Here is a 144,179-nt window from a genome sequence, read left to right on the forward strand (position 1 = left end):
CTTGCTTAGTGGTTAAGTTTCTGGGAGAACTGGGAAGTCAGGACAGCCTATGTTGTTCTTCCAATGGGGTTGCAATCCCACTCCACTCCTGCAGTCCTACTGCCATCTCCCCTACCAGGTTCCCTGAGTTCAATCTAAGGTTGGTTCCAAGCATCCCATCCACCTCTGCTTTGGTCAGTTGCTGGCTGAACAGCCACACTTTGTTCCTGTCACCAAGCACCTCTTAACCACTGCAACAGTGTTAGTTTTGGTGTCTGCAGACATGATGTTTCCCTAGGTGAGGCCGTTCTCTAATTGACCCTTCCTTGAGTCTCTGTTTCATTTTTTTTGTCCTTGTTCTTCCTTTGGACAGGACCATTTCTGGGTTAAAAAGTTTGGGATGGGTGTGTGGCTCCACCCCTCGACCAGGGGCCATGCCTATATACTGGAGATGGTCTCCACCTGTTCTATCTCTGCCTTCTCTGCGCATTATGGTGTTGTGGCCAGATTGTAAAAACCCCAAAGAGACCACCAGGAATCACAACCCTCTCTAATCGCCTGAGGGTCTTTATTTAAGCTCGAGATTTTGCCACCAACCTTTCTGATAGAACAGGAAAGAGAGTGAACCCCAGGTCTAAGTGAGGAGCGTTTATAAAGAACAAAATCTCAAGTGGCGTTTTTAAGCCTTGGCATTACATGAGAGGGTAAAGGAATGCTGTCTTTTAAACCTGATAATGTTTGTTTATACATCAGGGCTGGCAGGGCTGGGACCAAGTTTGCAGCTGGAAAGGGACCTTTCTGACCTGGGAAAAGTAAATTGTACTATCAGAAGCTGGTGTATTTTTACAACTGGCTACAGCTGTCTGAGAACACCTAACTGTCTTTTTTTCATAGTCCAAAAGAAGGCTATTATCATTTCAAAGGTATTGGCTTCTGTTTTTTTCCAGGGTAGGAGCCACCTGCACCTGAGAATGTTGGTTGTTAATCAAAATGGGGTGTGAGTTTCAGTGACAGTAGAGGCTAGGTTATCCTCCTTTCACCCTTCCTTGTTCCCCCTCCCACCACTTCCCACAATTATCTTCCTCTTCCCTGTTCAATGAAGCAGCCACATGCTGCTGATCTTTTTCTATGCTCCACATGTTCTGTAGGTTGTATCATAGGCATTTTGAGATTTTAGGTTAGTATCCACTTATTACTGAGTACATACCATGTGTGTTCTTTTGTGATTGGGTTACCTCACTCAGGATGATATTTTCCAGTTCCATCCATTTGCCTGCAAATTTCATAAAGTCATTGTTTTAATCATGGTGTAGTATTCCATTGTGTAAATGTACCACATTTTCTGTATCCATTCTTACGTTGAGGGACATCTGGGTTGTTTCCAGCTTCTATCTATTATAAATAAGGCTGCTGTGAACATAGTGGAGCTTGTGTCCTTGTTTTATTTTGGATCATCTTTTGGGTATATGCCCAGGAGTGGTATTGCTGGGTCCTCAGTTATATTATTTCCAATTTTGTGAAGAATCATCAGACTGATTTCCAGAGTGATTGTATTAGCTTGCAATCCCACCAACAATGGAAACCTTGTCCCAAAAAAAATACCAAAACCAAAACTAAAACAAACAAACAAACAAACAAAAAGTCTCCCAGCAGAGATTTTTTTGTCCTGTTAAGCTCATTGTCCCAGTGTAGGGTAATTCAAGGGATGCCCCAGCATAGGAGAATTGAAGGGCAGTGAGTCAGAAGTAGGCAGATGGGTGGGGGATAATATCATAGAAGCAGGGGAGGTGAATGGGATGGGGGAGTTCTGGGGGACAGTGGGACCAGGAAATGGGAATATAAATAAAAAAAATTCTAACAAAAGCAAATTAAAAAATGAAAGTCCCAACCAAAAAGAGTCCTTGTGACGTTTAATTTGCATTCTTATGACAAGTGATGTTGAGAATTTTTTAGTGTTCCCGTTTGAGATTTGTATTGCTTTCATTTTCCTAAGTGCTCATTTGATATATGGGAATAAGTGTGTCTTTTACGTTATCATTCTATGATTAAATTATTTGTTTCTTTTGTTACCTGGCACTTGTATCCTCAGCAGATGAATGTTTTTCAGGACTCCTGTGAGGAAATAAATTAATGGTATTCCTATTTTTGCAGGTCCACCTTCTTTCTTTCTTTTCTTTCTTTCTTTCTTTCTTTCTTTCTTTCTTTCTTTACTTATTTATTTATTTATTTTATTTTCTAAATTCTTTGTTTACATTCCAAATGCTTTCCCCTTTCCCAGTTCCCCCCCTCCCCATATGTCCCATAAGCCTTCTCTACACCATGCTCCAATCACCTCCCTCCTTTTTCTCTGTCCTGTTACTCCCCTACCATGCATGGAGGAATGGATACAGAAAATGTGGTATATTTACACAATGGAATAGTACTCAGCAATAAAAAACAATGAATTCATGAAATTTGTAGGCAAATCCTTGGAACTGGAAAATATCATCCTAAGTGAGGTAACCCAATCACAAAAGAATATACATGGAACATGGCTCCACCTTCTTACAGAGAGAGAAAGAGTTCAGCCTATCCTTGAAGGTTCAGTATATAGAGGACTCCTTGAAATTGTGCTTTCTGTCTCGCCTGCCCTATAATACAGATGTAAACTAATAGAAAGCATTTTCATCTACTTCGATGTGGCCTCTCAACCTTACTAGATTCAAATCTCTTAAGATTTAACTAGAGTTCTGATTCCCCACTGATGTGTAGTTCTGATTCTATATAACCAGAGACTTAATCATGATATTTTCTTCAGTATGTCTTAACAATGACTTATTTCCTTGTTTATCTTTTAATACTAATAATACTCTTTTCCCATTCATTTGTTTTTTTTTCCTTTTATGTTCCGGTCACTGTCTCCCCTCCTGTTCACCCCCCCCACACACACACACAGTCCCTTCCCCTACTCACTCCTCCCCTTCTCTTCTGAGAGAGTATCAACCCCACCCTGGGTATCTCCCCACCCTGGCATATCAATTCTCTCCAGTGTTGCATTTTCAAAATTTCAAGTCTGACATCTTCAAGTGCTCTTATTATCAACTTAGTTGATCTCCATATCAACTTAAAATTATTGGTTTGGGTTGAAATATGAAAGAATCACAGTATTTCTCTCATCATGTCTGATCAATGGGTACAGGGCTCTTATTTTTTAGTAAGGTTTTCAATAAATTTTCCCCAATGGAGGACATTTAATTCTTTCATTTATTTATTTAATCACTTTACATCCCAGTAGCAGCCCCACTCCCTCCTCTCCTCCCATTCCCACCCTTAGAAATCATACTTACTACTTCCCTCTCCTACTCCACTCTCTGAGGTGAATTAGAGGCTCCCCTCCTGTACTTGCTAGGCCCTTGGACATCAGTTCACAGCAGGACTCAGTGCATCCTCTCCCACTGAGGCCAGTGCAGTCAACCCAGCTAGGGAATGAGGTCTAATGGCAGGAGAAAGAATCAGAAACAGCCCCTGCTCCAACTGTTAGGAGATCACATGAAGACCAAGCTTCACATCTGACACATCTTCACATCTGGTACTCTGCTCTGCTTGAAGATGGGAACCTAGCATGACTAACTCCCATGAGGCTTCATTTAGCCCTGGATGGAAACAGAGGTAGGCTAAGACCCACAGTCAAACATCAGGCAGAGCTCAAGTGTTCTGTGGAAGGGTAGGCATTATGATTGATTGAGCTGGAAGGGTCAAGTATATCACAAGAAGATTTATAGAGTCCACTCACCTGGATTGGTAGGGGCTCACAGAAACTGAACCACTGACTAAAATGTGTCTATGCTTTGGAACTAGGCCCCTAACACATTTGTTACATGAATATTGCTAACAATTATCATTTGAGAAAATTAGTATTTACCCTATGCTGCCTGTGTAATAACTCTGTCTTCTCTTTCCTTCTATAATTTAAAAAGGGAACTCTCTTTGGTGTGATTACATGAACTAAGGTAGACAATTATGCTATAATTCTTAGGGAGCACATTCATAAATTATTCCAAATCTGTGTCCTGTGGATATGTCTCTATTATACCCATTTTATTCAGTTATTTACTCAATTATCTGTGACTATGTGGAATCTGATCAATATGCTATACATTAGATTACATCTGGATGTTCTAATATTTTTCTCATTAACTTTACTCTTACATAATCTATCATCAAACTGATAAATTTTGTAATAAAATAATCATAATTTATACCCAAAGCTTAGTAGTCATACTCATGTCATGTCTAGTGTAAAATATATATCTTGAAGGAAAATACATTTATAAACATTATTGAAGGAGTGCTTTACAATCTAGAGTGATAAAATAAAAATAAAACACATGAATAAGAGGAATGAACTGTGACCTCCTCCAGCCCATTGTTCTCAAAAAATTGCAGCCAGTAGCCTGACCTGCCCACCTCCTGAAGAACAAGAAGAACTGGTTTCCAACTTTCAGGGGAGGGGCTTGGCCTACCTTTGTATCTGGGGAGAGATGGATTAAAGATGGAGAGTTGAACCAGAAGCCATGTCTCTCTCTATGTGTTTTCTCTTGCCACATTGTCCAATTCCCATCCTTCTGTCCAGGGAACCCGCTGTTAGAATATAGCAGCTGGACTCTACAATGAACCATTAAAAATAGGCATTATTAACTAAGTTTACGTTGATGATAACAGAAATTGAACATATTAAAAATAATATCCATTTGGGATCTTCCAAAAAACTCCTTATGAAAGGCTATGATTTTGAAATGAATGTAGCATGATAGAAATGTACATTTTCTTAATGGAAGCTAAGTATAAAATACCATAAATTAATTTGTGTTTATAAGGCATTGGTTAATCCTACGAAGTTTCTTCATGTTAGCACATAAACCATTATTTGTACTTGTAATTATTTTCAAACATCTGGTGATCAGCCAAGACTGGCATGAAGCTTGCATCCTCTTGCCATACCATCATAAATGTGATAGAATTACAAGTAGTTACCATGTCATCTAGCTTATGTATCAATATGCCTTAATTCATTAAGTATGATTAAATACTTCCATGATTGCATAAACTTTATAAGTTTGAAGATATGTCTATACATCTAGATCTACACACAATGATAGAAATAGAAATACATAGTGATATTTGTTTTACTTAATTCAGTCAAAAGTGTTATTTTGGTTTGCTAAGAGACTTCACAAAGTATATTGTTGGAATATTTATAAAAAAAAAAGCATGTGAGTCTTCAGTTAATGTCCATGGGGTAACTGTGTACAAGTATTTAAAGCATACTTAGTTTGAAAACTATCTTCAAAGCTGAGCTGTTTAACCATATTTCTAGAAATTCATATCATCCTTAAAATGTCACAATATTTCTTACATACAAATGAAGATCCATGATGACCCAGTGAGATTCCAACCTAACCAACAATCTCCTAAGGTAAGTCTTCAAAGGTTTATTTTAGTGCAGTACTACTTTTTGACTTTCAAGTTCTTTCTGGCCAGAAACAGTTTGTTTCTGTTAAAGGTGGCACAGATTGTCTGTTCCTGTGAGTTGCTATACATAAGGTAAGGGATTCTTTGCTCTCTGTCTCACAGAGATAATGTAGCCTTGTTTATACATCACAGACAAGACATTTGTTCTCAGATGACAAGCAAATGTGAACTTGACTTTCTCACATATTTATAACCAAAAGTGGTTAAAAGATAGCATTGTTATATTAAACACCCTTAGCCAGAATAAGAACTTACGAATAGAATTAATTACATATTTCATGTGTGTCTTCACAATAAGAAAAATAGCTCTCTTAAAATAAGTTTATATATATTCAATAAATATATTTAATATCTTGATAAATTTGGTTTTAACTGGGCTTCCACTAGAATACACATGTTATAAATCAATTAAAACAATTATATTGTATCTAAATATATATGTCGGTGTTTGTATCTTTGTCTGTGTCAGTGTATGAAATACTACATAATTAGAATTTTATAATTTCACCAAAAGTTCAGTAATGAAATGAAATATCAATCTAACTTTAGGTCTAAAAATAAGTAAGATTTGATTTATTTCAGATATTGTCTCTTTTATTCATGTTCACATCTGTGTTCCTGATTAAAAGATATCTTGAGATACTAAGAGCTGTAAAATTTTGAGTACTTTTTAAACAGAATAGACTATATTGGGGAAGATAATTTAGTCATATTTATTATGTATTAAGTAGACTGAGGAGTTCTTCAAAAACAAAATTTTATGATCATTTAATCTAATCTGGAAGACTCACATATTTGAAAAATCATTACATGAATGTTCAAAATATCTAGCATGTGTCTCCTTACTCAGCTCTGTGGCTCAAATAAAATGAAAGCATGTAAATATGGAGAACATGAATGAAGGTTTTCATTATATTAAATCTAAACAGCTTGTGCATAATCCTAACAAGGTGCACTACATTCAGAATGTTACCTGTTCAAATTTCATTACTGAAATTGATGCTTACTTCACAAAAGCATTGGTTTTAATTATTTGAATGTGTAGTCTATTTAGTAAGCATGAAACTGATACTTTCTGAATAAATTAAGTCAAGAGAATTGTAAGAGATTACTCACTGGAAAAATAAGATTTTATTCAACTTCCATATTTAGCATGCATTTCATACATTTTTTTTCTTTTTCAGATTCTTTCTGGCATATGAGTTCATATCATGAATTGACACAATGAAGCTGAATAGCACGGTCACTGAGTTCATATTACTAGGATTCACACAGGATCCCCTGAAGCAGAAAGGGGAATATTCCCATTATTGTGACAATCAAGTTCAGCCAAACACTTGGGAGTCCCACGTACTTCTTCCTGTTTTATGTGTCCTTGGTTGACTCTTGCTATTCAACATCCACAGCCTCAAGACTCATTGTGGATTCCCTCTCTAAAAAGAACATCGCTTCCTACAAACAATGCAGGATACAAATCTTTATTCTCCATTTATTTCATCGCTGTTGACCACTATGTGGCCATCTGTAAACTCTTGAGATACCAGTCTTCATGAAGCAGCAGGTCTGTGTCATCTTGATTATTCTTGCCTGGATAGGGTTTCTTATACATTCCACCGCACAGATTGTTCTAGCCTTGAGAGTGCCCTTCTGTGGGCATTCTGATTGACCATTACTGCTATGACTTACAGCTCATGTTGAAACTTGCCTGCATGAACACATATATGATAAATCTGCTGTTAGTGTCTAATAGTGGGGCAATTTGCTCAAGCAGTTTTATAATTTTAATTATCTCATATTTTATCATCTTATATACTCTGAGAAACCATAGTGCAGAAGGAAAAAAAAAGGAACTCTCTAATTGTATGTCTCATATAATATTAGTTATCTTATTCTTTGGGCCCTGCCTATTCGTATCTGCATGACCACCAACTACTTTTCCTGTGGACAAGATGGTAGCAGTATTTTATGCTATTGGAACACTCTTTCTGACCCTATTCATCTATACATTAAGCAATGCAGAAGGTAAAAATGCCATGAAAACGTTTTGGCATGTTAAAATTATGACTGAATAAGCCCAGATACCAAATATTATTATACCTGAATATTGTAACTATACATGTTTTTACATCCAGTTTCTGATTTGTTAATATTTCTGATTGATTAAAGTAAAGGAAAAATTGACAAAAATTATATGCCTCCCGCATCTTGTGAATATAAATTAAGAAATGTTGATTGAAATAATTAAGTAGAGAATAAGCAAAGAATTTAAAAACATTTATACAATCTGGTAGATACTCCATTATTCTCACTTTGCAAGCAAGGAACAATTTGAAAAGTTTAGTACTTGGTAGCCAAAAAAAAAATAGACTTGGAAATATTGATTAATAATTACTAGAAAAGCAGAGAAAGTATTCAAACTAAAATAATCATTTTCACCCATGGTTTATTTAGCTACACTGGAAAAGTATTGTATAGAATATAACTCAATAAGAATCTATTCAAATGAAATATATAATTGAATATGCTAATTTTTTTTTACTTTAATACAAACACTATTTCTTTATTTACTTACTTATTTTTTTCTTTTTTCTTTTGAATCATTTTTTTATTCGATATATTTTTATTTACATTTCAAATGATTTCCCCTTTTCTAGCCCCCCACTCCCCGAAAATCCCATAAGCCCCCTTCTCTCCCCCTGTCCTCCCACCCACCCCTTCCCACTTCCCCGTTCTGGTTTTGCCCTATACTTCTTCACTGAGTCTTTCCAGAACAAGGGGCCACTCCTCCTTTCTTCTTGTACCTCATTTGATGTATGGATTATGTTTGGGGTATTCCAGTTTTCTAGGTTAATATCCACTTATTAGTGAGTGCATACCGTGAGTTACCTTTTGAGTCTGGGTTACCTCACTTAGTATGATGTTTTCTAGCTCTATCCATTTGCCTAAGAATTCTAATCAATGTCTATAAAAATTCCTAGGAATAGTAGATTTTTTCTGTGTCATTAATAGTCATAGTGTAGGTTAATTCATAAAACTTGTGCATCAATATTCTTTCTACTAAAATCTTCCTTCTTAGCTGGTAGTCACCAATTTTCAAAGTTGCCACACATTTGTCCAAAAATTTAGCTATTAGATTTTCTCAGTGTTGTTAGTGGTGGAAATGGTAGTAGGGGTAATTCTGGTTAGTTGGTTTGATTTATCTGTTTTTGCATAATATTCTGGTATCTTTTCTCATATCTTATGGTGGGTACTTCTTTCCCTTAATGTTTAAATTTGGAAAGGTTTACTATAAATTATACCACCACCATATACAAACATACACCTTGGATATAAGAATGTTATTTATCAAAACTGGTAAAACTCCTATTCAATAGGTATCCAATTTTTTCTTTCTTCTATGTCCAATACAGTGAAATTTCATATTTCTCCTCATCACTTATCATGGATAATGACCGACCAGGGTGTCAAAGGTGAACTTCCCATTCTTTCTCTTGTTCCTGCTTGAAGAATTCCTTTAAACAAGATGCTATTCTTAGGATATTATAAACTTAATGAAAAGGCAGTGAAGTCATCAGAGGCTTTATAAACTACTATTCTTTTCTCCTTAACAAGTTGAAGAGAACCTACTGTTCCAGAAGTAATCCTTCTTCCTTCTTTCTTCTCCCGCAATAAAGAATGTGGGCTAGAATTACTAAACAATATGTACAAAACAAAAACTTACAGAAAAATTACTTTGTGTACCACAGTTGTGTTAGCAATGAACTTTTAATAAACAATCATTTGTGGTATCAAATTACATGTCCACTTGAATAGAACCAGATATTTTTTTCTGACTCTTCTTTCTCAAAAACAGACAAAAAAGTGCTTCTGATTCCAACCAAGTCTTTGATAAAAGATGACATATTAAATTAAATAAAGCAATGCAAGATATTTATACATTCATTTCTTCATGTTACAGGGACAAAACATTCAGGGATTGAATTGGTTTCTAAAACTTGATATACCTGTCATAACACAATGGAAGCAAATATTAAACAGAAGAATTATAAGTACAATTCTGTTCAGTGTGTTAAAAAATATCTCTACATATCCAGACATACACAAACACACTCATGTCCTCACAAAGGTAATTGAAAAGGGATCTTTACAATGAAAGAAAAGAAAATAAGAGAGTAGAGATATCAGTACTTGAAAATAGAGAAAGATTCTGTCTGTGGTGGAGGGGCTAGGGGAATCAGAAAGTCTGCTGAACTTCCAAATTATTCATTGTTATTTTAAAACTGGAAAAAATTTAAGTAAAATGTTATATTTAAAATTCTTTGACAATATATCTACCTGAAGGGTAATTTTTGAGTGGTTGTAAATCTTCATCAATGACTAACAGAAAAAAACATGAATTATAATCATCTTTATATTTTAGGACATTTGTGTCCAATAACTTATAAAACTATGTCTGTGATTCACTCAAAATGATTTAATTACTTATCTTAATTCTTTTCAAATGAAAACCTCTAAAAATATAAACTGAACCCAGCACCACTGCCATGCCATTTAAACACTCTACCCTCAGCACAGTCCCAGAGGTTCTGAAGCAACTTGTTTTTAAATAAGAAGCTATTTCATTATATTTTTTCAAGGAATATAAAAAATGCAAGGAATTTGAAAAATTGATGTAATAATTGCTAATTATTCTTATTTTAATTTTAATGTGAATGTGTAATAGATTCAGTCTTTGATCTAGGATGAGACTCTGGCTCTGCAGAAAAGTACTTTTCTGTGATAAATGGGGAGCTGGCTATAATCTTTAAAACTACACACAGTATTATTTTCTTATCTTTTTAATCAGTATATAGCAATGACAATATTGGTTTTACCAGTATAACTACTCTTTTAGAAGTGTATATGAAAAATTAAGCCTAGTTTCTCACTCTCACCAGTCAATAAAAAGTGAAAATACTTCCTATTTTGTGGGTTTGTCAGGACGATTAAAGAAGATTGAATAGAATGAAGAAATTTAATGTGGAAACTTAATATATAACATTTTCATCTTAAAATAGGACTTTCAAGATAGGATCAAATAGGACTGGAGAAATGACTCAGTGGTTAAGAGCACTGACTGCTCTTCCAGATATTGTGAGTTCAATTCCTAGCAACAACATCATAGCTCACAATCATCTGTACTGAGATCTGATGTGCTCTTCAGGTGTGTTTCATAAGACAAAAAATAAAATAAATAAATCAAAGAAAATAGGATCAAATAAATTTTATATTTTTTATTAATACTTCCTGTTAGCATATATTGACAGGATAATTTTTTGAAACTCAAAGGATCTCACTCATAATTTGAATACTAAAATGAAAATATTAGGCTTCCCTGTTTCTATAAAATATTTATAAGTTTTCAGAGACATTTTATATTTACATCATCTTAAAACTGCAAAAAAATAAAATAAAAAACCTGGTTTACATTGTTTTCCACACAATTACAGCTGGTAAGATCCAAGCCGGGCAGTGCTTGCACACGCCTATAATCCCAGCACTTGGAAGGCAGAGGCAAGTAGACTTCTGAGTTCAAGGCCAGCCTGGTCTATGGAGTGAATTCCAGGACAGCCAGGGTTACACAGAGAAACGCTGCCTTGAAAAACAAAACAAAACAAAACAACAATGAAAATAAAACCAGCTAGTAAGGTCCAGATATAAAGATCTTCTAGAGTTCTGGCACATGTAATCACCTGTTGCAGTTCTCAATTTAACCTCTAACTACAACTATTTGTGACAATTTAAGGAATCACATGTGAAATTAATTAGCTAAGCACATAATGAGGATAAATGTTTTGCTGATTTTTTTCTTAAATGATAAACTTTAATTGTGCATTGTCATAGAGTTAAGTGAAATAATTTAATGCACATATGGCATCAATGCATGGAGACACAATAATTAGCATTTTGTATCCTTATCCTTATTTCATAGTTTCATGTTTCCTTAATTCAAAAGCCTTCATGAAATATGATTAATATCAAGAGTGACTATCACCTTAATGTGCTATGGAACACAAGAACTTAAAAGAAGTTGTTGTATTATTACTTAAACTTGCTTTCATCACACAAACCCACTACTGCTAAGAATAAGCTGTCTTGGAGAGGGGTTCCTGAGAGAAGAGATGCTTGGGAGCTGTTAGAAGAAACAACTTGAAGTCAAATATTGGGTCCATGCTGGCAGCCTAGGTTCTGCTGAAATGGTGTCTCTTTCCATTATATGCTGAAAAACCATGTGACAAAATTCAGTATCACTTCATGTTAAGTATTGGAAAGATCAGGAATTCAAGGCCCTAAACAGTGAAAGCAACATACTACAAACCAGTAGCCAAAGTCAAACTAAATGGAGAGAAACTTGAAGCAATCCCACTAAAATCAGGTACTGGACAAGGCTGCCCACTCTCTCCCTAAATATTTAATATATTACTTGAAGTTTTAACTAGAGCAACTAGACAACAAAAGGAAATCAAAGTGATAAAATTGGAAAGGAAGAACTCAAAATATCACTATTTGAAGATATGATAGTATATTTAATTCTACCAGGGAATTCCTAAAGCTGATAAACAACTTCAGCAAAGTAGATGGAAATAAAATAATTCAAACAAAACAGTAGTCTTCCTCCACTCAAAGTATAAACAGGCTGAGAAAGAAATTAGGGAAGCAACAGCCTTCTCAAAAGTCACAAATATACTATATACCTTAGTGTGACCCTAACCAAACAAGTGAAAGAACTGTATGACAAGAACTTCAAATCTCTGAAGAAAGAAATTTGAAGATCTCAGAAGAGGGAAAGATGTTTAATGCTGATGGATTGCCAGAATTAATATAGTAAAAATGACCATCTTGCCTAAAGCAATCTACAGATTCGATGCACTCCCATCAAAATTCCAAATCAATTCTTCCTTGAATTAGAAAGAGCAAGTTGCTAATTCCTTTGGAATAGCAGATACTATTCTCAACAATAAAAGAACTTCTGGGGTAATTACTATCCCTGACCTCAAGCTGTATTACAGAGCAATAGTGATAAAAACTGTATGGGATTGGTACACATACAGATAGGAAGATCAATGGAATAGAACTGAAGACCCAGAATTGGGCCCACACACCTATGGTCACTTGATATTTTACAAAGGAGCTAAAATCATCCAGTGGAAAAGAGCCAGCATTTTTTTTTCTTTTTTTCTTTTTTTTTAATTTGATATAATTTTTTATTTACATTTCAAATGATTTCCCCTTTTCTAGCCCCCCACTCCCCGAAAGTCTGATAAGCCCCTTTCTCTTCCCCTGTATTCCCACCCACCCCTTCCCACTTCCCCGTTCTGGTTTTGCCGAATACTGCTTCACTGAGTCTTTCCAGAACAAGGGGCCACTCCTCCTTTCTTCTTGTACCTCATTTGATGTGTGGATTATGTTTTGGGTATTCCAGTTTTCTAGATTAATATCCACTTATTAGTGAGTGCATACCATGATTCACCTTTTGAGTCTGGGTTACCTCACTTAGTATGATGTTCTCTAGCTCCATCCATTTGCCTAAGAATTTCATGAATTCATTGTTTCTAATGGCTGAATAGTACTCCATTGTGTAGATATACCACATTTTTTGCATCCACTCTTCTGTTGAGGGATACCTGGGTTCTTTCCAGCATCTGGCAATTATAAATAGGGCTGCTATGAACATAGTAGAGCATGTATCCTTATTACATGGTGGGGAATCCTCTGGGTGTATGCCCAGGAGTGGTATAGCAGGATCTTCTGGAAGTGAGGTGCCCAGTTTTTGGAGGAACCGCCAGACTGATTTCCAGAGTGGTTGTACCAATTTGCAACCCCACCAGCAGTGGAGGAGTGTTCCTCTTTCTCCACACCCTCTCCAACACCTGCTGTCTCCTGAATTTTTAATCTTAGCCAGTCTGACTGGTGTAAGGTGAAATCTCAGGGTTGTTTTGATTTGCATTTCCCTAATGACTAATGAAGTTGAGCATTTTTTAAGATGCTTCTCCGCCATCCGAAGTTCTTCAGGTGAGAATTCTTTGTTTAATTCTGTACCCCATTTTTTTAATAGGGTTGTTTGGTTTTCTGGAGTCTAACTTCTTGAGTTCTTTATATATATTGGATATTAGCCCTCTATATGATTGTAGAATTGGTGAAGATCTTTTTCCATTTTGTTGGTTGCCGATTTGTCTTCTTGATGGTGTCCTTTGCCTTACAGAAACTTTGTAATTTTATGAGGTCCCATTTGTCAATTCTTGATCTTAGAGCATAAGCTATTGGTGTTCTGTTCATAAACTTTCTCCCTGTACCGATGTCCTCAAGGGTCTTCCCCAGTTTCTTTTCTATTAGCTTCAGAGTGTCTGGCTTTATGTGGAGGTCCTTGATACATTTGGATTTGAGCTTAGTACAAGGAGACAAGGATGGATCAATTCGCATTCTTCTGCATGCTGACCTCCAGTTGAACCAGCACCATTTGTTGAAAAGGCTATCTTTTTTCCATTGGATGTTTTCAGCCTCTTTGTCGAGGATCAAGTGGCCATAGGTGTGTGGGTTCATTTCTGGATCTTCAATCCTGTTCCATTGATCCTCCTGCCTGTCACTGTACCAATACCATGCAGTTTTTAACACTATTGCTCTGTAGTATTGCTTGAGGTCAGGGATACTGATTTCCCCCAGACGTTCTTTTGTTGCTGAGAATAGTTTTAGCTATCCTGGGTTTTTTGTTGTTCCAGATGAATTTGATAATTGCTCTTTCTAACTCTGTGAAGAATTGAGTTGGGATTTTGATGGGTATTGCATTGAATCTGTATATTGCTTTTCCTTGAACACATAAAAAAATTCAGAGAACTGCCTGTCTCTCTTAAACACAAACAATAATCTAGCTGGGTCAACCCTTCTCTAAAACTCCCCATTTCCACCATGCTGGAGCCTAACCTTGCTTTATCCTACATGGATTCTGAACTCAGGAATATCATTGGCCTTTGTCAACCTAAACAAAAAATCTTAGCTGACTGGGATCTCCTTTAATCACTACTTCCTAAATCACTTATCTACTTCCTAGTGATTTTCTAACAAGTTATCTGACAGCACAGCTGATTTTTCCTTTAGATTCATGAAACCCCTTATAGAATTCATGTTACATCCTTGTATTTTGAATAGTAGAGAAATTATATATTTGCAGATTCATGTATTTAGATCTTTTTACAATAGCCTTACAGGCTATCCTGAAGAATTTATCTATGGTGGTGGGGGTAGGGAAATCACAAAGTCTGCTGAACTTCCAAATTACTAGTTGTTAATTTAAAGTTGAAAACAAATCAAGTAAAAAGTTATATTTAAAATTCCCAATGTTGGTCATTTTGCTGAGACATAGCCACACCCTCTACTCTTGGACTCCTGCTGTTTCTAACTACTATAGAGTCATTAGCGTTGACAGGTAAGACACTTCTCCAAAGGTAAGAGGCTTACACTGCTAGTAAGGGTTCCAAAAATTATGTACATTATTATACAAAGAAGCTTTAAGCCCACAGTAACCATCAAGACATGGAAGCTTACACTGGGGCAGGAACCAGGTCACCCTGTCCCCACCAAGGCCATACCAGGCCCTCCACACTACCCTTGCTATACACGAAACCTAAAGTATTTTAATTATATTGTATTATTTAAAAATAAAAGTAAAAGATTCTTAGAGAAACATACCATAGGCTTTATAATACCTTTATTACTTACTGTAAACTGCACACCATAGGAAGAATAGCGAAAAGTCCATCTGAGATGAACTTGTAGGGCAGATGTATCCATATAAGTTCTAGGTGATATACATAACAAATTTAAACTATTAATAAACCATATTTGAAAACTCACATGGAAACCTACAAATATAAAATGTTTCCTAAATTATATGCTAATATAAAAATTTAAATTCTCATATCCTGTAACTAGAGGCAACACCTCTATTAAACACTGCTAACAGGTTAATAAAACCTGGTATTGGGAATGAGTTACCTCTTTGGAATTGTTTTCTAGTCAGGTACCATAGACTGCAAACATTACAGTCTATTGCCATTACTCTTGGTTAGCCCTCAGAATTACAAAATTAAATCCTCTTGATGAATATATCACATACTGGAGACATCAAGTAGGTATCTACATTCTAGAAAGCACTATGCTTTCTAGTAGAGGAGAAATGCAAAATGACCTTCACTCTTACTATTAGTAAATAGGGGGGAGCTATAAATATGACATATCTCATGATATGATAATTGTTCAATGTCATAGGGGAAACCAAACCTTTTCAAATTGGATATTAAGCATGAGCATTTTGATGGTTTGTATATGCTTGGTCCAGGGAGTGACCCTATTAGGAGCTTTAGCCTTGTTGGAGTATGTGTGCCACTGTGGCCAGGGTTTAAGAAACTGACCCTAGCTGCCTGGACGTCAGTCTTCGGCTAGCTGCATTCAGATGAAGATATAGAAGTCTCAGCTCCTCATGCATCATGCAGCCTTGATGATACTTGACAGAACGTCTGAACCTGTAAGTCAGCCCCCAATTAAATGTTGTCATTTGTAAGTCTCGCCTTGGTCATGGTGTCTGTTCATAGCAGTACAACCCTAAATAAGACAAACCATAAAATGTGGTTATATAGGTAATAGGGCATATGGCAGACAAGGCTACTATAATTTGGTTGAATAGTCATAGTACTAAGTGAAGTTTTAATGACACACTGCTAAACCAATAAAACAACACATAATATCAATACAGCACTAATTTGTGCATAAACTTCTTGCAGCAAAATTAACACACTGACCCACCACTGGCCAAAGAGAAGACATAAGATACTAAGAAGTGTAAAGACATATATATATATATATATATATAAAGTTAAGACCTGACCCTGTTCCAATAAAATTACAATGTCAATACTAGTACAATGTTAATAGTATGGGAGAAAGCAGACACTTTCCAACTGGACTTTAGTCATTAGCCTAAAATGTGGCTATATGCGTGATAATGATCTACATAGGCCATAAGACAGTGTATTCACACACACACACACACACACACACACAGTCATACACATTGAAAAGCTCAGAGATGATAAAAGAAGAAGAGAGGTAATGGTCAAGACCAGCTCTCTCTGCATGTTTCAGGTCATGAAACAGGGAAGGGGAGTCCACAGAAGTGAAGACACTGACTACCTGTTGACTTTCAAACAAATGGCCCTGAATTGCTAGAGATATCTTTATTTATACACTTACAATCCTGCTTGCCCCAGCAATAATAGCATATATTATTTCATTAAAAGAAGTGATAACATCAGCATTAAATTACAAAAGCTCCCGATTTCCCTTTCTCCAACCCCTATACTGTTGAGCCAATAATCAACCCCCTAACCTTATTTTGCTCTGCATGGCACAATTTTAGCCAGGCATATCCTGTAGACATGAGCACATACCCAGCTGTTAGCAAATGCAGTCACAAAGTTATTTAAGGTAAGAGACAGAATTTTCAGTCTGTGCTGGTTTATACAGGGTGCAAACTTCACAGCCAGTCCAGTAACACCCAGAGGAAGCTCCACTCCCAGGTGCTATAACATGCCCAGGATCATAGGATCAGAAGGAACACATGACATCTGTCCCAACAATACTGGGCTTAACTGGGACCAGCTGGACCCAGGAACACAGGAACCCACCTGACCAGAGGCACTGTTACCTTCCAATCTGGGCTAAGAAAAAGCCCTCTATTCATAGAATAATGGTGAATTTAGTTCAGTGGCTACTGAAGGTGCTTGAAATAAGTGATGGTTGAATGTTCAGCCCTATACAGTACAACCCCACCAAAATTTAGATTCACGTAAAATTGCTGATGTGGATGCCTAAAAACTGTAAGATCATAGGATTGGGAGAAAGGCTGTGGAATACTATTCAGGGGGAGGCACACCGATTGAGATCATAAATTTAGAATGTCTGTGATTACAAGTGCTATGTTTACACAAGACAGGCCATTGACCTTATTCATGGAGCAGAGAGAAGTTCATTGATATCCAAAATACCCACTGATCTGTAAACTATTAATGAATGCTGAAAGATGGAGAGTTATTGTTTTCATATTCACACTGACTAGTTGTCTTACCAGACTCAACCGAATATTTTTAACCCCATATTTCTAGTCACTTGGATATTCATGGTTAAACTTAGTCACAAGAAAGGGAAGGAGGAAAAGGAAGAAAGAATGCACCTAAGAGATTAATAGGAAGGTTGGATTTAGCATGCATTAGCAAATACATAAGGGCAGGAGTGGGTAAGTGTATTCATAATGGGGTTAGAGAGAAGTCTCTACCTGTAATGTCTGCATTCACAACTAAAATGCACCAGGGAAATAAATATGTATTATATCTGTTTATTAAATGGTCAAAGGCTTATTTAAAGCAATGAAAGAAACAGTAGGAGGGTGAGGACTTGGGAAGAAGAGGTAGAAGTATCAGGAGTTCAGATAAAGCTCTGCTTCATAGTGAGTACAAGGCTAAACTAAGATAGATTAAACCAAGCCTTAAAATTTAGTGAACACAATAATTTAATAACTATCCTAATGAATGACTAAATGCTGTATAAAATTTCAATAGTAAACCAATAATAATTCAAAGGAATACGTAGAAAACCCTCTCTTTGAGGTTGTGTTGTTTTGTTTTGTTTTGTTTTGTTTTGAGACAGAACCCCATGAAATAATACTAATGATAACAAATCTATGGTGATATATAGAAATATAATATGGAGATGAGTATAACATGCAGAACTGTAAAGATCCCACAAAAAACCCAAGATACTCAGAAATATGGGAGGAAAAGGTTTTGAAGTTATTACTTTAAAATATCTGTTGGGTTTTAAGACTTCCTAGGTGTAGGCATTAAGAAGGTTTTCAGAAATAGGATAATGTTGGTAAGAATGCAATTATTGCCCCTGTCATACGTATCCCAAGGGAAGCTGAATTCATGGTATCCATACTAGATTGAAGACTCTGTTGTTTGCATGACCCTCAGTATTCTGAGTTAGAGAGGGATCTACTACATGCTTTCTTTCTATGCAAGCAGAATACTACTCCCCCTTGAAGAGTGAGTGAGTCACGCATATCTTATAAGAGACTGTATTCTTTGAAAGAGCCTTCCCATCAGGAAGTTAATTAATTCCTGGGAGAGAACGCACAATAACAAGATCATTGAAATTCATGGGAACTTCTTTAAATTCCCTTTCAATGCAGGATACAAATGTCTGCATATCACACATCTTCAACAAGATTCACTGTGAGTAGAGGGGACTCTTTGGAGACAGTTTTGCAACTTTGCCAGTCTCTGACTCTCAGGATGAAAGACCATAATCAGAAATCAAAGATCATCTCTACGTAGTTCAGTAAAAGAATGCATTCCAAATTCAAACACAGTACCTTCTGTGAAATATCCTTAGGTTTTTGGAGTGAAGCAAAGATGTTTCTATGAAGAAATTATGAGATATATGTTGATTTGTTATCTACAAATCTGTTAAGTATTTCATCCTGAAATTCTTTCCTGGGGAGGATTATTCTGACCACTCACAGTGCTTACTGAGAGCTGGATCTGCTGAGTTATACCTCTCATTAGTGCCAATATGTGGCAAACATTGTAATGTTTATACCTAAGAGTTTGCTTTTTTTTTTTTTTTTTTGGTTTTTTGGATTTGGTTTTTTTTTTCGAGACAGGGTTTCTCTGTGTAGCCCTGGCTGTCCTGGAACTCACTCTGTAGACCAGGCTGGCCTTAAACTCAGAAATCTGCCTGCCTCTGCCTCCCTGAGTGCTGGGATTGCAGGCATGAGCCACCACCGCCCGGCCTGCTTTTTGTTTAATAAGGGTTCTTCAATAAAATCACAGAGTATATCATCCTAACCCTAATTATTCAATACATTTAGTAGGTAATTTTAATTTAATTATTATACTTATTGATGATAAAAGAGCTATAGATGAATAGGTAAATTAAATGTACTTATCATTGTTTCACACTGAGATATGTCTTTTACCACCTAAGGCTATTCATTAGATTGGGTACACTGTTTAGCTTGACCACACAATAAAATTCTAAATATCAATATTAAGTGAGTCAACATATAAGTGTTTATTACAAGCATTAACACAGATAATTCATTCTGATATGTGCTAATGGATCTTATAAATCTCTATGGCTTCTGGCTATATGGTGTTACCATATGCTTTTAATCCCAGCACTTGGGAGTCAGAAACATTCCTGAGGCTGAGTTCACAGCCAGCCTGGTCTACAAAGTGAGTTCCAGGAGACCCAGAACTACACAGAGAAATCTATCTAAAAAAGAACAAAACAAGAAGACGAATTACTGTAGCTTCTTTCAAAGTATTAAAAAGTTTCTTAAGGTTATTGGAAGGTTCAATGTTTCTCCATATGGCTGCCAAGTTATTAATTATACTTACTGTATAACTGTATTCATGTTTAAAAAATAAATGATAGCTTGTATTTGCACCCAAACATGCTTTACTATCTTAACCAGTTCTCATACTAAATTATCTAATGCCATTCCAGATCTCATTTTATACACAGAAGATAAAACAGATATGGAAAATTCCAGAAAATGAACCCAAGATGAGCAGCAAGAACAAGAATTTTCATTTGGTGTTTACAATTCTTGAACTGATGTATTTGGGAATTGTTGAAGCACATTTTCACAGTGTTTGTCAGTGCTTTGCAATCTCTACTATATAATCATATATGAGGAAGAGGAACGATAGACTATGATCCTATCTGCTTCTGAGTTTGCCTCAAAAGAAGTTATTTCATAATTGGCATTCAGGTAGGTAAATTTTTAATTCGTATATAAAGTAGTTTCTGAACCAACACCTCTCTTATATGACAACATGAGTTACACAACTGGATGATTTGAATCACACAATACTTTAAACTGTGGGAGATAAAAATAACTAAAGGAAGCAAAGTACTATAATACTGTCATTTTTTCTGCTTACCTGAGGTAGAAAAATAATTTCTTTGTTGTCATAATACAAATTAAAATATAATCATTTATAGATTAATTATGATAACCACCTATTTTGTGTATATGAAGAACTAAACCAATACCTGTTTTTAAAATTTCTTAGGAGTGGACACTATCTGGTGGGTTTGTTTAATATTATATTTATATAAAGAGACAGTATTCCTTGGCACTGAATTGACAAATAATAACAACACAGGTTACATAAAATATAAAAATCAGCATTGTGTTTAAAGCACTTAGTAACAACCAGTGCAGAAACAGAACACAGACTTCTCACAGACTATTTAAGACTCATCACATGGTTTTATTAATTGTTATGGATACTTTTCCATGAGTTCTTTCACTGTAGCCTCAGAACTATCTCTGCTGAACACTTTACATCAGTTTTTATTCCATTTTATTGCTTAGTATTATCTATATAATTATCTGAAACATGAAACTTTGACTTAATTTAAATATTGGTATTTTCATAAGTATTTTAAGATGCGATTATTAGTGTTCTAACAATGGGACTAATTATCTACCTTCTACTGCTCAATGAATGCAGGCTATTTCGAACAAGGAGAATGTTCAGTTTATGATGTTAGCATATTAGGAATTTTACTATACAAATCTGCTCTATCCTTTTCAGATCATGATGAAAATCTTCACACTGATGGCGACTACATTAAACTACTATATACCATACTACACTTGGTGCATATAACTGCCCCTGGCGTATAATCTAACTCCTTTTAAGCTGTAAGTTATCTCAATTGCTAAGCAAACTTGAGATTGCCTAGTGTTTTTGTATAAAGCCGTTGCTTATGTTGATAATATCTTCAGTTATCTGCACTGAGAAGATAACACTGTAGTCTTAAATTATCATAAACATCAAGAACTCTTTCTGCAATATTAAAAGAAAATCTTGTTGTACTTCATTAATTAACTGAAGCAAAGTTATTAATTATTAGAATTCAGAAATTATATAAACATGAAGATTTATTAGTTTTTTTCCAGGAATTACTATTTACTGTCTCCTAAACTAGATGGAAACTAGGAACAACGTGACTGAGTTTGTTCTCCTGGGGCTCACCCAGAATCCACACATGCAGAAAATTATATTTGTTGTGTTTTTGGTTATCTATGTCTTCTGTATGGCAGGAAATTTGCTCATTCTAATCACCATTACAAACAGCCCACTGTTGGGGTCCCCTATGTACTACTTCCTGGCCTATCTCTCCTTTATTGATGCCTGCTACTCCTCTGTCAGTACACCTAAACTGATTGCTGATTCACTCCATAAGAGAAAAACTATTAAATTCAATGGATGCATGACCCAAGTCTTTGCAGACCATTTATTTGGAGGAGCTGAAGTCATCTTGCTTAGTGTGATGGCTTATGACCGCTATGTAGCCATCTGTAAACCTCTACACTATGCAACCATCATGAACAGACGACTCTGTAATATCCTTGTGGGTGTGTCATGGCTTGGAGGTTTTCTTCATGGAGGTATACAGTTTCTTTTCATTATTGAATTACCTTTCTGTGGCCCTAATGTTATAGACCACTTTATGTGTGATCTGAACCCTTTGCTCAATCTAGCCTGTATTGACACCCACATTCTGGGACTTTTTGTTGCTGCCAACAGTGGCTTCATCTGCCTGTTAATTTTCGTCCTACTGCTTGTCTCTTACCTGGTCATCCTTCGGTCCCTAAGGACCCACAGTGCAGAAGGAAGGCGCAAAGCCCTCTCTACCTGTGTTTCTCACATTATAGTAGTGGTTGTATTTTTTGTGCCATGCATATTTATGTACATGAGACCTGCAGCTACATTACCAATTGATAAAGAAATTGCTATATTTTATATTATAATAACTCCCATCCTAAATCCATTAATCTATACCTTAAGAAATGCTCAGATAAAAAATGCCATTTGGAAATTGTTTAGTATAAAAATTCAGTGAGATGACAAATAACACAATAGTCATGTGTCTTCAGATGGACTGCAGAAAGAATGGAACGGACAATTTAGATAATATCAATGTTAAAGTCTTAATACAACAAAGAAACAACTTCTACAGATGTCTTATACTAAGGAAAGCAGAAATGAGATCTCCATGTAAGAAAAAAATCTAATTTGGGTTTCTTTATTGTCAAAACATACACATCACACACAGAGAGAAAGAGAGAGCACAGAGAGAAAGAGAGAGAGACAGGGAGAGGGAGAGAGAGGAGGGAGAGGAAGAGGACAGGGGGAGGAGAGGGAGAGGAAGAGAGAGGAAGGAGAGAAGGAGGGAGAGAGAGGGAAAGAGAAAGAAGGCATCTACATTATGCCAAGGAGAAATTGATTCTATTTGACCTCTTCTAGAAAAGCTATGATTCTATGAGCTAAATTTAAACTTTTTCAGGTCAGTAATTTCTGGATTCTCCCCCTCGTGTTCTTGTTATGTAACTACACAAATAATGCCTTTGGAAGTTAAGTACTGATCATTGACCCTCTGCAATCTCATAATCTCATTACTAACTTAGCATACATACTTTTTCTACTGATCATATGATTTTCCCACTGTACAAGCATACTGAAGAAGGTAATTATTAAAGAATTCTTTAGGATAATGATCTTTTCATTCATGAACTTGTTTGTAATTTTGAATAAAATAACGCTCCACTCTCTTCCATGCTTAGGTGTTGGACTGAAATGGTAACTCATGCTATGATTCCATTTTCCATAATCATAAATTGATTCTTTCTTAATTATCATTTTCAATTCTTTTAAATATATTTATTGTTTATATTATTATTCTTGCTGTTGTTGTTACTACTTTGAAGGCAAGACATCATTGTTCATACATACTTTGCTACTTTTATAGAAGCTAGAGCACAACTCTGTGGTTTCAACTCTCTCTTTCCACCTCTCTTTCATTTTTGTAGTTCCAGAGATCAAAAACCAATTACCAGGCAAAAAGAGGAAGCACCATTATATCCTGAGACATCTTGCCCACCAATAATTGTGTTTTAAAAATTAAAAAGTAAAATATAAGTTCATCATTTTCTACCTTTATTCCCGATTTTTGTCTAACTTTTCCCTTGCACCCCACTCACGTGCATTCCACTGCTTTCACGGGCTTATACATTTATTCATATGTGTTAATTTGCTTATATATTTCTCACTCACTGTGGACACACTTTGAGTCATGTTACTGACACACATTTCAACAGAGCCATCTGTTAATTCCTGAGCTGTAGCATTCAGTGATGCATATTAGACCACTGAGCATGCATCAGTACTGTTGATCTGATACATTTTGTAGTTGTTTCATTATTATCACACATGTTACTGGTTAAATTAGACTAATAATGGATTCTGGTGTAAAGTAGTAAACCTGCTTACGAGTCACCTTCAAAATAGACATAAGTCTACTTATAGTCTAGAAAGTGATCATAATGTTGGGAGTAATTCCTAAGGAAAATTAGCATTGTTTTGCATAAACATACCCTGACAGAAGGCATAGTTTCCTCAGAAAATGTACAGTAAATCCTTATGAGCTGAGACCACCAATGACAATTGAACGTGGTCTCTTGCATAAGGAGACACTTATATTAATGCCTACAAATGCTCATCATTTCCTGTTGTATTATTTTCCACTCAGTGAGCAAAATAAGCAAGAACTTCGGGTTTGTCTTTTTCTAATATTGTTTGCACAGCAGGTTCCTTGTCTCTATTTTTATTATCCTGTTCCTTGTCTTCATAAAAGAAATGTTTGTTTTGTGCATTATATATGTATACATATACACACATATATATATATGACTCTTAAAGTTCAACTAAGAACATCTTTATCTTTGTTCATAACCTATGAGTATCAGAAAAATGTTATTATAGTTTGAATTAGAAACTTCCTCCATAATTCCACTTGCTCTCTAGCATCTACCACGTGCCTACAATCAGTAAGTCCACATCCAGAGGTTATAATGCATCCTATGGCCTCTATAGGCACTGTAAATATATCATACAAAGACTTATATGAAGGCAAAAGATTTATACACATAAAAACAAACATTAAAAATAATTGAAAGCCCTTTTTGTCAATTTTTAAGAAATTTAATCTGCATACTAAATTACTATAACTTGTAATTTTGTACCATTAGTTTTCTACAAAATCTAAGGAGACAAAATCATATTATTTCATATTATCTCACTAATGTTTCTTAATTGAAAGTAATGGGATACATTAGAAAATCACTTTCTACATACATCATTAGTGCTAAATACTTTCCTTGGAAAGCAAAAGAAAGAACCTATGTAAAGGTCCTGTGTGGGGTTGGATTTCAAAATATTCATTATGAATCTTAACATACTTTGTTAACATAATTTGTAATGTCCATTCTAAAGCATGTCTAATGGAAAATATCTGAATTCTCATTGGGCTTTGAAACTATTATTTACCTTTTACTTTTATCAATATCTGAAATAAAGTTTATTTAAATTTTCTGTAATATGTTACTTTACTGAAATACATTTTTTCTTTTTATGAACAATTAAAGTGTACATGGTTATGAATTAAAACATAAAATTATGATAGAGATAAGAAGGTTGATAATAGGCATATACATGATGAATAGGAACATAGAACATAGCAGATGATAGTTGAAAATGTATTAATAATTGTAAAATCTGTGATGTAGCCAGTACAGTCTTCATGGTAAGCACCCCATAACTTCTACTAAAATCTAGAAACAGGACTATCATCTTGCCTGGGAACCTCATTCAAATACGGTTATATTCAAGGAGATTAAAATAATTATGTTGAAAAGATGTTGATGGTTTCATGGAGATATTTTCATGATCAATCATTTTTCATAACATGTCCTCTGTCACTTTACTGAGAATGGCAAAATAATAACAAATATGGATACCAGATGTCCTTTAGGTTTTATGTTAGTGCATTTCCTCAACTGATACCTTTAATTATAATTAGGTAGCATCCTCAACTGATACCTTTAATTATAAGTAGGTAGCATCATCTTTATCATAGTATAAGAAAATAAATTGAAGAAAAAATTTCAAAGTAGTTATCTTAGATTTCTTTGTGAAAATTTAATTATATCCCAAATGCTGCCTCCCCTACTTACAGAGTCTCTTCCATACCAACATTCCCCTTCTCTGAGAGGGTAGGACACCCATTTAATAGAGCAGGGGAGTATTGCAACATGATTTTCTCCAGACTCCATGCATAGAATACAATTAGTGTTAAATATTCCTTCTGAGGGAAACATTAGTCTCTCAAAAGTTTTTGGGAAAATAAATTTTAGAACACACATGCTGACTTTGGGCCAATATAAAACGTTTTGTAATATTACAATGAAATCAAATAGAAGTGACTTTATTGAATCTTTATTGGAATTCATGAATTCTTAGTTTATCTTACAACTATTTAAGTTTCTATCTCTATCAAAATATTAAATAAAGTGTATATAAAATATTCATCTCATTTTCCTTTATTCTGATACAATCTTTTATAATTAATAAAAATTTTATATAATCATGAGTTAAAAGGATGGTTTTATGACAGAGACATGAAAGACATATGATAAATATATCTCATCTAAATATACCTTAGATATATGAGAAGATATATAATAAATAAATAGAAAGAAATATAATAGGCAATCATGATTAAATTAAAATGGCTACCTGTTTCATCATCTCATGTATTTTTGGTAATAATGTTTAAAATGTACCCTTTGACAATTTGAAATGTTACTATTATTTTCAATATGGAATATTAGTATAATAAATCTCAAGTTATTACTCATATCTAACTTTTTTTTACCTGTCTGCTCTATACCTTCTATGTTTTAAAAAACAACACTACTGTGAATCCATCTTAGGTTTAAGTACAACTGAGACTGTGCCATTTCTATGTCTGTGTCCAGCTCATTCCACTTAGAATTATGTCCCACAGATTTCTCCATGTTGTTGCAAATGCTAAAAATTCTTTTTGATTTATGTTTGAATATCATTCCATTGCATATTTAAGCCAGAATTTTGTGTGTAATTTTCCATCAGTGATGGTAAATCTTTGGCATCTTTATTGGATACCAAACTTTATTGTCACACTCTATTGGATCTGTAATCAGTGAAAGTCTGAGCCAGAAAGTATTGCCTCTTCCACACCAGCATTTGTTGTTATTTATTTTGTTTTGTTCTCTTCTTCTTCTCAGTTCCAGTCTCTAGTTCATGTCTTGGCTTCTTTCAAGGATGTAAATTTAATCTTTAAGCCAAATAAACCCTTTCTTCCCCAGGTTTGTTTTAGTCATAGGGTTTTTGACAACAATGGCAAATGAATTAAAATACTATTGGTGGAAAGGATGGTTGGTTACATATCTTGGGTGTTGTTAATAAAGATACAATGATCATGGTAACATTGCTATTAGAGCTTAATGAGATATTTTCTTATGCTTATGGTTCTATCAAGATCATGGGCTTTTCTATGTTTCTTTTTGGTTTGCTTGTTTTGTTTTTTGTTGTTGTTCTGTTGTTGTTTTTTACGAAACTCCAAAATGTTCTCCATAATGGCTAAATTAATTTACATTCTGACAATGTAAATGTACAAGGGTTGACATTTCTTTGTATTCTTAGCAGAGTTTATTATCTTTAATATTATTGATGGATATAGTTGTGATAAAGTAGTGTCTCCATGTGACTTTTTTCTTTTATTACTACTAATCATTCCATTCTCTTACATCTCAAATGATAGCCCACTTCCCGGTTACCCCCTCCTCTAACCCACAATCCCATAATATTCCACTTCTCAGTTACCCTTCCACTACCCCCTCATCCCACATCTGCTCTCTCTTGCCTCCCTTTTGCCCATATGAGAGTGCTTCCCCACCACCCACACTCTCCTAACCCACCGCTCCAGCAAACCCTTACTTTGCAGAATCAAACCCTCCTTGGACCAAAGGCCTTCCTCCAGTTGCAGTCAGGCAAGGTCATCCGCTGCCACATATGTATCTGGAGCCAAAGATCTTTTTAGGTACAATCCTTGCTTAAGTTTCTGGGAGAACTGGGAAGTCAGGACAGCCTATGTTGTTCTTCCAATGGGGTTGCAATCTCCCTCCACTCTTGCAGTCCTTCTGCCAGCTCCCCTACCAGGTTCCCTGTGTTCAGTCTGAAGGTTGGTTCCAAGCACCCCATCCACCTCTGCTTTGGTCAGTTGCTGGCTGAGGAGTCACATTTTGTTCCTGTCACCAAGCACCGCTTAACCACTGCAACAGTGTTAGTTTTGGCTTCTGCAGACATGATATATTGCTAGGTGAGGCCGTTCTCTAATTGACCCTTCCTTGAGTTTCTGTTTCATTTTTTTTTGTCCTTGTTCTTCCTTTGGACAGGACCATTTCTGGTTAAAAAAACTTTGAGATGGGTGTGTGGATCCACTCCTCGACCAAGGGCCATGCCTATCTACTGGAGATGGTCTCCACATGTTCTATCTCCTACTTCTCTGTGCATTATGATGTTGTAGCCAGATTGTAAAAACCCCAAAGAGACCACCAGGAATCACAACCCTCTCTAATCGTCTGAGGGTCTTTATTTAAGCTCAAGGTTTTGCCAACAACCTTTCTGATGGAACAGGAAAGAGAGTGAACCCCCAGGTCTAAGTGAGGGGCGTTTATAAAGAACAAAAGCTCAAGTGGGGGTTTTTAAGCCTTGGAATTACATGAGAAGGTAAAGGAATGCTGTCTTTTAAACCTGATAATGTTTGTTCATACAGCAGCACTGGTGGGGCAGGTAGGAAGTATGCAACTGGAAAGGGACCTTTCTGACCTGGGAAAAGTAACTTGTACTATTAGAAGTTGGTGTATTTTTACAACTGGCTACAGCTGTCTGAGAACACCTAATTGTCTCTTTTTCATAGTCCAAAAGAAGGCTATTATCATTTCAAGGGTATTGGCTTCTGTTTTTTCCCAGTGTAGGAGCCATCTGCACCTGAGAATGATGGTTGTTAATCAAAAGGGGGTGTGCATTTCGGTGACAGTAGAGGATAGGGTATCCTCCTTTCACCCTTCCTTGTCCCCCCTCCTACCACCTCCCCCAATCACCTTCCTCTTCCCTGTTCAATGCAGGGATGAAGCATCCACATGCTGCTGATCTTTTTCTATGCTCCACATGTTCTGTAGGTTGTATCATAGGCATTGTGAGATTTTAGGTTAGTATCCACTTATTACTGAGTACATACCATGTGTGTTCTTTTATGATTGGGTTACCTCATTCAGGATGATATTTTCCAGTTCCATCCATTTGCCTGCAAATTTCATAAAGTCATTGTTTTTAATCACTGTGAAGTATTCCATTGTGTATATGTACCACATTTTTGTATCCTTTCTAATGCTGAGGGACATCTAGGTTTTTTCCAGCTTCTATCTATTATAAATAAGGCTGCTGTGAACGTAGTGGAGCTTGTGTCCTTGTTTTATTTTGCAGCATCTTTTGGGTATATGCCCAGGAGTGGTATTGCTGGGTCCTCAGTTATATTATGTCCAATTTTGTGAGGAACCATCAGATTGATTTCTAGAGTGATTGTATCAGCTTGCAATCCCACAAACAATGGAAAGCCTGTCTCAAAAAAAAACAAAAACAAAACAAAACAAAAATAAACAAACAAAAAGTCTCCCAACGGAGTTTTTTTGTCCTGTAAAGCTCAATGCCCCAGTTTAGGAGAATTCAAGGGATGCCCCAGTGTAGGAGAATTCAAGGGCAGGGAGTCAGAAGTAGTCAGATGGGTGGGGGACAATGTCATAGAGGCAGTGGAGGTAGATGGGATGGGGGAGTTCTGGGGGACAGTGGGACCAGAAAATGGAAATATAAATAAAAAAATTCTAATAAAAAATTAAAAAATAAAAGTCCCAACCAAAAAGAGTCCTTGTGTCTTTTAATTTGCATTCTTATGACAAGTTATGTTGAGAATTTTTCAGTGTTCCTGTTTGAGATTTTTATTGCTTTCATTTTCCAAAGTGCTCATTTGATATATGGGAATAAGTGTGTCTTTTACATTATCTTTCTATGATTAAATTATTTGCTTCTTTTGTTACCTGGGACTTGTATCCTCAGCAGATGAATGTTTTTCAGGACTCCTGTGAGGAAATAAATTAATGGTATTCCTATTTATGAGGCTCTACCTTCTTTCTTTCTTTCTTTCTTTCTTTCTTTCTTTCTTTCTTTCTTTCTTTCTTTCTCTTTCTTTCTTTCTTTCATTTTCTAAATTCTTTGTTTACATTCCAAATGCTTTCCCCTTTCCCAGTTCCTCCCTCCCCATGTGTCCCATAAGTCTTCTCTACACCCATGCTCCAATCACCTCCCTGCTTTTTCTCTGTCCTGTTACTCTCCTACAATGCATGGATACAGAAAATGTGGTATATTTACACAATAGAAGAGTAATCAGCAATTAAAAACAATGAATTCATGAAATTTGTAGGCAAATCGTTGGAACTGGAAAATATCATCCTAAGTGAGGTAACCCAATCACAAAAGAATATACATGGAACACGGCTCCACCTTCTTACAGAGAGAAAAAGAGTACAGCCTGTCCTTGAAGGTTCAGTATGTAGAGGACTCCTTGAAATTGTGCTTTCTGTCTCGCCTGCCCTATAATACAGATGTAAACTAATAGAAAGCATTTTCATCTACTTTGATGTGTCCTCTCAACCTTACTAGATTCAAATTTCTTAAGATTTAACTAGAGTTCTGATTCCCCATTGATGTGAAGTTGTGAATCTATATAACCATAGACTTATTCATGACATTTTCTTCAGTATGTTTTAACAATGACATATTTCCTTGTTTATCTTTTAATACTAATAATACTCTTTTTACATTCACTTCTTTTTTTCATTTTATGTCCTGGTCACTGTCTCCCCTTCTGTACCCCTATACACACTGTCCCTTTCCCTATCCACTCCTCCCCCATCTCTTCTGAGAGAGTATCTACCCCCACCCTGGGTATCTCCCCAACCTGGCAAATCAATTCTCTACAGGTTTTCATTTTCAAAATTTCAAGTCTGATATATTCAAGTGCTCTTATTATCAACTTAGTTGATCTCCATATCAACTTAAAATTATTGGTTTGGGTTGAAATATGAAAGAATCACAGTATTGCTTTCATCATATCTGATCAATAGATGCAGGGTTCTTATTTTTTAGTAAGGTTTTCAATAAATTTTCCCCAAAGGAGGACATTTAATTCTTTCATTAATTTATTTACTCACTTTACATCCCAGTAGAAGTCCCACTCGCTCTTCTCCTCCCATTCCCTCCCTTACAAATCCTCACTCCTACTTCCCTCTTCTACTCCACTCTCTGAGGTGAATTAGAGGCTCCCCTCCTGTACTTGCCAGGCCCTGGGACATCAATTCACAGCAGGACTCAGTGCATCCTCTCCCACTGAGGCCACTGCAGTCAACCCAGCTAGGGAAAGAGGCCTAATGGCAGGAGTGAGAATCAGAAGGAGCCCCTGCTCCAACTGTTAGTAGATCACATGAAGACCAAGCTTCATATCTGACACATTAATGGTACTCTGCTCTGCTTGAAGATGAGAACCCAGCATAACTGTCTCCCATGAGGCTTCATTTAGCACTGAATTGAAACAGAGGTAGGCCGGACCCACTGCCAAACATCAGATGGAGCTCCAAAGATGAAACAACTACTACCCCCCAGAGCTCCCAAGGACTAAACTAGGAACCAAAAAAGTAAACATGGAGGGACCCATGGCTCCAGATGCATAAACAGCAGAGGATGGCCTTGTTGGACATCAAAGGAGAGGCCCTTTGTCCCGAGAAAGTCAGATGCTGCAGTATAAGTGAATGCCAGGATAGGGAAGCAAGAGTGGGTAGATTTGTGTGTACGGGGAGGGAGGATGGGTTAGTAGATTTTCGGGGAGGAGAGGGACCAGGAAAGGAGACAACATTTGTAATGTAAATAAAGAAAATATATAATTTACAAAGAAGAGTCCTGTGGAAGTGTGTACGGTACCAATGATCAAACTGGAAGGGTCAAGTACATCACAAGAATATTTACAGAGTCTATTCACCTGGATCCCTGGAAGCACACAGAACCTAAAACACCAATTAAAAGTGTCTAGGTATTGGACTTAGGCCCCTAAGACATTTGTAATATGAATTTTGTTAATGCTTATATTTGGAGAAAATTAGTATTTACCCTATTCCTCCTGTGTAATGACTCTGTCTTCCTGTATCCTCTGTAACTTTAAAGGGAACTCTCTTTCTTCAGATTACATGGGATAAGATAGGCAATTATCTTATAATTCTTAGGGAGCACTCTCATAAATTATTCCAAAGTCGTGTCCTGTAGAGGTGTCTCTATTATCCCTATTTTCTTCAGTTATTTATTCAATTATCTGTGACTATGAGGAATCTGATAAGTATGTTATACACTTAGATTATATCCCAATATTGTAGTATGTTTTTCTTATTATCTTTAATCTTACACAATCTATTACCAAAGCAGTAATATTTGTAATAAAATAAGCATATTTTATACCAGAAGCTTTGTAGTAATACTAATGTGAGGTCTAGTGTCAAATGCATACTTTGAAGGACACTAAGAAACATTATTGAAGGAGTGTTTTACAATCTAAAGTGATGAAATAAAAGTCAAACGTATGTTTAATAGAAACCATTGAAAATAGACACTATTATGTAAGTTTAAGTTGATGATACCAGAAAATTAGAGATATTAATAATAGTATCATTTTGGATCTTCTAAAAAATTCCTCATGAAAGGCTAAAATTTTGATATGAATATTGCATGATAGAAATAGACATTTTTCTCAATGGCAGCTAAGTATAAAATACCATACACAATTAATTTGGGCTTATGGGGCATTGGTGAATATAGTATGAAGTTTTTTCATGTCAACATGTATATCATCATTTGTACTTGTTATTGTTTTCAAATGTCCTGTGATCAGCCATGGTTGTCATGAAGCTTGCATCCTCTTGCCATACCATCAGGAGTAGTAGAATTGCAAGTAGGTATCACTTCATCTAGCTTATATATCAATATGCCTTAATTCATATGAATAAATACTTGAATAATTGTGTAACTTTATAAGTGTGAAGATATGTCTACACACCTAGATCTACACACAATGATAGAAATAGAAATACATAGTGATAATATTTGTTTTACTTAATTCAACCCCCATGTGGTTCTTTTTGTTTGTTTGCTTAATAAGAGACTTCACAAAGAGTACTGGTGGAATATATCCAACAAAGCAAATGAGTCTTCAGTTTGTGTCCAAGGTGTAACTATGTACTAGTATTTAAAACATAATTAGTTTCAAAACTTTTTCATAGCTGAGTTATTTTACCATATTTCCAGAAATTTGTACCATATTTAAAATGTCACAATTCGTCTTATATACAAGTGAAGATCCATGATGCCCCAGTGACATGCCAACGTGACCAACAATCTCCTAAGTTTTATTTTAGTGCAGTACTACTTTTCAACTTTCAAGTTCTTTCTGGCCTTTGTTGCTGTTAAAGGTTGCACACGTCTCTTCCTGTGAGTCGCTATGCATAGGGTAAGGGATTCTTTGCTCTCTGTGTCACAGAGATAATGGGGCCTTGTTTACACATCACAGACATGACATTTGTTCTCAGATGACAAGAAAATGTGAACTTGACTTTCTCACATATTTTAACCAATAGTGGTTAAAAGATAGCATTGTTATATTAAGCACTCTTAGCCAGAATTAGAACATATGAATAGAATTAATTACATATTTCATTTGTGTACTCACAATAAGAAAAATTACTTTTTTAAAATAAGATTATATATATATTTAATAAATATATTTACTACTTGGATAGATTTGATTTTTAATGTGCTACTACTAGAATACATGTTATAAGGCCATTAAAACAATTACATTGGATCTAAATAAATATTTAAGTATGTTTGTGTGTCTTTGTGTGTGTCAGTGTATGAAATATTCCATAATGTGCATCTTATAATTTCACCAAAAGTTCAGTAATGGAATGAAATATCAATTTATCTTTAGGTCTGGAAAATGAGTAAGGTATGATTTATTTCAGATATTATCTCTCTTTTCCTCAATGTTCACATCTGTGTTTCTGATAAAAAAATATCTTGAGATACTAAGAGCTATACAAATTTTGATTCCTATTTAAGCAGAATAGACTATATTGGGTAAGATTAAATAGTTATTTTTACTGTGTATTAAGGAGACAGTTTATTTATCTTCAAAGAAAAATTTGTCTTCATTATGTCTCTTTTGGAAGTCGCACATATTTGAAAAATCATTACATGAGTGTTCAAAATATATAGCATGTGTCTTCTTGTGCAGCTATATGGTTCAAATAAAATGAAAACACATAAACATGGAGAACATTTTGAATGATTTCAATATATTGAACATAAACAGATCATGCATGATCCTAACAAGTCACATTTCATTCAGAGAGTTAACTGCTTAAATTTCATTGCTAAAAGTAATGCTTACTTCCCAAAATCATAGGATCTTAATTTTTTTAATTTGCATTCTATGTAGTAAGCATTAAACTGATCTGACACTTTCTGAACAAACTAAGCCAAGAAAATGGTAAGAGATTACTCATTGGAAAGATAAGATCTGATTGAACTTTCAAATTTAGCATGCATTTCAGACATTTTTTTCTTTTTCAGATTCTTTCTGGCATATGAATTCTTCTCATGGACTGACACAATACAATGAAATATCACTGTCACTGAGTTTATACTACTAGGATTGACACAGGATCCCCTGAAGCAGAAAATGGTGTTTATAATCTTCCCAGTTTTCTATGTAGGGACTGTAGTGGGGAATACTCTCATTATTGTGACAATCAAGTTCAGCAGAACACTTGGGAGTCCCATGTACTTCTTCCTGTTTTATCTGTCCTTTGCTGATTCCTGCTTTTCAACATCCACAGCCCCAAGACTCATTGTGGATGCCCTCTTGAAAACGAATATCATTTTCTACAATGAATGCATGACACAAGTCTTTGATCTTCATTTATTTGGCTGCATGGAGATCTTTGTCCCCATTCTCATGGCTGTTGACCGCTATGTGGCCATCTGTAAACCTTTGAGATACCCAGTCATCATGAGCCGGCAGGTCTGTGTCATCGTGATTATTCTTGCCTGGATAGGGTCTTTTATACATTCCACTGCTCAGATTGTTCTGACCTTGAGACTGCCCTTCTGTGGGCTCAATCTGACTGACCATTATTGCTGTGACTTACAGCCCTTGTTGAAATTTGCCTGAATGGACACATATATGATAAATCTGTTGTTAGTGTCTACAGGGGTGCAATTTGCTCAAACAGTTTTATAATTTTGATTATCTCTTATTTTGTCATCTTATACTCTCTGTGAAACCACAATGCAGAAGGAAGAAAAAAGGCACTCTCTACCTGCACCTCTCATATAATAGTAGTTATCTTATTCTTTGGGCCCTGCATATTTATATAAGCATGGCCACCAACTACTTTTCCTATGGACTAGATAGTAGCAGTTTTTATACCATTGGAACACCCTTTCTCAACCCAATCATCTATACAGTAAGGAATGCAGGAGTTAAAAATGCCATGAAAAAGATATGGCATTCTAAAATTATGATTGAATAAGTTCAGATACCAAATATTATCATACTTTAATATTGTAGCTCTGTATGTTATAACACACAGCTTTCGGAGTTGTTAATATTTCTGATTGATTAAAGAAAAAATTGAAAAAAATTATATTTCTCTCTCATCTTCTGAATATAAATTAAGAAATTATTGAAATAATTATGTAGACAATGAAGAATTTGAAAACAATTAAATATAATCTGACAGACACTACTCTACTGTCACCATAACATAAAGGAACAATTTGAAATGATTAGTACTTTGTAGTCAAAAAACACAAGAAAATGAACTTATAGGCAATAATTAATAATTACTAAAAAATAGAGAAAGTATTCACCATGGTTTGTTTAGCTATATAGTAAAAATATTCTACAGAAAAATATATAGTATAAATATTCTATTCAAGAAAAAGATATAATTAAATATGCTAAAAACACTCCTGGACAATTACTATAAAAATTTCTTAGTATAAGTTTTTTGTGTGTCATTACTAGATATAGTATAGGTTAATTCATAATACTTGAGTATATATATTCTTTGTACTAAATTCTCCCTTCTTAGCTGGTAGTCCCCAATTTTTAAAAGTTGCCACAATTTGTACAAAAATTTAGCTATTAAATTATCTCTGTTTCAGTAGTGGTGGTGGTGGTGGTGGTGGTGGTGGTGGTGGTGGTGGTGATTCTGGTTGCTTGGTTTGGTTTATCCATTTGTTTTCTGTTAATATCCTGGTAGCTTTTCATAAATCTTATTCTGGGTCACTTTTTCCCCCTAATGTTTAAATTTGACAAGCTTTACTGTAAATTATGCCACAACCATATACATACATACACATTGGATAAGAAAAATAACATTTATCAAAACTGGCAAAATTCCCATTCAACATTTTTTCTTCCCTTAATGTCAATTTCCAGTGAAGTCATCAGGTTTCTCCTCATAACTTACCAGGGGTCAGGACTAACCAGGGTGCCAAAGGGGCACTCTCCATTCTTTCTCTTGTTTCTGCTTGAATAATTCCTCCAAACAAGATGCAATTCCCATAGTATTCTAAACTTGATATAAGACAAGTGTAGTTATCAAAGGCTTTATAAACCACCATTTTTTTCTCAACAAGTTAAAGAGAACCCACTACTCTAGAAGTAATTCACATTCTTTCTTCTGTTTCAATAAAGAATTTGGGTTAGGATTGCTTGTAAAATCTATACAACCAAAACTCACAGAAAAATTACTTTGTGTACCACAGTTGTGTTAGCAACGAGCTTTTCATAAGCAATTATTTGTGAATAGAACCAGATTTTTTATATGACTCTTCTTCCTCATTACTGATAGAAAACTGTTTCTAATTCCAACAATGTCTTCCATAAAAGATGACATAGTAAATTACATAAAGCAATATAAGATATTTTTACATTCATTTCTTCATGTTACAGAGACAAAATGTTCAGGATTTGAATTGGTTTCTAAAACGTGATATACCTGTCTTATGGGAATAGTAGGAAATACTAAACAGTGGAAACATAAGTGCAACTTTGTTTAGTGTGTTATAAAATATCTATAAACATCCAGACACATATAAACACACACTCATGTCCTAAGAAAGGTATTTGAAAATAAGATCTTTACAATGAAAGATCAGAAAAGAAGACAGTAGAGAAATCAATAGAAGACCTATCAGAATCACAGCAGACTTTTCACCTGAGACTATGAAGGCTAGAAGATCCTGGGCAGATCTCATGCAGACTCTAAGAGAACACAAATGCCAGCCAAAACTACTATATCCAGCAAAACTCTCAATCACAATAGATGGAGAAACTGAGATATTCCATGACAAAACCAAGTTTACCCAATATCTATCCACAAACCAAGCCCTACAAAGGATAATAGGAGGAAAACACCAATACAAGGAGGGAAACTTCACCCTGGAAAAAGCAAGATAGTAACCTTTCATCAAACGCAAAAGAAGTTAACCAATCAAATTTAAAAAAAATAACGTCAAAAATGACAGGAAGTAACAATCACTATTCCTTAATATCTCTTAACCCTACATTTTGCTGCTTACAGGAAACCCACCTTAGGGTAAAAGACAAACACTACCTTAGAGTAAAAGGGTGGAAGACAATTTTACAAGCAAATGGTCTCAGGAAACAAGCTGGAGTAGCCATTTAAATATCAGATAAAAATCACTTTCAACCCAAAGTCATCAAATGAGACTCTGAGGGACACTTCTTGCTGGTCAAAGGAAAAGTACAACAAGAAGAACTCTCAATCCTGAACATCTATGCTCCAAATACAAGGGCACCCTCTTTCGTAAAAGAAACTTTATTAAAGCTCAAAGCACACATTGCACCTAACACAATAGTTGTGGGTGACTTCAACACTGCACTTTCCTCAATGGACCGATCAGGAAAACAGAAACTAAACAGGGACACAATGAAACTAATTGAAGCTTTGGACCAATTAGATTTAACAGATATATATAGAACATTCTATCGTAAAGCAAAATAATATTCCTTTTTCTCAGCACCTCACGGTACCTTCTCCAAAATCGACCATATAATTGAGCACAAGACAGACCTCAACAAATATAAGAAGATCGAACTAATCCCATGCCTCCTATCAGATCACTATGGAGTAAAAGTGGTCTTCAATAGCAACAAAAACAACAGAAAGCCCACATGCATGTGGAAACTGAACAATATTCTACTCAATGATACCTTGGTCATGGAAGAAATAAAGAAAGACATTAAAGACGTTTTAGAACACAATGAAAATAAAGACACAACATACCCAAATCTATAGGACACAATGAAAGCAGTGCTAAGAGGAAAACTCATAGCCCTGAGTGCCTCCAAAAAGAAAATGGAGAGAGCATACACTACCAGCTTAATGACACACCTGAAAGCCCTGGAACAAAAAGAAGCTATTTCACCCAGTAGGAGTAGAAGGCAAGAAATCATCAAACTCAGGGCTGAAATCAATCAAGTAGAAACAAAGAGAACCATACAAAGAATCAACAAAACCAGGAGCTGGTTCTTCGAGAAAATCAACAAGATAAACACTTAGCCCGAGTAACCAAAGGGCACAGAGACAGTATCCAGATTAACAAACTTAGAAATGAAAAGGTAGGTCTAACAACAGAAACTGAGGAAATTAAAAACAATCATTAGATCCTACTACAAAAGCCTATACTCAACACAACTGGAGAATCTGGAGGAAATGGACAGTTTCCTAGACAGATATCTGACACCAAAACTAAATCAGGATCAAATAGATCAGCTAAACAGTCCCATAACACCTGAAGAAATAAAAAGGGTCATAAAAAGTCTCCCAACCAAAAAAAGCATGGGACCAGATGGCTTCAGTGCAGAGTTCTATCAGACCTTCATAGAAGACCTAACACCAATACTCTTCAAACTATTCCACAAAGTAGAAACAGAAGGAACTCTACCCAACTCGATCTATGAAGCCACAATTACGCTGATACCAAAACCACACGAAGATCCAACAATGAAAGACAACTTCAGGCCAATTTCTCTTATGAATATTGATGCAAAAATACTTAATAAAATTCTTGCCAACTGAATCCAAGAACACATCAAAATGATCATCCACCATGATTAATTAGGCTTCATCCCAGGGATGCAGGGATGGTTCAATATAAGGAAATCCATCAATGCTATCCACTACATAAACAAACTCAAGGAAAAAAACCATATAATCATCTCACTAGATGCAGAAAAAGCATTTGACAAAATCCAGCATCCTTTCATGCTAAAAGTATTGGAGAGAACAGGAACTCAAGGCCCATACCTAAACATCGTTAAAGCAATATACAGCAAAGTGGTAGCCAACATCAAACTAAATGGAGAGAAACTTGAAGCAATCCCACTAAAATCAGGGACTAGACAAGGCTGTCCTCTCTCTCCATATCTTTTCAATATAGTACTTGAAGTTCTAGCTAGAGCAATTAGACAACATAAGGAGGTCAAGGGGATACAAATTGGAAAGGAAGAAGTCAAATTATCACTATTTGTAGATGACATGATAGTCTACTTAAGTGACCAGAAAACCTCCACCAGAGATCACCTAGAGCTGATAAACAACTTCAGCAGTGTGGCTGGTTATAAAATCAACTCAAGCAAATCAGTTGCCTTCCTATACTCAAAGGATAAGCAGGCTGAGAATGAAGATAGGGAAATGACACCCTTCAAAATAGCCAAAAACAATTTAAAGTATCTTGGTGTGACTCTAACCAAACAAGTGAAAGATCTATATGACAAGAACTTCAGGTCTCTGAGGAAGCAAATTGAAGAAGACCTCAGAAAATGGAAAAACCTGCCATGCTCGTGGATTGGCAGGATTAATATAGTTAAAATGGCCGTCTTGCCAAAAGCAATCTACAGATTCAATGCAATCCCCATCAAAATCCCAACTCAGTTCTTCACAGAGTTAGAAAAAGCAATTCTCGAATTCATCTGGAAAAACAAGAAACCCAGGATAGCTAAAACCATTCTCAACAACAAAAGAAATTCTGGGGGAATCAGTATCCCTGACTTCAAGCAATACTACAGAGCAATAGTGTTAAAAACTGCATGGTATTGGCACAGCGACAGACAAGTGACCAATGGAATAGAATTAAAGATCCAGAAATGAATCCACACACCTATGGTCACTTGATCTTGGACAAAGGAGCCAAAAACATCCAGTGGAAAAAAGATAGCCTTTTCAACAATTGGTGCTGGATCAATTGGAGGTCAGCATACAGAGGAATGCGAACTGATCCATTCTTATCTCCATGTACTAAACTTCAATCCATGTAAAACCAGACACACTGAAACTAATAGAAAAGAAACTGGGGAAGACCCTTGAGGACATGGGCACAGGGGAAAAGTTCCTGAACAGATCACCAATCGCTTATGCTTTAAGATCAAGAATTGACAAATGGGACCTCATAAAATTACAAAGTTTCTGTAAGGCAAAGGATACTGTTAAAAGGTCAAAATGGCAACCATCCAATTGGGAGAGAATATTCACCAACCCCACATCTGATAGAAGGCTAATATCCAATATATACAAAGAACTCAGGAAGTTAGACCCCAGGGAACCAAATAACCCTATTAAAAAATGGGGTACAGATCTTAACAAAGAATTTTCACCTGAAGAAATTCGGATGGCCGAGAGGCACCTTAAGAAGTGCTCAACATCATTAGTCATTAGGGAAATGCAGAACAAAACAACCCTGAGATTTCACCTTATACCAGTCAGAATGGCTAAGATCAAAACTCAGGAGACAGCAGGTGTTGGCGAGGATGTGGAGAAAGAGGAATACTCCTCCACTGCTGGTGGGGCTGTAAGATGGTACAACCACTGTGGAAATCAGTCTGGAGGTTCCTCAGAAAACTGGACATGAGACTGCCAGAAGACCCTGCTATACCTCTCCTGGGCATATACCCAAAGGATTCCCCGGCATGCAATAAAGACACATGCTCCATTATGTTCATAGCTGCCTTATTTATAATAGCCAGAAGCTGGAAAGAACCCAGATGCCCCTCAAAGGAGGAATAGATATAGAAAATGTGGTATATTTACACAATGAAATACTACTCAGCAATTAGAAACAATGAATTCACAAAATTTTTAGGCAAATGGTTTAATCTGGAAAATATCATCCTAAGTGAGGTAACCCAATCACAAAAGAATACACTAGGAATGCTATCTCTGATGAGTGGATATTAATTAGCCCAGAAGCCCTGAATACCCAATGCACAAACTGCATAACAAATGACTCCCATGAGGAAGTATGGAGAGGTTCCTGATCCTGAAAAGGATTGATCTAGCATGGGAAGGGAATATAAGGACAGAGAAAAAGGAGGGAAGTGATTGGAGAAGGGATGGAGAGAAGAAGGTTTATGGGACTTATGGGGAGGAGGGATCCAGGAAAAGGAAATCATTTGAAATGTAAACAAAGAATATAGAAAATAAAAATATTTAAAAAAATAAAAATAAAATAAAAATGGGGTACAGACCTAAACAAAGAATTTTTGCCTGAAGAAATCTGGATGGCCGAGAAGCACCTTAAGAAATGCTCATCCTCATTAGTCATTAGGGAAATGCAAACCAAAACAACCCTGAGATTTCCCTTCACACCAGTCAGAATGGCTAAGGTTAAAAACTCAGGAGACAGCAGTTGTCGGTGAGGATATGGAGAAAGAGGAACAATCCTTCACTGCTTGTGGGATTGTAAGATGGTACAACCACCATGGAAATCAGTCTGGCGTTTCCTAAGAAAACTGGACATGACACTTCCAGAGGACCCTGCTATACCTCTCCTGGGCATATACCCAGAGGATTCCCCAGCATGCAATAAGAACACATGCTCCACTATGTTCGTAGCAGCCTTATTTATAATTGCCAGAAACTGGAAAGAACCCACATATCCCTCAATGGAGGAATGGATACAGAAAATCTGGTATATATACACAATGGAGTACTATTCAGCAATTAAAAACATTGAATTCATAAATTTTTTAGGCAAATGGATGAAACTGGAAAATATCATCTAAGCGAGGTAACACAATCACAAAAGAATACACATGGAATGCAATCATTGATAAGTGGGTATTAATTAGCCCTGAAGCTCTGAATACTGAAGATACAATTAGCATATTAAATGATTCCCATGAAGAAGGAAGAAGAGGGCCCTAATTCTGGAAAGGCTTGATCCAGCATTGTAGAGGAGTATCAGGACCAAGAAAAGGGAGGGGGAAAGATAGGAGAATGGATGGAGAGAAGAGGACTTATGGGACATATGGGGGTGGGGACTGGGAAAGGGGAAAGCTTTTACAATGTAAACAAAGAATATAGAAAATAAATTAAACAATAAATTAAAAAACAGAAGAACAGAAAATTCTCTAATATAATGCTAGTATAAAAGATAGAATACAAAGTATTATTAGCTAACTATAAACATAAAAATTTACTAATTGATATACAATATGTGTAAGTACATAACATAAATGAGATGTTTCTGAGAGTCAGTTTTCTCTCTGTGAAATAAAATTGTTTATTCAATATTCACAGAACAATTAAATGAAATATAGATATGTTTGTGAAGTGATAGTATGTTTTATTGAAAAAATATATAATATGTTCCTCTCAAAATTATCTCTTCTCTCAATTCTTCACAGAGTCACTTCACTGTCCCACCCATCCAACTTTATTCTTTCTCTTCTTTTCTGATTGAAAATCAAACAGGAAAAGAAAAACAAAACAAGAAACAGACATACACAACCCCACATAACCACAAAATCTAAAAGCGAATTGTACAAGCAAAGGTACAAAAGGACAAAAAATGCTCCAGAAAAACAATACATGGCAAAACATCTATTAAATATCATTAAGTTTATTCTGTGTTGCCCAACTACTTCTGGGCATAGGACCTACCCTGAAGTGTGGCTTAAATACCCAATTTCACCCCATTGGGGAAAAACTAAATTTCTTTTGCAAATATTAGTAACCGTAGATAGCTTTCTGACTGGGGTGAGAGCCTGTGTCTATTTCTCCATCACAGCACTGAGCCTCATCTGGCTTGAAACTATGCAGGACCTATGCACGCTGCCACAGTCTCTGTCAGTTCATATGTACAATGAGCACAAGCATGTGTGTCTCTACATGTCTGTTATATATTGTGTATTTAATATATCATAGTATATATACTATAAATATATACTTTGTGAAATAATATTATTTCATTAAAATGTTAGATGGTCAATAAGATGCACTACTAAAGAGCTTGTCACAAAAATATGAAGAGCTGAATTTAAGATGTCACAACTACATATTCAAAAGAATGGACACAGTGGCTCATATCTATAATCCAAGAACTGCAGAAGTGGAGAGAAGTGGATCCCTGTTACTATGGGCACTATGCGACATTTTGAGATGTTTCTGGGGATATGCAATCAAATGTCTATTCACTCCAAGTAGGGAATCAGATGCAACAGACCAAAGCAATTATTCCAGCAAAATCTATCTGGTTATACTGAGAGAGCTTACATTATAGGTGAGGGGTTAGTTACAGGATGACCCAAAGTGTACCTGTACCACTGGAAAGTCCACTGACTGTGGGGGATGATCCAGGAAAGCTTCAAACCTGCTCAGGCAGCCTACAGGTTGGGTAGTTCTCATTTAGGTGGCTTGGCTGGTTAATCTTTCTTTCCTGCAGTAATTGTATATTGATCTTATATCTTGTGGAGGGCGTTTTATGAATCCTGTTAGTTTAAAGAAGTTCCAGAGACCTGCAATTTGTTTGTTTCCAGATGAATCTCCTGACATAAATATATCTTTACTAAGCTATGCAATGGTCTTAAACTTCTCATAGTTTATAACAATGTCTTGAATAGCACTGACATGTCTTGTATATTATTATTTGTTAATCAGTTTCCATACATTATGCATATATGAAAATTAGTTTCAAATAATTACTTTATAACTTATAACCAGTACATGTTCAATTTGAATATATATATATATATATATATATATATATATATATATATTTATATATCGACAAATTTATATTGTTGCAGAAGGTAACATTAAAAGAAGCTCTGCCCTGAATGTCCATGACCACTGTCAGTCAGGAAGGTACCACGTATTTCCATCTGTACTCACTGAGGTCAGCTAGGGGGACTGGGATTTTGGGTACTTTCCCCTGTGTCTCAGCATAAGCCTTGTAATTAACAAGAAATAGCAGTACACATGTTAGGATTATGACTGATGAATTTGGAATCACACACACACACACACACATACACACACATCTCTCTCTATATATAATGAGAGAGAGATACAGAGACAGAGAGAGACAGAGATAGAGACAGCAACATAGCCTTCTTCTTCTGAAATCTATAAGGAGACTGGTTTCCATTGCCTTTAGGTAAGTAAAATAATTTCCTTCTCATCTACTAGGATGAGTATTATATGAGATCTTAATGAAGGCTTCTGAAAGACCATGTATCACCTATTATAAATTTTATACAGTAAAACTTCAGAAACTAACATTCAGAGAGCAGAGACATGGTTGCAACTCTGGGAAGAGCAATTGCAAGAGCCATAACATCATAAAGTTTCTTTTCAGACTCTATCCTCATAATGTAAGAACTTTCTTCCATGGAGTGTCAGCAACATGACTGCCTAAACAATAGCTGATCATGGACTATAGCAATACACATTATAGACATTGCTAGCATGCACAAGGGAAAGTCTAGAAGGCTTCAATCTACAGAAAGAACTATAGAAACTCAGGAATACTGAGCCTTGCCCATGAAAGAACACACCGATTGTTTAACCAATACCAAATGATCAGTCCTGAAAACATATTTAGAAGTAAAAGTATAAAAATTAAGAAAGCTATGTTTATTTATTATTGAATGAAGGCTATGTTTCTCCATATAAAGTTAGATACAATGAAGAGGGGAAGAGTCTCAAACACATGGGCAAAGGGGGAAAATTTCCAGAACAGAACAGCAATGGCTTATGCTCTAAGATCAAGAATTGACAAATGGAACCTCATAAAGTGGCAAAGCTCTGTAAGGCAAAGGACACTGTTAATAGGACAAAACAGCAACCAACATATTGGGAAAAGATCTGTACCAATCTTACATCCTAATAGAGGGCTAATATCCAATATAAACAAAGAACTCCAGAAGTTAAACTCCAGAGAATCAAATAACACTATTAAAAATGGGGTACAAAGCTAAACAACATATTTTCAACTGTGGCATATCGAATGGCTGGGAACCTAAAGAAATGTTCAATATCCTTAGTTATCAGGGAAATGCAAATCAAAACAACCATGAGATTGCAGATTACACAAGCCAAAATGGCTAACATCAAATCTCAGGTTACAACAGATGCTGGCAAGGATGTAGAGAAAGGAACACTCCTCCATTGCTGGTGGGATCCAAAGCTGGTACAACCACTCTGGAAATGAGTCTGGCAGTTCCTCAGAAAATTAGACATAGTATCACCTGAGGACCCAGCTATATTACTCCTGGGCATATACCCAAAAGATGCTCCAACATAAAACAAGGACACATGTTTCACTACATTCAAAGCAGTGTTAATTATAATAACCAAATCCTGGAAAGAACCAAGATCTCCTTCAAAAGAGGAATGGATACAGAAAATGTGGTATTTTTATACACTACAATTTTTTCTTTTATAAAAATTAGATATTTTCTTTTTTACACTTCAAATGTTATACCCATTCCTGGTTTCCTCTCCAAAAACCCCCTATCCCATTGCCACTCCCCCTGCTGACCAACTAATCCACTGCCCCTTCCCTGTCCTGGCATTCCTCTACAGTGGAGCATCTAGCCTTCATAGGACCAAAGGCAACTCTTCTCATTGATGTCCAACAAAGGCATCCTCTGCTACATATGCAACAAGAGCCAGGGGTCCCCCCCATGTGTACTCTTTGGTTTGTAGTTTAGTCCCTGGAAACTCTGGGGGTACTGGTTGGTTCATATTGTTGTTCCTCCTATGGGGCTACAAACACTTTCAACTCCTTTGGTAGTTTCTCTAGCTCCTCCATTGAGTACCCTGTACTCAGTCCAATAGTTGGCTAAGAGCATCCACCTCTGTATTTGACAAGCACTGGCAGAGCCTCTCAGGAGACAGCTATATCAGTCTCCTTTCAGCAAGCATTTCTTGGCATTAACAATAGTATCTGGTTTTGGTAACTGTATATGGGATGGATCTCCAGGTGGGGCAATCTCTGCATGGCCTTTCCTTTGGTCTCTGCTCAACAGTTTGTCTCTGTATCTCCTCACATGGCTATTTTGTTCCACATTCTCAGAAAACAGAAGTATCCACACTGGTTTTCCTTCTTCTTGAGCTTCATATGATCTGTGAATTGTATCTTGGGTATTCTGAACTTCTGGACTAATATCCACTTATCAGTGAGTCCATACCAAGTGTGTTCTTTATGATTGGCTTGTTACCTCACTCAGGATATTTTCTAATTCCATCCATTTTTCCTAAGAATTTCATGAATTCATTTTTTAATAACTGAGTAGTACTGCATTGTATAAAAGTACCATATTTTCTATATCCATTCTTATGCTGAGGGACATTTGGGACCTTTCCAGTTTCTGGCTAAGGCTGCTATGAACATAGTGAAGCATGTATCCTTGTTACATGCTGGAGCATCTTCTGGGTATAATTCCAGGTGTAGTATAGCTGGGTCTTCAGGTGATACTAATACCAATTTTTGAAGAACAGTCAGACTGATTTCCAGAGTGATTATAGCAGTGTATAATTTTACCAGTAATGGAAGAGTGTTCCTCTTTCTCCACATCCATGAGAGCATATGCTGTCACCTCAGTTTTTGATCTTAAACATTCTGACTAGTATGAGGTGGAATTTCAGGGTTGCTTTGATTTACATTTTCCAGATGATTAAGGACATGGAACGTTTATTTAGGGGTTTCTCAGCCATCCAGTATTCCTCAGTTGAGAATTCTTTGTTTAACTCTGTACCCCATTTTTAATAGGGTTATTTGTTACTCTGGAGTCTAACTTCTTGAGTTCTTTGTATATATTGGATATTAGCCCTCTGTTGGATATAGAATTGGCACAGATCTTTTCTCAGTCTGTTGGTTGCTGTTTTGTACTATTGACAGTGTCTTTTGCCTTAGAGAAGCTTTGCAATTTTATGAGGTCCCATTTGTCAATTCTTGATCTTAGATCATAACCTATTGATGTTCTTTTCAGGAAAATTTCCCCTGTGCCCATGTGCTGAAATCTCTTCCCCATTTTCTTTTCTATTAGTTTCAGTATATCTGGAATTATGTGGAGGTCCTTGATCCACTTGGATGTGAGCGTTGTACAAAGATGTAAGAATGGATCAATTTGCATTCTTCTACATGCTAACCACCAGTTGAAAAAGCACCATTTGATGAAAATATTATTTTCACCCCACTGGATAGTTTTAGCTCCTGTGACAAGGATCAAGTGAATATAGGTGTGTGAGTTTATTTCTGGGTCTTCAATTCTATTGCATTGCTCTACCCGCCTGTCACTGTACCAATACCATGCAGTTTATAATCATGATTGCTCTTTACTACAGCTTGAGGTTAGAAATGGTTATTTCACCTGAAGTTCTTTTATTGTTGAGAATAGTTTTCACTATCCTGGAATTTTGTTATTCCAGATGAATTTTCAAATGCTCTTTCTAACACTATGAAGAACTGATTTGGAATTTTTAGGGGGATTGAACTAAATCTGTATATTGCTTTAGGGAAGATGGGCCATTTTTACTATATTAATCCTGCCAATCCCTAAGTATGGGAAAACTTTTCATCTTGAGATCTTCTTTGATTTCTTTCTTCAGAGACTTTTAGTCCTTGTCATACAGATTTTTCACTTACTTGGTTAGAATCACACGAAGGTATTTTATATTATTTGTGACTATCATGAAGTGTGTTTCCCTAATTTCTTTCCCAGCCTGATTATCTTTTGAGTAGATGAAAGCCACTGATTTGTTTGATTTCATTTTATACCCAACCATTTTGCTCAAGTCGTTTATCAGGTTTAGGAGTTTTCTGGTGGAATTTTTGGGGTCACTTAAGTATTCTATCATATCATCTGCAAATAGTGGAACTTGGTCCTCCTTTTTCCCAATTTATATCCCTTTCACCTACTTTTATTGTCTAATTGCTCTGGCTAGGACTTTATGTACTATGTTTAACAGGTAGGGAGAGAGTGGACAGCCTTGTCTAGTCCCTGATTTCAGTGGGATTACTTCAAGTTTCTCTCCATTTACTTTGATGTTGGCTACCAGTTTGCTGTATATTGCTTATACTATGCTTAGGTTTGGGCCTTGAATTCCTGATCTTTCCAAGACATTTTTATCTATAAGGAGTGTTGGATTTTTGTCAAATGCTTTCACATCATCTAATGAAATGATCATGTGGTTTTCTTTCTTGGAATTTGTTTATGTTGTGGATTACATTGATGGATTTCTATATGTTAAATAATCCCAGCATCTCTGGGATGAAGCCTACTTGATTGTGGTAGATGATCTTTTTGATGTGTTCTTGGATCTAGGTGGCAACAAACTTACTGAGTATTTTTGCATTGATATTCATAAGGGAAATTAGTCTGAAGTTCTCTCTTTGTTGTTTCATTGTGTGGTTTAGGTATAAGTGTAATATAGGCTTCATAGACGAAATTGGGTATTGTTTCTTCTGTTTGTATTTTGTGCAATAGTTTGAAGAGTATTGCTATTAGGTCTTCTTTGAAGGCCCGATAGAACTCTGTACTAAACATATCTGGTCCTGGGATTTTCTTCTTCATTGGGAGACTATTAATGACTGCTTTTAATTCTTTAGGGGTTATGGGACTATTTAGATCATTTATCTGATGCTGTTTGAACTTTGGTACCTGGTATCTGTCTAGAAAATTATCCATTTTATCCAGATTGTTTAGTTATCCAGATTGTTTAGTTATGTGGATTATTGGCTTTTGTAGTAAAATGGGTTTATTTATTTATTTATTTATTTATTTATTTATTTATTTATTGGAATTCTGCAGTTTCCATTACTATGTCTCCCTTTCTATTTCTGATTTTATTAATTTGAATACTGTCCCTGTGGCCCCTGGTTAGTCTGGCTAAGGGTTTATCTATTTTGTTCATTTTGCCAAAGAACCAGCTCCTGGTTTAGATGATTCTTTGTATAGTTCATTTTGTGTCTGCCTGGTTGATTTCAGCCCTGAGTTTATTTCCTGCCTTATACTCCTCTTGAGTGTATTTGCCTCTTTTTGTTCTAGAGCTTTTAGGTGTAGTGTTAAGAGACTAGTGTATGCCCTCTCCAGTTTCTTTCTTGAAGCACTCAGATCTATGAGTTTTCCTCTTAGGACTGTATTCATTGATCTCCATAATTTGGGGTATAATGTTGCTTCATTTTCATTAAATTCTAAAAAGTCTTTCATTTCTTTCTTTATTTCTTCCTTGACCAAGTTATCATTGAGTAGAGTGTTCCTTAGCATCCACATTTATGTGTGCTTTGTTTGATTTTTTTTTTTTTTATTGAAGGCCAGCCTTATCTGTTGTGATCTGATATGATGCATGGAATTACTTCAGTCTTCTTGTATGTGTTGAGGCCTATTTTGTGACTGATTATATGGTTAATTTTGGAGAAGGTACCCTGAGGTGCTACAAAAAAAGGTATATTCTTCTGATTTAGGATGAAATGTGCTATAGATATCTGTTAAAACCATTTGGTCCATATCTTTTCTTAATTTCAATGTGTTTCTGTTTAGTTTGTATTTCCATGATCTGTCAATTGATGAGAGTAGGGTCTTGAAGTCTCCTACTCTCATTCTATGAAGTGCAATGTGTTCTTTGAGCTTAAGTACAGTTTCTTCTATGAATGTGGGTGCCATTGCATTTGCAGCATAGATGTTCTTGGTACAATTTTTCTTTGATGATTATGAAGTACTATTTCTTATACTTTTTGATAACTTTTAGTTGAAAGTTGCCTTTATTCTATATTAGAATTACTACTCCAACTTGTTTCTTAGGACATTTAGCTTAGAAAATTGTTTTCCAGCCTTTTACTTTAAGGTAGTATTACCTTGTTACTGAGGTGGGTTTCCTGTCTGCAGCATATTGTTGGCTCGTATTTACTTATCCAGTCTATAAGTCTCTGTCTTTTTATTGGGGAATTGTGTCCATTGATATTAAGAGATATTAAAGAAACATGATTGTTATTGCTATTTTTGTTCTTAGAGGTGGAACTTATGTTTATGTGGCTATCTTCTTTGTTTCTTGAAAGATGATTACTTTCTTGCTTTTTCTAGAGTGTAGTTTCCCTCCATATGTTGGAGTTTTTCATTTATCCTTTGAAGGACTGCATTTGTTGAAAGATATTGGGTAAATTTGGTTTTATCATGGAATACCTTGGTTTCTCCATCTATGGTACTAGAGAGTTTTTGCTGGCTATAGTAGCCTGGGATGGCATTTGTGTTCTCTTAGTGTTTGTATGTCATCTGCCCAAGCTCTTCTGGCTTTTATAGTCTCTCAAGAGAAGTCTCGTGTAATTCTGATAGATCTTCCTTTATATGTTACTTGACCCTTTTCCCTTACTGCTTTTAGTGTTCTTTCTCTGTTTTGTGTATTTGTTGTTTTAAGGATTATGTGATGGGAAGAATTTCTTTTCTGGTCCAATCTATTTGGAGTTCTGTAGTCTTTTTGTATATTCATGGTCATATCATTCTTTAGGTTAGGGAAGTTTTCTTCTACAATTTTGTTGAAGATATTTACTGGCCCTCTAAGTTGGGAATCTTAGCTCTCCTCTATATCTATTATCCTTAGGTTTGATCTTCTCATTGTGTCCTGTTTTTCTCTGAATGTTTTGGATTAGGAGCTTTTTGTATTTTGTATTTTTCTTTGACTGTTGTGTCAATGTTTTCTATGCTATCTTCTGCATCTGAGATTCTCTCTTCTGTCTCTTGTATTCTGTTGGTGATGCTTGCATCTATTACTCCTTACATCTTTCCTAGGTTTTCTATCTCCAGAGTTTTCTCCCTTTGTCATTTCTTCATTGTTTCTACTTCCATTCTTAGATTCTGGGTGTTTTGTTCATTTCCTTCATCTGCTTGGCTGTGTTTTCCTATAAGTGATTTTTTTGTTTTGTTTTGTTTTCTCTTAAAGGTTTTCTACCTGTTTACCTGTGTTCTTCTGTAATCTTCATTTACATTTCAAATGGTAAAACCTTTCCGGGTTTCCCCCCTCCCTGAAAACTCTCAACCCCTCCTCCCACCCCCTGCCTCCAAGTATATGTCCCTCCACCTGAACCACTCCCACCTCCCCTGGCTCATGATTTCCTTTTGCTGGGACATCTATTGAGCCTTAACCTGAACAAAGACCACTCCTCCCACTGACACTTGACAAGGCATTCCTCTGCCACATTTTTGGTTGGAATCATGTGTGCCCCTTGTTTGATGGTTTAGTCCCTGGGATTCCTGGGGCATCTGTGTGGCCGTTGTCTTTGTGCTTCCCATGGGACTGTAAACCCCTTCAGCTCCTCCAGACCACCTCCTCTGGGGACTCCATGCCCAGCCCAAAGGTTGGCTGCTATCATCTGCCTCTGTATGTGTAAAGCTCTGGCATGGCAAGGTCCCCCACCCCCACCCCCACCCCCACCCCACCCCCCTCAGAGACAACCATGGCATGCTCCTTTTGGTATGCACTTCTTGTTGTCCATAGTAATGTAGGTTTTTGTTGACTGTTTATAGGATGAATCCCCAGGTAGAGCAGTCTCTAGGTGGCTTTTCCTTCAGTCTCCGCTCCACACTTTGTCTCCTTTATTGCTCTTGTGAGTATTTTGTTCCCTTTCTTAGAGGAACCAAAACACCCTCACTTAAGTCCTCCTTCTTCTTGAACTTCCTGTACTCTGTGAATTGTAACTTGTTTATTTTGAGCTTTTGGGCTCACATCCACTTATCATGGAGTGTATACCTTGAGCATTCTTTTGTGATTGAGTTACCTCTCCATCCATTTGCCTGAAAATTTCATGAATTCATTGTTTTTAGCAGGTGAATATTACTCCATTGTGTATATATACCACGATTTCTGTATCTATTCCTCTGTTGAAGGACATTTGTATTCTTTCCAGCTTCTGGCTATTATAAATAAGGCAGCTATAAACATAGTAGAGCATGTGTCCTTATTACATGTAGGAACATCATCTGGGTATATTCCCAGGAGTGGTATAGCTGGGTCCTCAGGTAGTACTATGTCCAATTTTCTGAGGAATCTACAAACTGATTTCCAGAGTGATTACCAGCTTGCAATCCCACCAACATTGGAGAAGTGTACCTCTTTCTCCACATTGTCTCCAGCATCTGCTGTCCCTTGAGTTGTTCATCTTAGCCATTCTGACAGGTGTGAGGTGGAATCTCAGGGTTGTTTTGAGTTGCATTTCCCTGATAACTAAGGATGCTAAACATTTCTTTAGGTGATTCAGGGTCATTTGAGTTTCCTCCGTTGATAATTCCCTGTTTATCTCTGTAATCCATTTTTTAACAGGGTTATTTGACTCTTTAGATACTAACTTCTTGAGTTCTTTGTATACACTGGATATTAGTCCTCTATCAGATGTAGGATTGGTAAAGATCTTTTCCTAATTTTTTGGTTTCCATTTTGTCCTAATGACAGTGTCCATTGCCTTACATAAGCTTTGCAGTTTTACGAGGTCCCATTTGTTGATTCCTGTTCTTAGAGCATAGGCCATTGATGTTTTATTCAGGAACTTTTCCCCTGTGCCTATGTGTTCAAGATTCTTCCCCACTTTCTCCCCTATAAGTTTCTGTGTGTCTGGTTTTATGTGTAGGTCCTTGATCCACTTGGATTTGAGCATTTTGCAATCTCCAGTAATTCTTTAAGGGAGTTATTAATGTCCTTCTTAAAGTCATCTCTAAGGTCTTTAAGATCATGAAATATGATTTTAAATCCAAATGTTCTAGTGTGTTGGCGTACCTGGACTTGCTGTTTTGGGTGAACTGGTTTCTGATGATGACAAGTAGCCTTTGTTTCTGTTGGTAAGTTTCTTGCACTTGCCTTTTGTCAACTAGTTTTCTCTGATGTTAGTTTGTCTTGCTGTCTCTGACTAGAGCTTATCCCTCCTGTGATCCTTTAAGTTTGTGTCAGCACTCCTGGGAGCCCAGCTCCCTGTGTACAGTGGGTTGTGAAATAGCCCCAGTTCCAGGGTGCAGGTAGAGACTGAAAATACCCTGTCCCAGCTGCTCTACTGTTCCTGTGCCCTGTGCACACCTGGCAGGTCCAGCTTTGGACAGTTATTGGAGAGAAAGTGGAGATCTCACCTCTGAGCACTGGAGTGAGAGTACTCCTGGGCAACCAACTCTCTCCTGGCAGGACCTGTGTACAGAGGTCTGTGGAACAGCCTTTGTTCCCAGGTGCAGAGGGAGACTGCCTACTCAGCTATTAAAAATTTTGAATTCATGATTTTTTTAGGCAGATGAATAATATGATCTTGAGTGAGGTAACCCAATCACAAAAGAACATACATGGTATGCACCCATTGATAACTGGCTATTAGCCCAAAAGTTTGGTATACCCAAGATACAATTCACAGACAATATGAGGCTCAAGAAGAAGGGGGACCAAAGAGTGGGTATTTCAGTCTTTCTTAGAAGGGTGATTAAAATAACTATGAGAGGAGATACAGATACAAAGTGTGGAGCAGAGACTGAAGGAAAGACCATCCAGAGACTTTCCAACCTGGAGATTCACCCATATAGTCACCAAACCTGAAACTATTGTAGATACAAAGAAATGCTTGCAGAAAGGAGCCTTATACAGCTGTCTCATGGGAGGTTCTATCAGAGGCTGACAAATACAGAGGTGGAAAGGTGTATGCTTGCAGTCAACCATTGGACAGGGTTTCCAATGAAGGAGTTAGAGAAAGAACTGAAGGATCTGAAAGGGTTTGCAACCCCAAAGGAAGAACAACAACATCAACCAAGCAGATCTCCCAGAGCACCCAGGGACTAAGCTAAGCCCCACCAACCAAGGAGTACACATGGCTCATTAATATATATAGATGTATGTATATATAAATATATATGTGTATGTGGTGTATAATATGAAATTACTATTCTCATTAATATATATAGATGCATAAATGAGTATGTGTATACATGTATTTGTGTGTGTATGTGCATATATGTATATATATGTGTGTGTATATATGTATGGATAAATGTATACATATGTATGTATATATGTATATGTGAATATGTGTAAACGCACATATGTGTATATGTATATATGTTCCTATGTGTATATGTGCATATGTGTATATGTGTATATGTGTATATATGTATATATGTATTTGTTGAGCAATAACCTCATTGGGACTACACATAGGACTTTCATTTAAGAGAGAATGTCTCTTCCCCAGAGGTTAACAGGCAGACCAGGGACCACGAAGGGCTGAGTAGAGCCAGTATTTTCCTCACTGTCCCCCTCAAGTCAGCAACTGTGAGCTCTGGAGAGTATTTTTTGATTGTCCAATCCCCTGTAGATGGGTTAGAGAGGCTATCAAAAGCCAAGGGGGGGGGAGGCAAGCACTTTGTAAGATCACAGTAGAATCAGCACCTGAGTCTAAGATGCCCTCAAAGCTTTTACCATTTATTTTAAGGCTGAGTATAGAACGATCTCTGGTGATTGCCTGGACCCAGTAAAGGTCTGAGGAACCTGGCTAAGAGGGGCTGCGCTTTGAGCCTATCACCAGGTATAGGGTGGCAGGCCATGTGGAGGGGCTGGAGCGAGTGGCAGTCAGTTGGAATTATGGTAAAGAGCCGGCTCCTCCTCCATGGCAGCTATATTCTCAAGACCTAAATGCTCCTTATCGTGGGGTTTCTTAAAGACTGGATTAATTGATGGCATATCAGAGGGGGATGGATCCCTTGGGAGCAGAGGATAAAGAGAAGTCACAGGAGCAGATGGCGGGCACTCAGACCTGTCTATAACAACCGAAGAAGGTTTTGAAGAATTCTTTTTAGGAGAAAGCGAGGTCACTGAAGCTGTCTATCAGGGCCCTCATTCACACTCTCTGTTATGTCACCAATGAGCCCCCAGTAAGAAAAAGTGGTGGGAGGAACAGCATGAGGGCCCTGCCTGGTCAAATTTTCTTTTTGTTCTAAATCTACTTTTTGCCACTTTTTATAGTGGATCTCTGGTTCGTCTATGATGAACCAGGGGCATGTCTAAAAAATAAAAAAAATATTATCAAATCCTTCTTTTTAACTCAACTCCCCTTTACCTGAGAGAAGATTTCAGGTCTTCAATGAAGACCGCTTCTTTAGAAAATGGCCCATTTCTTATGGGACAGAAGTGAAAATTTACCGAAGGAAACTTTCTCCCATGAGCGGTGAGAGTGCCTCCTCCCAATGACTTTTTTGCTGGGGCAGCCTTCTCCTTTGGGATTGCCATCTGATGAAGGTCAGTACCTCAAGCACCATGTAGGGCGCCACTTGTCCCGACCAGCAGGACCTAGTAATTCAGGGTGTTGAGGAGAACCCAAACGTGAAAGAGAATGGGCAGGAGAGAGAAGTGAGGCCAAGCAAACCAAGCAAACATGGGTTCTGTGTCAAGGCCTGTTTAATGAAATGCAAAACACATGGTTTTGAACACTTCGGTAAGAGGAAGTAGGGAGGGGCTGAGGGGGATCCTAAAAGCACGGAAGGAGGAAAGGTCATCCGGGACAGAAGCTGACTGTGGCTTCCAGCAGCATTTCTGGAATGCTGGTTCTGCCCAGACCATCCCAGGTGTTCGGCCAGGTAAAGAACTGGTTGATCAGCCTTGTGTGAAGAAGGGGAAGTTCAGCTGTAAACCACAAGGTCAGTGAACTTTCAAGGTGAGGGCTGTTGAAACTCTAGTTTTCTAGGGTTTGGTTTCCAACACGTGTATATGTGTATATGTGTATATGTGTGTATGTGTATACGTGTATATGTAAACATGTGCATATGTGTATATGTGTATATATGTATATATGTATATGTGTATATGTGTGTATGTGTATACGTGTATATGTATATATGTGCATATGTGTATATGTGTATATGTGTATATGTGTATATGTGTATATGTGTATATATGTATATATGTATATATGTATATATGTATATATGTATATATGTATATATATGTGTGTGTATATGTGTATATGAGTATATATGTATATATGTATGTATGTGTGTATGTGTGTATATATGTATATATGTATATATGTATATATGGATATGTGTATATATGTACATATGTATATATGCATATGCATGTCTTTTTCTCCTGTTCAGTCATGTAATGTTACTAGTATATATGTTTTTAGAGTTCACTGTTTTCTCTGGGCAACAAATAAGTATGTTCTTTGGTGGGGAATATCACTTTGCTCACTCCCACCAGGAGGAAGGTAACAAAGTATTACTCAGCTATCACACCTATAAACCACATTAACAACCACCCAGGCCTGATAATTCTAAGGGGTACAATAGTCGCACAAATTTATTGGTAGTAATTAACAACTCTCTCATTGGACTTAAGATCCACTTAAGAAGAGGGAAATCATGATGATTACTAGAAACAGCTAACTACTAAGTCCTAGTAAATTCACAGTTATTGGAAAAGAATCTACAAACACTAACCTACTAAACACTCACAATCTCACAAAATAATATAATCATTTTTCCTATAACTGCAGATAAGTGTAGTTCCCTTCTCTCAACCAAGAATATTCTCTTTGTAACAGAGACCATTGTAGAAAACAATAACAATAAAAATGCAAAATTGTGAAACCACACACTGAGACTCCAGCAATATTGCAAGAGACAGGGAGAAAAGACATTGAGAACCAGAGGATCAAGAAGTATGTTGCCAGATGGTGTCTCTTAGTAACATAAGCTTATTAATAAAGTCTTTCCAACATGATTGAGAAACATGAGGTAATAAGAAAAACACCAATAGACAGCTCAAATACAGTGTTGACTTTTTTCCATATTTATTTTGTTTTCTGTAGCAAGACCAGCAAAAAGGGTGTGATTGGGATTTTCTCTATCTATTAAAGCTATCTTTAACAAAATATGAATTAAAAGAGCATAAAATGTCAAATTATACAGTTTTTCTACTATCGTGGATGGACCTGGTGCTATTTTTGTAAACCAATCTCCTAATAAATAAAGGAGCCAATCTCTGGGAGAGTAGGCAGTTCTTCCAGTTTGGATAGAGAAGAGAGAAAGCAGGAGAAAGTTGCTTTTGGAACTGGAACAGCAGATAGGTAAGATGTAGCTGCTAAAGTTTCCCAGTATTTTGGCAGATCTGTAAGGATTTGCAACCAGAGGAACCAGATTTTAACAAGGCTTACAAGATTAGGTTTTAGTTGTTGTGCCCAAAGATTGAGTTACCATTGTTTCTGAACTAAGTTTGTGTTATGTTTTCCTACACACAGCAGCTCATCTGGGTTCCAGAGAGAAAGATGTGACAGCAAAGTATGGGTTTGCCTAATATGCACAATGGCCATGGAGGATTAGAACCACAGGGTTGGCTTGGTAGTGACCCGACACTGTGAGGCTAGTGAGCTGGGTGGAGAAGTTTCAAGAGCTACAGGCCAGTGAATCTTCAGGAATCTACAGTGCATGGCTTGCCAGGCTATAGGGGCTGAGAATTGGAGGCACAAGCAAAGGAATGAGCTAGTTCTACTTTTTTAATAATTTACTCAACATTCTATTTTGCACCAATAATAATAAAATAATAGCCATTATATCTGGGATGATGAAGGAGGAAAGAATTTCCATTTATCTAACATGGAAAATGATTAATTGATTCCACTACACATAGAATCCCCATTGATTTGGATCTTATTTGGAGGACTTGAAACGTTTGCTGGCTATGCATCATCTCACTGTCTTGCTACATTGCTCATATTTATTCTGTAGATAGGACAAAATTGAGAAAAAAACATTCCATAACCAGCAGAAGTTTCACTTTCCTTCAAACACTTTTTCTTGGCACCACATCTTCCTCATAGCATTCTTCATGTCTGTATTCCTCAGTGTGTAAATGAGAGGGTTGAACAATGGGGCAATCATGGTATAAAACAGAGCAAACACCTTGTCATCCCCAACAGAATCACCCATTGGGACATAGGTAAAGATGGGTGGCAAGAAGAACATGAATACAACAGTGATATGAGAGCCACAGGTAGAAAGAGCTTTGCGGCGGCCCTCTGATGACCTGGTCCTCAAGATGGACAAAATGATGATATAAGAAATGACCAATGAAACAAAGGTCAAAATGGACATCACCCCTGTGGTGGTAATGATTGCAATAACCAGGAGTCTTGTTTCAGTGCAGGCCAGCTTTAGCAGGGGGAATATGTCACAGAAGTAGTGATCTATTTCATTGGTGCCACAAAAGGGAAGTCTGATAATAACCAATACATGCACAAGTGAGTGTATAAAAGCACCAAAAACTGAGGCTATCACAAGTATATAACATATCTGTCTGCTCATGGTGATCATGTAGTAAAGGGGTCTGCAAATAGCTACATACCGATCATAGGCCATGACCACCAAGATGAATATCTCAGTAGCACCAAAGAAGTGGGCATAAAACATCTGGGCTATGCAGCCATTGTAGGAAATTGTGTTACACTGTAATATTAGGTCTACAATAAATTTTGGGGCTACTGTGGAAGTGAAGCAAACATCCATGAAGGCCGGATAGCTGAGGAAAAAATACATTGGCTGCTCACAAAGATGACTACCCTTGATAGTGAGAAGAACAACCAAGTTTCCACAGAGAATTGCAAGATAGCAAAGGAAGAATAACACAGCACATATTGCCTTGACATCCTCATTATGGAAAAGTCCCAGTAAGATAAATTCTGTGAGGTTTCCATATCCCATTGTTTCCATGTGTTGAATTATTTAGAGAGAGAGGGTAGTATGCCCAAAGCATTGATCTCTTTGATTTATTTTTACAGTCATTTTAACCAATAATTCAATAATATATGCATTTACTGTTTAATTGTAAATCTGTTACTACAAATAAACTAATGTCTAAGATGTATGAAATACTTGAGCATATAGTAAATTCATTCATAAGAATAGATACACAGAGTGACACTAATAAAGCAACTGTAGTTCAATTTACAGATAGATTTTAGTTGCCAGAGAAATTCCAAAACTTTACACTTGGTAAGAACAAAGCAGATACTTTAAAAGTTAAACGCATACTTTAAGTTCAATATTGAAATAAATGTGGACTCAATATCACATTACACTCTTTATATCAATCTCAAATGTGACATCAAAACCTGTTATAAAAAGAAATATTAAATGTTATAAAGAGCAACTAGCAAAGTTTTATAGAAGATGACTGATTCTTATCCAGGTTCCAAGACTCTATGATTTCATTTCATTTCCCAGTTAACTTTCCAGTCGTATCAGGAGAACCTGATGTTATCATCAATTGCTCATATTCTACCATCACTTTAGATGTTAGCTCCTGTAGGGACACAGAATGTATCCAGAGGACTGCCTTCAGGTCACCTGTTTAAACAAAATGCATCTTTAAATTGAACCACATGTGGCAATTTTGGAAATTTGGGGACCAGTTGAATAAGAGTATATTAACTTGAGATAAATGGGAAGAACAGGAATCAACAACGCATAAGATTCTATCCATAAAATTGTTCTGTTACAAAATTCTGTTTATGTACACAATGAAAAATCTTAAGATATGTCAGTGAAAAGAAAAATACAAAATATTTACCTTCTTTTTGTATTTATTTTCTGTAACTGTAATAGCTGACCTAAAATGTGTCACGCAGATGCTAAATTCAAGAAGCTTTACAAAAGTAAAGCAGTTAACCAACATTATTAATAAATGAAATTGTCACTGTGCTAAAAATAATTAGAATGAATGATCAAGAGTGAGGCCCTTTGCCCTGTATGGCAGTAAAGGTAAATCATCAGGAAAAGTACATTTGATATAGAGTTTATGGATAGAATATTATAAGTTGATTCATGTTCTTCCCATTCATCACAAGGTAAGTCACTCTTATTTAACTATTCCCCAAATTTCTGAAAGTGTCACAAAAAAGCTATACTTACAAATATAAAATTGGGGAAATGAAATTAAAAAGTAATGTCATATTAGTCTGAGTTGTTGGCATTTTGCACATACAAATAAAAATGTTTTAAAGAAAATTTAATCATAGAGTAGATGATAAGTTTTATCCAGTTAAAAGGACTTCACTAATAAAAATACAAAAGAGCAATTATTGCAGCCTTGTGAAAGTTTGAAGCAGGAAAATTTCTAAATACGTTCAAGTAACAAAGTAGAAATATAATATTATATATTATTACTGTGAAATAAACAGTAGACACTTCAGTACATTAAATGGATCTGTATGACATTAAGGAGAACAATACATTGTAAGGACAAATATGCTCCCATCATTTAATGTATTATTTCTTCCTTTACTAAGATAACTGTAGTTAGTCACAGAAAGAACACCCTATGCTTTATAACCACATGTGACAATTGACACATATGATATAAACCATATACATTGAAACATATGGAGTGTCAAAAATGATCCAACTCTAATAGGGAGTATGTCATAAATTATACCCAACAAATTTCTATGAGTACCTGAGTGATTATAAATGAATTTTAAGATATGGAAACTCATGGTTACCCCTAAGATATAAAGTAGATGATGATCAAAGAATATTATAATCAAACTAAATGTTGATTTCCTTACCAGTGAGATTTTCATTACTTCTTCAATGAAAAGCTTCAGCCCATTATTTTAATATGGGTTCAGAAAAATTCATTATATATCAGGTAGAACTTAGGTCAATAAGGAAGAATTTTTAATTTTTCATTGAAATTTTGCAAAAATATTAAGGCTTTGGTATTTATTATTTAACACAATATTTCTTCCTTTACTGATGTAAAGGTAGTAATAGAAGGAACATCCTATGCATTATAATCAGCAAATTGTCACATATGAGGTAAATATAAGCAGATACACTCCTGTTCTACATATGTATGTCCAAAGAAATATTCCACAAAAAGAAACAAGGAACACACTTAATACCACCCACATTTAAACAAACATCCCCAATTCTGCATTTTCTCTCAAGATGAAGAAGATTCAATCCCCATATACTTTCTTTCATTAGTTATTTTATTTATTTATGTTTCAAATATTATCTCCCTTCTCTTATTGCCTATATCCTATCCCATCCCCACCACTCCTTGCTTCTATGAGGGACCTCCCATCCACACACTCACTCTTGCCTCACAACCCTAGCATTCCTCTGTACTTTTAAATTGTTAATAGAATTTGAACAAAATACATGATTTCTTAGATGTAAAGCTGACATTGAGGACTCAAAACAGATTGAGAAAAGGAGATGCTCAGCTTTAGACTTCCACGTTTTTGTTGAATTTTTTTGTCTCACATAAATTATTCTCTTCAGGAAACAGCTTTGTCAATTAACTGCTAAGACATAATCTCTACTTGTGACTATAAGGAAAAAATGCTAGCATTATAATTGTGCCACTTCTTCACATGGAATCAGTTTTGATATTCTTATATCATATATAATGCTAAGGTTTGATTATTCTCATGTAGTGTTATACTAGATAATATTTTCTACCACAGGAGAGGCATCTCAAAAATATCCAAACTGCCTAGTGTAGGCATATATCTCCAATATGCTGTAAGAACTAAATAAAATGACCTATTTCTGTGTGTGAGAGAGTGAAACTTCTTTTTTGAATTGGCTTATTTTTAAAAGGAAAAAATTCTGAACATTTCTGAGGCATTTGTAAAACAAGGGAAGGCTTGAGGATATTTTTTTTCAGAAATTTTAATGTGTTCCTGAATATGGATGTGTCTAGAAGTTATAAGCTATTTTGAAAACTAATTCTGACTAAAAGACTTGCATTACTATGAACACGGAGAGGACAGTACAACCTGAAGTCATTGATAAAGGGACTGAAATCAGGTGACAAATTTACTCAAGAAAGTTTAATCTAATGCCTACAAAATAAAATCCCCTCTCCTTATGCAGAATAATCAGACCAAACACTTGCAGAAGATAACATTTTCTTTTTTGTACTGGGATATATATTAGATTATTTAAAGATTTGTGGGATTAACTGTGTACTTATGCTTTTTGTTTCTTGATTTACTTATTTACATTATTTTCAAATGTTTGAATTTATCATCACATTTCTATTTTAAGTAATTAAAACCATAGCCTCATTTCCCTTCACACTCTGTCCCAGTATTTTTCATTCCAAAAGTAATATTTCAACAACAAATTCCTACAACAATTTTTCTATTGGAAAGCATTTTCTAAAATTTTCTCCCAAACTATTAAAACATGAAGTTAGAATACAAATAGTATGAATTTAAGGTTATAAAAATCAGCTATCAGGCAGCTATACTTTCAGAGTACATGGTTCATGAAAATTATTGCTCCACTGGTAAATAAGAAAATAAGAATTGATTATTCAAGACTTTTATATACAATAAAGATTTTTTAAGCAATGAAATAAAAGGATGACAAAGTAAATTAAGAAAGCTTACATTGTCAATGTCAGTGAATTATCAGCATTTGAAATAATATCAACTCATGATCATAAACTTTAAAAATATATTCTAACACAAAATTATGAATAGAAATTTCAAGAGGTGAAAATGAAATCAAATAAGCAGTATTTTCTGTAAACTTGTTGAATTATACTTAGTGTCTTTAGCACTTACTCTGTAAATACTAGAAATGAGAATGACAGGCTCATCAAATTCATGTGAAAACTAGGAGCTACATCCAGACCCATTGCCCTTGTCTTCCTTCGTTCTCTGTCATAGTGAAGCTTCCAGTGCAATCCTGCAGGGGTCAATGCTTCTGGAGAAGCTGCAGTTCAGTAGAAGAGAATTTAAGAATTTAAGGGCACTGGAGAGACTTGCATGAAAACTCACCTGACACTCCCCAAGGACATTCTTGGAGCACTATGTCAAAATTAAACTCATGTTTATTTTACCTAACAATTTTTGGCTTTAAAAATATTTAAACCACCATATGACATACCATATCACAAGATTTATATTATGGGAAAAATGTAAAATATTTACCACTGTCTATGCAGGAATTAAATCTTTACACATTCATTACATTTTGATAATCTTGCTAATTATAAAGGCTTGAATCTATTAATAAAAAATCATCAATTCCTTAATATAATTACAGTCAAACTTAGATACACTCATTTCAAATTCCTTATAAAATAAACTTCTTAAAATGTCATTGCATGCCCCAACTTCTGTCATCAAGAATTATACTAATTTTTTTCAGATCATGAGTTTCTTTAATGTGCTATTTTCTATTTCATTTTGCTTAATACTATGGCTTTTATTTTTGATTATTTCTCTTATTGCTTAAGATTCTAATAACACCATTCCTCACTTCCATCCTCTCCAAATCCTCCAATATACTAATTCTTGTTCTCTTTCAAATTCATGGCTACTTTATATTATTAATGTTGTTAAATACATTACATATATAAATATATATGTATATTTATATAAGTGTGTTTGTGCATAGAGACATATTCCTAAATACATAAATATAACCTGCTCAGTTTGTATACAGGTAGTTGTATTTATGTATCCAGGCTGACCGTTTGTTTGGTATAACTAGTTGATAAAGTTAATAGTCTTCCTTGGAGTAGACTGTATCTCCCACTCCCAGTACTCCTTAGTTTCCAGATTTTTTATCAGACATATTATTGATTTTTCTATGCTTTTAAGGAAATAATTTAAAGGATACACTGACAAAAGTAAAAGATATTATGTTAAAGACTCATAACAATTCAAATTTGTGGTTGGATTTTACAAGAAATTATTAGTAAATGTATATACTTCAATTTAATGAATTATATGGTATATTTTTGTTGTTGTTTGTATACATGCTCATTTTTTATTTTTATTTTTTTTATATTTTTATTTTCTATATTCTTTGTTTACATTCCAAATGATTTCCCCTTTCCTGGATTCCCCCTCCCCATATGTCCCATAAACCTTCTTCTCTCCATCCATTCTCCAATCACCTCCCTGCTTTTTCTCTGTCCTTATATTCCCCTCCAATGCTAGATCAATCCTTTCCTGGATTAGGACCATCTCCATACTTCTTCACGGGAGTCATTTGTTATGTGATGTATGGCTTGGGTATTCAGGGCTTCTGGGATAATTAATATCCACTTATCAGAGATTGCATTCCATGTGTATTCTTTTGTGATTGGGTTACCTCACTTAGGATGATATTTTACAGACCAAACCATTTGCCTAAAAATTTTGTGAATTCATTGTTTCTAATTGCTGAGTAGTATTCCATCTTGTAAATATACCACATTTTCTGTATCCATTTCTCCTTTGAGGGGTATCTGGGTTCATTCCAGCTTCTGGCTATTATAAATAAGTCTGCTATGAACATAATGGAGCATGTGTTTTTATTGCATGCCAGGGAATCCTTTGGGTATATGCCCAGGAGAAGTATAGCAGGGTCCTCTGGAAGTGTCATGTCCAGTTTTCTGAGGAACTGCCAGACTGATTTCCATAGTGGTTGTACCATCTTGTAATCCCACCAGCAGTGGAGAAGTGTTCCTCTTTCTCCACATCCTCGCCAACACCTGCTGTCTCCTAAGTTTTTGAACTTAGCCATTCTGACTGGTGTAAAGTGAAATCTCAGGGTTGGTTTGGTCTGCATTTCCCTACTGACTAATGATGTTGAGCACTTCTTAAGATGCCTCTCGGCCATCCGAATTTCTTCAGGTGAAAATTCTTTGTTTAGATCTGTACCCCATTTTTAATAGGGTTATTTGGTTCCCTGGGGTCTAATTTCTTGAGTTCTTTGTATATATTGGATATTAGCCCTCTATCAGATGTAGGGCTGCTGAATATCCTTTCCCAATTTGATGGTTGCCGTTTTGTCCTTTTAACAGTGTCCTTTGCCTTACAGAAACTTTGCAATCTTATGAGGTTCCATTTGTCAATTCTTGATCGTAGAGCATAAGCTATTGGTGATCTGCTCAGCAACTTTTCCCCCATGCCCATGTCCTCAAGGGTCTTCCCCAGTTTCTTTTCAATTAGTTTCAGTGTTTCTGGTTTTACATGGATGTCCTTGATCCACTTGGAGTGAAGTTTAATACATGGAGATAAGAATGGATCATTTCGCATTCTTCTGCATGCTGACCTCCAATTGAACCAGCACCATTTGTTGAAAAGGCTATCTTTTTCCAATGGATGTTTTTGGCACCTTTGTCGAAGATCAAGTGACCATAGGTGTATGGATTTATTTCTAGATCTTCAATTCAATTCGACTGGTCTACTTGTCTGTCACTGTGCCAGAACCATGCAGTTTTTAACACTATTGCTCTGTAGTAGTGCTTGAAATCAGGGATACTGATTCCCCCAGAATTTCTTTTGTTGTTGAGAATAATTTTAGCTATCCTGGGTTTTTGTTATTCCAGATGAATTTTAGAATTGCTTTTTCTAACACTGTGAGTTGGGATTTTGATGGGGATTACATTGAATCTGTAGATTGCTTTTGGCAAGATGGCCATTTTAACTATATTAATCCTGCTGATCCATGAGCATGGCAGATTTTTCCATTTTTCTGAGATCTTCTTTGAGTTCCTTCTTCAGAGACCTGAAGTTCTTGTCATATAGATCTTTCACTTGCTTGGTTAGAGTCACACCAAGATACTTTATATTGTTTGTGGCTATTGTGAAAGGTGTCATTTCCCTAACTTCTTTCTCAGCCAGCTTATCCTTTGAGTATAGGAAGGCAACTGATTTGCTTGAGTTGATTTTATAATCAGCCACGTTGCTGAAGTTGTTTATCAGCTGTAGGAGTTCTCTGGTGGAGGTTTTCGGGTCACTTAAGTAGACTATCATGTCGTCTGCAAATAGTGATAATTTGACTTCTTCCTTTCTAATTTGTATCCCCTTGACCTCCTTATTTTGTCTAATTGCTCTAGCTAGAACTTCAAGTACTATAATGAACAGATATGGAGAGAGAGGACAGCCTTGTCTAGTCCCTGATTATAGTGGGATTGCTTCAAGTTTCTCTCCATTTAGTTTGATGCTGGCTACTGGTTTGCTGTATATTGCTTTAACGATGTTTAGGTATGTGCCTTGAATTCCTGTTCTTTCCAAGACTTTTAGCATGAAAGGATGCTGAATTTTGTCAAATGCTTTTTCAGCATCTTATGAGATGATCATATGGTTTTGTTCTTTGAGTTTGTTTATGTAGTGGATAGCATTGATGGATTTCCTTATATTGAACCATCCCTGCATCCCTGGGATGAAGCCTACTTGATCATGGTGGATGATCATTTTGATGTGTTCTTGGATTCAATTGGCAAGAATTTTTTTAAGTATTTTTTGCATCAATATTCATAAGAGAAATTGGCCTGAAGTTTTCTTTCTTTGTTGGATCTTTGTGTGGTTTTGGTATCAGCGTAATTGTGGCTTCATAGATTTAGTTGGGTAGAGTTCCTTCTTTTTCTATTTTGTGGAATAGGTTGAAGAGTATTGGTGTTAGGTCTTCTTTGAATGTCTGATAGAATTCTGCACTGAAGCCATCTGGTCCCATGCTTTTTTTGGTTGGGAGACTTTCTATGACCCTTTTTATTTCTTCAGGTGTTATGGGACTGTTTAGTTGATCTATTTGATCCTGATTTAGTTTTGGTGTCGGATATCTGTCTAGGAAACTGTCCATTTCTTCCAGATTCTCCAGCTGTGTTGAGTATAGGCTTTTGTAGTAGGATCTAATGATTTTTTGAATTTCCTCAGTTTCTATTGTTATATCCCCCTTTACATTTCTAAGTTTGTTAATCTGGATACAGTCTCTGTGCCCTTTGGTTAGACTGGCTAAGGGCTTATCTATCTTGTTGATTTTCTCAAAGAAACATCTCCTGGTTTTGTTGATTCTTTGTATGGTTCTCTTTGTTTCTACTTGATTGATTTCAGCCTTGAGTTTGATGATTTCCTGCCTTCTACTCCTCCTGGGTGAAATAGCTTCTTTTTGTTCCAGGACTTTCAGGTGTGTCATTAAGCTGTTAGGTTAGGGAGGTTAGGGAACACCCCTAACCTCCCAGTCCCCAAGCCTGCTTATTTCCATTTATTGTCTTGGCCCTCGAGGCTTCTCTCTTGTTCCTTTCTCCCTCCCCCTCTCCTCTCCCACCCAGGTCCCTTCTCCCTCTGCCTTCCATGATTATTTCATTCCCCCTTCTATGTGGGAATGAAGTCTCCCTACTTGAGCATTTCTGCTTGTTACACCTCTTCCAGTCTGTAGGTTATATCCTAGGTATTTTGTAATTTTGGGCTACTATCCACTTATCAGTGAGTACAAACCAAGCAGGACCTTTTGAGTCTGGGTTACCTCCCTTAGGATATTTTCTAATTCCATGCATTTACCTACAAACTTCATGACGTCCTCACTTTTAATAGCTGAATAGGATTGCATTGTAGAAGTGAACCACATTGTCTGTATCTGTTCTTCAACTGAAGGCCATCTCTATTGTTTCCAACTTCTGGCTATTACAAATAGGTTGCTACGAACATGGTCGAGCATGTATCCTTGTGTCTTTTGGATATATGGCCAGGAGTGGTATGTCTGGGTCTTCAGATAAAACTATTTCCAATTTTCTAATGAACCACCAGATTGATTTCCAGAATGATGTACCAGTTTGCAATCCCACCAGCAATGTAGTAGTATATCTCTTTTGCAACATCCTTGCTACCTTATACTATCACTTGAATTTTTGCTCTTAGCCATCCTGATTGGTGTGAGGTTTTCAAAAGAATCTCAAAAGAATTTTTCAGATGTGTTTCCTAGGTACCAATGAGTTTCCTTAAGTATCACAAGGTGGGTGGCTTAGAGAATAAGATTTTATTTTCTCACAGTTTTAAGGGCTAAAGTTTGAGATTACACGATCAATGGGAAAAATTCTTGCTCAGGACACTGAAGACAATCTATATAATGTACCACCTAGATCTTGAGAGTTAATTGGCCAATGTGGAAGTTCTTTGATTTGTAAAAGCATCAATCCAATCTTTCATAGTTTGCACATAGTATTCCTCTGTGTATGCCCATCTCTATTCCTTAATTTCTTGTTATAAAGGGTTTACATTATACACTATTTTGACATTTTTATCTCTATTTCTAAATAAATTCACAGGCTGAGATAAAGGGGATAATGATTCAACCCACTGTTTTCTGGGGTTAATCAAGAGAAATACCGTCATATCCCCTTTAAAACCTTGATAGGGTATCTTATATCAACTTCTACTTCCTGGAATTTTATTCTTACAATCTCTGTGAAAATCTTTGTAACTCAGTCTGATATTCAAATTCTATCAGGTTGCTTCCTGCACTTATTAGTAATCTATTATTTCATTGCATGGTTTATTTCATTATAAGGGAGGTCTCTACTTTCCTTACACATGCTTTCCTGAGATGTTTCACTGAATTGCTCTTAGAAGCAATAAGGAATATGCTCATATAGAAAGCAAACATTACTGAATGATGTGTTCTTTTCAGAGGCAAAGACCTTGTCTAGATGTGAAAAACTTACTTCTCTTTCAAGGAATAGAAATTTCTTAGTAGCCAATCAATGAATATGAAATAAATTATCAGGTCAATATCATCAGTTTTCTTCCCCAATGTTTCCATTTCACTACTCAGATATTCATTCTTTACTCCACTGAGGTATTTACTTCAACCAATATACCTACAGAAGTTGCACATTCAATCTTATTGCAAAACATCGAAATGGTTTTACATAGAACATAATCTGCAGGAGATGTGTGACAGGAAAAATGTGGATGCTATGTTCTTTATGTATTTGAAAGTAATATGAGATTCAGAAAGTACCTATAGAGATGGAGAGATGATTCAGTGGCTAAAATATCTGTTATTTTGCAGAAGACCCAGATATAATACCCAGCATCCACATTGAGGTTCAATACTATTACTAACACCAATTGCAGAGATCCAATTTTCACCTGATATTTGTGTGGTTACCAGGCACATACATGATGCACAGATATGCATGAAATATTAACATTCAAATAATAAAGTAAAATAAGTAAAAAGAAAGGATGTACATTCAAAGTTTCTTATTTTCCAGGTCATAAAAAAGATCAGGGATTAAGTATGATTGGATCAACAAGAATTTTAAACTAAAAATCCTACTAACAGCATCAATCGCTACGTATTGCATGAAGACACCATGGTCAAGATTAAGACCAAAACCCAAAGAATGCAAAAAGAATAGATATATACTACATATATCAACATACTCTATTATAGATTGTACAGATTTCTGTTATCCCCCCACATACACACACACAAAGATACTAATTATGATCAGTACTTTGGGCTAAAGAAATTCTGTTTGAATTATATCTCATGACTGGCATGAGTGAGGATCTAGGTTTAATTCCAGGCACTAGAGAAAAAAAAGTTAAAGAAAGAGAAAAACGAAACTAAAAAATGTCATGGGTTCTAGTATTACAAATATGATAAAAAATTTTGTTTTCTACCTTTCTAGTTTTTGAAAGTAAAAAAGTCTCATGGTAAAGGATTCATGTTTTTTTTCTATAAATAAAAATACACAAAACATTGAAATTATAAATAAGAAATATTCTTATTATTATATTGTTTAATATTGAAATAGTAATGAATAATGATGAAACAAATATTGTGTTCTAATATAAAAATGCTATTTATCCTTTATTAATATTGTCTTTGAAAATGGATTCAAAATTCACTAAAGTAATTTATATTTTAACTATAATATTTCTGTTTCAAACTGAGATACTTCTTTGAGTCATCCTGCTTTTGCTTAATCTGCCAATACATTCTGAAGTAATTGTTCTCTTGATTCCAACCACTATAGACATCTCTACTTGAAACTACCCAATATATGCTGTGCTCAATTCAACACTATTTTTAAAAAGAAAATATTATAATTAGTATGTACAAGAGTAAGCTTAATAATTAATTTCGAAGAGATCAATCAAAAGAAGGAAAAAAATGTTAAAAATATGACTTCAAACTCAATATTGAAATCAGAGTATCAGCGATTCAGAAGAGTAAACATTTTCCTTTGTATCCTTCACGTGTTCTAGTATTTTATTAAGGTACACACCCAGTAAGAATTCTGAATCAATCCCCAAATATAAGAGAGATTTATTTAATTGTATTCACTTTCTCCTATACTAGCACTTGCTATAGTTATTTGAATATGCCATAATCTGCTGATTCTAGAGAATGAAATATGTACAATTAAATGATGTTATAAAATAATATATAATTGAAATATATATGTATGTACATACCTGCATGAATGCAATAACAGTTTTTTTTAAAAAGGAGGTAGTGAATTTGAAGGAGAACATGTCTGTATAAATGAGATAATTTTGAGAGGAAAGGAAATGATGAATGTTGTATGTATATTAACGTCAGCAAAATTTGGGATGATTTGATTATTAGATATATAATTATCAGGAAAGAACTTCAAAGCACAACAGAGAGATTGGCAGAATATACCACAGCCACAATTGGTCAAGAGAAAGGGTGGAGAGTGAGAAATACAGCATCAAACATGAGCAAAAACCAAGGAAGGGTCTTTGTACCTAATTGTATTTCATTTTTTATCCCACTACATAAAATTGACTCAACAAAACAATGTCACATTGGTTCTTTACTATATGAACCTATAATCCTCATACCCTAAGAAGCTAGTATATTAAACATTAATAAAACAATATTTTATTGACTTCTAATTTAATGCAAATTATGAAAATAGACTGGAAACCTCATTTACTGTCAATCATCTGACACCACTTTCTTTCTCCATAACCTCTTCATGGCATTTTTCACCTCTGCATTCCTCAGTGTGTAAATCAGAGGATTGAGCAGAGGTGTCCCAATTGAATAAAATATAGCAATCATCTTATCCATAGGAAATGTTGTTGCAGGGCGTGTGTATATAAAGATGCAAGGCCCAAAGAAAAGGATGACCACAATAATGTGGGATATGCAGGTGGATAGGGCTTTCCTCCTCCCCTCAGCACTGTGGTTTCGAAGAGAACGAAGAATAATGACATAGGAGACCATCAGCATGAGGAAACTCACTGTACAAATGGCTCCACTGTTAGATACCAAAAGCAGGTTGATCATGTATGTGTCTGAACAGGCAAGCTTCAATAGTGGCTGCAAGTCACAGAAATAGTGATCAATCTCATTGGGACCACAGAAGGGCAAACTCAAGGCCAGAAATATCTGAACTAAAGAATGCACACAGGAACCTACCCAGGCTATGGCCACCAACACCCCACAGACCCAGCGGTTCATGATGGTCATGTAGTGCAGGGGCTTACAGATGGCCACATAGCGGTCAACAGCCATGAGGATGAGGATAAAGATCTCGAGACATCCGAAGAAATGAAATGTGAAGACTTGGATTATACACTCAGTGAAAGAGATAGAAGCTTCCTTCAGCAGGGAGTCCACAATTGTTCTTGGGGCTATGGTTGTAGAGAAGCAGGTGTCAGACAAGGATAAGTAGAACAGAAAGAAGTACATGGGACTCCCAAGGGCCTGGCTTGTCTTTATTGTAGCAATGATAAGCAAATTACCCAGTAATGTCCCCAAGTAAAAAAGCAAAAACACAACAAATAGGATTTTCTTCCTAAAAGGATCCTGTGTCAAACCAAGTAGAATGAAATCAGTCACATTGTTGTTCAGCCACATTTTTTCTCATTAGTGTTCAGAAATGGTTAATGTGAAACTCTATCTGAAAAAAAAGGACATTCACTTTGAGGTTGATATGTGATGCGATGGAGCATTTTAAACAAAAGTAACCCTCATTAATGATATTCTTCTGTTATTTTTTAATAAGTCATTCAACATTTCTTCTTGAATTTTAGTGGCAATATATATTGTACTTTTATGAGTCCCAAATGTGGTTAGGAATGGTTTGCCATAGAACTCTTCAAAGACAAATCCCTGTTATCACAATTATGGTTAATATTACAGCTCAATGAGTATGAAGTTACAATAAGTGATCTGTGATATTTACTTCATTAACTTTAATTTTTCTCATTTAATTAACAGAAAAGCACATAGTCAATTTAACACTTAGTATATATTTGATTGCCTTGGTGTTTTATGAAGCAAATGGGAAGTTGCCTATTATTACCACACCATGAAGAATATCATATATTTTTGACAAATCATTGTCCATATTTTAAGAAATTATTATTATGTAATAATTCAAAACTCTACAAAGATTCTTACAGATATTCCAGTACAAACATGAGGAAAGTAAATATTTCTAACTTCCAAATAATCTGAAAATGTTGTGATACTTTTTACCTGACACAGTCAATGGATCAGAATAATAGTTCTATAGTGGGTAGAAATATCATTAATATTACCACTATTAATTGTTCTTTCTTGCATTAGTAGAATAATTTAGATCTCTCATTGCCCCATGGTTACATTTAAATAAAATGAAAATGGTAAATATCATTGTTCAATTGTTAATGTTTTCATGATAAAAGTTGTATTCATATGTGTTAGAATCTGCTGACATGATGAGTGGATCAATATAATCCCCAGTAACTTTTAATAGACACCACATTCTTAGAATGGAGCAGTAATACAGAACCAAAGTTCAGATATCGTTTTACAGAAGGCAAAAGGTAAATGATCAGTAATTGACTCTTTATTCAGTTTGTTTCTATATCAGGAATCAATTACTCACTTGTAAACACCAGGACATTCAATTAAAAATTAATATGGAATATTATATTTTCATGATTTCACTTTTAAAAACAATTTTTTCACAAATTATTTCTTTTCAAAATACTTTTGGATGACATATATAGTCAGTAATACCTAAACTGAAGTGAAATCTATTTATAAGCTCCATGGAAGGCTTATATATCCCACCCATATATTCACTGCATAATACTGGAATCTGTAAGTCAAAGCAAGGGGCATAACATAGAACACAGACACAAAATTATCCATATATGCATTTATGTTTATCTCAGAAAATTTTCTTCACTATCACAGGCTTGTGACTTTCTCCTTTCTACAAATCAAAAATACTCATTGGAAATTGTCGGATAAAGTTACTCATTGTAGCCTCTGTGATTTTGCAAGGATCTTGGGATATAAGAGAATTGAGTTGTTTTAATTGAGTTGTTTAGAGAGTAAGTGACTCTCTACTTTCACTTGTTGCACTAGGTTCCTCAATATTTAAGGTATTTGCTATGAATGTCCTTAGTTTATTAATTTTTAAAACAAGCATATCATCCTCAAACACATACACAAACATTTTGTTTAAAAAAAATAAAAGTATTGGATTTAATAAACTTGGTAGAAAAGTTCCTGAACAGAACACCAATAGCTTACACTATAAGATCAGAATAATAGTTCTATAGTGGGAAATGGGACCTCATAAAACTACAAAGTTTCTGTAAGGCAAAGGACACTGTCAAAAGGACAAAACATCAACTAACAGATTGGGAAAGAATCTTCACCAACCCTAAATCCAACAGAGGGCTAATATCTAATATATACAAAGAACTCTAGAAGGTAGAGCCCAGAGAACCAAATAACCCTATTAAAAAGTGGGGTACAGAGCTAAACAAAGAATTTTCACATGAAGAACTTCAGATGGATGAGAAGCATCTTAAGAAATGTTCAACATCATTAATCATTAGAGAAATGCAAATCAAAACAACCTTAAGATTTCACCTCACACCAGTCAGAATGACTAAGGTCAAAAACTCAGGAGACAGCAGGTGTTGGCGAGGATGTGGAGAAAGAGGAACACTCCTCCACTGCTGGTGGGATTGCAAGATGGTGCAACCACTTTGGAAATCAATCTGGCGGTTCCTCAGAAATCTGGGCATGACACTTCTGGACGACCCTGCTATGCCACTCCTGGGCATATACCCAGAGGATTCCCCTGCTTGCAATAAGGACACATGCTCCACTATGTTCATACAGCCCTATTTGTAGTAGCCAGAAGCTGGAAAGAACTCAGGTGTCCTTCAACGGAGGAATGGATACAAAAAATGTGGTATATTTACACAATGGAGTACTATTCAGCCATTAGAAACAATGAATTCATGAAATTCTTAGACAAATGGATGGAGCTGGAGAACATATTAAGTGAGGTAACCCAGTCCCAACAGATCAATCATGGTATGCACTCACTGATAAGTGGATATTAGCCTAGAAACTTTGAATACCCAAGACATAATCCACATATTAAATGATGTCCAAGAAGAACGGAGGAGTGGCCCCTGGTTCTGGAAAGACTCAGTGTAGCAGTATAGGGGAATACCAGAACAGGGAAGTGGGAAGGGGTAGATGGGGGAACAGGGGGTAGGGAAGTGGGCTTATGGGACTTTCGGGGAGTGGGGAGCCAGAAAAGGGGAAATCATTTGAAATGTAAATAAAGAATATATCGAATAAAAAAATAAACTTGGTAAAAGTTATAGTTCTATATAAAACATTTTCAATATTTTCATTATTTTCATTAATAGTCAAATTCATCACCATCCTGGAAATTCTTTGATGTATAGCTCTTGACATTTTGAGACTCAGAATTAAAGAATATGCAAAGAAGTTTTCAACAAATCTTTTGTAATAAGGAAAATAATCTCTGATTTGTAAAAGGCTTTTCCTCATGGGTTATGTGATAGTGCTGCAATTATCTGAATGTTTCTTTAGTTTCCTTCTTGGAATTAATATGTAGAAAATTTATGGTCATATGAAATACAACTCCATTATAGAAAACTCAGCATCATATATATATATATATGTGTGTGTGTGTGTGTGTGTGTGTATGTGTGTGTGTGTATACATATATGTATATATATGTATGTATGTATGTATATGTATATGTACCTAAAAGATTAAGTTGAGCCTCATCACTTACTTCTTAAAATGTAATACTTATCTTGGATCTGGTGTGATGGCTCAACAAGAGAAGTGTTTGCTGGGTATGATTATCTGAGCTCCAATCTCTGCCATTTAAAAAAAAAAGCATGGTAGAATGTATGTAAAGCCCAAACCAAGAGTGGAGACAGGCTGATCCCAGGACTCAGCCAAGCAATTCTAGCCACTGAGCTTCACAGTATTGGAAGCAATAGCACACGACATCCTGATATCCACTTCTGGTCTGCACATATGGGCAAACACATCACCACCTCACTGTGTATACCAACACCTAAAATGCAGTATTTATGTGATTATTTCAGTGATTTTCTAATATTAGATCATATACCAATCCTGACTTTGCTTTAAATTCCAGTGTACTGCATATGAAAGGAAGAAAGTAAGATCCTATTTTATTTTTTAAAAAGCTCCAAGACTTAAATAACTGGAGGGTTAGCAGCAAGGACTGTAACATAATATGCTGTGTTTTAAACAGATCTGGCATCCACAAAAAGGAACATTTTCAGTCTGCTGTTCTGCTTTACCTAGACATTTTCACATCCTCTGATAGAAACCTATTCTGGATATCTATACATATAACCCTATGTCCATTTTCCCTCCAGAACTTTTACAAGTTTTTCAGCAGGTTCTGAAAAGCATCTAATGTGAAAAACCTGTTACAGTGGCTAGAAAACAGCAGTGCTGGAGAGACAGCTAGAGAGACTCAAGGATGGCTGGAAGGGATCAACACAGCAGTTAACAGATGATGAGTTAGTTGATCGTGTTGTAGGTGATGGGAAAGAGCTGAATGAAAAACAACCCAGAAGAGGGGGAGAACAGAAAACGTAGGCTAGAATGTGTGGTGACTCTTCCCATAGCTTGAAGTTGCACTGCAGATTCCTCATTAGAAACATCACCACTGTTCCATGTCCTGATCTTTTTTAATTCAGCTGTACTGCTTTTCTATCTTCTAGGGAATCCCTAAACTCCCTTTATTTTCATGAAGAGCTTTCCATTCTCACTGATTAGAAAAATAGCTTTTACTTTTTCATAGAATAATAGACTATTTCTCTAAGTTTTGATCATTCCCACAGCCCAAAACAGTGATATTCTTCTCTCCTAGTGAAATTATATGTGGCAATCACCTTGCCTGATCACTCATTATATATTCCAGTGCTCTCACCCAGTCATTGTACACCTGGTTTCTTAAATAGCAGGAAATTTATATGTAGTCATTATTCCTTTCAAAATATTAGTAAGCAGGTGTCATAATAATTTTGTATGGGCAAGAGTAAATCATAGGAAAATATTTTCAGGCATCAAAACAAACAAACAACAAACAAACAAAAAACCAAGTCAAGAACACTATAAAAAAAACTGAGAAAATCAACTAACCTGAGCTCAGAGAGACTAAATCAATCATCAGAGAGACTGCATGGTCTGTGACTTAGGACCTATTCATATATGCATATAATGGTTGTGTAGTGTAGACTTCTTGTGGAACTCTAATAGTGGGGTTGGGAACTGTCTCTGACACCTTTGTCTGCTTTGAAGAATTGTAAAAGTGCACTATTCTACTTAGGTTTGTCAGTTAGAGATTGAAACACTGGCATCTTCCAGAAGACTCTGTGCAGTCATTAATCTTTGTTCACCTGCCACTGATTGCTTATATGACACAAAACCTCCCTTCAATTTCTAGTGTATATATAGCACTTAGTAATACCACATCTAATACCACCACTGCAAAAGTAAAGCATTTGGTAAAAATTCTACACACCTCTCAGTCAATAAACTATAGTCAAATTTAACTTCTTTCTATAACACATCCTTGTCTTCTCAGCATGATGGCTTTTCACACCAGTGGTGTTTGCATAAAGCTTTTTCCAACATCAATGAAGGATTTTTGTCTAAATGTTTATATTTCACTTGATTTTTATCATATCAGTAAAGTTTTAAAGTTTTGGGCTATGTTTTTCTATACCTTGTCCAGAGGATGTCAGCGTCATTCATATTTAAGACTGTAAATGTATTTAATATGTATGGACTTAGCCTATGACAAGGATCTGAACTCTAAAAGCAAAAATCTGTTACTTACCAGCTGGAGGGCTCGGAAACTTAACACCGTTGTCTGTCCATCACCTTTTGAAGGCAGTTTCCCTTAGAGTACTGGATAAACGAAATATATTTCTCCATCCCAGAGGGAATTTTTGACACCTAATGATATAACATATCAATATACTAACAGAAATTAGTCCCAAAAGTTATCATTATTTTTAGATGAGACATTTGAATATTATAAGTTCAATTTTGACTTCTATTTAGCTCACAAGGGCATCAAGATAACACTTATCTCACCGTAGAACAAAATGGAAGCAAAGTATGGGGTTAGAAGTGTCAGATACACACACACACACACACACACACACACAGAGAGAGACAGAGAGAGATACAGGTAGATGATGAAGTTAGTAGAAAATAGAAAATAATAATACTATTAATGAAAAATGGGTAGTGAAAGAATACTACTGCTCCCACAATTATTTTAAGCTATCACTCAAGGTGTTAGTAGATAAACCTTTAAGCTCCTATCATACAACATGCCTGGTTATTTCCTTTAATTTATTTTATTACTTACCTAATTTTTATACAATATATATTTAATCATATATTCCCTCCATAAATTCTTCCTAGATCCTCCCAAATTGCTTCGATTCATATTCTCACTTTTTTCAACAACAGAAATAAAAATAATCATACAAAAATTAAATAAAATTTGTCAAAAATTTATAAAAATTGTCAAAATTTTTCCCAAAACAGAGTTTTTTTTAAATTCTTTTCAATTTTTATTATTTTATTTATTTACATTCTCATTGTTGGCTCTTTTCTCATTCCCCCATCCCAGTTTCCCATCTCGTTCTTCTCCTCCTTGTCTCCAAGAGGGTGTGCCCTCCCAGTTCTTCTCCTTCCCTGGGGTCTCAAGTCTCTCAAGGATTAAACACACTAATGCCTAACCAGGGAGAACTATGCTATATTTGTGGCAGAAGCCTCAGACTGGACCATGTATGCTCTGGTTGGTGGCTTAGTCTCTGGTAACTCCCTTGCATCTGGTCAGTTGAGATTGCTGGTCTTCCTATAAACTTGTTCTCCCCTTCAGCTTCTTTAGTCTTTCCCCTAATTCAAGTATAGGGGTCCCCAACTTCAGTTCACTGGTTGGGTATAAGTATTTGCTTCTGTTTCAATCAGCTGCTGGTAGGGCCTCTCAAGGGACAGTCTTGCTAAGCTCCCATCTGTAAGCACATCATAGCATCAGTCATATTGTCAGGCCTTGGTTCCTTCCCATGAGATTGATCCTAATTTTGGCCAGTCATTAGACCCCCTTTTCTTCAGTCTCTTCTCCTTTTTGGTCCCTACATTTCTTTTAGAAAGGAACAGTTCTGGGTCAGTGATGTTGACTGTGGGCTAGTAACTCTGTCCCTCTGCTTGAGGCCCTGTACAGGAGGCGGGCTCTTCAATATTATTTATTTATTTGTTGCATTTTAATCATTTCAAAACAATTCCATTTTCCTGTCAGAAAACATTTTATTACTATGAATAGCATAATCATAAGCATTTTAAAACCCATCTCATAATAATGCAAGTCATAGACTGCACTATATAGTCATACTGAGCTTCTTAAGGTGATAATCATATATTAACACATAATTGAGAAAATTTTGTCTATGTGTTAGAAAGGAATAAAAGGGTGGAATAATTGTAACTTGTATACTATGAGGAAAAGAATGACTTGGTGATGAATTAAACAGATGAATTAAAAATATATAACAATCTTGAATTCATCTTTTCAGGTATATTTGTAAATGTGAATTGATGAAGGGCAACACATTTGGAATCTTTCTTAAACATTAAAATAGAATAATGTCCTTGAAAACAGTAGTTTCTTTGAGGTTCAAAGCTTTAGATTATTTATAAAATCTATAAACCTAGGTGATCCAGAAAGTTAAATTTAAAAGTGATTTGATGTATGTAACTCAGTTATATAACTGAGAACATTCATTTGAAAATTCTCTCACAGTCTTAAAAATATATATTAGCTACAGATAAATTTCCAAAGCAACGAGAAGCATAAAAATGAAAAATTTAAAGTTCTGTTTGAAGCATTGTAGTCTTCCTTACCTAGAATTTCACTTGGAAACATAAAAAAGATGAATAGATTGGTTTCTCTAACTTTATTTTTAATAATCATGTGCTTTAATAGGCCTTGTAAAGTCATACTCTATGTGCAAAACCTTTACTATGTATGAGAATTTTAAAATGTATAATTAGCAACTCCCTGATAAAAGAATTATTTCCAACATAAATTATAATTTAAAATCTACTAATTTTTAGATTTTCAAAAATGAGTAGGGATATGCCAGCTATTTAAGTGGTAATATTTACTGAATCTCTAAACTGTATGCAGGTTCTGCTCATAAAGATATATTCTTCAAATTAATCCAATGCACAGAAACCTTAGAACACATGCTTCCACTTTTGCCATATGCGGCAGGGAGGGGGCAGAGCATCCCTAGATGCTTTTCTCAGTATCTTCTTCCAAACTTGTTTCTTGGTCTCCAAAGCTGATGCAATATTTTAATTGTTGGTAATGCTCGCTGCCAAAAAACATTTCTCCACTAATAGCCACTGGTGTTTATCAACTCCCCAGTGATGGCTTCTTGTAGCCAATAGTTTTTGGCAAGAAGTGTCAGAGTTGGGCTACTAAAAATGACTCCTACAAACAGGGCCAATTACCTAAATATAACAAAAGATTCTTTGAGCTCATTATGTTGGAAACCTTGGGGTTATGTCGTTAGTGCCTTGTCTTGTCAGCTCTGTCATTAATGCAGTTTACCTTTTCTTTATCTCCATTCATGAAACCATACCATCCCTGTTTTTACAATAACTGCTTCCTGATATGGCTTTTTTTCCTCTCCTCTCAGCCACAACATAGGGCATCTCCACCCTTATTCAAAACTTGTACATTCCTGGGATTTTCATATATACTCAAGACAACTAAGAACACCTTGTAATTTATACACAATTTTTCCTCAAACTTGAGATGTTATTGATGACTTTTAAATAAAGATTTCCTGAAACATAGCCTCAGCCTATTATCAATCCACTTCAATATTTAATAAGTTGAAATTGAAATGCCTACATGACTGCCATTATATTCTTCTAACTTCAACAGAACAACTTCACATGTTGCTATTATTTCCATAATTCAAAATAAATGACACTATTCGTACTAGTAAATAGTGATTTGATTTATTGTCATTCTAAAAATATGTATTCTGTAATATTGATGAACAGCCTAATGGTAAATTGAATGTTTTTAAATTCAATGTGTTCAAATTTTGAATGTGGTTATACACAAAACATTAACCAGATTGATAATTTTAAAATATGAATTATAATAGTATTAACTTCTTTTCCAGCACTGAAGCACAATCAAGACAAACTGAAGCACCTGAGAGAAAATCAGATCAAGGTCCAACCTTAACAGAGTAAGAAGAAAAATTAAAATGTACAGCCTTTCTTCTCTTAGTTTTAAAACAATACCATGTTGAGAAACATCCAAACACTGTTTTGTGTTCCTGATGCAGGCTAATTAATAAAAGGCCCCAGGGATACTAAGGTATTATTATAATACTGGTCTGTTTTAAAATTTAGACCATGAGTGTCTTCTCAAATGCCTGCACAAAAGGTTGGTCATCAGCTTATGACATTAATGGAAATTATAGAACTTTTAGAAGGTAAATTTTACATTTTAGAAGGAAGTTGCTTCATGCATATATAACCTTGAAGGGAATAAATATTGTTTTTATTGAGTTCTATCTATCTATCTATCTATCTATCTATCTATCTATCTACCTACCTACCTACCTATCTATCTCCATGTTTCAAGAATTAAATATACATATTTAACTCTCTATAATAAATCTTTCAGTGTAATTTACTGTTCTGCTATATGCCCAAGCAAAATACCCAAGAAATTGGGTATTTTGTCAATGTACTGCAAAGTTTATTAACATATGCACTTATCAATATGTGCACGCATACACATATACAATCTATAATTATAATACATTTGTTGTATTGTAGTAAAGAATGAGAGCCATTAAAGGGTGCCTTTTATTTCTCAAATAATATTATGTAAAACTGTCTTCAAGGTACAACAGAGAAATAAAGAGGACAAAGACAAATCCTAACTCATTTTATACTTCAACCATACAAACAAATAAAATAAGATCACCACATGATCATCTCATTAGATATATGAAAGGTCACAGATAAAATCCAATAACCCTTCATGATAACAGTGCTAGAAAAATTAGGGATATAAAAAACATACCTGAATATAATAATAGCAGTCTATGGCAAGCCTACAGCCAAGCAGAAATTTAATGAAAGAAACTCAAAGCTTTTTGACTAAAATCAGGACAAATACATGTTTTTCCACTCTCTATATACCTATTCAATATAGTACTTGAAGTTTTATCTATATCAATAAGACAACTAAAAGAGATGAAAGGGACACATATGGGGATGTAGAAAATTAAAATATCACTATTTACAGGTGATATAATAATATACATAAATAACCTTAAATTTTCACTTGGAATTTATACAGCTGATAAAAATTTTCAGCAATTTAGCTGGATGAAAAGTTAACTCACAAACAAACCACTAGTTCTCCAATATGAAAGTCGCAAATGGCTAGGCAGTGGTGGCACAAACCTTTAATCCCAGCACTTGGGAGGGAGAGGGAGGTGGATTTCTGAGTTCGAGGCCAGCCTGGTCTACAGAGTGAATATCAGGACAGCCAGGGCTACACAGAGAAACCCTGTCTCAAAAAAAGAAAGGAAGGAAGGAAGGAAGGAAGGAAGGAAGGAAGGAAGGAAGGAAGGAAGGAAGGAAGGAAGGAAGGAAGGAAGGAAGGAGGAAAGAAAGAAAGAAAGAAAGAAAGAAAGAAAGAAAGAAAGAAAGAAAGAGAGAGAGAGAGAGAGAAAGAAAGAAAGAAAGAAAAAAGAAAGAGGCAAATAAAATGAACAAGACATCAGGGAAACAAAACCTTTTACAATAGCTTCAAATAATATATTTTATCTTGAGGTAATTCTAAACAAGCAAGTAAAAGAATGGTTTGATAAAATCTTTAAATCTTTTAAGAAAGAAATTGAAAATTATTTAATTTTCAGTAGTTGGAAATATCTTCCATACTCATGGGTTGGTAAAACTAGAATAGTGAAAATGACATTAGCTGAAATATCCAACAAAGCAGAAAGAGAACCTGTAGAGATCATATCCTTAGGAAGACACAGCCCCTGGATGGGGGATGAGGCCACTAATCCATTTCAAAAATATTAACCCAGAATAAATTCAGTGTAAAGAAATGCAGGAACAAAGAATAAAACAGAGACTGAAGGAAAGGCTATCCAGAGACTGCCCTACCTAGGTGTAGGCTGCCAGCGGCCACATATGAACCGCGTTACCTGGAAGAGAATTCTGAGGGTGATGGGAAGGGGGGCGAAAGGAGAGACTGAGTCAAGGCGACAGTGCCGGTCAAGACTAACTTTAATATTTCTATGTCAAGATTTATAGTCTTAGGGGAATAACCCAACCCCTCCCAGTAGCTGGTCACATCAAAGGGCAGGCCGAGAAGTCTTCAGCTCCAGATCTCAGCAGGTCGCCTGCTTCCAGTCTGGCGAGTTCTCTGCTGGGTCTCAGGTGAAACCACCTTGAGGCAGTGAAGGCGCCTTATTGTTCCAAGGAACAAAGGCCAGAGGTAACCCATCGGAAGAGTTGGGGTTGCCAGCCAGCTTAATGTTGTGGGGGAAGAGACAATTCCCCCTTAATTATTAATTTTTAACAACTCAGTGGATATAGGTAAATTCATCCAATGGATGATGGGCTGTTGATCAGTGAGTGAAAGCAGAGGTCCAACCCCCTTAAATGTTAAGGACATCTTTTTCAGGGGAGGGGGGGAATTAGACTGCCTTAATAATTTAAGGACAGTCTCTCAATGTCAACCCCCATGCAGCTGGACATGCTTTTCAGGGAAATTCGGAGACAGGATTTTTTCCTTTTCCCTTGCAGTGCCTCGCCTCGCACCTCAAACTGATGCCCATGTTTGTTATATTAACAAACATGCATAGTTCCGAATACTATGCAGCCTCCTTTTTGAGGAATCCACTCGTAAAGTAAATGCTCTGCGGATAAGAGCTAGCTGGCTATAATAACCACACATCCTCAACTTGGTGGCCATTGCGGGAGGAGCTTATCTTCTGATTGTTATCTGCTTGAAATATAAAAGGAGATTAAGAGAAAAAAACTGTTTGGTCAGTATCTGAAGGCCCAAGATGTTTAGTTTCTTGAAAATTAGTGTCTTCAGGCAAGAAGCCTGGCTTGCAACTTAATTTGCAAGAACACAAAGGAACCTTACTTCCCAAGTAAGTGACTTAGGGGAAAGCCTTTTAAATTAATTATACTTACCAGTAGCTTTTAGGGTGTGTTTACCTGTCGGACCAATCTCTCTGGCAGCCAGCGTGCACCATCTTCTCCCTGGGGAAAAATGCAGATGGACACTCTCCACCAGATTAAAACGGAGTCTGGACCATTCCATGTTTTAGTTAAAGGGTCCCGCCACTTAACCATGGCGTAGGAATTGGAAGTAGCTGGGTGCCAGTGTCGGTCTGCTGCAGACTAACCTTTAGCATCCATTTGGAGAAAATTTAAAACAAATAGGACAAAGGCAAGATGTGATTTAGGGGACCTAGGAGGATATAGGTCCCCCTTCTTAGATTTAAGAAGCCAGTTTTTAAGGGTGCAGTGAGCATGCTCTACGGTTCCCTGACCCATTGGATTATATGGAATTCCAGTTTTAAGTTTTATATTAAATTCCTTGCAAAATGAGATAAAGTTCTTACCAGTATAGGCTGGTCCATTGTCTGTCTTAATGACTTTGGGTAATCCCATGATATTAAAAGCTTGTAAACAATGATCAATTACATTTTTAGAGACTTCTCCCGAATGCAGGGAGGCAAAAATGAGTCCCAAGCACGTATCAATGCAAACATGTATAAATTTTAATTTCCCAAATTCTGCATAGTGAGTTACATCCATTTGCCAAATTTGATTGGGCATAAGGCCACGTGGATTAACCCCTAAGTGGGGAACTGGTGGTAAAGTGAGACAATTAGGGCATTGTTTTACAATCATTCTTGCTTGCTCCTTTGTGATCTTATGACAGAGTCTCAATGTATGGCTAGAAAGATGAAATTTATCATGATCACGTCTCGCCAATTCTATAGGTGTAAGAGCCAAAGCTTGTCCTATGATAGCTTTGTCAATGCACTCTTTACCCTGAGCCAAAGGTCCAGGGAGACCTGAGTGGGCTCGTATATGGCCAATATAAAAGGGATTTTTCCAAGCAAGAATGATACTTTGCAATTGTGAAAACAAGGATCCAGCTGGCGTATTAAAATTAAATGTGCCACAAGTTTCTAATTGTGGTATAGAAAATGCAACATAAGCACTGTCAGTAAAGAGATTAAAGGTACTATTTATAGACTGAAAGACACACAACACCGCTGTCAGCTCTGATAGCTGAGCAGAAAGCCTAGGGGTCTCTACGACCATCTGTTGATTATTAATACGATATCCGGCTCTTCCTTTGGAAGAGCCGTCTGTGAAAATTATGAGAGCATTATGCAATGGCTGTAAAGATGTCATTTTAGGAAATACAACCTCATGCATATTTAAAAACTTTATTAATTTGTCTTGAGGATAATGGTTATCTATAGTCCCTTCAAAGCCTATTTGAGCAAGCAACCAATCTGTGCTATGCTGTTTTAACCAATCATCCTGATTTACACTGTAGGGCTGTATAATAACATCTGGTTCTTTGCCAAAATAAGTTAGCGCCTGCTTTCTTCCAAGCATAATTACTTGGGCCACTGCCTCAAAATATGGCAAGATATTACGCCTTGAAGACACCCTCAAATGAATCCACATCAGAGGAGCCTTTTGCCATAATAAACCTGTAGGCGAGTGAGTCGTATTAAAAATTAGCTGATGCAAAGGTAAAGAATAATCTATATAGGTAACAAATTGATTTTCAATAGCTTTCTCCACTGTCTGTAAAGCCAAAAGTCCTTCTGAAGTTAATAATCTAGGGGATGTCAGATCAGCGTTCCCCTTTAGAATATCAAAAAAAAGGTTGTAATTCTCCTGTAGTAAGCTTTAAATACGGCCGAAGCCAGTTAATGTCACCCAATAACTTCTGAAAATCATTTAAAGTTTTTAAATTGTCCCTGCGGATAATTATCTTCTGGGAAAAAAATTGCTTGGTCTGTAAGTTTAAAACCCAGATAATTATACGGCTCCTGGATCTGCAACTTCTGTGGTGCTATTTGCAATCCTTTAGCGGCCAAAGCTTGCTGTAAATCTTTAAAACATAAAAGCAAGGTCTGAGGATTTTTTCCTGCAATTAGAAAATCATCTGTGAAATGGATAAAGTAAATATCTGGCCATTTCTGTCTTACAGGCTGAATGGCCTGTGCTACAAATTTCTGGCATAAAGCCGGGCTGTTAGCCATGCCCTGAGGAACAACTGTCCATTGGTATCTTTTCATAGGGTCTATGAAGTTAATAGAAGGAACGCTAAACGCGAATCTTTTGCAATCCTCAGGATGCAATGGAATAGTAAAGAAACAATCTTTTAAATCTATGACTATTTTATGAAATCCTTTAGGAATAGCCACGGGGGATGGAAGGCCAGCTTGTAAAGTTCCCACGGGCAACATAGTTTCATTAACCTTTCTTAAATCCTGTAACAATCTCCATTTACCGTTTTTTTTTTTTTTAATAACAAATATTGGCGTGTTCCATGGAGAGAGAGACTCTTTTAAATGTCCCGCCTTCAATTGTTCCTGCACTAGCAAAGAGGCGGCTTCCATTTTATCTTTAGATAAAGACCACTGATCAACCCACACAGGATTATCACTGAGCCATTGAATTTTATCGTTGTGGGATGCAGGCAAGATAGTGACCATTACCGAAAATGCCCCAAACTTCTAGAGTTAGGGTTTGGCTGGGGGCTTTTAAACTTTCTAGTGCCTTGCCCTTCTTTCCCAAGCCCCGGGGCAGGCAAGGATTCTTGCTCTGTCTTTTGCTTAGAGGCAATTTTATTAGGCCTACACATAATCAGATTCATTTGAGACAGAAGGTCTCTACCCCAAAGGGTAGTAGGCAAGTTTTGCATAACATAAGGCCGGATTTGCCCTGAATTTCCCTTTTTATCTTTCCAAGTTAGAAGTCTCACGCTCTGTTTTGGATTATTAGCATATCCAATGCCTTGGAGATGCATAAGTGTCTCCGTCAATGGCCAGCTACATGGCCAATCTTGTCCTTTAATAATTGTTACATCGGCTCCCGTATCTATTAATCCTTCAAATCTCTTTCCTTCAATAGTCAATTTAAGGTTAGGTCTTTTATTGGTGATAGATTGAACCCAATACACTCCGGAAGAGCCAAAGCCCTCCTTTCCTCTTTTATCTTTAAAGAATTTGGAAGGCAGTGGATGTAAAGGAACCAAGACAAGCTGAGCAATTCTTTGGTTAGCAGGTATAGTTATGACACCATGAGGGGAAGCAGCCATAATTTTTATTTCTCCCTCATAGTCACTGTCTATGACACCTGGATAAATCTGCAGTCTCTTTACTGTTGAACTGCTTCGTCCTAGCAGTAATCCCCAAGTTCCTTCAGGTAATGGTCCAAAAACTCCTGTAGGCAGGATCTGGATGCCCATTTCTGGGGTTAATACGGCATGGAATATACTGCAGAGGTCCAGTCCAGCGCTCCCTGGTGTTGCTCTGGCGAGCTCGAAGATAGATTTTCTTGGCTCGGCAGCAGCTATGCTGCCCCATAGACTGTCCTGGATGAATCGGGGCCTGGGGCGGGCCCGTCCTCCCGTTTCCCGACACAGGTCTGCCTTTAGCGAATTACCAATTCTTTCCCAAGTTCTCTCGTTTAACGTTCGTTTTTCTTGGAACCAAGGACAGCAAGAATATATCTGGTCCAAGAAATCCTCCAATCTTCCTGTCCCATTTTTCCTTATCACTCAACCCAAGCGGCCACTGTGCCGGGTCAGCACACTTTTGCTTGCTAAACCATATCCCTCTGCACTCACAACAATAGTTTCAAGGAATAAAATTTTTACACTAGCGCTAGCATTTGACTTCTATGTTGCTTACCGTGCGGATACCATCTTCTTTCCACTTTTTCTGTGAAGCTTCGCCAGATAGGGTCACCGCAGGAAATTCTCCCATATCAGGTCTGTCCCACGTTCAGGTGCCAATATGTAGGCCGCCAGCGGCCACATACGAACCACGTTACCTGGAAGAGAATTCTGAGTGTGATGGGAAGGGGGGCAAAAGGAGAGACTGAGTCAAGGCGACAGTGCCGGTCAAGACTAACTTTAATATTTCTATGTCAAGATTTATAGACTTAGGGGAATAACCCAACCCCTCCCAGTAGCTGGTCACATCAAAGGGCAGGCCGAGAAGTCTTCAGCTCCAGATCTCAGCGGGTCGCCTGCTTCCAGTCTGGCGAGGTCTCTGCTGGGTCTCAGGTGAAACCGCCTTGAGGCAGTGAAGGCGCCTTATTGTTCCAAGGAAAAAAGGCCGGAGGTAACCCATCGGAAGAGCGGGGGTTGCCAGCCAGCTTAATGTTGTGGGGGAAGAGACACCTAGGGATTCCATCTGCAGACTCCAAACCCACACACTATTACTGATGCCAAGAAGCACTTGGTGACAAGAGCTTGGTATGGCTGTACCCTGAGAGGCTCTGCCAGAGCCTGACCAGTACAGATGCAGATGATTGCATCCAGCCTTCAAACTGAGCACAGGGGACCCCAGTGAAAGAGTTAGGGGAAGGACTGAAGGAACAGAAAGGGTTTACAACACCCTAGGAAGAACAACAATATCAACCAATCAGACCTTGTCCCCAGAGCTCCTAGGGACTAAACCACCAACCAAATAGTACACACTGGAGGGCCCGAGGGCTCCAGCTGTACATGTTGCAGAGGATTGCCTTTTCTAGCATAAATGGAAGGGGAGGTTCTGTAGAGCTTGATACCCCAGTGTAGCTGAATGCTAGAGTTATGAGGCAGGAGTAGGTGTGGGGGGATATGGGATAGGGGCTTTGTTGAAGGGAAACTGGGAAGGGGGATAACATTTGAAATATAAATGAATGAAATAACCAATTTTGAAAAAAAGAAAAAAATGGCAATTCTACTAAAACAATGTAAAGATTCAATATAATATACATCAAAATTCCAACATAATTCTCCACAGACCTTGAAAGAATGTGTCTAAAATTGATTTGCAAAACAAACAAATACATCAGGATAGCTAAAATAATTCTGAACATTTTTTAAAAATGCTAGAGGTATCAATATTCCTGATTTCAAGTTGTGGTATAGAATTAAGTGACAAAAAAACCCAGACATATTGGTAAATGGAATCTAATTGAAGATGTAGACATAGACCCATATACCTATGGACACATGATTCTGGATAAAGAAGACAGAAATACCCATTCAGGAGTGGAGAGGCAGCATCTACAACAAATGGTGCTGGGTCAAGCTGGATATCTGCACATAAATGAATATAAATAGAGCTATATAACTAGGCATAAAACTCAAGTCCTAGAGGATCAAAGTTCTCAACATAAAACCAGACACACTGAACCTGATATACCTGTAGAGGAGACAGCTTTATGAACAGAGCAGTGACAAGGAATATACTATGAGCAAAACTTAATACGTAGGATCCCATGAAACGGAAAAGGTTCTGTAAGGCAAAAACACTGTCATTCAGACAAAATGGCAGCCTACAAAATGGGAAAATATTTTTACCAACTTCACTTTTTTTAAATGTTTGTTGAATTTTTATTATAAATAAAGTTCCTTTAAGCATTTATGTATTGACTTTGGGTGGAAATATGCTTACTATGTCTAAATATTAAACACCTCAATCTTGGAACAAAGATGCATTCTACTATTTTCATATCCTATAATTTTTGTTTCTCTCTTTTCTATTTTTCACTTTTTTTTGTTTAAATTTTTTTTATTCCATATATTTTTTATTTACATTTCAAATGATTTCTCCTTTCAAATGATTTCTCTTTCACTCCCCGAAAGTCCCTTAAGCCCCCTTCTCTCCCCCTGTCCTCCCACCCACCCTTTCCCACTTCCCCGTTCTGGTTTTGCTTCCCCACCATGTAATAAGGATACATGTTCTACTATGTTCATAGCAGCCCTATTTATAATTGCCAGATGCTGGAAAGAACCCAGGTATCCGTCAACAGAAAAGTGGATGCAAAAAATGTGGTATATCTACACAATGGAGTACTATTCAGCCATTAGAAACAATGAATTCATGAAATTCTTAGGCAAATGGATGGAGCTAGAGAACATCATACTAAGTGAGGTAACCCAGACTCAAAAGGTGAATCATGGTATGCACTCACTAATAAGTGGATATTAACCTAGAAAACTGGAATACCCAAAACATAATCTACACATCAAATGAGGTACAAGAAGAAAGGAAGAGTGGCCCCTTGTTCTGGAAAGACTCAGTGAAGCAGTATTTTTCACTTTTAATAGAGGACAAATAGCAAAAGTATATAAGGACATCAAGAAACTAGATATTAAAAAGAGTGATCTAATTAAAAAGTGAATTAAATCTAAATAGACAAATCTCAATAGAGAAAACAGCCTAAAACTCATTTAAAGAAGGGGTCTACATACCTAGCTACCCGGAAAATATGAATCAAAAACTACTTTAAGAGTCAATCTTCCATTAGTCAGAATGACTATGGTCAAAAAAAGACATGACAGCTTATAATGGAAAAAAAATGTGGAATAAAAGGAACCGTCATATATTGTGTTCGGGAGTGTAAACTTATACAGTCATTATGAAAATCATTGTGGTGCTTCCTAAGATGGTTTGAAATTGATATATCCCCAGATCCAACTATATCACTCTTGGACAAATATATACTAAGGACACTCAATCCTACCCTAAGGACATTTGCTCAACTATGTTCATTGTGCCTTATTCATAATATCCAGAAGGTGGGAAAACCTTAAATGCTCTCCCCCTCAAAAGAGTGCATCAGGAAAATGTATAACATTTATACAATGGAGTATTACTCAGTTGTTAAAAAGAAATGACATCATGAAATCTGCATGCAAATGGATAGAACTAGAAAAGATATTATGAGTAGAGAAAACCAGTTCCAGAAAATACATATCATATGTAATTTTTTGTTAATGGATATTAGCCATTAAGCAAATGACAACCAAACTTCTGCAACCAAATATATAATATCTGTGTACCTTACTTGGGGTTGATATGGGATGGCCTCACTATTTTGTCATCTCGCTGCTGCATCACAGCAAATGTCATCAGAAGTTGTAGTGGAGAGAGATGCAAGGGGAACACATGTACATTACAAGACAAAGATTCTTGAGTCATGTAACATAGAATGATGTATTCATAAGAGTCTTAGGAGTTTTATTGCTGCGATGAAACACCATGACCAAAAAGCAAGTAGGAAAGCAAAGTGTTTAAGCAAATCTTAGACTTCTATACCACTGTTCATCATTTAAAATGTCAAGACAGGAACTCACACAGGGCAAGAACCTAGAGTCAGGAGCTAATGCAGAGGCCATGTAAGAGTGTTGCTTTCTGATTTGCTCCTCAAGACTTGATCAGCCTGCTTTCTTATAGAACCTAGGACCATCACCTCAGAGATGACATGAATTTCAATGGGGTAGGCTATCCCTTAGAAATCTTTAATTAAGATAATGCCTTACAGACATGCCTATAGCCCAATATTGCAGAAGCATTTTCTCAACTGATGTTTTTCTTCTCTTAGATGACTTTAGCTTATATCAAGTTGAAAAAAACAAACAAAACTACCTAACACACACAGGCTTTACCTTTCTCAACAAGCAACTCTATGGGAGACAACTTACAAGGGTTGTTTGTTTAAGCCCAGAAACTATATAACGAATCTAAGAATAATGGCACACCTATAATCACAGAGCTATGAAAGAAGAGACAGAAAAATCCTTAGGGCTGGCTGACTGGCCAGCCTGTCTAACATTATCGGAGACTTCCTAAGTCAGTGAGAAATTCTGACTCAAGAAAACAAAAAAGGATGACTCCTGAGATACAACACTTGGTTCTGACCTCTGTTCTCATGCACACCAGCACACAATATGCACACGTGTATATGCTTGTTCTTATGTACACACACACATACACAGACACACACATACTTGCACACACACACACACACACACACTTTGGATTTCATTCATAGATTTCTTTCATAAATTTGACTTATGAATGTGGTTCAGATTGTTGAATTCTTATTTATCATATACAAGGCCCTGGTTGAGAGTACTTTAAGAACAAGGCAAAATGCTTAGTGTCTGACTCTCATCACGTTGTAGATGAATGAAGGATATCTGAATCAAGGACAGAGTAAACTAAAATGCTCAAAAACAACCTGAGCTTTTTGATACATAATCTCTCTCTTGTTCTCCCTTGTGTGTGTGTGTGTGTGTGTGTGTACATAAGAACAAGCATATACACGTGTGCATATTGTGTGCATGCATGTGTATATCGTGTGCATATTGTGTGTGTACATGTGGAGAGTTCATGAATGTGTTAATATATGTATACATACATCTACATTACATATTTAATAATATATATTCTAGAGATTTATATCTCTCCAAACAGTTGTTAATTTATATTTTAAATTAAAATGGATATCAATAATTTAAATACAGTAATTACAATGAAATAATTTAGCGTGAACTCAACAAATATAGTGTCTAAGAGATAAGAATATGGCAATCAGTTTTACCATGTTTATTAAAAACTCAGGTTGCTATGAAATAGAACCGTAAATCAGTAATTGTTATAGAAAAAAAATTTGTGAATCCATTAAGTAAACTGGTAGCAATGGACAGTATTGAGCAAAGTTTCCCCAGTATTTGTAAATTCTAATGAAAGTATTATACATTCCTAGGTTTGTATATCATTGCCAGAGTATATGCAGAGGGATGAGAAGATAAATTTATAAGCCAGTGCTTGATTTTAAACACATGTGGATAAATCTGTGTTCATCACTATAGTCTGGCCAAAATAAGATTTTGTTTTGTTTTACATTTCTTTTTTTCATAATTATGAATGTGACAATTTATTAACCCAGGATCCTTTGTTCTAATGCTTCTCATTGGCAGGTGCCACCTGTCCACCTGTCTAGTGGTCCTGTCCAGATCTCTCTGTCCCTGATGTGTTAGCTTGTGGCCACCATCTTGGTCCTGTCCCACAATTTTCAGTCCCTCCAGGGCTTGGAAGACCCAGCAGGCCACACTTAAAGCCTTTGCCGAAGTGACTGAGCCTGACACCACACCGTTTCTCTGCTTTCCTCAGTAGGTCTTGGTCATGGAACCACCACGGAGGTACAGGTGCTGTGCTGTGGTAGCAGCTCCTTTGTTGAACCAACTCTCATCATATGAGGCAAGATCATTATGTTTGGCCAGCTTGACTGTGTCCACCCATTCAGGGACTTTCAATTTCCCAAGCTTTATGAGGAAGGCTGCCAAAGTTCTGAGGAACTTCTGCTGGTTAGCATCCTTTATAGTAACTCCAGGCATCCTCCAGGGTTCACACTGACAGCTAGGCGAAAGGCAATGACCAACAGGTTTCCTATTTTATATTTGGAAATGTGAATCCAAAGAATCGTAAAACAATTGAGTCATTATTAGTTTTTTTTTCATAAATGAACTAATCAAGAGCACAAATAAATCTTGAAGGGAAAAGATATCAAGAATGCCTGTTATGAGGAGGGAAGATGATGGAGCACATGAACAGTGAGATGAATTCCATGAGAGACCCTGTGCTTTTGTTACACTTGTGTTCATTCATAATATACAACCATGCTTCTGATGATTGCTTGGATCATAATCATAATATTTCATGAACTCTTCCTTCTAAATATTGATGAAAATTTCTTCCACATTCATTTTGAGGAAGATTAAAAGAAAATGAACTATTTTACTTTGAAATGGCATGAAAGGTTAAGGAAAAAATTGAATCCATTTTTCAGTGTTGTTACCATACCACATGAAAAAGTGAAAATTCATTGGTTTTGATATAACTGAAAATACATTTCTTCCTGAAAATACATTTATTTCAGAAACCACATAGAAAGATCCATAAAACTCAAATATCTTTGATAGTTGATATATAATATGTGGCTGAATTAGAAGGTCATTTTACTGATGATTATTCATTTATAATTATTTTCATTTCCATAGTCAAAGATAAGAAAAATAAAGCTATCAAGAAAAGTGAAAGGGCCCCTATTCAAAATTGACATTTTGGGTTTTAGTGCTCTGGATATCTTGTTATTATGGTCATAGGGGAAAGCATGTCATTCCATTTCCATGTTGCTATTATAGAATTTGCTTAAGTGTTCACTTTCTAATACTTGATTAAGAAGTACTCATCCCTGAATTTTTATGGAATCTTCCCCAATCCATTTCCATATAAATCTGTATGAAAAAGTCACTCAGACCCTTCCTCCACTATGATCTGACCATTCTGCTGTGGTAGAGCCTTACTAGGATTACCACAATGAAGACTCCATTTCCTGATACTTCCTAGAGAACAAACAGCATGCAAGGCTTTTCAAAGGACAGGAATCCCAGGAGTAAAGATACACAGGCTTGCAGGACAGAGAAGCCACACTCAGAGACAGCAAGGCCAGCTAACAGCAAAGATAACTAGATAGCAAAAGGCAGATGCAAGATCATTACCAACAGAAACCAAGGCAGCATGGCATCATTAGATCCTAGTTCTCCCATAACAGCAAATCCTGGATACCCCAACACATCAGAAATGCAAGAGCTGGATTTAAAATCACATCTCATGATACTAATAGAGGACTTCAAGAAGGACATAAATAATTTCCTTAAAGAAATACAGGCGAATATGGGTCAACATGTAGAAGCCCTTAAAGCAGAAACACAAAAAAATCCCTTAAAGAAATATGGGAGAACATGGGTCAACAAGTAGAAATGCATAAAGAGGAAACACAAAAATCTCTTAAAGAATTTCAGGAAAATACAAACAAGTGAAGAAACTGAACAAAACTAGCTAAGATCTAAAAATGGAAGTAGAAACAATAAAGAAATCACAAAGGGAGCCATCTCTGGAGATAGAAAACCTTGGAAAGAATTCACGAGTCATAGATGTCATCAACAACAGAATACAAGAGATAGAAGAAAGAATCTCAGATGCTGAAGATTCCATAGAAAACATTGACTCAAGAGTCAAAGAAAATGCAAGATGCAAAAAGCTTGTAATCCAAAACATCCAGGAAATCCAGGATACAATGAGAACATCAAACCTAAGGAATATAGGTATAGAAGAGAACGAGGATTTATAACTTAAAGGGCCATAAATATATTCAACAAAATTATAGAAGAAAACTTTCCTAACCTAAAGAAAGAGATGCCCATGAATATACAAGAAGCCTACAGAACTCCATACAGACTGGATCAGAACAGAAATTCCTCCTGTCATATAATAACCAAAATGCCAAATGCACTAAACAAAGAAAGAATATTAAAAGCAGTAAGGGGAAAAAGTCAAGCATCATTCAAAGGTAGACCTATCAGAATTACACTATACTTCTCACCAGAAACTATGAACGCTAGAAGATCCTGGGCAGATGTCATGAGAGAATGAATGTATGAGAGCCTAAGAGAACATAAATGTCAGCCCAGACTACTATACCCAGTAAAATTCTCAATTACTATAAATGGAGAAAACAAAACATTCCATGACAAAACCAAATTTATACAATATCTTTCCACAAACCCAGCTCTACAAAGGATAATGGGTAAAAAGTACCAACACAAGGCAGGAAACCTCACCCAAGCAAAAGCAATAAAGTAATCTTGTTTCAACAAATCCAAAAGAAGATAGCCACCCATACAGAATTTCACCTTTAACAATGAAAATAACAGTAAGCACCAATCACTTTTCCTTAATATCTCTTAATATCAATGATCTTCATTCCCCAATAAAAAGACATAGACTAACAGACTGAATATGTAAACAGGACCCAAACTTTTGCTGTATAAAAGAAATTCACCTCAGTGACAAAGACAGTCACTACTTCAGAGTCAAAGATTGGAAAACAATTTTCCAACCAAATGGTTCCAAGAAACATGCTGGAGTGGCCATTCTTATATCAGATAAAATCAACTTTCAACCAAATATTTTCTAAAAAGAAAATGAAGGACACTTCATACTGGTCAAAGGCAAAGTCTACCAAGACTCTCAATTTTAAACATCTATGCACTAAATGCAAGGGCATACACATTCATAAAAGAAACTTTACTAAAGTTTAAGGCATGCATTGCACCAACACAATAATAGAGGGAGACCTCAACACTCTACTTACAAAATTGGACAAATCATGGAAACACAAACTAAACAGAGACACAGTGAAAGTAACTGAAGTTATGGACCAAATGGATCTAACAGATACTTATAGAACATTCCATCCTAAAGCAAAAATACCTTCTTAGCAGCTCATGGTACCTTCTCCAAAATTGACCACCTAATTAGTCACAAAACAGGCCTCAACAAGTACAGTAATATTGAAATAATTCCATGCACCTTATCAGATCACCATGGCCTAAGGCTGGTCTTAAGTTTAAGCAAAAACAAGGGAAAACACACATACACATAGACATTGAACAATGCTCTTCTCAATGATAGTTTGGTCAAGGAAGAAATAAAGAAAGAAATTAAAGACTTTTTAGAATTTTATAAAAATGAGGACATATCATGCCAAAACAATGAAAGCAGTGCCAAGAGGAAAACTCATAGCTCTAAGTGCCTCCAAAAAGAAAATGGAGAGGGCTTACCCTAGCAGTTTGACTGCACACCTGAAATCTGTAGAACAAAAAGAAGCAAATACACCCAAGAGGAGTAGACTGCAGGAAATAATCAAACTCAAGGCCAAAATCAATGAAACAGAAACAAAAAGACCTATAAAAAGAATTAACAAAACCAGGAGCTAGTTCTTTGAGAAAATCAACAAGGAAAGAAACCCTTAGCCAGACAAACCAGAGGGCACAGCGGCACTATCCAAATTAATATAATCACAAATGAAAAGAGAGAAATAACAACAGAAACTGTAGAAATTCAAAAAATCATCAGATCCTAACACAAGAGCTTATACTCAACAAAATTTGAAAATCTGGATGAAATGGACATTTTTCTAGATACCTACCATGTGCCAACACTAAAACAGGATCAGATAAACCATCTAAAAAGTCTCATAAGTCCTGATGAAATAAAAGCAGTTATTAATCATCACCTAAAAAAAAAAATCCCAGGACCAGGTTTAGTGGGGAATTCTATTAGATCTTCAAAGAAGAGCTAATACCAATACTCTTCAAACTATCACACAAAACAGAAACTCAAGGAACACTGCCCAATTTATTCTACGAAGCCACAATAATTCTTGTACCTAAACCAAACAAAGACCAAATGATGAAAGAGAACTTAAGACCAATTTCCCTTATGAAGATTGATGGAAAAATATTAAAATTCTGGCCAACTGAATCCAAGAATGCATGAAAGCGGTAATTCACCATGATAAAGTGTGCTTCATCCCAGGGATGCAGAGATGGTTCAATGTAATGGTTCAGAGAAATCCATCAATGTAATCCACTACATAAACAAACTCAAAGAAAAAAGCCATATGTTCATTTCAATAGATCCTGAAAAAGATTTTGACAAAATTCAGCAAGCCTTCATGATAAAAGTCTTGGAGAGATTTCCAATCTCTCCAAGGGAATTTCACTTAAACAGTGAAAACAATATACTGCAAACCAGTAGCCAATATCAAACTAAATAGAGAGAAACTTGAAGCAATCCCACTAAAATCGTGGGCCAGACAAGACCACCCACTCTCAATAGAAGGAAGTCAAAGTTATACAAATTGGAAAGTCAAAGCATTGTTATTTGCAGTCGATATGATAGTATACTTAAGAGACCCCAAAACTTTCTTCTGAGAACTCCTAAATCTGAGAAACAACTTCAGCAAAGTGTCTGGGAATAAAATTAAATCAAACAAATCAATAGCCTTCCTCTACCCAAAGGATAAACAAGCTGAGAAAGAAATTAGGGAAATATCACCCTTCACAATAGTCATGAATAATATTACATACCTCGGTGTGACACTCACCAAACAAGTGAAAGATCTGTATTACAAAAACTTTAAGCCTCTGAAGAAAGAAATCAAAGATTTCAGAAGATGAAAAGATCTCCCGTGCTCCTGGATTGGCAGGATTAATATAGTAAAAATGGCCACCTTGCAGAAAGCAATCTACAGATCCAATGCAATCTCCATCAAAATTCCAAATCAATTCTTCATAGAGATAGAAAGAGAAATCTGCAAATTCATTTGGGATAACAAAAATCTCAGGTTAGCAAAAACTATTCTCCACAAAATAAGATATCCTGGGGAATCATCATCCCTGACCTCAAGGTCCACTACAGAGCAATATTAATAAAAAGTTTAGTATTGGTAAGGATACAGGAAGATCATTGGAATAGAATTAAAGACCCAGAAATGAATGCACACACCTATTGTCACTTGATGTTTTACAAAGGAGCTAAAAACATCCAGTGGAAAATAAGAGCATTTTTAACACATGGTGTTGGGTCAATTGAAGGTCAGCATGAAGAAAAATGCAAATCAATCCATTCATATCTCCTTGTACAAAGCTCAAATCCAAGTAGATCAAGGACCTCAACACAAAACCAGATACACTGAAGCTTATAGAGGGGAAAATGGGAAGAACCTTGAACACATGGGCATAGGGGAAATTTTCTTGAATAGAACACCAATGGCTTATGCTCTAAGAACAAGAATCGACAAATGGGACCTCATAAAACTGCAAAGCTTCTGCAAGTCAAAGGACACTGTCAATAGGACAAAATGGCAACCAACAGATTGGGAAAAAATCTTTACCAATACTGCATCTGATAGAGGCCTAATTTCCAACGTATACAAAGAACGCAAAAAGTTAGACACCAGAGAGTCAAATAACCTTATTAAATATTGGAGTACAGAACTATACAGGGAATTCTCATGTTGCCATTGAGGAAAGGCAATGGCTCTGAAGCACCTAAAGAAATGTTCAGCATCCTTTGTTATCAGGGAAATGCAAATCAAACAGCCCTGAGATTCCACCTCACACTAGTCAGAATGGCTAAGATGATAAACTCAGGGGACAGCAAATACTAGAGAGGATTTGGAGAAAGAGGAATACTTCTCCATTGCTGGTAGGATTGCTCATTGGTAAAACGATTCTGGAAATCAATTTGGTGGTTCCTCAGAAAATTACTACCTGAGGTCCCAGCTATACCACTCCTGGGCATATATATGTTCCAACATGTAATAAGGACACATGCTCCATTATGTTCATAGCTGCCTTATTTATAATAGTCAGAAGCTGAAAAGAACCCAGACATCCTTCAAAGAGGAATGGATACATTAATTGTGGTATATATACAAAAGGGAGTACTATTCAGCTATTAAAAACAATGAGTTCATGAAATTCTTAGGCAAATGGATGGAGCTAGAAAGTATCTTCCAGAGTGAGGTAACTCAGACACAAAAGAATACACATGGTATGCACTCACTGATAAGTGGATATTAGCCCAAAAGTTCAAAATAAAAAGTTACAATTCAGACTACAGGAAGCTCAAAAGGGAAGACTGAAGTAGGGGTGCTTTGCTTTTTCTGAGAAATTGTGGAGTCAAAGTGTGGAGCAGAAACTGAAGGAAAGGCCACCCAGAGACTGTCCTTCCTGGGGACTCATCCTATAAACAGTCACCAGACCCTGACACTACTATGGATGACAAGAAGTGCATACCAAAAGAAGCCTATTATGGTTGTCTCTGGAGGGGCTCTGCCAGAGCCTTACACATACAAAGGCAGATGTTTGTTGTTTGTTTCCGATTATGAAATCTTACAGGGATGTGTGTTGGAATCATTTCTGAGTCATTTCCTCAAATCATATTCCATTATGTCAGTTAACATATACTTTTAAATGTATGTACTATAAACATCTGTAACCAAAATCATTTGAAGGCTTGATAAATTTTTAACAGCGTTTGTACATTTTTTATGAAAGTTACTAGTAATGCTTTACTTGGTAGTGCAATGAATTTTTACTTTTAATCCCTGTGCCCAATTTTGGAGTTGAGAGGGTTGTTGGTAATAAATGTATGATGTACACCTAAAAAAAAACCTCAAACAAAAACAAAAGAAAAAAGATTTAAAAAAAAAAAGAAATCTACATAGGTCTAAAGCACAGAGTCTGTTGTACAATAGGAAAGAGTCGCTCAGAATTGGTGTGTGTGACTCTTGGTGTAAACCCATCTGTACTGTGAATGAGACGTTTTTACAAGTATAAAAATTGCCTTCATTACAGCTTGGGCTGGGGGTTCAGCCTGAAGATTTTTTTTTTTTAAATATCACCTTGGAATAAATTTGAAAATTCACAACAACAACAAGAACAACAACAAGAACAACAACAACAACAAATGGGCACAGAGAGGCCATCATAACAGTCATTGGAAGTTGAGAGGCCTGGTGTTGGGGATGTTGAAGGACTGCGTCTGGTGGCTGGGTTTTGGAGTGGCGTTGAGGACATCCACACTCTTATGGCTGGAATGCACAACATCAGCCACAAGGTGCAGTCACTGCAGAAGTCCTTTAGGACACAGTCATGAGCATAGATGTTGGGGAACTCCTCCTCACGCTGCACCACTTTGGTCCCTGCAGGGATTGGAAGGCATCTCTCCTCAGTGTTGTCATGGCTTTAGTAGTTGGCACCCTCTAAAAACTCTAAAATCCAATTGTGTAGACAGGGATGTGTCCATACTTCTTGGAAGGCATCTTCATCTTTACGCTACAGGAAGTGCACACAGCTCTCTTGCAGAAGAGACAGGTAGGTGGCCAGGAAAAAAAGGGAAACTTGGCCCGGCAGCAGCAGCAAATCTTCCCCCTCTTAAGGCTGCTGAAGAGCTCCTTGTCCTGCAGAAACTTCCCCATCTCGGCCTTCACCAGCACCCTCCGCACGTTTACTACCTCCTGCATGGTCAGAGTCAGGCTCTCCACCGGGTGGCTGAACTCCAGCCACAAGTGACTGCTGTCTGGTGCAGACGCCTCTGGTTCATCTACTGAGCTCAGACTGCTAGGCAAGGTGGAGTCGCGGTGAGGCTGGGACTGGCCACTCACAGGAAACCCTGGTCTCGGTTGCTGGGCCTCCAGGAGTTCATGCTGCCTGATCTGGCCTGAGCAGCTGACTGAAGGCCAGATGCTACCTCACTCCGAAGCTGAGCCAGGTCATGTTCCGAAGAAGAGCAGTCCCGCTTCAGTGCCACCTCTCCACACGGGAAATCTTCTTCCTTGAACATGTTCATTTCTTCCATTTATGCTAAGGTGGGGGCTTTAAGCAGGACATGGGGCCGTGAACATGGATGCTGACCCCCATTCCCACCATCCTTGACGGACAGGTTGGTGCAGGAAGTGGATTTGATGTCCCCAGAGCAGGCGTTGAGGATGCAGGGCAGAGAACCAAACCCACTGGCCCCCAAGTGCTGGGCCCCTATTGGACAAAACCTCCTCTCCTGCTTGATTTCCTCCAGGATCTTCTCTTGCAGTGTCTTTTGCTTCTGATGTACAGGGCAAAGTCGTCTCTCCGAGACCTGCCTCAGTGGGGGCCGTGAACAGATGAAGTCCAGGATAAGCTCGTGTGTCCTGCTTCACTCTGAGAGAGATGTCCCCATCCACCATGACCATGACCTTGCACAGCTTATAGTTCCTCGCGTGGATATCCTGCATCAGCATCTCGAAGGGGGTGAGCTAGAACTTGGTGGGTAGTGAGTTGAACTCCTTCTCCTGCACCATCTTCTACTTTACACCATGATGGAGTTCCTGCATGAGCTGGACCCACAGCCAGGCCCAGTCTGTGTGTCCCAGGTGGTCACCCTTGGCCAGTGGACTGGGTGTGTGTTCCCCGATGGAGAAGTTAGAGGGAAGACTGGAGGAGCTGCAGGGGTTTGCAGCCCCATGGGAAGAACAATGATGCCGGCCACCCAGATGCCCCAAGGCTCTCAGGGACTAAACCATGAATCAAGGGGTACACATGGTTGCAGTCAAAAGTGTACCAGAGGAATGTCTTGTCAGCCATCAGTGGGAGGAGAGGTCCTTGGTCCTATGAAGGCTAGATAGGTGTCCCAGCATAGGGAAATCGAGGTGGGGTAGGTGGGAGTGCTTCGGGTGGAGGGGCATATACTTGGAGTCAGAGGGTGGGAGGAGGATTTGGGGTTTTCCGGGGAGGGGGAAACCAGGAAAGGTTTTAGCATTTGAAATATAAATGAAGAATATATACAATAAAAAATATTACATAAAGAAAGAACCACTCATGTGTCACTAGAAGAATATGTCCAATTTATTTAATCAAATTATATCTCAACAGTTTCAATATGGTACTCAAACTATGCAGCTGCTGCTTATAAGCCCACACTAAATGCTAGCATCGTATGGCACAAAAAAATAACTATAGCTGAGGTTCTGGAGTGCTTCACCATCCACTTGTCCTGAGTCCTGGTTATTTTGAGGAGTCAGTGAAATCTGTGAAATGTTTTGAGATATTGCACAGTGTGGAGTGAATGTCAAATAACCAGATAGATACATTCTTTTTCCTTTTTTCTTAATTTACTACAAAATACGCAAGCACAAATTTCAAAGCACTTTAATATACACTTGAAAATAACAAGCGGCCAACTAAGAGTTGATAACTCAAAATAATCTGAAGACATCATTTTTGACTCATTTAAAGATAGTTTGCTAGTGATGAACATGACCTATTCTATATAAATGAAATCTCAGAATGTTTCTATCAAAATCATTTTGGCTTCATTATAGATATCTTTCTCTCTCTCACTTCCCATCAGAAACCACCATCAATCTCTTCCATACTTTCTTCATGGCATTTTTCATGTCCTTATTCCTAAAAGTGTAAATCACAGGATTGAGCAAAGGAGTTAGAATGGTGTAAAATATGGCCACCATTTTATCAAAGGAGAAAGCAGATGGAGGTCGTGCATATATAAATATGCATGGGACAAAGAACAGAACCACAACTGCAATGTGAGATCCACAGGTGGAGAGAGCTTTCCATCTCCCTTCAGAACTGTGTGCTTTCAGAGAGAACAGGATGACACCATAGGAAACAAGCAAAATAGAGAAGATTATGATGCAGATAGACCCACTGTTGGCAACCACTAAAAGGCCAAAGATACGTGTATCAGTGCAGGCAAGTTCCAGTAATGGGAACAAGTCACACATGAAATGATCAATGACATTGGGTCCACAGAAGGGTAATTGCAATGTGAAGATAATTTGTATGAAAGAATGCAAGAAGCCCCCTGTCCATGCTATCCCCACCAGTGTGCAACAGAGTCTCCAGTTCATTATAGAAGAGTAGTACAAGGGCTTGCAAATTGCTACATAGCGGTCATAGGCCATGGCTGTCAAGACAATCACTTCTACTGCAGCAAGGAAGTGTTCAGCAAAGAGCTGAATCATGCATCCTTTAAAGGAGATAGTTTTCTTCTCATACAGGGCATCCACAACCATCTTTGGTGTGATGACAGAAGAGAAACATGCATCCAATAGGGACAAGAATGCCAAAAAGAAGTACATAGGGCAGTCTATCAGTGCTGGGCTACATACGATGGTCACCACAATTATCATGTTCCCTCCAACAGTTGCAATATACACAAATAAAAATACAATAAAAACTATTTTCTGGACTTTAGGGTTCTGTGAAAGTCCAAGGAATATGAATTCTGTTACCAAACTCTGGTTTTGCATAATTTCAAGAAGATTGTGAAGTAAAAGTGTATTCATGTGAACCTGTAATTATTAGAAAACAGTCCTTCAAATAAGATTATATTATCATCAACAATTTGGGGTAGTAGTAAACAAATATTTCTTGAGTTAAAACAGAAAAAAAATCACTGCTTTTCTCAATACATGTACATACATATAACACTAAGTGATCAGGGTGTATACAGAGAGAGCATTTATACAGAAAAAGTAATAGGTAGACTTATGATATGCATAAATATAAATATAATAATAGTAATTAAATAATTAAATATAATAATAGTAAATAAGGAATAGTGAATAAAGAATGAGTTAGAAAGGAGATTGCAGAATGTGTTGGAACGGGTAAGGGAAATAAGTATGGGAATCATATACATAAGGTGTACATGTTTAAACTTGGTTTTAAGAAAAGAAAAAAATAACATTTCCTGAGGATAGTTTTTGAAAATTGTGCAGAATTAAAGTACTGGCTACTTTTTAATCTGTAAAACACAAATATATGTTTTGACTTAGTAACTTCCTGAAGCAGAATAATTAAAAACATTGCGAAACCATTTGCATGTTAAGCATATAGAGAAAACACTATGTATTAATCATGTCTCCAATCTACTTGGAATGAAAGATGAATATTCTTCCATGTCTGATCAGGACACTCACCTTCCAGCAGAATAGCAAAATATATTGTAGAAAGAGTTGACAATCTTCATCATATTTCAAATAATCTTGAACATCTGAGGATAATTGGAATGTCTAATGAGTTAATTGTTCTTAAAAGTTATACAGACCTACTAGAAATGTTTATTTCTCTTTGTAGTGTGGTTGCTAAAAGTGTTGAGATTTTCCTTTTAACTCATCATTCTAAACAGTGACCATAACATGATATAATAATACCTGTTGTCATGGTATGAGATAACACAAGTTAAGTAACTGCTGGGAACTTAAGTTACAAGGAGTACTGGGTTTATTTGTTTAATATTATTATTATCATCGTTGTCAGCATCAACATCATCGTGATCATCATCATCATCATCATATTTTTATTCCTTGGTGAAAATTTTAGTAAGACATGTTATGCTCAAACTAACAAAAGGTGCTTAACCTTGTATTTTAACATCGACTTTATAGTTTTAAGTTACAAGATCCCTCCTTTGGGATAAACATAGAAGAATTTATGTTTTGGGATTTTCAGACAAGAGTTATGGAGTAGGATTGGTATTCTACAATCTACTTCCAGATAAAAAAATTAAAGCATCTTATTATTTTGTTGATATGTGATAGACACATCTTGACCAAGAGAAGAAACTGCAAAAAAATTAAAAGTCATGATTTCAATCTGCCTCATAGACAAATTGACAACAGTCACGTAGTAAAAAAAGAGAAACTGTAAGTTGAATATTTAAGAGTCTTAAAACATTACAATTACTAATTTCTTGTTAAATACTAATTGCCTTGTTAGTGCAAACAAAATTATTCAAGACATAGTATTTGATCCTTATGAGACCTTCCTATAGCAAAAACATTTGTAAATAGCTGCCTACTCAACTACGAGATGCTTTTTTTTTCTAAAAAAGCATCAAGTGTGAAAATATGAAATCATAATTCACAATAAAATGTCCATACAGATTCTAGGTATACTTCATCTCTTTAAAATTAGCTTCCTTAGTAACAGATAGTTTTTGTATAAGACCACCAGATAAACATTTCAGCTCTTGAATTCATTTTTCACAGGCTTCAATGGTATCTGAGTCCTCTCCTGTATAGAAAACTGAAATACATTAATGAAACAATTTTTGTACCTATACGCACATATATATACATATATTTACATATATTACATATAGTTTTATTTATACATGCTTATATACATATATGTCAATGTGTATATATCAATTTGTTAAGCTGTCTGAATAAAAGAGTATGTAATATATATGTATATAGACATATATTAAGCAAGACAAGTTGATCTTAAGGAATGGCAGTTAGCTAACATTGCATGGTTATAGAACAACAGGAACAGCTATGTGCTTTTGCCTTAAAGCAGCAATTCCCATGTGTCCTCAACTGCAGTTCTCATCACTGCCTGTAACAAAAGCCCCTTATTCATTTGCCGGTTATACCTGGAAGAACAGGATAAAACAAATCCTACAGGGTTGATCGATCAGATAATATCTATTAAAATCATGCAAAGGCAGCAGGAGCCTTCAGGCGCCTGCTTTGGGATCTGAACAGCCTGGGCCACAGCACTCCATCTCCAGGAAGTGCAGGAGGCCTGGTGTGCACCCAGAGGCAGTCTGGGAGCTCACAGCACAGCTCCTTCCTGTGGCACAGAGCTTAGGCTTCAGTCCTGAGGCCTCTGGCGGTAGCCCTCAGACCTCTCCGCTTCCGGATCCAGATCAGCCTGAGCGGCAACACCACATGTCCAGGTCCTGAAAGAGGCAAGTGGGGCTTCTGGGCAGCCAGTGGGGAGAAGTCAGTGTGCTCCGCTGAATCCAGCAGGCCCCAGCAGGAGCCTTCAGGTGTCTGCTTCGGGGTCTGAACAGCCTGGACAACAACACCCTGTCTCCAGGCAGTGCAGGAGGTAAGCTGTGCACCAGAGGCCACCTGGGAAGGGGCAGATTGCACTGGTGAGTCCAGCATTGACAACACCAACTAACACCAGAGAGAACTAGATGGCAAAAGGCAGACGCAGGAACGTCACAAACAGAAATCAAGGCAATATGGCAACATCTGAACCCAATTCTCCTTTATCAGCATGTCCTGGATACCCAATCACACGAGTAAAACAAGATTTGGATTTAAAATCACTGGTCATGGTGCTGGTACAGGAACACATGAAGGACATACTTAAAGAAATTCAGGAGAAAATGGATCAAAAGTTAGAAGCCCTTGCAAGGGAAACACAAAAATCATTGAAAGAAATCCAGGAGAATACAAAAGCCAATAATGAGGAAACACAAAAGACACTTAAAGAAATACAGGAGAACTTTGGTCAACAGGCTGAGGTCATGAAAGAGGAAACACAAAAATCTCTTAAAGAATTACAGGAAAGCACAAACAAGCAAGTGAAGGAGCTAAGCAAAACCATCCAGGATCTAAAATCAGAAGTAGAAACAACTAAGAAAACTCAAAGAGAGACAACTTTGGAGATAGAAAGCCTTGGGAAGAAATCAGTGGACATAGATGCAAATATCAACAACAGAATACAAGAAATAGAAGAAAGAATCTCAGACGCTGAAGATACCATAGAAACCATGGACTCAACAGTTAAAGAAAATGCAAAAAGCAAAAAGCTTGTAACCCAAAATATCCAGGAAATCCAGGACACAATGAGAAGACCAAACCTAAGGATTATAGGCATAGATGAGAGTGAAGATTTACAACTTAAAGGGCCAGCAAATATCTTCAATAAAATTATGGAACAAAATTTCCCTAACCTAAAGAGAGAGATGCCCATGAATATACAAGAAGCCTACAGAACTCCAAACAGACTGGACCAGAACAGAAATACTTCCCATCACATAATAATCAAAACACCAAATGTACTAAACAAAGAAAGAATATTAAAGGCAGTAAGAGAAAAAGGCCAAGTAACATATAAAGGAAGACCTATCAGAATCACAGCAGACTTTTCACCTGAGACTATGAAAGCTAGATGATCCTGGGCAGATCTCATGCAGACTCTAAGAGAACACAAATGCCAGCCAAAACTATTATATCCAGCAAAACTCTCAATCACCGTAGATGGCGAAACTAAGATATTCCATGACAAAACCAAGTTTACCCAATATCTATCCACAAACCCAGCCCTACAAAGGATAATAGGAGGAAAACACCAATACAAGGAGGGAAACTTCACCCTGGAAAAAGCAAGATAGTAACCTTTCATCAAACCCAAAAGAAGTTAACCAATCAAATTTAAAAAATAACGTCAAAAATGACAGGAAGTAACAATCACTATTCCTTAATATCTCTTAACATCAATGGACTCAATGCCCCAATAAAAAGACATAGACTAACTGACTGGATACATAAACAGGACCCTACATTTTGCTGCTTACAGGAAACACACCTAAGAGCCAAAGACAAACACTACCTTAGAGTAAAAGGTTGGAAGACAATTTTACAAGCAAATGGTCTCAGGAAACAAGCTGGAGTAGCCATTTTAATATCAGATAAAATTGACTTTCAACCCAAAGTCATCAAAAGAGACTCTGAGGGTCACTTCTTGCTGGTCAAAGGAAAAATACAAGAAGAACTCTCAATCCTGAACATCTATGCTCCAAATGCAAGGGCACCCTCTTTCGTAAAAGAAACTTTATTAAAGCTCAAAGCACACATTGCACCTAACACAATAATTGTGGGTGACTTCAACACTGCACTTTCCTCAATGGACCGATTAGGAAAACAGAAACTAAACAGGAACATAATGAAACTAATTGAAGCTTTGGAACAGTTAGAGTTAAAAGATATATATAGAACATTTCACCCTAAAGCAAAAGAATATACCTTTTTGCTCAGCATCTCATGGTACCTTCTCCAAAATCGACCATATAATTGGTCACAAGACAGACCTCAACAAATATAAGAAGATTGGAATAATCCTATGCCTCCTATCAGATCACTATGGAGTAAAAGTGGTCTTCAATAGCAACAAAAACAACAGAATACCCACATACACGGGGAAATTGAACAATATTCTACTCAATGATACCTTGGTCAAGGAAGTAATAAAGAAAGAAATTAAAGAATTTTTATAACACAATGAAAATGAAGACACAACATACCCAAATCTATGGGACACAATGAAAGCAGTGCTAAGAGGAAAACTCATAGCCCTGAGTGCCTCCAAAAAGAAAATGGAGAGAGCATACATTACCAGCTTAATGACACACCTGAAAGCCCTGGAACAAAAGGAAGCTATTCCACCCAGGAGGAGTAGAAAGCAGGAGATGATCAAACTCAGGGCTGAAATCAATCAAGTAGAAACAAAGAGAACCATACAAAGAATCAACAAAACCAGGAGCTGGTTCTTTGAGAAAATCAACAAGATAGGTAAACCCTTAGCCAACTGACCAAAGGGCACAGAGAAAGTATCCAAATTAACAAACTTAGAACTGAAAAGGGAGATATAACAACGGAAACTGAGGAAATCCAAAAAATCATCAGACCCTACTACAAGAGCCTGTACTCAACACAACTGGAGAATCTGGAGGAAATGGACAATTTCCTTGACAGATACCAAATACCAAAATTAAATCAGGACCAAATAGATCATCTAAACAGTCCCATAATGCCTAAAGAAATTGAAGGAGTCATAGAAAGTCTTCCAACCAAATAAAGCACAGGACCAAATGGATTCAGTGCAGAATTCTATCAGACCTTCAAAGAAGAGTTAACACCAATACTCTTCCAATTATTCAACAAAATAGAAACAGAAGGAACACTACCCAATTCCTTCTATAAAGCCACAATTATGCTGATACCAAAACCACACAAAGATCCAACAAAGAAAGAGAACTTCAGATGAATTTCCCTTATGAACATCGATGCAAAAATACTCAATAAAATTCTTGCCAACCGAATCAAAGAACACATCAAAATGATCATCCACTATTATCAAGTAGGCTTTATCCCAGGAATGCAGGGTTGGTTCAATATACGGAAATCCATCAATGCAATCCACTACATAAACAAACTCAAAGAACAAAACCACATGGTCATTTCATTGGATGCTGAAAAAGCATTTGACAAAATTCAGCATCCTTTCATGCTTAAAGTCTTGGAGAGAACAGGAATTCAAGGCCCATACCTAAACATCGTTAAAGCAATATACAGCAAACCGGTAGTCAGCATCAAACTAAATGGAGAGAAACTTGAAGCAATACCACTAAAATCAGGGTCTAGACAGGGCAGCCCCCTCTCTCCTTATCTTTTCAATATTGTACTTGTGGTACTAGCTCAGGCAATTCGACAACATAAGGAGGTCAAAGGGATACAAATCGGAAAGGAAGAAGTCAAACTATCATTATTTGCAGATGACATGATAGTCTACCTAAGTGACCCAAAAACTCCACTAGAGAACTCCTACAGCTGATAAACAACTTCAGCAAAGTGGCAGGTTATAAAATCAACTCAAGCAAATCAGTGGCCTTCCTACACTCAAAGGATAAGCAGGCTGAGAAAGAAATTAGGGAAATGACCCCCTTCACAATAGCCACAAACAGTATAAAGTATCTTGGGGTGACTCTTACCAAACTTGTGAAAGATCTGTATGACAAGAACTTCAAGACTCTGAAGAAGGAAATGGAAGAAGACCTCAAAAAATGGGAAAACCTCCCATGCTCATGGATCGGTAGAATCAATATAGTTAAAATGGCCATTTTGCCAAAAGTAATATACAGATTCAATGCAATACCCATCAAAATCCCAACTCAATTCTTCACAGAGTTAGAAAGAGCAATTATCAAATTCATCTGGAATAACAAAAAACCCAGGATAGCTAAAACTATTCTCAGCAACAAAAGAAAGTCTGGGGGAATCAGTATCCCTGACCTCAAGCAATACTACAGAGCAATAGTGTTAAAAACTGCATGGTATTGGTACAGTGACAGGCAGGAGGATCAATGGAACAGGATTGAAGATCCAGAAATGAACCCACACACCTATGGCCACTTGATCCTCGACAAAGAGGCTGAAAATTTCCAATGGAAAAAAGATAGCCTTTTCAACATATGGTGCTGTTTCAACTGGAGGTCAGCATGCAGAAGAATGCGAATTGATCCATCCTTGTCTCCTTGTACTAAGCTCAAATCCAAATGTATCAAGGACCTCCACATAAAGCCAGACACTCTGAAGTTAATAGAAAAGAAACTGGGGAAGACCCTTGAGGACATCAGTAGAGGGAGAAAGTTTCTGAACAGAACACCAATAGCGTATGCTCTAAGAGCAAGAATTGACAAATGGGACCTCATAAAATTACAAAGTTTCTGTAAAGCAAAGGACACCATCAAGAGGACAAATCGACAACCAACAAATTGGGAAAAGATCTTCACCAATCCTACATCAGATAGAGGGCTAATATCCAATATATATAAAGAACTCAAGAAATTAGACTCCAGAAAACCAAACAACCCTATTAAAAATGGGGTACAGAGTTAAACAAAGAATTCTCACCTGAAGAACTTCGGATGGCAGAGAAGCATCTTAAAAAATGCTCAACTTCATTAGTCATTAGGGAAATGCAAATCAAAACAACCCTGAGATTTGACCTTACACCAGTCAGAATGGCTAAGATTGAAAATTCAGGAGACAGCAGGTGTTGGAGAGGGTGTGGAGAAAGAGGAACACTCCTCCACTGCTGGTGGGGTTGCAAATTGGTACAACCACTCTGGAAATCAGTCTGGCGGTTCCTCAGAAAACTGGGCACCTCACTTCCAGAAGATCCTGCTATACCACTCTTGGGCATATACCCAGAGGATTCCCCACCATGTAATAAGGATACATGCTCTACTATGTTCATAGCAGCCCTATTTATAATCGCCAGATGCTGGAAAGAACCCAGGTATCCCTCAACAGAAGAGTGGATGCAAAAAATGTGGTATATCTACACAATGGAGTACTATTCAGCCATTAGAAACAATGAATTCATGAAATTCTTAGGCAAATGGATGGAGCTAGAGAACATCATACATACTAAGTGAGGTAACCCAGACTCAAAAGGTGAATCATGGTATGTACTCACTAATAAGTGGATATTAACCTAGAAACCTGGAATACCCAAAACATAATCTACACATCAAATGAGGTACAAGAAGAAAGGAAGAGTTGCCCCTTGTTCTGGGAAGACTCAATGAATCAGTATTCAGCAAAACCAGAACGGGGAATTGGGAAGGGGTGGGTGGGAGGACAGGAGGAGAGAAGGGGGCTTACGGGACTTTCTGGGAGTGGGGAGTCTAGGAAAGGGGAAAACATTTGAAATGTAAATAAAAAATATATCAAATAAGAAAATCATGTAAAGCATCATGATATAATTTAACACTGGCAAATTTAACCTCAGAAGAAGGAACAGAAAAAAAATAAGAAAAAGAAAAGAAAGAAAACTATGACAAGAAAAAATATCACAAAGTATAATTCATGTTAATATTACAATTAGTGAGTGATGAATATACATTTAAAGAGATCACATTACGTTCTGGAAGAATCTAATCACAAGACAATCCAAACTATCCATTACATATCATATTACTTCAAGTCCTCCAGCATTGATAAAATTCAGATTTCAGTTCTGCTAATGGGTTTAATCATTAGAATAAACACTAGTTTTCATGTGAGAATAATATATGGATAACTATGGAGTCTGGAATCCAGTAGAAGCAAATACCAAATTCCAGAACACAACTGTCGCATCCAGACACATAGAAAACAATTACTAAATAATAATTTGCCTCGTATCCAGGTATCAGTTAACAAACTAGTCCTTCAAAATGCTTGGTTCTCAAGAGGTTATGGATCTAATTCTTCATAATAACATCCTGGAAAGTGTAAATCCAAAAGAACAAGACAATATTGATGTCACAATTACTTACCCAGTGCCTGCATATGCAAACTGCTGTATCGATTCAAGCAATCATAAAATATCCTTGCAAAATTATACTTTATTATACTGACTATGAAATAGGTGTTTGTCTAAATAATCCTTTTAGAATATGTATCAGTATATAATTCCATGATTATAGACACATTTGTATTCTTTATATTAGTAACCCAAATTCTAAGAATTTTACTCTAGAATTAAAATGAGATGGGGAGATTTCATCTCATTTCATGAGATTATGATTCTGTGTCAAAAATACATTGAAAATGGAAATATCTTAAGCATTAAAAAACAGTGATTTCTAATAAAATAAGAATTTTATTAAATTAGAAATTATTAATATAAGTAAGATATCCATGGTATGAAGAGGGAATCATTTATCATTTAATAGTACCTGTGAAGTAGTAAAACAAACTTGATGTAGATATTTTATATGTAATTTATAACCTAGAAGTCAGTATATAATAACAGTAAAGATGTTTTATTTTCAGCATTTGTCTTTTTAGTAGTGTCAAAAAATTTAAAGTAGAAAATCTAGTTTTAAAACACGCAAAACCAACTTTCCTTCTCCAAAACATTTGGATGATAAGGGGAGTAGGAGAACCTGGGCTGAACTGGGAGAAGTAAAATAATATCATCAAGGTGTATTGAAGGCAAGACTTTAAATAAAACCTGTAAATGCACAAGTATTTTTGAGTTTAGAAAAGAATATGGGGTTTTCAGATCATTGCTTAGCAGATATGGAAGTTAGGCTAATGCTATACAACTTCTCTAATCAACTCCACCATCATATGTTTGATAAAGATTATAAATCCACACTCTCATATATCGAGCAACTTAATCTGTCCATATGTACTGCAAATTATTCCATGACTTTTGTTTATAAAAGAACTACAATTTTTCCAGATGATGGTAGCTCATACCTTTAATCCCAGCACTTGAGAGGCAGAGGCAGATGGATCTCCCTGAGTTTATGGCCAGTGTGATCTACAGCAAGAATTCCAGGACAGCCAGAAATACTCAGAAAAATGCAACTTGCTAACTGTCCATGGTCAAGGATCCCTTACAACAGGAAATGTGGTCCGTGAGCTGTCTCCTGGGGCAGAGACCTCTGAAATTATGCTTTCCTCTGCCTATTCATAGTAGGCAATACTCCTTTTCGTCCCCTTCACTTTAACAACAAATCTATTTGTTATTCTCCCAATAACAGAATTTTTTTATTAATGAATTATATATAGCATTCAAGTTTATCAGTCTTTATGAGTAGCAGTTTGTCAGTATAAATACTGGCTCTAAAATATATTTCAAACATGTAAATATTGCTGTTACTAGGAAAAAGAATAACTGAACATCTTGTTTGAAATGACATTCATGTTAAATTCCTAAAAGCCATCCAATTTTGATCTAAGATTATTCTATTTGATTCAAGAAAAAAAACTATTTTCTATGTATCTCAATAAACAGTCATTTTCCCATGTCCGTCTGGGACATGTGCTCCCTTCTGATTACTAATCGTCACTCTCTCTTTTCACTGTTGCACTTAGATTTCCCTAAATATGCAGCTTTAGAGCTTACACTGCCCTCTGTCTCCTCTTATCTATTTGGCAGGCATTTCTGAACTTTCTATTTTTCTTCTCTTAATAATTTATATACATTTTAGGAGACAATGTGATGCCTAAAGGACTGATCTAGTTCAGAACATTAACAGCTTCACAGTCCTGAACAGTTCTGCGATGAGGACCTGGTGATGTTTATTATACAAGTCATGGTGCAGTAGAATTAAGAAGACATGATTAGATCAATAGCTTGAGTCACTCTGATATTTAGTGTTCTTCTCTGTGCTCTATGTCAGTATGTGGTTGTAGATAGAGCACATTTTATCTTTTCTTGCTACATAGGGTGGAACATCACTTTCATCTCTATGATTCTGTCAATATACTTTATGCAGTTTCAAAGCATATTGAACTTATTTTTAAAAAAATAGAATGATGAGAACATTACTATACTAGACCAATGAGATTGTGTTTGCAACACCTAGAGTTCTACTTATATGCAATAGAGAATGTCCATTTACTGAATTTCTAGTTTTGAGCTAAAAGAAACATTTTTATTTTGTAACAATTAAAGAGCATTGGAGAAACATGCTCAGAAGAAAATAAAAATAAAGAATAAAACAGAGGGAGGGAGTAAGGGAAGGAAGAGGAAGGAAAAAGGAAGGAAGGAGGGACAGAGGGAAAGACAGAGGGTAAGGAAGGGAGAGAGAGAGAAAGGAAGAAATTAAAGAAGCAGTTTTCACTCTGATGGCTGTTACATTTAACACTTACAAAATGCTGTCCTCTGGGCTCCAGGTGTCCATTTCATTCCTGTTTGTATCCATTGTGCTTAGCCAGACAATCCATACTAAAGATGAAGAATCTAAGCACCAGAGTTTATGTAACTCTCACACAAATAGTTACAAAGTGAAAAGCCGATGGCTACATTAAACACAGTAGCCTGTCCACAGCATGCAAAGTTTAAATCAGTTTGTCATAGTTTAAAATCATCTCTGGAAATGAAAAGGAGGGGTCTTAGGTAACAACTCTGTGTAAAATCTGAAGATAGCTGTCTCTTCTCTATGGAGACTTCTGTTTGATGGTAACCAAAATACTGTGTTTGGATTCCTCTCTCCCTCTTCCCTCTAGGAGACAGAAGGGCTGCTGTGAGGTGCAGGTGGAAATACCTCCCTCCTTTCTCTAGTGCTGTCTCTACATGGCCTCAGATAAAAGAAAACAAGGGAGCCAAACTTTCCCCTTGAATCCAGCTGGACTTTAAAGAAGTTTGTCTGAGAGGTCAGGAACCTGTGAGATTCATTCTTAGTTCCCCTGGGTTTGTAAAAGAGCTGGAAGCACTGGTTTCCAAATATATTTTTGTCCGGCTTTTACTTTATCAAGTGTTAATGATTTAGTAACTCACAGCCAAATTTGAGTTTAGTTTTTAATTTTGTTGTCTTTTTTTCTTGAGATTCTATTTGATAATGCTTTAAAATCTCATAAAGTTTCAGGAATAAAATATGTTGCGTAGAGGATGGGATATAATATCTCAAAATAATTCGACATAAAGTCCTGTGTACCTGCCAAACCTAAGAGTTGAGATCTGTGATAAACTGCCTAACAATCATGTGTGTGTGTGTGTGTGTGTGTGTGTGTGTGTGTTTGTGATATCTGTGTATGTATATGTATGTATATGCATATGTATATATGATACATTGTGGAATTAAATTTTATGTGAAATATGAAAGAATTGAGGATTGAAGAATGTGGATGCTAGGACTGCTATTAAATAAAAAAATTAAAATATAAAATATATGAAGAGACAGAAATTAATTATAAATTATTTTTCTCTATAAAATCAAAGTGGAGGGTAAATAACGTAAATTGTAGGATTTTCTCATTTCATTTTACCTAAAAGATGATTTCTTTATTATAAGAAAATAGCATTGAAACTGGTATTGAGAGCCTTGTTACCACATGCTAGTAACTTCAACTGTTGGGAGGCTAAGAAGGGAGAAACTCTATAAGTTCTATGTCAGCCTGAGTTAAATCACAATTTCCAGATAATCCAGCGCTGCCTAGAAAGACCTCTTCTCAAACAAAGAGGACGACTAGGTGCATAAAGTTTGCAGTCAAATTTGACAACCTGAGTTCGATCCCTAAGAATGACATGGTGGAAAGAAACAACTAACCCTCAAAAGTTTCCTCTGCTCTCCAAAAAGACCATGGTGTATATCCACAAACAACATACACTCACTGGATAAAACATATATACATACATATACACACATGTGTAGAGTAATTTTAATCCAGCAACATGGCTACTCTGGCAAGGGATCATATCCAAAGACCAAAGGAGAAAGAGGTTAGCAACTGTCTGAGTTCAAGGCCTGCCTGGTATGTAGAAAATTACAGGTAATAAAAATTCCAGGCATGAAGGGACACGCCTTTAATTCAACCACTCAAGCAGCAGAAGCATGCAAAGCTCTGGGTTCTAGTCTGTCCGTTCAATGAGTGAGTCTTGTCAGTGAGTTGAGAGGCAGTGCAGTGGAGTGGGATTTAAAACAGTTCAGTCCATGGAGTTCATAGGCAGTTTTTACAGGGACATTTTCACAGGCAGGTTGCGGAGAGACCAAGCTAAACAGAGATGTAGAATGAGTCTCAGAACTAGAAGAAGTGAGATTATAACCCATTGTTAGATTAGTTTGATGCCAAGCAGAGCAATTCAATAAGAAACTAAGAAAAAGCAGATTGAATCATCCACCTTGGAGAGGAATTTGAGCAGAAGAGCTGAGTTGAACCAGCTAGCCAGGTCAGAAAGAGCTAGCAAGGGTGAGCTTAATCATCAGTAAGCCTCCAAGAAGACAATTACCTCAGATGTATAAAGTTTACTCTTACACACACACACACACACACACACACACACACACACACACATGCACACACACACACACATACCAGATTACATAGATAGATGATAATAGTTTAATAGTTGATAGATATAGATACATGAAAGATAGATAGATTGATTGATATAGATAGATAGACAGATAGATGAAAGATAGATAGGTAGATAGATTATATATAGGTAACATTTTTAAATCTAAACAAAAAATTGAATAATTGAGAGAAAATCTTGAAAGTTACTCCCCAGAACCATTCTTAAGGTTACTACTACTACTTGTGACTTTATGCAGTTTTTATGAATTTCTTCTTACATATTTTTATTTCTATTCATATATCAGTTAAATAATAATGGATTTTTTAACTGATTCATAAAAAATCGGCAATAATAGCATTCAGAAGAATGATTATATCCATAATCTATAGAAATAAGATATGCATATTATATTCTTTTACCTGAAAATATGGTATGTCTTAACATAGAAGAATCATCTAATATTATTTATATCTGAGTCAGACTGACATTGGTCAAACTATCTCTTCCCAGTCAGATCCAAATATTTTCTGCATCTCTGAATCTCCATTCAAATTTTTTATCTTCTACTTTACTTTTTGCACAATTTTGTTTAATCATCTGTTCCCTTGTCTGTTGAAAAAAATGTCAGAGTATAACAACACACAAGTAATATTTTAAAATGAGTTAAAGAATATGAAAATGGTTATAAAATTTTGGGGTGAAATTTTACTTTCAAATAAGAAAAAAAAGTTGTTTAATATGTCACAATCATAACAACAAAACAAACAAAAAACAAGTGATTTGGGGGTGAAATTTTGGATGAAAACTTAGTTTTTTCAGATGTATCTAGGATCTGATGAGATACCTCTCTAGGTGCATGTGGGATGGAAAACCATGCCCGGAATCTTGGCAATGTAGAAAGGTTCAAGACTCAGAAACTCAGTGGACACACACCAGAGGCTTAGGTGGTTTGCAGCTCCCTGCCAGACTCCTGACTTGAGTATGCCAGGCTTCTCACATAAAAGAGATGTGGCCTGTGATCATGAAGGCCCAAAATAGAGTTCTCCATGCTCTTGAGGTATGGAGAACTGGGTCTGGGAGGGAGTTAGCCAATAAGATCTCTTTCCGGACATTCCTCCCTCTGAAAAGAGTTTATTCCTCAATGACAAACTGTTTAGAACCATGGACTATCTCTTTTCATCAAGCTCTCCTATGGGAAGTCATGAAGAAGGCCTTTGCTTATAGAACCACACCATAATCCCTCCTAGACAGCTTTTCTGCACTCCAATATCTCTTCTGGGACAAGCTAGAGCTTCTCCACCCTACCCAGAGATAGATGCTGTCTCCAGCCTGAGGGCACCTAACTCCTTTCTCTGCTCTTCTGTGACTCCCAAAAGAGGCTGGATGTCTAAGAGTCTGAGAACCACACATCCCCAGCTTCATTGCAGGCCCAGGGAAGCTTGAGCCAGCTCTACCTTTCCCATGTCTCAGACTGCTCATTCCTTCCCCCAGAGTGGTGCTTCAGCACTCCACTACAGCCCAGCACAACCCTGGCATCTACATGGCATCAGTGGTGTGGCAGTGACATGGGATAAGCACTGTCAAACTCCCTGTGTTCTGCATGCCCAAGCACTGTGCCTTGTGACTGGGGGTAGGGGGCAGATGCAGAACTACAACGCTAGAGGTGCAGGTACTGTTCACCAAACCTAATGATCTGGATCTAGATGGTGGAAGAAGTTAACTACCTCCCATAAGTTGTCCTATGAACTCTACAAGAAATGACATGTTGCTCTTCCCATCATACACACACACACACACACACACACACTGCAATAATTTTTATATAATTTAAACTTAAATAAACTTTAAAGTCAAATAGAATCTAATATTCAATGGATTCCCACAGATATTCCTCAATGAAAGAACAGATAGAGAAAATGTCCATTTACACTACAGAATACTATTCAGCTCTTAAAAACAGAGACATCATGAATTTTGCAGGCAAATGAATGGAAGTAGAAAATATCATTCTGATTGAGGTAATCCAGACCCAAAAGGACATGCATAGTATGTATTCATTGATAAGTGAATACTAGCCAAAAAGTACTGAAAATCCATGATACACCCCACTGTCCCAAAGAAGTTAAACAAGAAGTAAGTCCCAAGCAGGCATGCTTGAATCACACTTAGAAGGGGGAATTTCTGGTGCTCACTCTTTCTAAAGAGAAGGAAAGAAGGAAAGGGGAAGGGTCCCTGTCAGGGTAGGACCAGGAGAGGGCAGCATTTGGGATGTAAATAAATAAATACTTATAGGAGGTAGAGGGATGTGGAGAAGTTTGTAGGAAAGGGAAAATGATTGAGGAACAGGTGTGGGTAGAGAGAGAAGATAGACACAGAGGGCCAAGAGATCGAGTGGAAATCTGTGGCTGCTGGGGAAGGGGCAAATCTTTAGGAAGTCCTAGAGACAAGATGGGAGAAGCTCCCAAGAGTTAATGCAGGTGACCTTAGCCTGTGCCTAACAGTAGGGACATAGCACCTGAAAATACTATCTTCTGTTGCCAGGCAGAACTCCCAATGAAGGGATAAAGACAGCAAAGCACCCGCAAAACATTTTACCCAAAATTTGACCCGTTTAAAGGGACAAATATGGAGCAGAGACTGGAGGAATAGCCAACCAATAACCTGCCCAACTTGAAGCCTATCCCATAGGAAAGTACCAATCCCAAACATTATTAATGATACTCTGTTATGCTTGCAGTCAGGAGCATAGCATATGTTCTCTGAGAGAGGATCTAGCCAGCAGCTGACTGAAACAGACACAGTTACTCACAGTCAAATATTAGATGGAGGTCAGAGATTCTTATAAAAGACTTGGGGGGGGGGTAGATCAAAGACCCGGAATAGGATGAAAACCTTACAGGAAATCAACAGTCAACTAAACTGGATATCTGGGGGCTCTTAGAGACTGAACTACGAACCAAAGAACACATATGGTCTAGAATGAGAGCCCCTATCCATATGTAGCAGGCATGCTGCTCAGTTTCCATGTGGGGCCACCAACAACTGGAGCAGAGGCACTTCCTAAAGCTATCACCTGACTGTGATATTTGTTCCCCAACAGAAGTGCCTTGTCTAGTCTCAGTGGGAGAGATTCACATAATCTGGCAGAGACTTGATGTGCCAGAGAGAACAGTTACTAGGGACACACACTATCTCAGAAAAGAAGAGGAGGGGGGATGGGAGGGTCTGTGTGACCATGACCAAGACGGGGAGCAGCATTTGGGATGTAAATAAATAAAAAAAAATTAAAATAGAAAAAATATTAAAATAGAAATACCTATAAAAATAAAATGTCATTCTGTCATTATTTATGAAAATTTTGAATTAATAAAGCTTTTTTAAAGATAGGCTGAATTTTCATTTTTCTAGTGAAGATATTGTAAATTAGCTAAAAGATATTGAAGAAACACAGAAGAGAAAGCTTGTGTTAGTCAGAAAAAACATGGCTTAATAGAATACTCATTTAACTATAGAAAGGAAGTGACAAGAAAATGAGCTGGGTATGGTAAACTGGTTTGAAGAAAAGCTGTAAAAAAGAGCCAGTGGCACAGGATTAGGGAGCTGTGAGTATCTTGGTGAGCATCTCAGTCATTGTACTGGGAACCACAGTTACCAGTGGTTTTATAGCTGAGAGCAGTGCTGAATTTTTTTAAAATACAATATCTAATTTTCTGTCCAGTTTTTTTATGTAGATTCCAAAGGAATCCCAATAAAGGCCTGTGAAGATGTATTAAATGATTCTAACATAGACTTTTGATAATTGAATTTATTAACTATTATCTAAGATTTTGTCTTCATGAGCTGATAATTTTCCAAATGAGATTACTTGTGGACCTCATTTTTCTATTTTAATTTATTCTAATTAATTAATTAATTCTCCTATACCCCCATTCCTCTCTTTTTTTAAATATTTTCATATTCTATATTCTTTGTTTCCATTCCAAATGATTTCCCCTTTCCCGGATCCTCCCTCCCCATATGTCCCATAAACCTTCCTCTCTCCATCCATTCTCCAATCACCTCCCTCCTTTTTTTTCTCTGTCCCTATATTCCCCTCCAATGCTAGATCAATCCTTTCCAGGATCAGGACCTTCTCCATACTTATTCATGGGAGTCATTTGTTATTCGATTTGTGCCTTGGGTATTCAGGTCTTCTGGGCTAATTAATGTCCACTTATCAGAGATTGCATTCCATGTGTATTCTTTTGTGACTGGGTTACTTCACTTAGGATGATATTTTCCAGATCAAACCATTTGCCTAAAAATTTTGTGAATTCATTGTTTCTAATTGCTGAGTAGTATTCCATTGTATAAATATAGCACGTTTTCTGTATCCATTCCTCCTTTGAGGGACATCTGGGTTCTTTCCAACTTCTGGCTATTAAAAATAAGGCTGCTATGAACATAATAGAGCATGTGTCTTTATTGCACGCCGGGGAATCCTTTGGGTATATGCCCAGGAGAGGTATAGCAGGGTCCTCAGGAAGTGTCATGTCCAGTTTTCTGAGGAACCGCCAGACTGATTTCCACAGTGGTTGTACCATCTTACAGCTCCACCAGCAGTGGAGGAGTGTTCCTCTTTCTTCACATCCTCGCCAGCACCTGTTGTCTCCTGAGTTTTGACCTTAGCCATTCTGACTGGTGTAAGGGGAAATCTCAGGGTTGTTTTGATTTGTATTTCCCTAATGACTAACGATGTTGAGCACTTCTTAAGGTGCCTCTCGGCCATCCGAATTTCTTCAGGTGAAAATTCTTTGTTTAGATCTGTACCCCATTTTAAATAGGGTTATTTGGTTCCCTGGGGTCTAACTTCTTGAGTTCTTTGTATATATTGGATATTAGCCCTCTATCAGATGTAGGGTTGGTGAATACCCATTCCTCTCTTCTACTCCTCCTCCCTTTCAGTTCAGAAAAGGGGAGCCCTCCCATGGATATCAACCAGCTTTGGCAAATCAAATTGCATTAAGGCTAGGCTAATCTTCTATTGAGGCTATACTAGGTAGCCCAATAGGTGGGAGTTGTGTGGTGGGAGGATCTAAAGACATGCAATACAGTCAGAGACTGTCTCTACTCCTGCTTTAGGAATCCCACATGAAGACAAAGCTATGCATGCTCACTAGGTTGGCTGTTCAGTCTCTGTGATCCCTTGTCTGGCTAGATAGTTGATTATGCAGGGATTTTTGGTGGTGTCCTTGACCTTTTTAGTGCCTGCATTTCCTCCTCCCTCTCTTTCACAGGATTGCTGAAGCTCCACCTAATGTTTGGTTGTGTGTCTCTGCATCTGTTTCCATCAGTTGCTGGATGAAGTCTCTCTGATGATGGTTATACTAGGCTCTGTCTGCATGTATAACAGAATAGCATTAACAGTATCAGAGGTGGGCTTCCTCTCATGGCATAGATATAAAGCAGGACCAGTCTTTGGCTGCCATTCCCTCAAGTTCTGCTCCATCTTTACCACCACACATCTTGTAGACATGGGACAAATTGTAGATCAAAGTTTTTGTGGCTGGGTTGGTATCTCAATTCTGCATTAGAAGTCTTGCCTAGTAACAGGAGATGACTAGTTCAGGCTCCATAATCCCATTTCTAGAAGTTGTAGCAGTAATAAGCAGATTCCTATGAGTTTGCAATGTCCTACACTTCTAGTCATCCCAGAGATCCAACCTCCACATTACAAGTTGTCTCTCCCAGTACTCCCTCCCTCTACCTCATTCCTCCTGTTCCCATCCCCAGCCCTTCCTGATCTAGTTGATCCCCCATCCACCCCCTGATGTTTATACTACTTTACCTTTTGAGTGAGATTCATGTGTCTCTCTTGAGAGCTCCCTGTTCTTTGTGCTGTGGATTGTAACATGGCTGTCTTTTTCTTTATAGTTAACATTCATTTATAAGTGAGTACAGACCCTACTTCTGGTTCTGACTCTGGGATACCTCACTCCGGATTATTTTTTTCCAGTTTCCTCTTTACACCTTCAAATTTTATGATGTATTGTTTTTAACAGTTAAGTAATACTCCATTGTGTAAATATGCCACATTTTCTGTATGCATTCTTCTGATGATGGAAATCTAGGTTGTTTTCAGTTTCTGGTTATTTTGAATAAAGCCACCATGAACATAGTCAAGCAGTTGTCTTTCTAGTATGGTGCTGCATCCTTTGAGTGCCCAGGAGTTTTACACCTGGGAGTTGAGGTAGATCTAATCACAGCTTTCTGAACACTGCCAAATTGATTTCTACAGTTTGCACTCCCATCAGCAATGGAGAAGTGTTCTCATTGTTCCCCATCCTTGTCAGCTTGAGCTGTCACTTGGTATTTTATTTAAAGTATGAAAATTTTTGTCTGTCACTCAAAGAAGTAAGACATTTCATTTAAAATTCTTCAATACTAAATGCTGTGATAGATATTTTAACTCCAAGTTTATATTAGAAAAATCTATATTCAAAAGCTGAGAAATAGCATTTACATTTTATGTAACCCCTACTTGATATAAGGTCTTTAGAACCTTCTGTGAGGGACAAATTGATGTCTGCATGACTACCTTCTCAACACTCAAGAATCCGACAGAGAAAGATAGAGTGATTGAGGGCAATCAGGGCTGTACAATGACACTCTGCCTTAAATTAAATTAACTTTTATATCTGAATTCATATTTGGGATGTCTCAAAGGCCAGTCATTCTTTTTTGTGAGCCACAATGAGTACATTTTATACTTCATGCTGAGTCTCTAAGTACAAGTATAGAAAAAACAGTTGCATTCAAAACACCTCTGGCATCCTTAAAGATATAAGTTCATTATAGTGATAACTGCAAAGTTCATTTGTAGGCAATTTAGTCTAAAAAAAAAAAAGGAAAGGCTGATAAAATTCAGTTCACTGTATTCTGAGGGTATTTGTTCTTATCCAAGGAATTAATCTTAATAAAAGTTTCTGTCTACTTTTATAATGACAAACATTATATTTTATGATTTTATTTAGTGATTTAATAATGAACAGATATCTACATTTCAAGTCCTGTTTTCATGGCCTTTGCCTAGAAGAGCACCTAATTGACCCACTGATGCATGAGATCTGCATTGCATACTACCACATATACCATGTAGTTATATTTTGTGTTGTATATCCCAAATTAATTTTCACATCTTTGTTTACCAACTTTTTGTTACTGAAGACCCACTTTGTTTATAATTTTCTTTTCAGACTGAGCACCAAGTCTCATACCAAGTTTATATATCACATACTTCATTTATTTTATGTTGTCGTGTATGCTAAAGGGATTTAGTGTAATTCATGTTTTTAAAAAGTTTAAATTACACCTTTCAAGAGGAAGTTTTTATACATAATGCTAAGCCTAAACACAAGGTACTCATTCTTCAACAGCCAGGAGCACAGGGAACATAGGAGTGGCAGAGCAGCTGAGACAGTGTCTGTCCAGGCTCTACCTGCACACAGGAGCTGGGCAGCACCACAGCACTCTGTGCCAGGGGAGAACTAGTTACCAAGGGGTGTTGAGACAGGCTTGAAGGCACCCAGGAAGGACAAGCACCAGCCAGTGACAGCAGAACCAGATAACACCAGAGACAACCAGATGAAGAAAGACAAATGTAATGTTATCAACAGAAATCAAGCCAAAATGGCACCATGATCCCAATTCTCCCACAACAACAAGTCCTGGATATCCTGGAAAAGCAAGAGATGGATTTAAAATAACAGCTCATAATGCTAGTAGAGGGTTTCAAGAAGGACATAAATAGCTCTCTTAAAGAATTGCAGGAGAGGGCTGGAGAGATGGCTCATCAGTTAAGAGCACTGACTGCTTTTCCAGAGGTCCTAATTTCAATTCCCAGCAACCACATGGTGGCTCACAACCATTTGTAATGGGATCTGACGCGCCCTCTTCTGGAGTGTCTGAAGACAGCTACAGTATATTTACATGTATAATAAATAAATATTTAAAAAAAATTGCAGGAAAACACAGGTAAACAGGTAGAAGCCCTTGAAGAATTACAGGAAAGCACAAGGAAACAGGTAAAGGAATTGAACAAAACCATCCAGGATCTCAAAATGGATGTAGAAACAATAAAGAAATCACAACAGGAAACAATTCTGGACATAGAAAACCTAGGAAAGAACTCTGGAGTGATGGATGCAAACATCAAGAACAGAATAAAAGAGACAGAAGAGAGAATTTCAGATGCAGAAGATACCATAGAAAACATCAACACAACAATCAAAGAAAATGCAAAATGCAAAAAGGTCCTGAACCAAAACATCAAGGAATTCCAGGACAAAATGAGAAAAAAAACCTAAGGATTATAAGTATAGAAGAGAGTGAAGATTTCCAACTTAAAGGGCCAGTAAATGTCTTCGACAAAATTATAGAAGAAAACCTCCCTAAAGAAAGATATACCTATGAACATACAAGAAGCCTACAGAACTCCAAATAGATTGCACCAGAAAGAAAATTATACATAATAATTGAAACACCAAATGAACTAAAAAAAAAAAAGAATATTAAAAGCAGTAATAGAAAAAGGCTAAGTAACATTTAAAGGCAGACCAATGGAATTACACCAGACTTCTTGTCAGAGACTATGAAAGCAAGAAGATCCTGGGCAGATGTCATACAGACCCCAAGGGAACACAAATGCCAACCATGGCTACTATACCCAGCAAAACTCTCAGTTATAATAGATGGAGAAATCAAGGTTTTCGATAAGAAAAACAAATTTACACAATATCTTTCTACAAATCCATCCCTTCAAAGGATAATGAATGGAAAACGAAAAAAAGAGGGAAATTACACACTAGAAAAAATCAAGAAATTAATCTTTTTTTAACAAGCCAAAAAGAAGAGAGCCACACAAATATAACTCCACCTCTAATAACAAAAATAACAGGAAGCAACAATCACTTCTCCGTAATATCTCTTAATTTCAATGGACTCAATTCTCCAATAAAAATATGTAAACTAATAGACCAGTACATAAGCAGGACCCAACATTTTGCTGCATACAGGAAACTCACCTCAGGCACAAAGACAGACACTACCTCAGAGTAAAAGGATGGAAAACAACTTTCCAAGCAAATGGTCCCAAGAAATAAGCTGGTGTAGCCATCCTAATATCAAATAAAATCAGCATTTAGCCTGAAGTAATCAAAAAAGATAAGAAAGGACACTTCATACTCATCAAAGGAAAAATCTACCAAGATGAACTCTCAATTCCGAGTGCATATGCTCCAAATACAAGGGCACCCACAAAAAAGAAACTTTACTAAAACTGAAAGCACACATTGCACCCCACATAATAGTGGGAGACTTCAATACTCTCATCAATGGACCGATCAGGGAAACACAAACTAAACAGAGAAACAGTAAAACTTATTACAGAAATTATGAACCAAATGGATTTAACAAATATCTATAGAAAATTTAATCTTAAAAAAAAGGATAAAAGAATATACCTTATTCTCAGCACCTCATGGTACCTTCTGCAAAACTGACCGCATATTCCATTAAAAAATAGACCTCAGCAGATATAAGATTGAAATAATTCCATGCACCCTATCAGATCACCACTGACTAAGGCTGGTCTTTAATAACAACAAAAAGAATGGCAAGCCCACATACTCACATAAACTGAACAACATTCTACTCATTGATAACTTGGTCAAGGAAGAAATAAAAAAAGTAATTAAATAGTTTTTTGAATTTAATAAAAATGAAGGCACAAAATACAAAACTTATTCGACACAATGAAAGCAATGCTAAGAGGAAAACTCATAGCTATGAATGCCTTCAAAAAGAACATGGAAAGAGCATACACTAATAGCTTGACAGCACTGCTGAAGACTCTAGGACAAAAAGAAGCAAATACACCCAAGAGGAGTAGATGGCAGGATGAAATCAACCAAGTAGAAGCAAAAAGAACTATATAAAAAATATCAACAAAACCAGAAGCTTGTTCTTTGAAAAAACCAACTAGATAAAACCTTCACGAAACTAAACAGGGAATAGAGACAGTATCCAAATCAGCAACATGAGAAATGACAAGGGAGACATAACAACAGATACTGAGGAAATCCAAAAAATCATCTGAGGCTACTACAAAAGCCTGTACGCAACAAAAGTGGAAAATCTAGATGAAATTGACATTTTTCTAGATAGATAATAGGTACCAAAGTTAAATCAGGAAAAATGATTTAAGCAATCCATTAATGCCTAAAGAAACAAAAGCAGTCATTAATAGTCGCCCTACCAACTTCATTAGTCGTTAGGGAAATGCAAATCAAAACAACCCCGAGATTTCACCTTACACCAGTCAGAATGGCTAAGATTAAAAATTCAGGAGACAGCAGGTGTTGGCAAGGATGTGGAGAAAGAGGAACACTCCTCCACTGCTGGTGGAGTTGCAAATTGGTACAACCACTCTGGAAATCAGTCTGGCGGTTCCTCCGAAAACTGGACACCTCACTTCCAGAAGATCCTGCTATACCACTCCTGGGCATATACCCAAAAGATTCCCCAGCATGTAGTAAGGATACATGTTCCACTATGTTCATAGCAGCCCTATTTATAATTGCCAGAAGTTGGAAAGAACCCAGGTATCCCTCAACAGAAGAGTGGATGCAAAAAATGTGGTATATATACACAATGGAGTACTATTCAGTCATTAGAAACAATGAATTCATGAAATTCTTAGGCAAATGGATGGAGCTGGAGAATATCATACTAAGTGAGGTAACCCAGACTCAAAAGATGAATCATGGTATGCACTCACTAATAAGTGGATATTAACCTAGAAAACTGGAATACCCAAAACATAATCCACACATCAAATGAAGTACAAGAAGATCGGAGGAGTGGCCCCTTGTGCTGAAAAGACTTAGTGGAGCAGTATAGAGCAAAATCAGAACAGGGAAGTGGGAAGGGTTGGGTGGGAAAACAGGGGGAGGGAAGGGGACTGATGGGACTTTCGGGGAGTGAGGGCCAGAAAAGGGGAAATCATTTGAAATGTAAATAAATATATCAATAAATTTTTTAAAAAGTTGAAAAAAAAATAAAGTGCAAAACTAAAGAAAAAAAAATAGTCGCCCTACCAAAAAATGCACAGGACTATATGGGTTCAATGCAGAGTTCTATTACATCTTAAAAGAAGACTTTTTTGTATTATATTCTATATTCTTTGTTTACATTCCAAATGATTTCCCCTTTCTGGTTCCCCGATCTCCATAAGTCTCATAAGCCCTCTTCCCGCTGCCCATTACCCAATCACCCCCCCCACCTCTCATTTCTCTGTCCTGTTACTCCCCTACAATGCTCGATCAAGCCTTTCCAGGACCAGGGCCCTCTTCTTTCTTCTACTTGGGAATGATTTGATATGTTAATTGTGTCTTGAGTATTCAGAACTTCTGGACTAATTAATATCCACTTATAATTGACAGTATTCCATGTGTATTCTTTTGTGATTGTGTTACCTCACTTAGGATGATATTTTCCAGTTGCCACCATTTGCCTAAAAATTTCATGAATTCATTGTTTTTAATTGCTGAGTAGTATTCTATTGTGTAAGCATACCACATTTTCTGTATCCATTCTTCCATTGAGGGATATCTGGGTTCTTTCCAGCTTCTGGATATTATAAATAAGGCTGCTATGAACATAGTGGAGCATGTGTCTTAATTGCGTGCCAGGGAATCCTCTGGGTATATGCCCAGGAGTGGTGTAATAGGGTCCTCTGGAAGTGTAATCCCCAATTTTCTGAAGAACTGCCAGACTGAGAGTGGTTGTACCAGCTTGCAATCCCACTTGCAGTGGAGGAGTGTTCCTCTTTCTCCACATCCTTTCGACAACACCTGCTGTCTCCTGAGTTTTTAATCTTAGCCATTCTGACTGATGTGAGGTAAAATCTCAGTGTTGTTTTCATTTGCATTTCCCAAATGATTAATGGTATTGAACATTTCTTAGTGTGCTTATCAGCTATTGGAAATTCTTCAGGTGAAAATTCTTTGTTTAACTCTGTACCCTGTACTCTGTATTTTTAATAGGTTTATTTGGCTCTCTGGAGTCTACCTTCTTGAGTTCTTTGTATATATCTGATATTAGCCTTCTGTCTGATGTAGGGTTGGTGAAGATCTTTTCCCAATTTGTTGATTGCCGTTTGTCCGATTGACAGTGTTCTTTGCCTTACAGAAGTTTTCTAACTTTATGAGGTACCATTTGTCAATTCTTGATCTAAGAGCATAAGCTATTGGTGTTCTATACAGGAAACTTTCCCCTGTACCCATGTACTCAAGGGTCTTCCCCAGCTTATTTTCTATTAGTTTCAGTGTGTCTAGATTTATGTAGAGATTCTAGATCCACTTGGAGTTGAGCTTAGTACAAGGAGATAAGAGTGGATCAATTTGCATTCTTCTGCATGCTGACTTCCAGTTAAAACACCACCATTTGTTAAAGAGGCTATCTCTTTTCCACTGGATGGTTTTAGCTTCTTTGTCGAAGATCAAGTGACCATAGATGTGTGGGTTCATTTCTGGGTCTTCAATTGTGTTTCATTTTTCTACCTGACTGTCACTGTACCAATACCATGCAGTTTTTAACACTATTGCTCTGTAGTACTGCTTGAGGTGCTGGAAGCTGATTCCCTCAGAAGTTCTTTTACTGTGGATAATAGTTTTAGCTATCCTGGGTTTTTTGTTATTCCAGATAAATTTGAGAATTGCTATTTCTAGCTCTATAAAGAACTGAGTTGGGATTTTGATGGGGATTGCATTGAATCTGTAGATTGCTTTTGGTAAGATGGCCATTTTTACTATATTAATCCTGCCAATCAACGAGCATGGCAGATTTTTCTATTTTCTGAGGTCTTCCTCCATTTCCTTCTTCAGAGACCTGAAGTACTTGTCATATAGATCTTTCACTTATTTGGTTAGAGTCACACCAAGATACTTTATATTGTTTGTGGCTATTGTGAAGGGTGTCATTTCCCTAACTTCTTTCTCAGCCTGCTTATCCTTTGAGTATAGGAAGGCAACTGATTTGCTTGAGTTGATTTGATAACCTGCCACTTTGCTGAAGTTGTTTATCAGCTGTAGGAGTTCTCTTGTGGATTTTTTTTGGGGGGGGGGTCACATAAGTATACTATCATATCATCTGTGAATAGTGATAGTTTGATTTCTTCCTTTCCAATTTGTATCCCTTTGACCTCCTTATGTTTTCTAATTTCTCTAGCTAGAACTCCAAGTACTATATTGAAAAGATATGGGGAGAGGGGGCACTCTTGTATAGTCCCTGATTTTAGTGGGTTTGCTTCAAGGTTCTCTCCATTTAGTTTCATGTTGGCTACAGGTTTGCTGTATATTGCTTTTACTATGTTTAGGTATGGGCCTTGATTTCTTGTTCTTTCTAAGACTTTTAGCATGAGAGGACGCTGAATTTTGTCAAAAGCTTTTTCAGCATCTAAGGAAATGACCATGTCCTTTTTTTTCTTTGAGTTTGTTTATGTAGTGGATTGCATTGATGAATTTCCATATATTGAACCATCCCTGCATCCCTGGGATGAAGCCTACTTGATCATGGTGAATGATTGCTTTGATGTGCTCTTGGATTCAGTTGGCAAGAATTTTCTTGAGGATATTTGCATCGATATTCATTAGGGAAATTGGTATGAAGTTCTCTTTCTTTGTTGGATCTTTGTGTGATTTTGAAATCAGTGTAATTGTGGCTTCATACAAGTGTGGTAGTATTCCTTCTGTATTTATTTTGTGGAATAGTTTCAAGAGTATTGATGTCAGGTGTTCTTTGAAGGTCTGATAGAATTCTGCACTAAAACCATCTGTTCCTGTGCTTTTTTTGGTTGGAAGACTTTCAATGACCACTTCCATATCTTTAGGGGTTATAGGACTGTTTAGATGATCTATTTGATCCTGATTTTTTTTTTTTTTTTTTTGGTATTTGGAATCTGTCTAGGAAACTGTCCATTTCCTCCAGATTCTCCAGTTGAGTTGAGTATAGGTTTTTGTAGTACGGTGTGATGATTTTTTTTTTTAATTTCCTCAGTTTCTGTTCTTATATCTCTCTTTTCATTTCTAATTTTGTTAATTTGAATACTGTCTCTGTGCCCTCTGATTAGTCTGGCTAAGGGTTCTGGGCCCTCTGATTAGTCTGGCTAAGGGTTTATCTATCGTGCTGATTTTCTCAAAGAACCAGCTCTTAGTTTTGTCAATTCTTTGTATGGTTCTCTTTGTTTCTACTTGATTGATTTCAGCCCTGAGTTTGATGATTTCCTGTTTTCTACTCCTCTTGGGTGAATTAGCTTCTTTTTGTTCCAGTGCTTTAAGGTGTGCCATTAAACTGCTAGTGTATGCTCCCTCCAGTTTCTTTTTGGAGGCACTGAGGGCTATGAGTTTTCCTCTTAGCACTGCTTTCATTGTGTCCCATAAATTTAGGTAAGTTGTGCCTTCATTTTCATTAAATTCTAGAAAGTCTTTGATTTCTTTCTTTATTTCTTCCTTGACCAATGTATCATTGGGTAGTGTCTTGTTCAGATTCCATGTGTATTTGGGCTTTCTGTTGTTTTTGAAGAAGAAGTTTTCTGTTGCTGTTGAAGAAGACTCTTACTCCATATGTTCTGATAGCAGACATGAGATTAGTTTGATCTTCTTATATCTCTTGAGGTCTGTCTTGTGATCAATTATATGGTCAATTTTGGAGAATGTACCATGAGATAATGAGAAAAAGTATATTGTTTTGCTTTAGGATGAAGTGTTCTATATATATATATATATCTATTAAATCCAATTAGTCCAAAGCTTCAATTAGTTTCACTGTGTCCCTGTTTAGTTTCTGTTTTCCTGATTGGTCCAATTAAGGAGAATGGAGTGTTGAAGTCAGCCACAATCATTGTGTTAGGTGCAATGTGTGCTTTGAGCTTTAGTAAAGTTTCTTTTATGAATGAGGATGCCCATGCATTTGGAGCATAGATATTCAGAATTGAGAGTTCTTGTTGGCTTTTTCCTTTGACCAGTAAGAAGTGTCCTCTGTGTCCCTAGTGTATGCTCTCTCCAGTTTCTTTTTGGAGGCCCCTTTGATGACTTTAGGTTGAAAATCAATTTTATCTGATATTAGAATGGCTACTCTGGCTTGTTTCCAGCTTGTTTCCTGAGACCATTTGCCTGTAAAATTGTTTTTCAGCCTTTTATTCTGAGGTAGTGTTTGTCTTTGACACTGAGGTGTGTTTGCTGTATGCAGCAAAATGTCGGGTCCTCTTTATGTATCCAGTTTGTTAGTCTATGTCTTTTTATTGGGGAATTAAGTCTTTGATGTTAAGAAATATTAAGGGATAGTGATTATTACTTCCTGTTATTTTTAATGTTATTTTTATGTTTGAGTGGTTATCTTCTTTTGGGTTTAATGAAAGAAGGTTACTTTCTTGCTTTTTCCAGGGTGTAGTTTCCCCCTTGTCTTGGTGTTTTCCACCTATTATCCTTTGTAGGGCTGGGTTTGTGGAAAGATATTGTGAAAATTTGGTTTTATCATGGACAATCTTGGTTTCTCCATCTATGGTGTTTGAAAGTTTTGCTGGGTATAGTATTATTGGCTGGCATTTGTGTTCTCTTAGAGTCTGCATGAGATCTGGCCAGGATCTTCTAGATTTCATGGTCTCTGGTGAGATGTCTGGTGTAATTCTGATAAATCTTCCTTTATATGTTACTTCTCCTTTTTCTCTTATTGTCTTTAATATTCTTTCCTTGTTTAGTACTTTTGGGGTTTTGATTATTATGTGAAGGGAGGTATTTCTGCTCAGGTCGAGTCTGTTTGGAGTTCGGTAGGTTTCTTGTATGTTCATGGGCATCTCTCTTTCTTCATGTTAGGGAAGTTTTCTTCCAGAACTTTCTTGAAGATATTTGCATGCCCTTTAAGTAGATAAATCTTCACTCTCATTTATACCTATAATCCTAGGGTTTAGTCTTTTCATTGTGTCCTGGATTTCTGTATGTTTTGGGTTACAAGCTTTTTGCATTTTCTTTGACTGTTGAATCAACGCTTTCTATGGTATCTTTGGCATCTGAGATTCTTTCTTCTATCTCTTGTATTTTGTTGTTGATATTTGCATCTGTGACCCCTGATTTCTTCCCAAGGTTTTCTATCTCCAAAGTTGTCTCTCTTTGTGTTTTCTAAGTTGTTTCTACTTTGGTTTTTAGATCCTGCATGGTTTTGCTCAGTTCCTTCACTTGTTTGTTTGTGTTTTCCTATAATTCTTTAGGAGATTTTTGTGTTTCTTCTTTCATGACTTCTGCCTGTTGACCCAAGTTCTTCTGTATTTCTTTAAGTGATTTTTGCATTTTCTCTTTATTGGAATCTATATGCTGACCCATATTCGCCTGAATTTCTTTAAATGATTTTTGTGTTTTCCTCATCATGGCTTCTACCTTTTGATCCTTTTTCTACTGTATTTCTTTAAAAGATTTATTTATGTCCTTCTTGTGTTCCTCTAGCAGCATCAATACCAGTGATTTTAAATCCAAATCTTGTTTTTCTGTTGTGTTGGGGTATCCAGGACTTGCTGTTGTCAGAGAATTGGGTTCAGATGCTGCCATATTGCCTTGATTTCTGTTAGTAACATTCCTTCATTTGTCTTTTGCCATCTGGCTATCTCTTGCATTAGTTTGTCCTGTTGTCCCTGTCTGGTGCTTGAAAATCCTGGAAACATGTAAGGCTATTTCTGCTCCTCTGGATGACTGGGTTTCCCCTGGCACAGATTGCTGATGGGCTGTCCTACTATTGGGTGCCATTGGAGCCCTGGTGTGCCTGTCCCCAAGCAAGGTTATACTCGGGATTGTCTCTGTACCTAGAGCTGCCTATCCTGTCCATCTGAGAGTGAAGATCTTCAAAGAAGACTTAATATGAATACTCTTCAAATGATTTCACAAAATAGAAACAGATGGAACACTACCCAATTCATTTTATGAAAACACAATTACTCTAATCCCTAAACCACACAAAAACCCAACAACAACCAAAAAAGAGAACGGTAGACCAATTTCCCTAATGAATATCGATGCAAAAATAATCAATAAAATTCTTGCTAACTGAATTCAAGAACACATCAAAATGATCATCCAACATGATCACGTAGGTTTCATCCCAGGGATGCAGTGATGATTCTGTATATGGAAATCTATCAATGTAATCCACTATATAAACAAAGTCAAAGAAAAAAACCACATGGTCATTTCATTACATGCTGAAAAGCATTTGACAAAATCAGCATCCCTTAATGTTAAATATTTTGGAAAGATCAGGAATTTAAGGCCCATACTTAAACATAGTAAAAGCAATATGCAGCAAACCACTAGCCAACATCAAACTAAATGGACAGAAACTTGAAGCAATTCCACTGAAATCATGGACTAGACAAGGCTGTCCACTCTCTCCCTACGTGTGCAATATAGTACTTGAAGTCCTAGCCAGAACAATTAGACAACAAAAGGAGGATAAAGGATTCAAATTGGAAAGGAGGAATTCAAAGTATCAATATTTGCAAATAATATGATAGTATACTTAAGTGACCCCAAACGTTCTACCAGAGAACTCCTAAAGCTCATAACCTTAGCAACGTGATTGGGTATAAAATTAACTCAAATAAATCAGTAGCCTTCCTCTAATCAAAAGATAAAGAAGCTGAGAAACAAATTAGGGAAATGACACCCATCACAATAATCACAAAAAATATAAAATACCTTGGATGTGACTCTAACCAAGCAAGTGAAAGATCTGTATGACAAGAACATCAAGCCTCTGAAAAAAGAAATTGCAGAAGATATCAGAAGATTGAAAGATCTCCCTTGCTCATGGATTGGGAGGGTTAATATAGTAAATATGGCCAACTTACTTAAGCAATCTACAGATTCAATGCAATTCCCATCAAACTTCCAACTAAATTCTTAATAGAGTCAAAAAGAACAATTTTCAAATTTATCTGGAATAACAAAAAACCCAGGATAGCAAAAACTATTCTCAACTATAAAAGAACTTCTAGCTGAATCAACATCCTTGACCTCAAGCAATACTAAGGTACAACAGTGATAAAAAAACTGCATGGTATTGGTACAGTGACAGGAAGGTAGATCATTGGAATAGAATTGAAGACTCAGAAATGAACCCTCACACCTAAGTTCACTTGAATTTGACAAAGGAGCCAAAACCATCTAGTCAAAAAAAAAAAAAAAGACATCATTTTCAACAAATGGTTCTGGGTCAACTGGCAGTCAACATGTAGAAAGATGCAAATTGATCCATTCTTGTCTCCTTGTACTAAGCTCAAGTCCAAATGGATCACGCACTGCTACATAAAACCAGATACACTGAATCTAATAGAAGAGAAAGTAGGGAAAATTCACATACTCATGGGCACAGGGGCAAAGTACCTGAAAAGAACAAATGGTTTATTCTCTAAGATCAAGCATTGACAAATAGGACCTCATAAAATTGCAAAGCTTCTGTAAGGTAAAGGACACTGTCAATAAAACAAAATGACAAACAACAGACTAGCAAAAGATCTTTATCAATCTTAAATGCTATAGAGTTCTATGATCCAAAATATACAAAAAAAAAAAATCTCAAGAAGTTAGCCTCCAGAGAAACAAATAACCCTATTTAAAATGAGATGCAGAGCTAACAAAGACTTCTCAACAGAGGAATACCAGATGGCTGAAGAACACTTAAAGAAATGTTCAACATCCTTAATCACCAGGGAAATGCAAATCACAACAACCCTAAGATTACACCTCACACAAGTCAGAGTGGTCAAGAACAAAAACTCAGGGGACAGCAAATGCTGGAGAAGAGGATCACTCCTCCATTGCTGGTGGGATTGCAAACTGGGAAAAACACTCTGGGAATCAGTTTTGCGATTGGACAGAAAATTGGACATAGCACCACCTGAGGACTCAGCTACACTTCTCCTAGGCATATGCCCAGAACGTGCTCCAACAGGTAGTAAGGACACATGCTCCACTATGTTCATAGCAGCCTTATTTATCATATCCAGAAGCTGGAAAAACCTAGATGTCCCTCAACAGAGGAATGGATACAGAAAATGTGGTACATTTACACAGTGGAGTACTACTCAGCTATTAAAAACATTAATTCATGAAATTCTTAGGCAAGTGAATGGAGCTAGAAAATATCATCCTGAGCAAGGTAATCTAATCACAAAAGAAGACACATGTTATGCACTCACTGATTAGTGGATATTAGCCCAAAAGCTCAGAATACTCAAGATCCAACTCACAGACCATATGAAATTCAAGAAGAAGGAAAACCAATTTGTGGATACTTTGATCCTTATTGGAAAGTGGATCAAAATATCCATGGCTCAAAGCCAACCAACAGAATGAGCATGGTGTCCCCAGGGGAGCAGCTTGTGAAAGGAAACAAGGAGCTGAAGAGCCCTGCATGAGGAACAATAATATGTAACCCTGAGCTCCTAGGGACTAAAACACCAACCAAAGAGTACACATAGAAGGTCCCATGACTCCAGCTACATATGTAGCAGAAGATGACCATTTCAGACATCAATGAAAGGAGAGGACATTGGTCTTGTTAAGGCTCAATTCCCCAGACTAGGGGAAGGAAAGTCAGGAAATTGCTAGGAGAGGAGTACAGGGAGTACTAGATAGGGCATTTTCAGAGGGGTAATGCAGGAGGGGATACAATTTGAAATGTAAATAATGCAAATATCTAATAAAAAAGGCAAAAGAAGATCCTCATTCATCATTCTTTGATTATTGTCTCCCACTGTAGTTTACAAAACCCCCTACAACAGCCCCAATCCTGCTGCTCTCTTCCTTCACAAGCTGCCTTCCTCTTCTTCATTGCAAATGTGTTACTCTTGTTTCCCTCTACAGCCCTCAAGTCTCCACCACTATCATGGTCTCCTGTTTAGTTTAATGGCTCACACACACACCCCATAAACACATATCAACATAAACCTATTGCTAAGAAAAAAAATCTACAAACTATGTCCAAATGAAAATGATGTGTTTGCATTTCTGGGACTGGAATAAATCACTTAAGGTTATTTTTCATTCCAGCTATTTTCCTGCAAAATATTATTATTAGATTGTTCATATTATTTTATCTTTTCTACATTAATGTTTTGTTTGTTGATTGGTTTGTTTCTTTGTTTTCTGAAGGAAAGGATGCAGTGCATGTCACAGTGTACATGTGGAAGTCAGAGGACAGCTTACATGAATCAGTTCTCATTCCTATGTAGTCTCTGTGGGCCAGGGGATTGAACTCACAAGCAGATATGATGCCTGCACACTTGCCAGCTGAGCCATCTCACTATCTCTTCTTTACACACTGATGTTGGTAAGGAATTCCTAAGACTGCTTTTCAGCTACTTTGAAAACTGCAGTTAATAGTGTTGAAAAAGTATCTTTTTGGTTAGAGTTAGAAATCAAAGCAAGCTGAGCTAATTAATAGTTTCAATTATTATTTTCTGAAAAAAAAAGTCCATGCTGATATACATAGTTGCAGTGGCACTTATGTATCTGCCAGCTGTTTCTGAAATCCGAATTAGCTTTTATTACCATCTGTCTCTTTGAATCCCCTTCTGACTGATGTGAAGAAATTTTTAATGTATTTTCGTATGTATCAGCATTTTGAATTCATGTTAATGGCCCCACTACATATGTGCAATGCCACTGAAGACCAGAAAAAAGTTTTAGATTCACTTGAACTGGAGTGATAACGGCAAATGTTTGTGAACCAACATATAGTTACTGGCTTTTGAACATTGGTCTTAGCAAAGGCAGCAAGTGTGCCTATTTATTTAGCCATCTTCTCTGCCCTATGAAGTAGAATCATTAAACAGCTTTAATGGATAAGGATACAGAATACTTTCATGCGTGTTTTGGCTATAGGTATTTTTTCTTTGGGGAACTATTTAATTAATTCATTGGACTATTTATTAATTGGAAGATTTGTTTTTACTTGTTGGTAAGATTATTTGGTCTATTTTCATTATTTGTTTGTTTGTTTGTTTGTTTGTTTGTTTGTTTTTAAGAGATCAGATCTCTTGACCCGCTAGCCTGAACACCCTCCCCTACTTTTCTCTGGGTCTTTTTAAGCTTTAAGCTTAGGTACTGCCTCTCATCAGGTCATGACATTAGGCCCCAATTCTTCTTTTCAGTCCCATGCTTCTGTAACAAGATTCAGATTATATGCTGAAAAAATCCTTTGACAAAATACAACACCCCTTCATGTTAAAAGTCTTGGAGAGATCAGTGATTTAAGGCACATACCTAAACATAATAGAAATAATATTCAACCAATAGCCATCATCAAATTAGATGGAGAGAATTTAGAAACAATGACACTAAAGTCAGGGAGAAGACAAGGCTGCCTACTCTCTCCCTATCTAGTCAACATAGTACTTAAAGTTCTAGCTAGAACAATAAGACAAAAAAGGAAATCAGAAACAAACAAATTGGAAAGGAAGCTCTCAATATAGTTTACATAAAGTATATTCTACTTCTTTACCATATCAAAACGTATGTTCCTAATAGCTTGACAGATTCCTTATAACAGAACTCTCTTATTTTTTATGTGTTGAAACCTTTTGCTTGAACACTTCAAGGAAACACCATATTTCATTCATTATAAGACACCCACCCCTCCACCCACACACACACCCACACACACACACATCAGACACACATATATACACTTCATTAGAAATATGAGAATTCATAAACAAACAGTAATTTGGTTAGCACATCAAAGTTTTATGTGTTTCAGTAATTTAAAAAGCCTTCAAAATTATTTCTGAGAGAGTGGATGGGTGGGGGAGTACCTTCATACAGCAAAGGAGAGGTGAAGAAGGGATGTGGGATGGAGTATTGGTGAAGGGGTAACCGGGAAGTAGGATAGCATTTGAGATATAAATGAATGGAAAGATAAATAAGTTAAATACATAAATAAATAAATAACCACATGAGAAGCCATTCCCTAAGTCCTAGAGGACTGAGAATCAATCTTACTGGCTCATGAGCTCTGGGGAAGCCTCTTTAAATTCCACTTGCATTCAAGCTGCTACATTTTTATTTTAACCTAAACCCACAATTAAGGACAGGACTGGAAATTTTGTTGAAAAATTCTTCTCCTCTACTGCCAACCAGTATTTTCTTCTACTTAGAAAGAGAAGGCAGAGCTGGATATTAACTGTACTTTTGTCTCCAGTGAACACAATTTCTGGCATAGAAAACAGGAGGTGTCTATGCAAATATATGGTGAGAATTGCAAGCCACAATTTTGCCTTTTAAGACAGAATTTTTGTATTGTGACAAAGTGGTTTAAATTCTCATTGTTGTGATCATAGTATTGTGGTTAATACTCTCTCTTTCTGACTTTTGACTTCATAGCTTCATTTTTTGGAGCTAATTGCATGAACTCTGGAGCTCAGATTTGTCATCTTCATTGGGGATGGTATGAAAAGTTCTCTGGTTATAGAAGCAAACAAAATCATGCATGTGGAGACCAGAACACAGCACTTGAGAAGTGATTACTGCCCAGATCCCCAGATAATGATATCAGCAGGGTACAAAGATCTTTATTCTTCTTCCCTTCTTCTCCTCTTCTTTCCATTCCTCCCCTCATCTCCTCCTCTCTTCCTTAATTCTTCCTTCCTCTCTCTTTCTCCCCTAGGTCTCCATGTTCTGAACTATAAATATTTTAAATATATCCTCAGCCTTTATTTTTCTTATTGAAACCAAGTCACTTAGAACTGCATATGCATCTTTCCTTACTGTCTTTCCAATAGTACTTGATTTTTTTCTCTAAATAATTTATGTGTACTGATCTATAAACCATTCTGACTTTTTTTTCACTGAATTAGCTTTTATTCTGAATATTATTGGGGGCATGTTAGACTAAATTGTTGCTTGAATATAGTTCCTCATATTGTGGTGAGGAAATATATTATTATATATTCAGATATATATAATAATATATGAATATGAATAATGATAATATATATCATTATTTATCAGCCTGTAAGTTCTGACTCCTTTGTGGGATCAAATGCTCTTTTCACAGAGTTGCCTAAAACCATCAGAAAACACAGATATTTACAGTGCAATTCATAACTAACAAAATTACATTTATAAAGTAGTGATGAAAAGTTTGGTGGATGAGGGTCACCACAATATGAGGAACTATATTAAGGGGTTGTAGCCTTAGGTTGAAAGACCCTGCTGTAAAAGATTGATAGCAAAAGTAAAGTGTGATTTTTTTCCACTGCTACACATGTACGTACAGTACAGAGGACACAGAGTATCGTTTTGAAATGGTGAGAGCAGAGTCTTCTAGTTGCTGTTCACTTCCCACCTCAGGACTCTTCAGGAAAATTGAAGTGCCTGAATCTCTACATTGCTTTAGTGACTGTTGTAATGGCTTGGTCTCTTTCTCAAAAGCACCTGAATTATTAGCACAGCAACAAGAGAGGGGGAAGGAGAGAACATTCAGGTATCCAAAGAAACAAAAGGAAACAGAAAAGTTCATTTTTACATTTCATAACTTGAGTAAAGTTGAGATATCATGGAAATTAATAAAACAGTACTAAGGGGAATTGAACAGGCTTGATAATCTGAAGAAAAACTACTTCCATGAGTGTCATGGGAAGAGATTTGCTTACTTAGCTACACACAAAAGAAATCAATTTTTTTGTGGTAGAAAATAACCCTTATTAAACTGTGATAGTTTAAAGAATTAAAAACAAAGAGCAATTTCAAAGAAGTATTTAATTTATTAGTTTCATGCATAATGAAAAGATTTATTGTTTGAAATGCCTGATAATTTCTTGATCAATCTTGGTATTGGTTTGTCTATATTATTTTTATCTTTTTTAAACATGGTCTCATATACACCAGCTTACTCTTGAACTCCTTATAAATGGAAGCATAAATTTGAAGCTCTGGGTCTTCCTTTTTCATCTCCAGAGTGCGTAGATTACAGGTGAGTGAGGTGCATGCAGTTCTGCGGACCAGACTCAAAAAATCATTGAGGGTGGGCAAGCAGTCTATCAAGAGAGTTAGATCCCCACTCCCTAAAACCTACTACTAAGAATACACTGTGCCTTGTCCCTTAGATACATTTTAATGCCATGTAAACTTCATACTTAAAAAAGAAATTTTATTTGCAGAATGACTGGAATAACAATTAGCCATGTTCCTAAAATGAACCAGAAGGAAATGGTGAACAATATGCATGGCAAGGCATGGGGAGTCACATATGCCCAAGTTGCTGCTTCAGGAACTGGCTCAGTGACCACAGTCCCTGCAGTACAATACCCCTGAGCAAGGGTTGGTACGACCTTTACTTCTGTGATGTTTTAATAATAGTACCACACTATTTATTTCTGATTTAAAAACTGTTCATGAAAATGATGTATTAAATATTTCTATTGAGGCCCACTGATAGGAGGTAGCTTGTCCAATGGGAAATAAATATCATATATGAAGACTTTTTCCTGCCCTTTTGGTAGCCAATTTAACCATCCTGTGTTCTCTGCTTAATATTTTATTTGTTTGATATAAGACTAACAAAAGGACTAGGAAAGAAGTTACAGTATGTTAGCTATTTGGTTTCACTGACACAGTTAAACTACATTTAGATAAGAATAGTACATTTGTATTTATCTTAGAATGATTAAAATGCATTTCAGGGTTTCTATACTGTTATTTTCCTAATCACAGTATATGTGTAGATACTGGGTTTATATTATATATAGTTGTGAAAACCAGACCTAAGACACATGGGAATAGTTAATAGTTGTTTTGCTGTATTAGACAGCATGCACTGGTATTATTTGCTTTGCATGTTTTAATTGTTTTGGACCTTCAAAAACATGTAAAACTGTTTGTATACACTAAAAGTCTCTAAGTGGCAGTCATTAATCACCTTATTTTTTCTCATACTACAAATTCTTTACTGTGTTAGGAACAATTTTCATAGTGTATATATGTACACATACAATTCATAGACCAAATTTACACATGCATTGTATATACAGGAGAGGATATTGACATTTTGCAAGCTATCCATTTTTGAGAAAAATGAGCTCAAAAGCCAGGCTATTTATCTAACTGATTCATAAAAGTATTTCGGTAAACAATGAAGCTGGACTTTCAAAAGAATGAATTGTAATTAGAATTTCAAATTGCAATTAGAATTGTAAACATGTCATCTTGAGCAATATTTTAACATTTTCGAATCTGATAACACTCTATAATCTTAGACTTAAGAGGAAAGCTATTTATAAATATATCTCCTATACTAAATTCATACATATTTCAAACCATACAAGTCACAAAATTATACTTCCTAAAACAAGGTATCATACTGTATTATAGATAGCAAAGAAGTATCAAGACTCTATATTATAGTATAACTCTTATTTCTTTCCATCACATGCCTAATTGGATATAGACAAACTATACAGAGGTGCTTGGCCGATGTCCTTTAGGTCTTTATGTCTAATTTTACACATGACAAAATGTATCTTATTTATCCATCTCTTCAGACTCTAACATAGGCTCCTATCATTTCCTTCCAACTTCATAAACTTCTTTTATAATTTTAAACTATTTATTTAGCAACAGCTTTCTGTGAATTATCTATCATTATTATCATGACAACAGACATTATTTTTATTGAGCTATGTTCACATTTAAAATGCTGATTTAAAGCAACATCATAACACAATTGTGTTCATCATGTATACAACTCAATACTTCATAAATAGATTTCTCTATTATGTTTATTTCTGGTTTATGCTATTTTTATTAATCCAGTTTAGACTTAATTTTTTCCATATGTTGAAGAAAATTTGAAATATTTCCATGAATGCTATGTGCATTCTAAATTACATCCTGCCACTTCATCAATTGGTGTAGCAGAGTGATTGGATGGGTACTGGATGACATGAAAACTAAATTGTGGTCTTTCTGTCCATGCATAAAATAAAGTTTTATGATACCTTTTAACATTTCTTACAAGGAAGCCACTGGAGAATGAAAAAAGCTCACACTTTAAAGATGAACTGTTTCTTTCTTTTCATCAAGCAGGTTAATTTCATCTCTTTTAACACAAATGAGACTATTTTTAATAATGTGTTATTTATCTCTTCAATTCTACCTGATTATCAACTGTTCCTTTCAATGATTTTTCAATTTTATTCTAAATATCAATGGAATTAAATAATATGAGTTTATATATCAGGGAAAATGCCTGTTAAAAGTACTGTAAATTTGTTTGAAGCATTTTTTCTAATAATTACAGATTTAAATTATGACAGTTTTGGCAAGAGGGAAGTCTCAGAGGCAAAGACACTTGCTGTCAAGACTGGACACCTACTTTCAAATCTAAGAATTCACATAGAGAGCATAGAGAGACATATTCCTGCTAATTGTTCTGTGACCTCTACACAAAGACCATAGAACCTACACATACACAAACACACACATTGCAAAGAACAAAAAGAACGCACATACATGCATAAATTAAATTGTTAAATTTGTTTTGAGTTATCATGCCAAACCAAACTATTGTAACAGAGTTCATCCTCCTGGGACTTTCAGAGAACCCAAAAGTTGAGAAAATAGTATTTGTTGTATTTTCTTTTACCTACATGGCAACAATCGGAGGCAACATAATAATTGCAGTGACAATCCTCTGCACTCCTGCACTGCTTGGATCACCCATGTACTTCTTCTTGGCATTTCTGTCCTTCCTGGATGCATGCATTACTTCAGTCATCACACCAAAGATGATTGTTGACTCTCTCAATGACAGTAAAACCATATCCTTTGAAGGCTGTATGACACAGATCTTTGCTGTACATTTTTTTGCTGCAGTGGAAGTGATTGTCCTAATATCCATGGCCTATGACCGATATGTAGCTATTTGCAAGCCCTTACACTACTCTTCCATAATGAACTGGAGGCTCTGTGGCACATTGGTGGGGATAGCATGGACAGGGGGATTCTTACATTCTATCATACAAATTATCTTCACTTTGCAGCTGCCCTTCTGTGGACCCAATGTCATCGATCATTTCATGTGTGACTTGTTCCCATTACTGGAGTTGGCATGCACTAACACTTATGTTTATGGCCTTTTAGTGTTTGCCAACAGTGGGTCTATCTGCATCATAATCTTTTCTATGTTGCTGATCTCCTATGCTGTCATCCTATTCTCTCTTAGAAGTCACAGTTCCAAAGGGCGATGGAAAGCACTCTCCACTTGTGGATCCCACATTGCTGTTGTGGTTTCATTCTTTGTCCCATGCATATTTATATATGCACGAACTACATCTGCATCATCTTTTGAGAAAAAGGTGGTTGTATTCGCTAGCATCGTGACTCCATTGCTCAATCCTATGATTTACACTTTCAGAAATGAAGAAATGAAAAATGCCATTAGGAAAATGTGGAACAGATTTAGGATGGTCTGTGACAAATTTTAAAATTTTACACTCACAAACTTTAAAGTACAGAACAAAACATTATTTACTTCAGCAAGTACTTTGTTCGTTACATAGGAAAATGAGACAACATTTTACAAGTAAATCACCATTATTGTAGGCTGAAACACTGTCTTTAACTGGAGATTAACAATTGCACTATGGTTTGAAAACTTAGTTGTAATAGTTTGAATGAGATGAAACCTATAAAGGCTTGGAATTTGAAAACTTGGTCTTCACTAGTGGCAGTTTGCAGAGAATTAGGAGATGTGGACTTGCTGGCTGATGTCACTGGAATGTTTTTTTAGATTTCAGAAAACTAATATGCTTTCTAATTAATTTTAATTAATTGATTAATTAATTTTGGTTTTTCAAGACAGTGCTTCTCTGTGTAGACCTGGCTGTCCTGGAATTCACACTGTAGACCAGGTTGGCCACAAATTCAGAAATCTGCCTACCTCTGTCTCCAAAGTGCTGAGATTAAAGGCATATACCACCGCTGCCCAACTAATTAAGTTTTTAACACTCCAAATTTTATTCCTCACCCCTGTCTACCCT

General features: G+C 36.6%; 5 protein-coding genes and 4 pseudogenes across 5 annotated transcripts; 4 read left to right on the top strand and 5 right to left on the bottom strand.

Annotated features, from left to right (window-relative positions):
- Positions 1 to 6,714: 6,714 nt before the first annotated feature.
- LOC127684371 (olfactory receptor 4C11-like) lies at positions 6,715 to 7,562 on the top strand (annotated as a pseudogene).
- A 14,026-nt stretch (positions 7,563 to 21,588) lies between these two features.
- LOC127684372 (olfactory receptor 4C46-like) lies at positions 21,589 to 22,506 on the top strand. Its single transcript, XM_052181310.1, has one exon. It carries the CDS (start codon positions 21,589 to 21,591, stop codon positions 22,504 to 22,506), a length of 918 nt encoding a protein of 305 aa, XP_052037270.1.
- Positions 22,507 to 30,081: 7,575 nt separating this feature from the next.
- Positions 30,082 to 35,230, top strand: LOC127684844 (olfactory receptor 4C11-like; annotated as a pseudogene).
- A 22,568-nt stretch (positions 35,231 to 57,798) lies between these two features.
- Positions 57,799 to 58,725, bottom strand: LOC127684555 (olfactory receptor 4P4-like). The gene has a single exon (XM_052181460.1). The coding sequence runs from the start codon at positions 58,723 to 58,725 to the stop codon at positions 57,799 to 57,801; it is 927 nt and encodes a 308-aa protein (XP_052037420.1).
- A 12,015-nt stretch (positions 58,726 to 70,740) lies between these two features.
- Positions 70,741 to 71,667, bottom strand: LOC127684373 (olfactory receptor 4C16-like). The gene has a single exon (XM_052181311.1). The coding sequence runs from the start codon at positions 71,665 to 71,667 to the stop codon at positions 70,741 to 70,743; it is 927 nt and encodes a 308-aa protein (XP_052037271.1).
- Positions 71,668 to 92,216: 20,549 nt separating this feature from the next.
- Positions 92,217 to 92,653, bottom strand: LOC127684374 (40S ribosomal protein S19-like; annotated as a pseudogene).
- Positions 92,654 to 99,665: 7,012 nt separating this feature from the next.
- LOC127684845 (protein spire homolog 2-like) lies at positions 99,666 to 101,290 on the bottom strand (annotated as a pseudogene).
- Positions 101,291 to 102,042: 752 nt separating this feature from the next.
- Positions 102,043 to 102,993, bottom strand: LOC127684375 (olfactory receptor 4C15-like). The gene has a single exon (XM_052181312.1). The coding sequence runs from the start codon at positions 102,976 to 102,978 to the stop codon at positions 102,043 to 102,045; it is 936 nt and encodes a 311-aa protein (XP_052037272.1). The 5' UTR covers positions 102,979 to 102,993.
- A 39,695-nt stretch (positions 102,994 to 142,688) lies between these two features.
- On the top strand, positions 142,689 to 143,624 carry LOC127684376 (olfactory receptor 4C15-like). Its single transcript, XM_052181313.1, has one exon. The coding sequence runs from the start codon at positions 142,689 to 142,691 to the stop codon at positions 143,622 to 143,624; it is 936 nt and encodes a 311-aa protein (XP_052037273.1).
- The last annotated feature ends 555 nt before the right edge of the window (positions 143,625 to 144,179 follow it).

The sequence above is a fragment of the Apodemus sylvaticus genome, chromosome 5, assembly GCF_947179515.1.
Source record: "Apodemus sylvaticus chromosome 5, mApoSyl1.1, whole genome shotgun sequence".
NCBI lineage: Eukaryota > Metazoa > Chordata > Mammalia > Rodentia > Muridae > Apodemus > Apodemus sylvaticus.

Coding starts and splice junctions, on each gene's coding strand:
- LOC127684372 (XM_052181310.1), top strand. CDS start 21,589: ATGGAAACTAGGAACAACGTGACTGAGTTTGTTCTCCTGGGGCTCACC.
- LOC127684555 (XM_052181460.1), bottom strand. CDS start 58,725: ATGGGATATGGAAACCTCACAGAATTTATCTTACTGGGACTTTTCCAT.
- LOC127684373 (XM_052181311.1), bottom strand. CDS start 71,667: ATGTGGCTGAACAACAATGTGACTGATTTCATTCTACTTGGTTTGACA.
- LOC127684375 (XM_052181312.1), bottom strand. CDS start 102,978: ATGCAAAACCAGAGTTTGGTAACAGAATTCATATTCCTTGGACTTTCA.
- LOC127684376 (XM_052181313.1), top strand. CDS start 142,689: ATGCCAAACCAAACTATTGTAACAGAGTTCATCCTCCTGGGACTTTCA.